General features: G+C 29.9%; 1 protein-coding gene and 1 long non-coding RNA gene across 2 annotated transcripts; one reads left to right on the forward strand and one right to left on the reverse strand.

The window, feature by feature from the left end:
- The first annotated feature begins 23,492 nt into the window (after positions 1-23,492).
- LOC107443549 (uncharacterized) lies at positions 23,493-91,070 on the forward strand. The gene is given in 10 exon segments (XM_087166729.1): positions 23,493-25,859; positions 38,233-38,489; positions 46,631-48,054; positions 50,130-50,145; positions 59,841-60,990; positions 61,146-61,493; positions 66,457-66,657; positions 66,755-66,992; positions 67,081-67,378; positions 87,264-91,070. Coding segments are annotated over 10 exon segments (5,718 nt in total). The 5' UTR covers positions 23,493-24,691; the 3' UTR covers positions 87,882-91,070.
- Positions 84,500-86,362, reverse strand: LOC147807636 (uncharacterized). Its single transcript, XR_015434538.1, has 2 exons — positions 86,055-86,362; positions 84,500-85,092 (listed from the first exon to the last, which is right to left on the reverse strand). It is a non-coding gene; the product is annotated as an uncharacterized LOC147807636 (long non-coding RNA).
- Positions 91,071-123,235: the final 32,165 nt, after the last annotated feature.

A 123,235-nucleotide genomic window follows, 5' to 3' on the forward strand; every position in this document is an offset into this window, starting at 1 on the left:
CTCCACGTGGTATTTCTTGGGTAATGCTAACAGCCATGCATTTTAATTTATTGTATGTAAAACATCCTTATTTTGTTCTAAAATGTTATGTACAGTCCGCAAAAAAAAAACTAATCACCCTGAATAACTTTCGTTCTAATGATCAGATTTTCACGAACTAAGTGTCAATCTTAATGATTATTCCTGGGGGTGACCTCAAATATGCTAATTAATTAGTGCTAACTATTAATTAATATACGAAATCAGACACAAAAACGTACTTTCTCTGAATAAACATGTAATTTTCTTTACATATTTGGAATCTATACACTTGAATTAGGGGAGGGGGGTAGACAAAATTTTAAAAAAATTGGATCGTAAATTGGGTCACAATAAAGGTTTATATCATTGGTTCTCAACGGGGGCGTTGAGAGTATACTGAGGGGCGGTGAGCTTGTTTTGGGCGGTAGGGGGGTGTTGGGTATGTTTTGGGCGGTAGGGGGGCGATGAGCATGTTTGTCACTCAAATTTAATTTTAAAACTTACAACTAAAATTATTAATTAAGATTTATTTAATAAATAAAATTAATCTAAAATTAATATTAAAGAAAAAAGAGTACCAAAGTCAAAACGCATCGGTAAGTTTATTAAAGATTATCCTATACACCATTTGTACCAGCAATAAAACGAACTTATACGACACCTATTCTCCGATCCGAACCAGCACAGCTCAGCGCATGAGTCAGTAGTTTTTGCCTTTGACTCATTCAAGTCATTTGGTGGAAATTGAAGTGCATGCGCTTTCAGTATGAATGTTTGATTTGACCCGTGTTTCTTATAATGGTTTTCGTTAGCTTCCTTACAGATTTTTCCCCAGTTTCGATTAGATCTTATAGTTTATTTGGCCAGGTACGTGCTTGAATTAGTTCTTTATCATAAATTATTTATTAATTTTGAGAAATAGTTGATTTTCTTGTATTTTGCTGCCATTAACAATGTCGGTTAACAAACAAGTGTCATCAATATGTAAATTCGTGTAGTAAGTGGTAAGTATGGATCAGAAGGTGAATCAACTCATCAATAATCACGAATTCACATAACAAACAAACTTAACAACTTTTATTATTAAATATAACAGATCTGTATAAAATGGCAAGAAAAAGAACGATAATTGTTTTTCTTTATAAAAAGCAAGCGCGTGGCTAGATAGATTGCACGCGACAACTGGTAAATGGTTTCAGCGCAGTGTAAGTATTTAACGATAGGTGGCGGTCGCCACACCATCTCCCCTTCTGGAAAAAAATAATTAAAGTTCAAATTCCTCAGTTAGCTTTTTTGGGAAGTGTACTACTCGTCCAAAACGAGTCTTTTTTATGGCAGCAGGAATTCGATCATTTTCAGTTGGTCGTAAAACAGGAACATTATGTACCAATTTAGAAGGAATATCTGGCGATTCTGCTAAATCAGAACTATCTGAGAGTAAATGGGCTGGTTTTACTCTATCAATTGACACTACGCAGTTTTTACCTTTGATTCTGATAGTGAAAGTTTTGTCGTTACGACTGTAAACTTCATAGGGTCCAGTGTAAGGTGTATGAAGAGTTGGTTTTACTGCATCAACTCGTAAGAAAACATGTGTGCAAGCAACCAAGTCTTTGAAAACAAAAACATGTCTTTTGTCGTGAGAAGAGATCGGAACTGGCTTAAGATCTTGTAGGTGACGATTCAGTTTTTGCAAAAACATGTTATCGACCTTCTCTATTTCCGAAGAGGTAAAAAATTGTCCCGGAAGACGCAGATTCTCTCCATAAACCAACTCAGCTGGAGAACATCCCAAATCCTCTCTATACACAGAGCGCAATCCAAGTAACACAGCAGGTAAAGCAAAAGTCCAGTGGATTGAGGTATGACACATAATGGACTGCTTAAGAACCCTATGCCACCTTTCTATCATTCCGTTCGCTTGAGGATGATATGACGTTGTATACGAAAGACGTATACCAAAGTTTTTTGCTAAAGTACGAAATAGTTCACTTCTGAACTGAGATCCTCGATCAGTTGTTATACCTTCAGGAATCCCATATCTAGCAAACCAATGAGTGTAAAGAGCTTGAGCAACTGTCTCGGCTTGTATATTTGTCAACGGTATTGCCTCAGTCCATCTCGTGTACCTATCGATACATGTGAGACAATATGAAAACCCTTGTGAAGAAGGCATAGGTCCAACTAAATCAATGTTTATATGGCTAAATCTTTTGCTTTGGACAATAAATTCTTGCAGCGGCGAGTGAACATGGCGAGAAATCTTTGCTTTTTGACATGCTATGCAGGATTTGGCTAGTTTTGCGATTTCTCTTTTCATGTTTGGCCAAATAAAACGATCAGTAATTAGCTTCACAGTAGTTTTAACACCATGATGAGCAAGGTTATGCAGGGCATCAAATACTTGGGTACGAAATTTTTCAGGAATAAATGGACGAATGAATTTAGTGGACGTATCAGAGAATATGAAATTTTCACTGTTGGGTATTGGAAGTTGTTGAAGTTTAAGGCAAGAATTTGTATCAGATAAAATTTGTTGCAATTCGGGATCATTTTTTTGAGAATGAGCGATTTCATCGAAGTTCAATGATTGAGGGAACTTAATGCTGTTGATTCTTGAAAAGGCATCTGCAACAGGATTTTGAGATCCGTCAATATATCGAATGTCACTTGTAAATTGAGCAATGAAATTTAGATGGTTAAAATGTCGAGGTGAGAGTCTGTCATATTTTTGATTCAAGGCATGAGTTAAAGCTTTATGATCAGTGAAAACAATGAAGTTTACTCCTTCTAATATGTATCTGAAATATTTAATAGCTGCAAAAATGGTTAAAAGTTCTCGGTCATATGTGCTGTACTTTTGCTCTGTCATGCTAAGTTTACGAGAGAAAAAACCAAGAGGCTCCCAACTATTGTCACTGGTTACTTGCTGAATCGATGCTCCAATGGCCTTATCAGAAGCATCACACATTAGTGCAAGTGTTGCTTTAGAATCAGGATGAGCAAGAAAAGTTACATTTTTTAGCTCTTCTTTACACTGAGTAAAAGCATTTTCTGACTCTTCTGACCATACTAAAGGAGTCTTGTCATTTTTCTTTGTGACACCCAACATTCCATTTAAAACAAATTGTTTTTCAGCAGCTCGAGGAAGAAATCGTCTGTAAAAGTTAATAATGCCAAGGAATCTACGAAGTTCATTAACAGTTGAAGGTTTGGGAAAATTCTCAATTATTTGAATTTTTTCAGGAAGTGGAGTTATACCCTTTTGGTCAATGAAGTGACCCTAAAATTTAACTTTGTCAGTAGCAAACACGCATTTAGATAAATTTACCTTCAAATTATGTGCCTTCAACCTACGGAGTACTTCGTCTAGATGTAACAAATGCTCTTCAATAGAGGAAGAGGCGATGAGTATGTCATCAATGTATACAAAACAGAAGTTCAAACCCTGAAGGATGTGATCAAGGAGTCTCTGCATGGTCTGGGCGGCATTTCTTAACCCAAAGGTCATGTAGTTAAATTCAAATAAACCGAAGGGAGTTATAATTGCGGTTTTCTTTATATCGTCTTTATGCATTGGCACTTGATGGAATGCTTTTTTTAAATCCAAAGTGGAAAAGACAGTTTTTCCATACAAATTCGAGGAAAAGTCATGTAAGTGACGTATGGGATAATTATCCGGTACTGTCTTTGCATTTAATGCCCGAAAATCCCCACAAGGTCTCCAAGATCCATCTGATTTTTTAACTAAATGTAGAGGACTACTCCAACAACTATTAGAAGGGCTGCAAATCCCTTTCTGGACCAAAACAGAAAATTCAGCTTTAGCTGCTTCTAGCTTGTCAGCAGATAATCGTCTAGCCTTAGCTGCCACAGGAGGTCCTTTAGTCTCAATAACATGAGTGGTATCGTGAGTTTGAGTTTGGTTTGGCGTATATTCAATATCATCAAATACGGTATTGTATTTTTTGATGACGCTATCAAGTTCAAAAGAAGATTTTAAAGTAGTTATACTAGGTAAACTATCTGTACTTATTTTACCTCTAGTTGAAACTGATGTTAATCTGTCAATCAAACATTTTCGCTTTAAATCAACAAGTATATCGTAATTTGACAAAAAATCTGCACCCAATATCGGTCTGGATACATCGGCTACCGTAAAAGTCCATTTGAAAAGACGACGTAAGCCTATGTCAACAGCTAAAGAACGTTTTCCATAAACAGGAATTTTGGATCCATTAGCAGCTACTAAATTTAAAATTGACTCTTGTTTTTTGCGTTCTGCAACAGATGGTGGTAGGACGGATATATCTGCACCTGTATCTACAAGAAATTTAAGACCTAATGTCTTCTCACAGATGATTAAGCGGCATTTATTTTCTTTGCCATAAACGCCTGCCACCAACGACGTCTGGCATCCTAGTTTTCCGACTTAAAACTACAAAGAGGAATGCATTTGTTTGCCCTGTCTCTAAACCGAAAGTGATACCAACACATCCGTGTTTTGCTGTTAGAGCGATCACGACGTTTGTATTCATCTCTGTTTTGGCTACGACTACGAAATCTCAATGCTTTATCTAGTTTTTTACTCAGTTCATTAATTTGAGTTTGCATGGTAATTATAGTGTCAGATAAACCAACAATTTTGTTTTCAGACTGCAGTGTCGATTTTACCGTAGCAGAGTGAATTTCATTTGAATTTGACACATCGGCGATTTTATCGGCCATCATTGCCAGTTTATTTAACTCGTCAGAAGAAGTACTAAGTATAGCTTGCATCTGTGTTGGCAGTCTTTGCAGCCATAACGATCTCAAAAATTTGTCATCCACACTATCGCCAGCTAAATCATGCATTTGGCGAAGCAATGCAGATGGGCGTTTATCGCCTAAATCGATATCTTGAAGGAGTTTTTTAAGTCGTCTCTCTTCCGAATCACTAAATACTTCAATTAGTCTATTTTTTAATGTTTTATACATATCATTAACTGGAGGTGAAGTAATTATATCACTTACTTGCTCCAAGATTTCAGTTTCGATTGATGCAACGACAATATGGTACTTTGTACTGTCTTGTGTTATTCCACTCGTAATGAATTGCGATTCGACTTGCGAAAACCAGATGATAGGATTATCTTTCCAAAATTGTGGACATTTTACGGCAACTCGAGCCAACTCAGTAGTGCCAGTTTCACTTTCATTCGTGTTCGGCATAATTAACAGTTCGTTGTCACCAATATAAATTCTCTGTCCGGGTCACCAGTGTAAATTCGTGTAGTAAGTGGTAAGTATGGATCAGAAGGTGAATCAACTCATCAATAATCACGAATTCGCATAACAAACAAACTTAACAAGTTTTATTACAGTCGAACCCCGCTATAGTGAACCTGGGATATAGTGAACACTCGGATGTAGTGAACTTTTTTAGCGGTCCTGTCCGTATTCCTATTTAAATAATGTTATTTTTAACGCTTATAGTGAACAGCTTAGAACTTGGAAACTCGGTTATAGTGGACTCAAATTTCATTTCTTTAAATATCTTTTTCAGTCCTCCATCTTTAAACTTGTAGGTGTTGGGACTGAAAATGAATGCATTCCTATAAAATGTGTCATATTACTCTCCTTTATGCTTATCACTTCTAACTATACTGTAATAAATGTCAAACAGATCATTTATCTTATACTCCCCCTTCCCTGACAAGCCTCGCTATATCTCTTTTCCTCAAGCTTGCTCTACAACTAGTTAACTTGGCCACCTGCTGAATTTTTGGAATTTTCTTATCTGTTCAAACCATATTCTTTACAAATCACCCCTTGACAATCAAGAAGGGGAACAATTTAACTCATTCTACAGATGCTCTCTTCATATTCTTACATTATCTATTTGAGACAAAATTTTTATTTCAAAAGCAGTGAAAATGGCAAATTCTCTAAAGAGAGCAGCGTTTTCGATAGAGGACAAAGTTAAAATTGTAAAGCGTATTGATGATGGAACCAATCAATCGACACTGTGTAAGGAATTTTGCTTGTCAAAATCTACAGTTTCAAACATTTGGAAAAATCGAAGTGCAATTCTTGCGGCATACGACAAAAACATGGTTTCATCGAAAAAACTGCGTGGAGCTCAAAGAGAAAACGTAGGAGATGCTTTGTTAAGATGGTTCGAAATCTTGTTCAAAATGTAAAAATCTTGCATTCTTTGCACATTGTAGATAAGAAAATTGATGAACTCAATTTAAAATCAAATTGTGTTCAATCAAAAATCACAAATTTTTTTCATAAAAAGTGAAAATAAAACTAATATTTAGCGACGTAATTACTCTTTCCATCAATTTTTGCTTTATTATCTGTTAATTAGTTAATAATTTTTTAAATAACTTATGCAAAAATGCAAATCCAATTTTCAATCATTCAACTGTCTTAAGCAAAAAATATTCTTCAAAAAATTTGGATATAGTGAACCATCGGTTATAGTGGACACATTACTGAGTCCGCAGACGGTTCACTATAGCGGGGTTCGACTGTATTAAATATAACAGATCTGTATAAAATGGCAAGAAAAAGAACGATAATTGTTTTTCTTTATAAAAAGCAAGCGCGTGGCTAGATAGATTGCACGCGACAACTGGCAAATGGTTTCAGCGCAGTGTAAGTATTTAACGATAGGTGGCGGTCGCCACAAATACAGTGCCACGTACTTAAGGTTAGAATTTGTTCAATTACTGTTGAACTCTCAACCCCCCATGTGTTTACTTTATAATAAAGTTTTATCTAATGAGATCGTGAAGTCTTAAGGTTAGCAGAAGCATTTGCAAAAAACTCATCCTGACAAACAAAATAAAGATTTGTCATTTTTCACGTTACAGAAGGCACCTTCGGTCTCAGGGTTACTAGCAACCTCATCACATAAATGGGGTGATGGTTTGATAGCTTCTTATAATATATCAAAATATATTGTTAAATCTGTTAAAGCTCATACCATCACAGCTGAGTTGATACTGTCGGTTGTCAAGGAAGTTTTAGAAACTGTTTTACACCATCCAGCCGCATTCAATGTAATTAAAAGATATTCCATAAGCAAAGATACAGTGCGGGCACGAAATGATGAGATGGTTGAAGACGTGGAAATTTCTTTATGCAAACTTGTGATAACCAAAGAATTTTTCCTTCAAGTTGATGAATCAACCTTGCCATGTAATGTAGGCTTTACTGTAGGCATAGGTCCGGTTTGTAAAGGTAGGAAAAATTATTTAAGAGATGCTTTTTGCAAAAAGCTTAATTGTAGATATCTATTTTTAATCTATTTTTAATTGAAGTTAAATCTATTTTTAATACTGTCAAAGATTATTTTAAAGAGAAAAACACTCCTCTTTCGAATAATATGTTCATTGCCACTGATAGGCTCCTGCAAAGGTGGGTTTATCGCCCTTTTGCAAATGGATGCATCAGATAATTTAGCTGTTCACTGCGTGATTCACAGACAGTATTTAGTAGGAAAAAATCTCAGCGACCGTTTGCATCAATCATTGTAATATGCCATATCTGCTGTGAGCAAAATTCACAGTAACGCTCACTATACAATTGATTATTCAGACATCTGTGTAAGAAAAACAATGAAAAATTCAATCGCTTGCTACTATACACCGAGATTAGCTGGCTTTCCAAAAGATTCTGTCTCAATAGGTATTGGAATCTTTTCGACTATGTGCTTGAGTTCCTCAAAAACAGAGATGTTGCTCTGAGAGACAGACTGCTAGAATTTAAGAAAGACTTTGACTGATTTATCTGTAAAATTTAACGGTGTTAATTTACAATTTCAAGACGACGAGTTCAATTTGATCCCTACAAAATCAGTGATTTCTGCCCTTCTAAAGAAACTTATTTTGTGGAAGCAGAATTTTGGTTGTAATGAGTTCAACCAAGCAGGCGAAATTCGCTCTGATGATGCACAAGAATATTGTCAACACCTTGATACTTTTCACATGGACTTTTCTGACAGTTTTAAAGCTGTTTTGTTCCATGGAAATCCCTCAATGGGTTATGGAACCCTTTTGTGATTATTGAAACACCAGATTTACGAGGAATCGGTCGAACTTTTTTAACTAATGAAACTTTGAATGGTGATCGTCTCTCTGAATTTTTACTTAAAGGTGACATCAGTCGTCTCTATCCTGGACTGTAGGTTATCGTTAAAATCTTTTTTAATTGTCTTCCCTTCCTCCTAACTTGTCGTACGTGGATTCAGTGATATTACGGATTTTGTCACAAAAAGGAGAAATCGACTCAAAATTGTGCAACGAGGGGATTTGCGTCTTCATCTCACTAAAAGTATTGAGCCGAGCGTTAAGAAATTGGTTCTGAATCATTAAGTACAATCATCCCACTAACGTAGTTGTTTGAATGTTTCGTTGATACTACTTTTTTGCGTTAAAAAATACTTTGGGTGTTTTTTTAATTATCTAATTAAGAATGAATTATCATTCTTAAGCATAGGTTTCTTTGTTGTATTTTTTTCCTTAAACGTATTTATTTTGTTCGTAACAAATAGACTGCGATTACCTGCCGTGAAAAAATTATCGAGTTAATGTACACATTATTTAAAAAAAAAAAAATTGAAGCGTAAAAAAATTGCTTAAAAATTTTGCCTCTTATAAATCAGCACACCTCCCTCCGTCCTCATGCTCTAAATAACTGGATTTTCACAAAGGGGGGCTTTGAAATGTTTTTTGCTCCTTAAGGGGGCGGCAACGTTAAAAAGGTTGAGAATCTATGGTTTATATATTTGGCGACAGTCCAGAAAACCGCCAAAAAAAGTCGCCTGCGCAAATGAATATTTTAGGATAACCCATTGACAATTCAAAAGAGGAATGCTTAATTTTACTAGGTTGCTAGGCAACCATGTAAAAAAAATGAAATAATGTTTTGTGATTGCTCAGAGAGATTTAATTCATTGTTAATAGAAAATATCTCGAAGTTTCTGGGCAATAGACAATTTTTAAGCTGATTTCTGTCTAAAAAGCAAAAAAAAAAAAAAAAAAAAAAAAAATTATTTTAATGTCCTTTGAAAAGAAAATTTGAATCGATTTATAAATTATTTATGATTTTCTAAGCTTTTAGAGTTTAAATACATGAACTTTTTATCTGATATTGTTTAGATTATGCTGTTTTTGCTAAATTTATTCGAGGATTTCATACTAAAATCAAATTAACATAACTTATTACAGCCATATACAAAATTTTAGGGATAATCATTTTTACAGCTTTAACCCCTTGGGGACGGGTGATTCAGGAAAGCATTCGTACAAAATCAGAATCAGGATGCAAATAAATAAAAAACGGTAGCTTAAATGCAGGCGTTGCTAATTTCACAGACTTACTTTGCCTTGAATTTAATTATTGTTAGTTTAATCATATACATAATCAATGTTAGTTCAAAGTATAACTAAATAATTTTATTTTGAACTAAGTAATGGTGAATTAAATAAATCAAACAATTATAACCCAGCCCACAAATAAACTACTAAAGAATTACTTTGATTACCAGTTTTATCTTTTTACCCTGGTTGATACTGTTTTATGCTGTCACGTATTTGTGACAGTCGGCGCGAAAGGGTTAATAGAGTCTTCTAGGCAAGAAAGTTTGAAGAAAAAGAAAGTGCTTGAAAAATAAAATGTAGATTGTATAGTAATTCTAATGCACATTCACATGGTTTTCTGTAATTTACGATATTTCTTTTTTCTATAACTCAAGGAATTGCTGAATGTTTAGTGGCATTTTAAAGACATTGAAATATGTTATGTTTAAGAATAAGATATTGAAATAATATGTTGCATATTGTATGAATCGTTGTTTATAAAATCGCTTCATTCTGCTAGATATTTAGGTTGCATGGTTTTCTTTGGATAAAGATGATACGCAACTAGCATGCTCGTGTTTCGATGCATTCTGAAACTTACGTTCGCAAATTCGCCATACAATGTCGCACAGCATATTCTTCAATTACGATAAGCTACATTTACCACCAAATACTGCTACTATGATTATTTATGTTTTCTTATATATATCTGATAATCTCCTTTTAAACAGAGCTAGTAAGATCCTTAAGATACTGAAATGGAGCCCAAAAACTTAAAAGATAAAATATTTAATTTCATTAACTCAAAATATCCGGTCTCAAAATTTTAACTTTTACGATATTGATGCGCTTACGTTTTTAAAGACCACATGAATCCTGTTAAAATATTAAAATGCATATGTTTACTTTAACGAGTGTAAAATCCTTATCAAAATAATGATCAAGACCCAAATGTAAAACAGTATAATTGACGATAAAAACTCAACTGGTTCAAAACATATGAAGAGGGAAGTAAAAGTCGACATGCTTCGAGCGTTCAAATATAATCGCCCATTCTCCAGACTTGTCAGGCATGAATAACTTGTGACTTTCATTATTGGACGCTCAAAACATGTCTACTTTTATTATCATCTATTATTTTTTTAAATCAATGAAGTTTTTATACTTTCGATTCAGTTTCTTGGGATTATCCATTTAGTTACGCAACATATTAAATTATTTCATTCGATATTAAAATAAGTTTTGAAAAGGTATTTTTTATATATCGATGCCAAAGTTTACTCTACATATATTTTAGGGTATACTTTCGGAGTATTTTGATCGAGTTTATTTTTACACCCTTATTTGCTTAAAATTATTAAATAATTTGGTTAAAATACATTATTCAAGCTGCATGATTTAATGCATTTATAGTATACTAGTAAACGGGACTTCCATCGCATATTCTTAACCTTAATACCGCTATCATTAAATAAATAGAATAAGCTTAGATAAATAATAAAAGCTAATTCGTTTTAATTTTCAAGAAATAATATGTTTCGATCAAGTTATGTTGCAAATTTTTAAAGGAACATTGACGACAGAAAAGCTTAATCTCCTAAATATCCAATAGCCTGTGCTTTTTTCAATATTGAAGAATTTATTTCAAAAAGAACATTTGGTTAATCAAATTTTGGCACTGAAGCTGATACAACTAACATTGATAATGAAAGTATCTTGAAAACTGATTTTGATATAAGTCCTCTTGAGTCATTGTTAGTTGCAAGAACAATTGGTTCCATATGTAAATGGTAAGTACTGCTGAAGACCCACTAGATATAAGTCAATGAGAAATGGATTTTACTCAAACTTCGAAACTCCTTTTTCTCATTTATTATTCAGTGAGGAATTCTAGAAATGGTACTGGAAAATCAAAAGAAATTTCGAAGATACATTTACATTGGCCAAAAATTTGGAAAAAAGAAGAATGTTAAATCAAAGGAAAAAAATTACTTTTTTGCATTAACTTCAGAAAAAGAACGAAAATTTAAAGTGATTGAAAGAGCTGGAAAAAAAAGTTAAAGCTGAAAATATGACGAAGAGAAAAAAAATACTTAAGATTAAAAAATAGCTTAAAAAAATATGGGGAAAAGAGTAAACAAAAAAGTGATCTAATTATAATAGTAATAAAAACATCATTGGATTGCGCAATGATAAACTTTCATAATTTAGAACGGACTATTAAACTGTGAGAAAAAAAATGAAAAAATTTTTTTTTAAAATTATGTATTCAAACATATTTCACTTTCCATTCCATGACTGATAAAAGTAACATTTTCCACGTTAACTGTGGTTATATGTTGTAATTCCAAGAAAAATCTTGTTTTTAGACATTTGTGTGGCCTATGGATTCCTAACGAGCATCAAACAATCTCTAAATTAAGTGTTCATTCACTGGAAAATTTAGTGTTTATTCACTGGTAAGAACTGTTCCCTCACTTCGTTACTTATTATTTAAACCACCAAAAGCTTAAAACAATATTATGTAAGTTATCTAAATTTTTTTTACATAATTTGTATGTAATAACAAATATGTCGACACCATCATTTAGCTAAAATTACAAATTTTGATATTTTTATGATTTTTTCTTAAAGGCAAGCTAAGCTTAATTGTTCCTTCATTCGTTAATTTACCTTATAAGATGTTGAGAAATTTGCGATGCTGTAAGAGATGCTTAAAAATGTTGACTACGTATTTTTATTAATATTTATAAAATATATATTCAAGAAATTGATAAATATATTATTCCAAATCTATGCACACGTATGTATATTATTGAAATTGTATCAGTTATTGAAAAACAAAATAAAAAAATAAAAAATAAGCACATTAAATAAGCACAATCTGGTGTATAATCATATTATATCAGAAGATCATATCATATCCTATTTTATAAAACTAGACATTCCTTGAATAAAGTGTTTTATATTCAAAATGTTTTATTCAAATTTCTTTACTAAATTGCAAATAAATTATTAAACGACTAAAAAGGAAACATTGTATTTTACAGTTATAAAGAAATAAAAATAAACAGATTAGCAAACGATTATTAGCGAATAAAATATGAATCAAATTTTACACTACGCGCACGAAGTCAAATTCCTCGGAAGTTTATCACATTTTAATATTAATCGCTCCATTTAATCATTTCTTTACCGTAGCCAAATTATTTTTTTAAAAATAATTAATTTTAATTTTTCTCAGCTTTTAAAAAATAAAAACAGTGGAAACTTAAGATTTTTCAATTGAAAAATATGTAGATTAATATAGGGAATAAAAAAATTCATACCTTATAATTCAAAATTTTTTCATCTTCAATTTAACTAAATAATAAAAAATAATTAATAATTATTAAAAATTATTTTTTTCATGAAATTATCTTTGGGTAAATGAGTTTTATGTGTGGGTGCAATTTTCTTTAAATTACTTTATTAGTTTTGAAAATATGACTAAAAACGTAAAAAGTGAAATTAACATTGAGGGGTACGAACTTAGGATCGCTCACCTGACCAAACTATGGGGACCATATTTCCCAGATTGCGGCTACCCCCTACATTTTGAAGGTTAAAAATCCAAATATGTAAAAAAAAATTTATGTTTATTCAGAGAAAGTACGTTTTTGTGTCTGATTTCGTATATTAATTAATAGTTAGCACTAATTAATTAGCATATTTGAGGTCACCCCCAGGAATCATTAAGATTGACACTTAATTCGTGAAAATCCGATCATTAGAACGAAAGTTATTCAGGGTGATTTTTTTTTTTTTTTTTTTTTTTTTTTTTTTTTTTTGCGGACTGTAATTTATCACAAATGAATATAGAATATCACAAATGAATTATTAATATAGAAATTGATTTCAATAATACTTTGGCGATAAAACAAATTTTTGTGTTAGGGTTTAAAGTTTATATTTTTAAATAATAAAATTTTTTTCTAACACTTTCTGAATTTCTAGCATTAACTAATTTATTATACACATTCAGTTGAATTTAGGTGAGTAACTGCAATATTTGATAATTTATTTTGCTAATATGTTTTTCATTTAGCTAATGTTTTGATTTTTTCACCATGTACAATCTAAATAGCTAATATACTTTTTTAAAAGTCAATAAGAACATTGATAGAATTCTTCTACATAAATACAATACTATGTCTTCGATGATAAAATACTATGTCTTTGATGGTAATATACTATGTCTTTGTGCTAGAACATTGTGTTCATTGGCGAGCAAGCGCAGCGAGCCATGGTTCACGGCGTGAACCACGTAGGATTGCGTAGCAATTCTCGGGGGTTGGCGAGCGTTAGCGAGCAGGGGGAGGAGCCTCCTAGTTATATTATAAATCTTAACTATACACAGTCAATTATTTCTATTAAAATTACAGGTTATAGTTCTTCGTACAAAAATAACTTCTAGAGGTTTTTTTGGTCTTGTGATTAAATTTTTAAAATCATAAATTTATTTATTAGCTATTTAAGTTTTTATGGAAAAATTAAAAAAAACATTTATCTTTTATCACTTCAAAATAGCTTCATCTTGCAAATAAACTGGGTTTTCTTTAAAATCCTCTTAGCATATTTTTTTATCTCTGGCTCAAAACGATTCACCTGATTAAATTTTTTTACCCAATCTTAAATAATTTACAAATGTACAATTTTTTTTTAAATTTCATTTATTAATAAGTTATTTATCGAGTTAGTATTAAACAATATTCTTGAGTTTCTTAACAAGTGGAATTGAAGCGTAAAGGAGAAAACTATTATGTTTAAGTGAATCAAATTATAGTTTTGTTTTAATATAGATGACGCGTTATTTAGTTTCCAAAATACTAGAGTTTTAAAAAATTTAATGTTTAAATTAAAATAAAATTAATCTACCTAGTTATTATTTAATTATACTAATTTTTTAAAAAAATTATCTCTGTTGCAAAAATCTTATGCTGGATGAATCTTATGCTGGAATGCATATAGTTTTTATTTATTCAGATATCACCTTTATATTTTTTCTTTGTTCTACTTCAAGGTAAGATCTCGCCAAGGTTTAAGATCTCGCCAAGTTTTAAGATCTCGCCAAATGTATAAACAGTGAGCGGAAAAAGAAAACATATCACCCTGAATAACTTTTGTTCTAATGATCGGATTGGAATAAAAACGTATGGAAAGAATTAAAAAGGCTGTAAAAATGCGTTGTCGCATTTAAGGTCTCATTACATAGAGGAAGAGAAACAAACTCCCAAAGTGATAGAAAGAGAAACTTCCAATACATCTCTCTCCTTATCTATTAAGGTAATTAAAAAAAGTTAATAAATGCAAATGATATTACTAAACGTTAAAAGAAAAATCTTAAACTTGCAGATTATAAAAATAAAATTTATCGGAAAAGGGTCAACCCTTTTTCCTCAGATCTGAGAGGGAACAAAAAAAGAGGAAGACCAACAAACTTCCAAAAAGATAAATAAACTTCCAAAACTACACGGTAGATCAGTTTAATGAGAACGGACCGATACCGACCTCCCTTGGTCCTTAAGCAGGGAGATCAAAGTGTTCTCTCGACCACTTGCTGACCGCAGCAACTGATGCTTGACTTCGTTGTTTAACTGCTAACCGTGCAAATTCCTAGATGCAAACAAGCTTGGCGAACAAAGAACACGGGGCGCGCTCAAATGATCAGAAAATCAGGGACATGAATCGTGGTTGCCGGGAGAAAAGTGTTGCACCAAGCAGACTCCTCAATTCTGCTTTTAACATGTAAAGTCTATGGCGGGCTTGTCATACTTTGAATCGATTTTTCTTGTTCAAGAATCGGAGTGATCAATTAAAAAAAAAATACTAATAATTTTTTCAATCTTTCCTATCCACGAAAATGTAGGTTAATTTTTTTTATCTTTATTACTTTTTGTAATATTGCCTTTGAAACACAAGTCACTTTCTACCTTTGAGTAAAGGAGGAAGGCAACTTCCACCCCCCCCCCAGTTCACTAATCTTCTCGGTGGGAGGTCTTGCTCCCTTTTGAAAATCTTTTTCTCTCTCTGTCCTTCTGAAGAACTGATATGGGGAACGCTTTAAAAACCGATAGCTTTCTTTTTAGTTATAAGCTTGTAATTCATTATGAAAATTATATTTGCTGATAATTCGTTCATTCTATATACATTTTATTTATTTAGTAGTGATAATTTTCTTGTTTTTATTCATTTTGAGAATGGAATTTATTTTTTAAATACATTATTCCCTTTTTTTTTAAACTTTGTTTCTTGTTTTTTAAAGATGTTTCAGAATTAAAAAAATTAGCTGCTGAATAAAGTGAGATTAATTAAAATCGAATAAATGACGTAAAGATCTTCCAATATACTATAAAGAAAGCATCACAAAACTGCAGTTTTCCTTTTTTTTAAAAAAAAAAAAATATATCGTACACTCATTTGTAGGTTTAAAGAAACATTTACACTAAAAAAATTCAAAAGGTTCCAATTTTTTCATTCCGTAAATAGTTTTAATTACTCCAATAGCTGGGATAGTATGTTTTTTCACGGCAAGGAAAAAAAATAGCTAATACACAAGACCACGCATCATCCAAACATGAACAAGCACTTAACCCTGTTTTTAGGGCTTTAATGTAAATACACAAGAACACTAAAGTATTATGAAAGAAATTTTCATTTTAATCAGCAAATGAAGAAAAATATGAAAATACACGCATGTATTGTAAAATTCTTTAAAAAAAAAAAAAAAGGAAGTAAAAGAACATTAGTGGTCGTAATTAATATTCACGAGAGAAAAATACAAACGGTATCAAAATATAATGAATCGATGCTTAGGAACGAACGCAACACTGAAAATATTGAAATCAGTTTGATTGCCAGATGAAATAGAAAGAATGAGAAATGTGATTATTATAAACACCACGACATTTCATCACGATAAATTAAAAAATAAAAATAAGCTGTAATACTTAGAGTTAAGTTACTTTTTGTTACTTCAGACGGTCAAACTGGTTTTGATGTTTTCAGACCTGATTCCTTAGTTGATTCCCTAATCGGTAATTCCTAATTAATACACTTTTTAAAACTTTTTCTCGCAATATTCTAAAAATATATATTAAGAGTAGTAATTATGCAATATCTTATGTATTTAATAATGAGAAATTTTTCGAATTCATATTAAAAGTGTATAATGTAATTTGTATTCATAATTTTTTGCTAGAACAAAGTATGTAATCGATGTGTTATTTTAATTTCTCTTCCCTGACCCTCTTTTGCCATTCATGGAGAAGAGTTTTAGTAGAAATTTCTATACTGCAAACTTTAATTAGTGTAATTATAGTTAATTAAAATATAAGAAAACTAACCGTCATTAGCATTTCATAAAGAGGAAAAACACGAAAACCTCCCAGGGTTAGCCAGCATGCCATCTATATGAATATATCTCCCAGATAACCATAATTTTCTGTATTTTTGTATTTGATAAAATTTTGTAAAGTAAACTTGTCTCAATCTGTTGTTATGTTGTAAGTTTTAATGAAAACCAATAAATGCCTTTTCTTTCAAAAATTTCGTTATCGTACTTTTTTATAAATTAATTTCGATTATTTTGATAAATCTTTATATTAATTACAGTGAGCAGTCTCACAAATCTATATACTAAAATGTAAAATAACATAGAATTATTTTATTTTGTTGCTTTTAATGATCCATCGAAATGATCTATTAGAAAAATAAATTTAAACTGTCACTTCAGCTTATTAGTCGAAAATGTTATAATTTATTTTTACGACAGAAATGATGGTGTTTTTTATGAATCCTCAAAACTGAAATGAAAGAGTTACATCAATTTTCTTATAATATTACTTTTACGTTTGGAAAATTATAAAGCTTATCAAAGATAATTTTTAAGGAATTTCTTAGAAATAAGTTATACTTTTGTAAGTTATTTATTTGTCCTTTTATTTAAGACATTTACAAATAAAATGCGTTCATTACCCACTTTTACCATTATTCTTTGTTATTAGGGTTATAATAATTTTAAGTTAAAGGCTTAAAATTAAAAATAAAGATCCTTTATTATATAAAGTAATCACAAGATATTACTTGATAAAAATTATTTGATAAAATATAAATACCTTTTAACAAGCTAAAGCTGATAAATAAAATATTTTCGCTTTTTAATAAGTTATATTTTCCTTTATTCCTTTAAAATAAACTTAATATAAAACTGCGCTTTCAAAATATGCAGAAAAAAAAATTTATACTAAATAACTGCTTTAGATCAATAAGGAATTTCTTTTGTATTATTGTTAAATAATATCTTTGGCGATAAGTTTTTAAAGTAACTATAACTGAGTAGAAATAATGTAAGTAAAAATGATGAATATGAGTTTGTGGGTGAAGTTTTAAATGTATCCGAGCTAAATTATTTGAATAAGTTGTTAAGTGATATAATCGGAATTTAGATCTGTCTTAATATGATTTAAAATTTTGTGATAATTAAATCGAATAATTTTCAATTTTGATGTTTCAATTTGTTTGTGACAAATAACAAATAACCCCGGTGTTTATTTTTTAAGATCGAATCATAATTCCAGTTCGAAGTTATTTATACAATAATAATTGTAGTTAGCAAAAGTAATAATTAAAATGAAGTGAGTTTTTAGTGAAGGTTAATTTAGTTCATTCAAATTGCGAAATTCAAATATTTAAGTCACACCGTCAAAATCAAATTTACATAGTAAGCAACCATATTTGCTTAAACAATGGATTAAATGTTAACATAGTTTTTTAAAGTGGTAGAATTTAATTAGTTTCAAAACGGTGTAACAATCTTTAAAAAAAATTAATTAAAATTAATGTTGTAAATATTAGCAAAATAAAGGTGACAGCTATTTTAAATTAGTATTTAATAAGAACTTAGAAACAAAAAAGGAAAAGAACGATTAGAAAAAAATAAACTCGGAATATACAAGAAATAGAAGTTGCCAGATTACGAAAGTGCAACTCTACATGATAAACAAAAATAGCGTGAGGCTCGCTATAGCATGCTCGATTTATAACAGCCTCCTTCGAGCATGAAAACAGTCAGTAGTCAATATTGTCACTCAAAGAACTGCTCTCACACCAAGTAATGTCTTTTGAGCATGAAACTGAGGTGCTGGAAGTGCCTTCGTCAGAATGTCTGCTCGTTGCTCATCACTTCTGGCGTAGCCTAGTTCAAAATGTCCTTTAGCAAACTCATCTTGAACAAACTTGTATCTTTGATCGATGTGCTTTGTGCGAGCGTGAAACATCGGATTTTTGATGTACTCGATGGTACTTTGATTATCAATCTGGAGGATTGGTAATGAGACGTCGTTGGCTATCTCGGCAAACAGGCGCTTTAACCATATCAGATCTTTTGTCGCATCCGCTGCTGCCATAAACTCTGCTTCTGTTGTTGAATTAGATATAGCCTCCTGCAATTTACTTCTCCAAGTAATTGCACCTCCACCGTAGAAAGATATCACACCTGTGCGAGATCTTCGAGTTTCAGCACAACTGTTGTTATCTGCATCACTAAACAACATAAGGCTTCTATCATCTGTACTGCTATATACAATGCCATGTGCAACGGTAGTACGAAGGTACCTGAATGTAGTCTGCACAATTTCCCAATCAGTTTCTGTGGGAATGTCCAATTTACGAGATACTAAACTTACTGCATAAGCAATGTCAGGTCGGGTTCCCATCGCTAAATAAAGCAAGCTACCTACTGCTGATCTATATGGAATGTGACTGCTAAGAGGATTTGCCTCCTTGATCTTTATCATCCCATCAGCATTCGGAAGTTCATATTCAACTTTCAGATTTGCCTTCTTCACTGGAATGCGTGATGTTTTTGTAGCATCCCCATAACGCTCTAGCATCTTTTTAGTAAATGCTTCTTGATGCAAGAATATTGAGCCGTCCTTCAACTGTTCAACTTGTAGACCAAGAAAACAATTTAACGTTGTCACTCTAAGGTTAAAATGTTGCTTGAGTTCATTCATAAAGGTGAGGAATGATGCTTCGTCTTGTACAGCGACAATACCATCATCGACATAAATCGCCATCAGCATCTTGTGTCCCGAATCTTTACGAGTGAAGAGGCAGTGATCAGATTTGCTTTGGGTCATACCATGTTTCTTTAGCACGTCCGTAAACTTGGCATTCCAACATCGACCAGCTTGTTTAAGACCGTACAAAGGTCGGAGCATCTTGCATATACGTCCGCTTCCGTCATCATATCCTTCGGGTTGATACATGTATATATCCTCAGTCAAATCACCATAAAGGAAAGCTGTCTCCACGTCAATTTGAAATAATTTTAGTTTCTCCTTAGCTGCCGTTGCAATCAGAGCTCGAATAGTGTCGTAGCGACCCACTGGACTAAAAGTCTCCCCGTAGTCGATATCTTTCGTCTGCGTATATCCCTTCGCGACTAATCGAGCCTTAAATCTTTCGATAGAGCCGTCTGGGTTAGTCTTCACTTTGTAAACCCAGCGATTTGCAAGAATCTTTCTTCCTTCAGGTGGTTCAACAAGTTTCCACGTACCGTGCTTGTTTTGCGAAGACATCTCTTCGTCCATGGCTCGTTTCCAGTTGACATGCATCGAAGACTTCATTGCTTCTTCATGTGATTGGGGTTCTGTCAAATTCAGGATGCTGCTGTACACTTCATAGTCGTTAAATCTGGGTGGGCGGCGTATAGTTGATCGGTCACGCAATCCATGCGTCGTCATCTGTGATAGTCCATCTTCTACATTGCGAAGATTTTCACCCTCCTGCAAGTCAATACCTTCAGAACTGCCTGAAATTTCAAACTGCATACCAGTTGATGTACTGGTACTGGAAGTAGTTTCTGAAGACAGGGAAGTGGGGCCTATCTGCTGTTCGTTGAATACCACATTGGCGCTCTTGACTGTGTCATTCTTTGATGGTATAAAAACACGATAGCCATCACAATCACAATATCCAACCAAATATCCCTTTACAGCCTTGTCATCCAGTTTACTTCTGTTGGCATTCGGTACATGTACAAAAGCGGTTGATCCAAAAATTCGAAACTTGTCGATTTTCGGCTTGCGTCCGAACCATACTTCGAATGGAGATTTTCCTGTGATTTTACTTGGTCCAGTTCGATTAAGAATGTGAACAGCCGTCGATGCTGCTTCTGCCCATAAAAACTGTGGTAAGCCTGTATCTTTGAGCATAGTACGAACTGAGTCCATTATTGTGCGGTTTTCTCTCTCGACTGCACCATTTTGTTCTGGTGTGTACGGCATAGTGATTCTTAACTTGATGCCTTCATCATCAGTCAATTTAGCCATCTTAGCATTTTCGAACTCACGACCGCCGTCTGTAACCAGTTCTTTCACATTTATGCCGTCTTCATTAGCCCGAGCAAGAAACGATCTAACTTTATCAACAGCTTCATCTTTGTGTCTCAGAAATTCTACACTTCGAAATTTTGAATAATCATCTTTGATTACTAGCATGTACTTCTTTCCTCCTCTTGATAAAACTGGTGATTCGAGTAAATCTGCATGTATGATTTCACCTGACTCTTTCGTTTTAAATCGTTTTGATTTGAAAGTCCGTCGGCACTGTTTACCATACCTGCAAGGTTCACAAAAGAGTTCATCATCAGTGAAGTCTATACCATTTTGGCGTAAGTACTGTTTAACATATGGTACTCCCTGATGCCCAAGTCTTCTGTGCCAAACTGATAATGGCAACTTTGTCGTTGTCACCATTGTTGTATCTTGGTAAGGTGTTGTTACGTCATCATCGACCAGGTAAGCAGAAGCAGCAGAACCTCCTTCTGGCTTGACCGGTTTTGCACGTAATTCAAAAAGTCCACTAGATGAGCATGGAGCTTCTAAAAGTACATTTTCAGGGTTTTCTTTACGAAAGAAACGACAAACCATGTCATCCGAATCTCCGAAGTTTGAGATTCCTCGTTTCATCGCCTTTGACGCTGATAGTAAATTTTTGCTGATATCTGGTGCATATAATACATCACTGAGCTCAATAGACTTTTGCAGGGTTCCAACAGTTGCGCACATGTCAATTTCTCCGCAGCCATACGCTGGTATTGTCTGTTTGTTACCAACTACGATTTCTACTGGCTTGTCAAAATGACGATACGTCTTGAAATATTCGGCTGAATTTGTGATGTGTGCTGTAGCTCCATCGTCTTTGAGCCACACATTTCGGCTACTGTCATTTTGGCAAATAAAAGCACTACATTGACTAGTTGTAAGAAAAGTTTCGGTTTTATTACCCGACATCTTCGGCTTGTCTGGAAAATCAGGACAAAATTTTCCCATGTGCCCTGGCTTATTGCACCGAAAACAATTGCCACGAAAACTTTTCACACCATCATTGGCCTTACTAAGTTTTATACCTGTAGCTGTTGAAGGTTGAGATTTTCTCGCCATCTGGTACTTTGTCCCCTTCCTCCATTTCTTCTCTCCGTTGGCACTGTACCTTGCACCGCTTGTAACAAAAGCTGTTGTAGCGTCTTTTTTCGCGCATACACTTTGCCTTTGAAGGCGCATCTTTATTTGTTCCATCAGTCTCTCGGGTGACTTTTCAGCTTTTGGTATCGAGTCCCACTGTGACTTGAACTCCCTGTATTTGTCATCCGGAAGAATCGATAATATGCGCGGCATGAGCAGATTTTGAGGCAACTTTCCTTCGCCACTCGCCTCCTGTTCCCGTTGCAAGTCGACCCATAACGTACGCAAACGTGCGAGAGACTTCATTACGTCTTCATCCTTTTCTATTTTGAAAGTGAAAAATTGTTGAAGAAGAGTATCCAATTTTACACTCGACACTTTGTCGAAGTTGTTGAGCAACTCCTTCCATATTTCCCGTGCAGAGTTACCATGCATACGAATTAGATTTAAAATATCAGCCGATACATTTGATCTAATAATTATTGCGGCTTTTGCATTCGTCTTTGTGTAGGATACGAGCGCTTTGTTGTACTCACTGACCGCTTCGGCACTGGCGTCTTTCACAGGTACCGACGGTTCTACAACTGAGCCATCCAGAATTCCAACACAATCATTTAGGACGAATAAAGAGTTGATTTCTAATTTCCAGTCAATCCAGTTGGACGCACCTTCCAACTTCGTGCACTGTATAAAGTTCTTTCCATCCATCGCCAAACTGTTAATCCACAAAATGAGCAATCACTTCACCACTAACGTTAATGAAAAACGAAGTACTACTCACGATTTGGCATACAAAAGTTCATACACGTCGTCAAAAACAACTATCCACGCAGTAAAACGTTGCTAATGACCCATAACCTGTTGTAAATATTAGCAAAATAAAGGTGACAGCTATTTTAAATTAGTATTTAATAAGAACTTAGAAACAAAAAAGGAAAAGAACGATTAGAAAAAAATAAACTCGGAATATACAAGAAATAGAAGTTGCCAGATTACGAAAGTGCAACTCTACATGATAAACAAAAATAGCGTGAGGCTCGCTATAGCATGCTCGATTTATAACAATTAAAAAAAGATTGTGAAAAATATTTGTATTTGAATTGTAATTGAGAGAAGAAAATTAAATACGTAATAAAAAAATAAAATCTTGAACTCAAGGTTTTACTTTAACATAAAAAGTTTTAAAAATTAGCAAATCAATTTTAAAAAAATTAACAAACTTTATTTGATCTATAGAGAAAATATAAATTTATTTTTAATGTAGTTACTTTATATGAATTACTTTCATATGACTACATACTAAAATTTTATAAATTTAAATACTCTGGTTATTATTAGTTCTCTAAATAATCAAATCAAAATAATAAACAATTCAAGATATAATTAGAAAAAGTGCATGTTAAATAAAATGATAAAACTATTTTGAAAATAAATAAAGTCGTTTTAGAGTTAAAAAAATATTTTGTAAGTTTTTCTTAGAAAGAGAAAAAGCATAATATAAGAGGAAGAGTGAGTTTCTTCTGATATCTTTTGAAAGCTAGTTGACCCCCGCAGGTTGCACTCCCCCTTCTGTGACAGTGATTAGTTTCGGGTTACTTAACACACGCACCCCCACAAAAAATGTAGGGGAGACAGTGGAACGGGTTTTGGAGGTGCTATATTTTTCGTCCCTAATCGAACCTATCCTTACTGAAGGTTAGAATTGAAATGGAAAGGCCTCCTTAGGTATTCTTTGGCCAAGCGAACAAGAACCTGCTCTCTTGTGACAGATATAAACTAGCGAAAAATTTCCAAATCAGGTACTTTGTATCATCTTCGAAATCGTATATGCGATTTTCTGCAATACAATAAGAATGCTCTTTTAAGAAGGTAATAAGCTTAGGTTCACTAGTCATAAGCTATTCCAAATTCCTGGAGATCAGATGAGTAGAAATAAGCAACCAATAACGTAAATAACTTTAACTTGTGAAATAATTCTTTACTGAGATGAACTAAGTTATAACAGACTATCTCACTTATACTGAGGAAGACTTTTATTAACCCTATTTGTGTAACAGAAGGCTTTATTAAATTGTTTAGTCTATCCATTACGGAATGTCCTATTTAAATTTCAAAGACATATTCGTTCAAGGGTAGGAGAGGTAATAAAACTCTCTTACGTATACTCAACTATATAAACCTGCATATTATAAAACCCTGCCAATATAAAGTAAATTGCTTTCATTGTAATGGAAAAAATATAGAGAGTGCTTTTAAAAGGTTACTTCCATGCAGATTTTATTCATATATTATCCTAATACGAAAAATAAATGTGGATGGAAATGATAAAAAAAAAAATATTTTCTTTGGAGCCGACAGTAAGCAGAATATGTTTCCTGAATGATTTATATTATTATTAAACTATTCATGCAGTGTGTGTTAAATGCTTCCTGACAGAAGGAAGAATTATTGAAGACAATATAATTTTATGTGACAGTAACATTCTATGTTAGAACACTACCAGCAAATAGTGTCTGTGTAATGTGTGTCATAGTGGTAATGATGTTCTAACGCACAAGTAATTTCATACAAAGAAATTTAATGTTTGTAGTTTATGTGCTTTTGAGTTTCCAAGTGTAGTTAATAAGTAGTTTCTTAGTACACTGGCAGTGTATGTGATATAGTTTTCTAAAGCAAACAAGAGTGGCCAATAGTTAATACTTTTTTATATTAGCTAGAAATTTATTTCTTGCAGTACATGTAATCGAAATTTTTTATTAAATTGTTGAAATTTTTCTGCTTTTAGTTGAGGTACTTAGCTCATGCAGCATGGGCGAAAAATGTTTTTCTCAGGAAAGTAAGCTTATTGAACATAGTGTTATTCATCCTGTAAGAAAAGCTTATTCTTGTAGTATATGCAATAAAAGTTTTTCGTGTACAGGTAATCTAACTTCACACTTTCGTACTCATACTGGTGATAAACCGTATTCTTGTAGTGTATGTAATAAGAGATTCTCACGAAGAGATGCACTTACTGAACACAGTCATGTTCACACTGGCGAGAAACCTTATCGTTGTAGTGTATGTAATAAGAATTTTTCAAATAGAAGTACACTGACTGGCCACCAACGTGTTCATACTGGTGAGAAACCATTTTCTTGTAGTATATGCAATAAGAGTTTTTCACGAAGAGGTATGCTGACTATACACAGGCGTGCTCATACTGGGGAGAAACCTTTTTCTTGTAGTATTTGTAATAAGAGTTTTTCAGAGAGAGGTGCACTGACTATACACGGTCGTGTTCATACTGGTGAGAAACCGTATTCTTGTTGTGTATGTAATATGAATTTCTCGCGAAAAGATACACTTACTGGGCACGAACGTGTTCATACTGGGGAGAAACCTTTTTCATGTAGTATATGTAATAAGAGTTTTTCAAAAAGCTGTAATATGACTGAACACCGTCGTGTTCATACTGGTGAGAAACGTTTTGTGAGAAACTTTTCTTGTAGTATATGTAATAAGAGTTTTTCAGGAAGTGGTAAACTGACTAGACACAGTCGTGTTCATACTGGTGAGAAACCTTATTCTTGTAGTGTATGTAATAAGAGATTTACACAAAGAGAAACACTTACTGCCCATAGTCGTGTTCATACTGGGGAAAAACCTTTTTCTTGTGATATATGTAATAAGAGTTTCTCAAAAACTGGTTTACTGACTGCACACAGTCGAGTTCATACAGGGGAAAAACCTTTTTCTTGTAGTATATGTAATAAGCGTTTTTCAAAAAGAGGTTATTTGACTGAACATAGTCGTGTTCACACTGGTGAGGAACCTTATTCTTGTGTTATATGTAATAAGAGATTTTCAGATAGATCTCGTCTCACTATACACAGTCGTGTTCATACTGGTGAGAAACCTTATTCTTGTGTTGTATGTAATAAGAGTTTTTCACAAAAAAGTAACCTTACTAAACACATTCTTGCTCACGCTGTTTAGAAGCTATATTCTTGTATTTGTAAAGATAATATGTTACATAAGGACTGTCCAGGTAATTGCACTTGTATTCATACCTATGAAAAACTTCATTTTGTAGTATATGTAAATAGAGTTCTTTTCAAAAGGCTGATTTCTGTTTGTATTCACATTGGTGAGAAAACCTTTTTGTTGTAGCATAATGTAATAAGAGTTTTTATCTCAAAAATGTTCTCTAACTTAACATAATCTTATTCAGAAAAATGATTCGCCATATTTTAGAAGTATATTTTGAAGGAGTTTTCAATAATACTGATCATTACCATTAGAGTTCATACTTGTGAGGTATGTTATTCTAGCAATATATGCAATAAGCGTTTCTCAACAAGAAATAATCTTATTAATCCAGTGTTTTCATTACAGAAAAAAAATGGGGGAGAATTTCTCACCCTTTCTCAAAAACAGAGTGAGATTTCAAAAAAATAAAATAACACAAATATTTCTAATAAAGAAAAGAATAAAAAAAAGGAATATTTCTTTAATTATAATACATTTTTAACATCTTCTAATTTCCAAACCATTGAATATTTTTGCTGCATCATCATATGGAAAATGTTCTATATCTACTTTTTCATCAGCAATTCTCATTGGGTTGCCCAAATGCTCATCAGTCAATCTGTTACAATATTTTGTTTTAATTCGGTTTTGGGTGATAAATGACCTTGCAACAGATGCTGAACTATTCGGAATGACTAATTAAATTTGTAGCATTGTGCACACACTTTCCTATCCTCTACATCTGCCAGCATAGGCTTCTCAATTATTTCTGTTTTAGAATAGTGAAGTTCGTTGAAGTTATTTCCATGTTCTTACTTCTTGTTAGGTCTTCCAGCTTAGTTTTCACAGACTTCAACTTTTACAAATTGCTGTAAATTGTCGGTGAGGGAGTTTGGTAATTCATTAGCAGCTAAAAATAGAGCTAACTTTAAACACCTTATTATAAAGGACTTATTTTTTTTCATCACTTGTCGTAGCTGTTTTCACGTCTTTTTCAAAATGGCGTAAGAAGAAATTTTTTCCAAAATTCGAGCATTTTAAAATTGAATTAAAGAGAGCGCAAATTGCTCACGTTAACCATTTTTGATGTGAGAAAGGAACAAAATGCCCTGTAGTGAAAACATTTCTAATCATAGATTTATTGATCCTGGTGAGAAACATTATTCTTGTCGTATATGTCCAAAGAGATTTTCCTTTAACTTATCATATTCCGACTTGTACTGCTGTAAGTTATGATTTATTGCAGCACGTTTAAGTATAGATTTTCACTGTGTATTAAAATGACTGAACACTGTCTTCTCTAGACAGTCATTCTATTTTGTATTTCTTCATAAGTAATGCCTTTAAAATAAACTTTAATGTAGAAAAGTTAAGAATTTAAATTTAAAAAAAAAAAAGCTTTACAAACACATTTTATTGGAACTTGGATGCTGGATAACATTACTTAACCACCAGTTATACTGGTCAAAATCATAAATTGTTATTTATTCTCTCACCATTAGTGTCCTAAGTTGAAGGTAATATTCGGTATTTTTCCAGAAAAATTTCAAATGCAATTTTATATGAAAATATCACGCAGTTTCATTTACTTAATGAATCCTTTGTAGCACACATTGTATAATTAAAATTTTTTATATTTTTTGCCTATTATTTTAAATTCCGATTAGTTACAAAACAAAATTTAACAGCCTCTAATTATAACAAAATATTTTACATTATAATTAAAGGGGAGAAGATTTAAGTTGTTAAAAGTAAATTTGGTTTTATTGCAATCATGAAAGCCTTAGAGAAAGTGGTTAAGATTGTTTCATAAAATCTATTTCTTGTTTTTCAATCCATAGATTTTCCACTTGTTCACTATTTTTGAAATCTCATTTTAATGTAAACAAAAATATTGCTTTAATAAATATTATGACAGTCATTGAAAACATTCATTATTATGACAGTCAGAAAGTTTTACTTATCATACATTTTTTAAATTGCATTTTAACGTTTTTGAACCTATATTCTATCAAACTTATGAAGAATGCAAAAGATTACTCAAACTGTTAAAAAATAATCAAAATTAGTAAATCATAATTCACTTTTTTTTTTAATTCCAAAAACTAATTAAGTTTAATAAGAAACAATGCACCTCAAAGTCCAAAATAATTAAGTTTAATAAATAAATATGCAAATGTTTTTAATGTGCCATTTTAAATAGCTGCCCAGTTCATAAATATTCCTTAAATAACTTTTTTGTTGTAAGGTCTTCATGTATACGTGTGAGATATTAATTTGTAGTTCTTTTCTTATAATGGTTCAGCACATTTTCAATATTTTGTTATAAATATTTCTACTTTTTCTATATACGGTTAAAATAAAAGGCACTTTATTTAATTCTATACTTATACTGTGTATTATGACATAGTAGATACAGAAGTAAAGTTTCGAAAAATTGTCAGATGTCTTTTAAAATTTATTATTTTTAGTACAATTTCGATATTTTTTACAAAATATTTCAATTTTTTTTGTTTACATTCAATTAAAATAAAATGCCTTTACTTTAGAATTTCATTTGCCAGTTTGTTAATGAAATAAGTTTTAAAAATTTGTAACACACATTCTATAAAATTTATTTCTTATTTTTTAAGAATTTTTTGAAAACAAATTAGTGTTGTAGCAATTATAATGATGTTCATGTGAAGTGATTAACCCTCATATTTTATGTAAAGTGTGGATGTTCAGCTTTTTTTGCCAATCACATTTCTAACGTTTAATAACCTAGCTTTTGTTGAGTATGTAATAAAATATCGTTACAAAATGGATAATTTTTTGTTGCTGATAGTCATGTTCATTATAGTGTGAGTCTTGTACTCTATGTCAAATAAGAATGCTCAGCATTATGAAAAAAGTTAAATTTTTAAGGCTGAATAATATAATTTTATTTTGTATGTATTGAAATATTTTCATAAAGTAGCATTCTTGTTGTTCACAGTCACATTTATTATGGTGTGATTTATTGTAGATTGTGGATTATACGAAAAGCATTATGAAAAATTGAATAATCAATCTGTTGTACTCGGATGAGTATTGTATTTTAAACAAGTATAGCTAATTGTCACATCTAGTGGCGGACTTATACATTCAATATATGTAGTAACCTGTGACAACAGTTACTAACTGCTATTATTAATCATTTTAGGTTTAGCAGGTATATGCTAGAAAATTTAACTTTTGCTTTTCCATTTGTTGAATAATTATTTTCAATCTTTATTCATTGAAAAATAATTATAAATCACTTAAATTACCATAGTTCTGAGTATAATTATCAAAAGTATTGAGTACTAGCAGCCTTTAGTTGCCAGCTAGATCACATTTTAAAATTATTTTGTACAACATACATTACCCTATAATTATGAAAGTGTCTCTTCCAATACCCTATAATGGAAGAGACACTTTCTGTTTTTGTATTTTTTTTAAATTTCTAAAAATATACTGGGATGATTATTTTGTAGTTTAGAGGTGTTTATCTCATGCAATTTCTCATACTTATCAGTAAAATTCAAAGCTTTCACTGGTTGAAGGGACAGGCAATAATTTACGACTGAAAACAAATATTTTTGAACACCCCATGACATGTGAATTAAATTTGATAAAACCTAGCTTAAATATTTATAGAAGTATAAACATTTCTATAAAAAAAAAATTGTGCACTTTTTGGTTATAACTTCTAAAATATTCAACAGTATTTTCAGAACGAGTTTCAATTGATAACAAAATTATTATTTTAGAGTTTAAAATAAGATTTGTTTAAATTACAAAAGAAGTTTTTAAAGTAGTTCTTTCATAATTCACATGCGCAGACAAAAAGTAACGTTAAATTTTTTTTTAATGTAATGTCTTGTGTGAATCCTAGTTAGTGACTAATGAAAAAGACCGATTCGAATATCTTGAGTATTTAAAAAGCTTTTAGCAAATTTCTGATCAGTTTTTGTATTTTTTCATAGAAAGTTTTGAATGTTAATGGGTTTTCCAAAAATTTTATTCTGTACTATTAAATGAGATTTATTTAAAATGACATCAGTATTCTGGGCATCATCCTCCATAAAAGTATACCATCACATTTCGGTGTACAGGTGACTGTTATAAAGTATCATTTGTTTAATTTCGTCTTATAACGCAAAGTGAAATTTGTTGAAAATCCATCATCATTTAGAGTTTTCTTTTAGAAATACAAGTACTATTTAGAATATTTCAAGAAACTTTGTGAATTTTGAAGATATTCAAATAAGTGTTATAGCCAATGAAGACAAATAAATAAAATAAAAAATTATAAATATGACTATATTTTTATAAATATTTCAGCTAGGTTTACGAAATTTTCATGCAATATTTATTAATAACCACCAAATTAATTGTTGCAAGTTACAAACGTATTACTGTATTTTCTAGTACAGTGTTATCAAAAATATTCGTTTCCGTTTGCAATTTATTGCCAGCCTTTCAACTCCCTGAAAGCTGTAAAATTTATTGATAAGTAGGGGAGTATCATGTACCCCCGCCCAATCTCAATTTCATATGTATAGAATACTTTTTCAAGTCAATGGGCCATCGGACATTAATTGTTATATTAAAAAAATATTATTTTCCAAGTTTCAAGTATTTATGCAGCTGGTAACATGATAAACAATAGTTTTGAGGAGTAAAATAATTTTAATATAATAAATAAAATAATTTTGTGATAAAAATGATAAATGAGGTTTATCTATTGTCAATACATTGGTCACTTTCACCTGAAAAAACAGTCAAAAAACATAATTTTTGTAACTTGGCGGGGCTACCTGACACATTTTGAAAAAAGTTGAAAAACATGTTTTTTTAAATTGCTATTTTTTAAAGTTAAACTATTCTTTTTTTGGTTTATACTTTTTGCATTATTTAATTAGATGATAAAACAATAGAAACATACAAAAATATTGATTATTACTTAATATTATACAGAAATATAAGCAATACTCCTTAAGTGGGCGTTGATACCCGACTCTCCCCTATATCTTATATATAAGATATTGCATTACCTAAAAATATCTGAAATTATAGAATTAACTTAAGTGTTTCGTGAGAAATTTATAAAAATGTTAAAAACCGAAAGTGTTTTTTCCATTATTGTAGGTAGTGGAATAAGCTTGAAGGGTAACAAATCTGAATACAATTCTAACAACCCTATAGAACCGAATTTAAGCTTAGCGGGTTCCTAAGCTATTGAAGTTACTGGGGCCCTTATTTGTTCAACTCCATTTTCAATACATCAAGAGCAAACTATCGTAATTTTTTTATTGTTAATTATATAACTACAATTTGTGTTATTTACAAGAGCATTTAAAAATATTGCTTGGCTATCGAAAATATCTCACTATATTAAAAAAGATTATACAGACCGCCGTAGTTTTAAGTGTTCAACTTAGTTCTGCTGCACAGAAATTATAAGACTTATAATTTTCAAATTACACTATGTTGAAAAATACATACGGGGTATAAAGAATTAAAAATAAATGACATTCGATTATTAGTTTGAAATTATTAACTGTTAAACTTGTCTCAAAAAGTATCGTGTGCGCCGAAGGAATGCAATGACCCACTTGAAATTTGACATACTGGAAGGGCCATTTTTTGTTTATGTACTTTAACCCGAGTTTCTTTTTTTTTTTGAAGTTTTATTTTTAAAAAGTATTTATTAAGATTTATTTTTGTTTTTCTTGGGGCAGTCGGAGTATGGTTGTTACCGAAATACCACAGAAACTACTCCCACTCTGAGTGCACGGTATTGCTCCCTTTATCATTTACATATACAGTGAAACCTCCTGTTATGGACACTCCTGCAAAACGGACGCCTCTCAATACGGACATATTTTTAATTCCCCGGGAATCTTCTATGAATAAACCACTACGTACATTTTTCTCAAAGCGAACACTCCCGTAACCGGACGCGGACAGTCATTTTGATCCTGAAACGTTGTTTTTTATCTCTACAAACAATTACACTACTTTTTCTAAATAAATTGTAAGATAAAATAATGCAACTTTTCACCATTTTTAAAGCATGTAAATAAAACGTTTTGCCTTATCCATAACTAAAAATATTGTTAAGCTATTTCACCACCGAAAAATCAATCTTTCTCCTGTCACCTTGCCTTATCTTTGTAAAGAAAGGAGAGAAAATGGTACTGCACTACTGAAATAATTCTGACATCGACATCTTTTGATCTTTTCATCTGGACCACACAGGTTGAAATGACTTCTCTCAATGCTTCTTCCCCATTGAAAATTTCTTTAATTTTCTTATCAATTTGAAGACTGTATTTAACACAACTGGGGTAAAAAAAATGAGAACAGAAATATAATCTTTGAGGTGTTTATATAAATGAAACATTTATTCAGACACTTGATAGCTGATCAATTGTGAATAATCATCTCCATAGGTCCTCATGACTAACAGGTATGCATTACTTTTTCTGTGAATCATGGGAGGTTTATTTTCCAAGAAGGTATTAACCATGTTCTCTATCAAATGATAAGTAGGTGTAAGGGGATGTGAACCTAATAACTGAAACGGACTGAGGACAGTACGCTCCTATTTGGTATCATATGTCTAACTTAAGTATCTATGCTAGTAGGAAAATTATATTTATTTATCTGTAGTTACATCCAGAATTATGTATTTATATCAAACTTCTTTATATATTCTTTTTTATCTTTCTTATTGTTTAAATAAATATTCTTGTAGATATTTACAGTATCCTTGTAGATATTATTTAATTATTTCTACATCTTTGAGAATATTCTAAAAACAATTTACGGTGTTAAATTTCGTTATTATGGTATCCTTCCCGTTAACGGACAAATTTTTTGGTCCCATGAATGTCAGCTTAACGGAGGTTTCACTGTATCTGTATACAATTCGATGCAAACTTGCATAAGTCATTCAGGTCAGAACTCGTAGTTTTTTAAGTACTTTAGCTAGATTTGAAATGGTCGGAATTTTGATTGACGGTAAACTCAATTTTGCGATAAAATGGTGATAAATGTTCTACCATTCATCAGGTGACGATTTAAGTTTGTATTTTCTCATAGCAACCGAGAGTCGAGGCCTCTCAGTAACTTTGTGACGTTATTCTCGGAAATGCAGATTTGTATGACGAGAAGACTATGATAGATAGTTCAAATCTTTTATGAGTGAAGTAAAATATTTTTGCTAATTTACTGGTATTTAATATTTTTAAATGGTAAATTTTCAGTTCATTTATTATAATAACTTAATATTATGTATCTTGTTATCACTCAATAAAAGAAACATGTAAGACTTTCTGATGTTTTTGCAATGTATTTCATAAAAAGATTTTATAAAAAAAATTCGTATGAATGAAGTTCCAGAACTCATCCAAAACTAAAAAATTGCAAATGTAATTTTAACACGTCAATGATTAAGGGGCCAAAGTATTCTCAGAACAAATATTTTATTTTCAGAACAAATATTATAGTACCATCTTTTCAGTTGCATGACGTGCACATTTTTATAAAAATCAATTAATTTTCAAAATTTAATAATATGGCTCAGATTTTTTAAAAAATGTATAATAATTTTTTAGTCTTCCATTGAAAAGAAAAAAAAAAGATAAAAATATCGAATACACGCACATAAATAACAATCTTTTAATAATGTTCAAAACGTTTATTCGAAGCACTTATTTTAGGTTGATTGTGAAAAAAATTATCTTAAAGTTCTATCTTCAACATAAAAAAATTCCCTAGGGATTAAATTAACATGTAGGCATAAAAAAAAGTATGCATATGAAAAACTTGTTTTTGCTGGCAAATACTACGCAGCTTTTTTGTTTCTTCCAAAAACCACTTAAAACTTTATAAATAATACAGATAGAGAAAAGAATTTTTTCAGAGTGTTGGGAATTATTTGAAAATTTAGTATAAGTAATAAATTATTTTTCAATACTTATGGCTATATTTGGTTAATGTGATTAAAATTATGAAATCAAATAATTAATTTTAATGTCATAAAAAATCATTTACGACTTCATCACAAGATACACTAAAGCAATTTATCTGTGTAAGAAAGAGTCATGCTATATGAGGTATGAACAACCAGTTTCATAAAAACTAATTTAAAATTTCTACCTAAAAGGAATTTAAATGACCTAAATTCCTATTTTTTATTATTATCATTGAATGCACAGGAATTCGGGTAAAATATTTATGAAATTTAAATCAGATTATACTCTACAATCATCAAGAATAAATGGGCTTTAAGTGCCAAACAACATAGTTATTAAATTTTCCTTCGTTTAGAAATAAAACTAAACTATTTCTTTTACTACTTCTTTTAAGTAAAAGTTTCAGCTCTTTATTGATATCAGGAAATTTATTTTTCAGGATAGTTTTATATTTGGTCTTAATTTCAATTTGGTCTTAATTTAACAATTTTCGTTTTGAAAATTTATTGCTTTTATTTATTGAAAAGTTATGATTCCAAATGGAATCAGTGGGAGTTGAGTACAACTCTATATCATTGTCTAATGCGTTGTTTATTTTGAATTTATATCGTTTTTCTTTGCTCTTTCTTATTACTTTTTAAAGTTTTACTAAGATTTTGGGATAAAAAAGACTTATTTCTTTTTGTCATTATTTTTCCTGCTGCCAAAGCAAAAAGCAGAGGCTTTATCTATTGATAAAGCGGTTCATTTGCTTATGAATGGAGACTTGTCTGACATCGAAAAAAAAGACTTGGATTCAGATGAAGAAACTAGTGATAATGTTCTAGGTGATATATCAATGGAATCTAAAGTTAATTACAACTAGGCACGTGCCTAGGGCCTACGAAATTCAGGGGCCTACGAAAAACTTGGGAGAAAAAATTTTTTTGACAAAAAGTATTTTTTTTTTCTATTAGTAAACATTTAACCTGCCTTGCAAATTTATTTATCAATAATTTCGAAAGATTAACTTTTGACAATGTTAATTTCCTTCACTTAGTTATCATAGTAGTATCATAAGAACTATGAAGCTATTTGTAGTATAAATATTTCTTGTAATTAATCTCACTATCAATTTCACTGTTTTCTTTGCTGTTTTGTTGTTGTATTGTTGACTTGAAGTGCTTACGATCGAACTAATCATAATGGTATTATCGATATCAGCTGCAATATCGGCAGTATGTCGGTATTGCAGATAAAGTTCGATAAACAAATTTGTAAATTAAAATCCATATTAATAAAAATGTTAAAAAAATATGCAAGAAAATTTTAGCATATATTTCGAAAAGAGGGGAGGAGTGGGGAAAGGAGGGGAGGGCCCAAGAACGGCTATGCCTAGGGCCTACGAAAGGTATAATCCAGCTCTGGATGCACCCCAATGCATTCCTGTCTTAACAATACTAAGAACTGTTTTAAAATATTTCATGTAAAATAAATAAGTAATACAGTCGAACTCGTTTATAACGAGCTCGGATTTAACGAGAACTCGGATTTACCGAGGGAAATGAGAATTTTTGGTTGGATCAATGTTAAGTCTATGGAACAGAAGTCGCTTTTAACGAGCAAGACCCGGTTTTAGCGAGCAATATTTTTCTGTCTTGCAATCTTCTTTCTTATCTTTCTAGCCTTTCTGTCTTATCCTTTTTTCAAAATGATAAAGAAATGCGAGGGAAGGGGGTTAGTTGTCATTAAATTAAGAAAAGTATTTAATTAAATTATTTAATGTAATTAAAGTAAGTAAGCATTAATTAAATTTTAAGTAAACTCAATCATTTGACCTCCCTAGCCCCCCCCCCCTCTTCTGGTTGCACGCCTGTCTTAAGGACCCGTTTATTACGAGCACTCGGATTTAACGAGTACATGTTACGGTTCCTTTGTGCTCGTTATAAACGAGTTCGACTGTACTGAGAAATAATAATGTTCTAATCTAACCATATCAATAATGATGAAAATTGGTTCAATTTTTTTAAATGTGTAACAAATATAATAGTGCCAAATATTTCTTGCAGAATAGTTATAATTTATTTAGTTATTAAAAAATACCCCATTTATATAGTTATAAATCTTTAAATAATGCATAATATATATTCAAAAACTTTTCTAGTGATTTTCGTCCTTCACTACTTTATTCCCAATGATGCCATTTGGAATCATTTAAAATTTTATTAAAGAAATTTAAAAATAAAAAAAAATCTGTTTGTTTTGTTCTTTTGAATGCAAAATGAGTCTGTTTTACAAATTCCAGATTTTTTTATCGAAAAATAAATATTTGGGACTGAAAGGGTTAAAAAAAAAAAATCAGTATTTGTGTGGTAAACATTTGGCCTTAAAGCAAGGGCGGCTTCAGTAGGGGATCAATTTCACCCCTGTCGAGCATGGCCAGCCCCCTCCATCGGGAAAATAGTCTGGTCACATTTTTTTCTAAATACTGTCAAAAATTCATTTACAAATGCCTAATAACACACACGTCTTCATTTTCTTGGAATTCGCTGTGGAAATAACTGACAAAAGCCTGAGGGACAGAAAGAGACGCAGGTCCTCTTCTATACAAATTCTTTTTTATGTAATGTGTTTATCAATGGTTTATGGGATCACATAATTGCTTTGTGAAATTTTCAAGCAAAATGAAAGTATAAGAATAAAATAAAAAAATTTCAGTTTATTCAGTTTAAAAAATTTCAGTATTGAAAAATGTTTGCATAAAATTACATATAAAAATTTATGCGCCAATTTTTAAGCAAAAATAATCTTAAATAATTATTTGTTATTTTTTACTAGTTTATTAAATAATAGTAAAATATATTGAATTGTATGTTCTACATATTTTTACATCTTTTTAATTTCAAAATACAAACTTTCAGAGCAATCGATCGATTAGTTTCTGAGTTATCAAATTTCAAAACAGTCGATTTGCTTAAAATTTTATTTATTTTTAATTATTCAACCGATTTTATTCAAATTTTGTATTTTACAATTCAAAATTACCTTCCACAAAATTATATGAAAATTTGAATATCTTGCTATTTTATTTTATTCTATCCGTCGTTGAACAGCCGACCTAATTTTCGGGGTAACTACTACTAATGTTCAACTCCGTAGCCTTGTAATTTTGAACCAATCCAGAAGACAATGAAACTCCTGGATAAGTACCCCGAGAGGCAATGATTTGCTATAGGAACATGGAGGACATTGTGACTCGACAGACGTGCATCAGTCTCCATTTACTACACGGGGATTTCAAAAATCGCGATTCAAAATTTTTCCAACGCATATAATAAATAAAAATATAAAAAACATAAAATATTTTATAACTATTTAAAACTATATTTTTTGAATGGCATTACCTTTGGAAAAGCGAATTTTTGCAATTGTATGAAAATGTTTTCGATTCCATCAAAACGCAAAACGTTCTTGAGATATGACGACAATGAAATATTATCATCACTATTATTGAGCTATTATTTCGAAGCTATTACTATAAAGGAACTTTACACTACTCTCCTGACATGACTAATTTGATATGACTGCAATATGATAACTAATGGGACATTATTTATCATATTGCAGTTTTGTATCTAATTTCTTATCTTATAATATTGGTTGTACTGATTCATATTTAAGGCCACGTCCTCCTACCATTAATATTGAAGGCTAGTACGGAAAAACCCGTTCATTAATTCATAAGTTATTAGGGTAATACAGTTTTTCATTTGAGCACTGTTATTATTCTTCATGCGTTTTATACTTCAGTTACTAGATTCTATCAGTATTAAATATGACTATCGATGTAAAGTATTGTTCGAAATTTATTCCACAAATAGCTAATAATAGTTTTTTCTTAAAATTTAATATAAAGTATAAAGAAATAGCGAACGCATTAATTGTAACGTATTAATACCAAAATTTCTTAGCCCTGATTAAATCTTAAACTACTTATGTAATTTTTTATTAAAGAAATCAAATATTTAAACATTTACAAAAAAGCCTTAAATTCCTTCTCAAATATAAAAAGTAAAAATAATGCTTCATACTTTAATATTTTTTAATTTCATATTTTAACTAAAGTTTTATCCATTTAACATTTTTCGTAATATTCATTTTTTTATAATGGTCTTGAAATGAAGCTGCATTGCAGGAACTTTGTTTGTTATATACTTAGTTGAGTCACCCATAGAAAAAAATGAAGTAGACACGTTTGAAAACTACCGTATAAGTTTTGTTGAGTTAAAAATGATTAAAATAGTTTTTCGATTTTCTTGGATTAATAATATGTTTATCGTTTCCTTCTTTTTCTCAGAATTATTTATTCAGTCATTGACAATACTCTCGCCGAAATTGAGCGGCGTTTCTTTAAAGAAAACAAAACATTGATGCTAGGAATAAAAGCTTTTGTGCCTGGGACTGCAACATTTTTGCAAGAAGATCATATTTTATCTTTGGGAGAGATTTATGAATGCAATAAAGAAGATTTGCGTTTAGAGCTACGCAATATGCACAGAATCATGAAGCGAAAGAATGAGTCAGAAAAACCAAAGTCCTTGCTGGAATTCACGAGCTACATTTCATCTGTAATTGACGCCTTTTTTGAGCTAAGCAGAACTACAAAAATAGCAAGCACGTTTCCGATTTCTACTTGTTCCTATGAACGGAGTTTTAGCACAATGAGAATCATTAAAAATTACATGAGGACTAGCATGCTCAAAAAAAGATTCTACAATCTCATGTTGTTAGGAATATATTCAAGGCGAAGCAAGAAAATTAATTTAGATAAAATAGTCGATATATTTGACCAAAGATACCCTAAAAGTCAAATTAAATTACATTAGGAAACCAAAAATATCTATATATATATTTCTCTTACACGGCACCAAAAAAAAAGCCTCATTACAACTCCCCGAATTGCAACGTTAGAAAATCGACCAATGATTGCTGCAAAAAATGCCACATGCCAAATCTAGCTCAGGTGGCTCAACATATAGCGCTTTTAAAAACGGAAACAATAACCAGAGTGAGCATTGTCAGGTTGTTCAATTCAGATTCATGCCCTAAACACATGATAATAAAATTTAATGCCATCTAAAGGACTCTGCAATGGCACTAGATTAATTGTTACAAACTTGCAGCGTAATTTAATTAAAGCTAAACTGATTGATGATGATGAAGCAGGTACATTTTTCATTCCTCTTTGATAACAACATGCCGTTTTCTTTTAAGAGAAAACAATTTCCTATTAGGCTGGCCTTCTCCGTGACTATAAATAAGTCACAAGGTCAGACTTTTGAGATAATCAGTTTAGTATTGACTAAACAAGTTTTTAGTCATGGACAACTTTATGTTGGCCTGTCAAGAGTTAAATCATTTGACAGCCTTTCAGTAATTGCTCCAAGATGCCAAATCTATAATTGTGTTTTCAAATAAATTCTAAATGCTTAGTGTTAATTTCTTAGAGCTTTACAAAAAAAAATGTTTTTTGGAAAAAATTTAATTGAAACTTCTATTGGCAGTAGGCAAGGGGAACTGCCAAAATCAAAACTCCCCGATTAAAAATGCAGCATGGCGACCTCCACGTGGTATTTCTCGGGTAATGCTAACAGCCATGCATTTAAATTTATTGTGTGTAAAACATCCTTATTTTGTTCTAAAATGTTATGTACTTTATCACAAATGTTAATTAACATAGAAATTGATTTCAATAATGCTGATCACCGAAAAATATTTCATTTGGCGATAAAACAAATTTTTGTGTTCTTGAAAATGAAAGACTTTTTGAGGGTTATTATCTCACAAGGAAAAGTTAGGGTTTAAAGTTTATATTTTTAAATAATAAAAAAATTTTCTAAAACTTTCAGAATTTCTAGCATTAACTAATTTATTATACACATTTAGTTGAGTTTAGATGAGTAACTGCAATATTTGATAATTTATTTTGCTAATGTTTCTCATTTAGCTAATGTTTTGATTTTTTCACCATGTACAATCTAAAGAGCTAATATACTTTTTTTAAAAGCCAATAGGAACATTGATAGAATTCTTCTACATAAGTACAATACTATTTCTTTGATGATAATATACTATGTCTTTGTGCAAGAACATTGTGTTCATTGGCGAGCGAGCGCAGCGAGCCATGGTTCATGGCGTGAACCACATAAGATTGCGTAGCAATTCTCGGAGGTTGGCGAGCGTTAGCGGGCAGGGGGTGGAGCCTCCTAGTTATATTATAAATCTTAACTATACACAGTCAATTATTTCTTTTAAAATTACAGGTTATAGTTCTTCCTACAAAAATAACTTCTATAGGTTTTTTTGGTCTTAGGGATTAAATTTTTAAAATCATACATTTATTTATTAGCTATTTAAGTTTTTATGGAAAAATTAAAAAAACATTTATCTTTTATCACTTCAAAATAGCTTCATCTTGCAAATAAACTGGTTTTTTTAGAAAATCATTTTAGCATATTTTTTTAGCTCTGGTTAACTTAAACGATTCACCTGATTAAATTTTTTTACCCAATCTTAAATAATTTACAAATGAACAATTTTTTTTTTAAAAATTTCATTTATTAATAAGTTATTTATCGAGTTAGTATTATTAAACAATATTCTTGAGTTTCTTAACAAGTGGAATTGAAGCGTAAAGGAGAAAACTATTATGTTTAAGTGAATCAAATTATAGTTTTGTTTTAATATAGATGACGCGTTATTTAGTTTCCAAAATACTAGAGTTTTAAAAAATTTAATGTTTAAATTAAAATAAAATTAATCTACCTAGTTATTATTTAATTATACTAATTTTTTAAAAAAATTATCTCTGTTGCAAAAATCTTATGCTGGAATGCATATAGTTTTTATTTATTCAGATATCACCTTTATATTTTTTCTTTGTTCTACTTCAAGGTAAGATCTCGCCAAGGTTTAAGATCTCGCCAAGTTTTAAGATCTCGCCAAATGTATAAACAGTGAGCGGAAAAAGAAAACATATCACCCTGAATAACTTTTGTTCTAATGATCGGATTGGAATAAAAACGTATGGAAAGAATTAAAAAGGCTGTAAAAATGCGTTGTCGCATTTAAGGTCTCATTACATAGAGGAAGAGAAACAAACTCCTAAAGTGTTAGAAAGAGAAACTTCCAATACATCTCTCTCCTTATCTATTAAGGTAATTAAAAAAAGTTAATAAATGCAAATGATATTACTAAACGTTAAAAGAAAAATCTTAAACTTGCAGATTATAAAAATAAAATTTATCGGAAAAGGGTCAACCCTTTTTCCCCAGATCTGAGAGGGAACAAAAAAAGAGGAAGACCAACAAACTTCCAAAAAGATAAATAAACTTCCAAAACTACACGGTAGATCAGTTTAATGAGAACGGACCGATACCGACCTCCCTTGGTCCTTAAGCAGGGAGATCAAAGTGTTCTCTCGACCACTTGCTGACCGCAGCAACTGATGCTTGACTTCGTTGTTTAACTGCTAACCGTGCAAATTCCTAGATGCGAACAAGCTTGGCGAACAAAGAACACGGGGCGCGCTCAAATGATCAGAAAATCAGGGACATGAATCGTGGTTGCCGGGAGAAAAGTGTTGCACCAAGCAGACTCCTCAATTCTGCCTTTAACATGTAAAGTCTATGGCGGGCTTGTCATACTTTGAATCGATTTTTCTTGTTCAAGAATCGGAGTGATCAATTAAAAAAAAATACTAATAATTTTTTCAATCTTTCCTATCCACGAAAATGTAGGTTAATTTTTTTTATCTTTATTACTTTTTGTAATATTGCCTTTGAAACACAAGTCACTTTCTACCTTTGAGTAAAGGAGGAAGGCAACTTCCACCCCCCCAGTTCACTAATCTTCTCGGTGGGAGGTCTTGCTCCCTTTTGAAAATCCTTTTCTCTCTCTGTCCTTCTGAAGAACTGATATGGGGAACGCTTTAAAAACCGATAGCTTTCTTTTTAGTTATAAGCTTGTAATTTATTATGAAAATTATATTTGCTGATAATTCGTTCATTCTATATACATTTTATTTATTTAGTAGTGATAATTTTCTTGTTTTTATTCATTTTGAGAATGGAATTTATTTTTTAAATACATTATTCCCTTTTTTTTTAAACTTTGTTTCTTGTTTTTTAAAGATGTTTCAGAATTAAAAAAATTAGCTGCTGAATAAAGTGAGATTAATTAAAATCGAATAAATGACGTAAAGATCTTCCAATATACTATAAAGAAAGCATCACAAAACTGCAGTTTTCCTTTTTTTTAAAAAAAAAAAAAATATATCGTACACTCATTTGTAGGTTTAAAAAAACATTTACACTAAAAAAATTTAAAAGGTTCCAATTAACAGTGAGCGGTTAAACAGTGAGCGGAAAAAGAAAACATATCACCCTGAATAACTTTTGTTCTATTGATCGGATTAAAATAAAAACGTATGGAAAGAATTAAAAACGCTGTAAAAATGCGTTGTCGCATTTAAGGTCTCATTACATAGAGGAAGAGAAACAAACATAGTGATAGGAAGAGAAACTTCCAATACACCTTTCTCCTTATCTATTAAGGTAATTAAAAAAAGTTAATAAATGCAAATGATATTACTAAACGTTAAAAGAAAAATATTAAATTAGCAGATTATAAAAATAAAATTTATCGGAAAAGGGTCAACCCTTTTTCCTCAGATCTGAGAGGGAACAAAAAAAGAGGAAGACCAACAAACTTCCAAAAAGAGGAATAAACTTCCAAAACTACACGGTAGAGCAGTTTAATGAGAACGGGCGATACCGACCTCCCTTGGTCCTTAAGCAGGGAGATCAAAGTGTTCTCTCGACCACTTACTGACCGCAGCAACTGATGCTTCACTTCGGTGTTTAACTGCTAATCATGCAAATTCCAAGATGCGAACAAGAACCTGTACAATTTTTTTTAAAATTTCATTTATTAATAAGTTATTTATCGAGTTAGTATTATTAAAGAATATTCTTGAGTTTTTTAACAAGTGGAATTGAAGCGTAAAGGAGAAAACTATTATGTTTAAGTGAATCAAATTATAGTTTTGTTTTAATATAGATGACGCGTTATTTAGTTTCCAAAATACTAGAGTTTTAAAAAATTTAATGTTTAAATTAAAATAAAATTAAACTACCTAGTTATTATTTAATTATACTAATTTTTCAAAAAAATTATCTCTGTTACAAAAGTATCTAAACTGGTTTTAATTTGCTCTTTGTATATCTTTGGAATTTTTTCTAGTTGTGAATAAATTTTTTATTCTTTGAGGTGCATTGTTTGAGTAGAATAATATTTAATTGAGAACACTGTAGAATCTTATGCTGGATGTGCATATAGTTTTTATTTATTCAGATATCACCTTTATATTTTTTCTTTGTAACTTTTGAATCGTGATAAATTTTTGTCGGAACAAATATGTCTATATCATATTAATTATTATTCCTATATTAAAAAGTATTGCTTAATTTCAAAATTATCTTAGCCCCCCTGTCGAGGGATTGCTGACCACCTGTCGGGCTAAGTCTAGCGCCACTCTTGCCTTAAAGTAGCAAGATACAGAAATTTTGCTCAGTTTTCAAGATCCTTAACTGCCTACCCCAAAACTAGAAAGTATAACATTTTCTAGAAAAGAAGTCTTTAGATTATAGCAGAAACAAAATAAATCTGTAGATCTATTGTTATTGATTCAAACTTTATATAATACGGCTGTAAACTTTGAGGCCCATATCTGAGTAATCGAATTTCGAAAGAGTAATGGAAAAGCTGTAAATTGTTTTTTAAAAATGTAGGCCAAATATAAATATCTCAAGTTAACAACTCCCTCCAATGAGAGCTTTAATTTGTATCTAGAATTTACTACAGGGGAGGCTGGAAATATATTCGCTTCTATTTAGGCAAAAGACATGTTTCTGGTGTAATTTTTCTTTAAGGAGAATCGAATGAAATCACTATATCCAGGTCGATATACTCAATAATTGAGAAGTTATTTAAATTTTATATAGACGAAGAACAAATTCTGACTCATACATAATTATCTGTCTTCCTTTGCTATCCAAGTAAGTGAGGTGTGGATTTCATTATTGTTTTTCAATTAATCGCTAGAAATAATTCAGTTTACTAATCGTTAAATATAGTTATATGTAATATCACTCATCATATATAATATCTCACATCTTTTATATATTTAAAAAAGATGTGCGTGTAAAAAATACCGAAATAAACTATTACTGAACTGAAGTGTTTCTATCTATTGCTATAATATACATTGAAAAAAATACCTCTCTTGCTTGAATAGCAATGTATGGTGCATAAAAATGTATGAGTTATAAAATGCTTTGATTCTATATAAGTCTTAAGCAACTTCTTAATTAAACGATACATTATCTTGGATTAGATTTCATTCGATTCAGGGAAAAAATTACTCCCGAAACATTATATCACTTGATTAGATATCAAATATGTTCCTCCCGTTTGCATTCTTTCCCTAAATTCTAGATGCGGATATAAAACTCACCACCGAGGAGGTTGTTAACATAAAATATTCATATTGCACTTCATTCCCAACTTTTATAACAAACGCTTTTCCTAAACTCTTTTTGCATTCAATTTCTCAGAAACGTAAAGCCATATATTAAAGTTGCATTAGAAACCATAGATCTGTGAGTTGATTATGTTTCTGATATATTTAAGACTTCATTTCCGGCTAATTTTATACTTTGTGCAGTTTCGGCAACAACAGTTACGAACTTAAAAAAATGGTCGAAATTTCAGTTTTTTTTGCTACTTCAAGGTAGGATCTCGCCAAGGTTTAAGATCTCGCCAAATGTATAAACAGTGAGCGAAAAAATAAAAATATATCACCCTGAATAACTTTTGTTCTATTGATCGGATTAAAATAAAAACGTATGGAAAGAATTAAAAACGCTGTAAAAATGCGTTGTCGCATTTAAGGTCTCATTACATAGAGGAAGAGAAACAAACATAGTGATAGGAAGAGAAACTTCCAATACACCTTTCTCCTTATCTATTAAGGTAATTAAAAAAAGTTAATAAATGCAAATGATATTACTAAACGTTAAAAGAAAAATCTTAAATTAGCAGATTATAAAAATAAAATTTATCGGAAAAGGGTCAACCCTTTTTCTCAGATCTGAGAGGGAACAAAAAAAGAGGAAGACCAACAAACTTCCAAAAAGAGGAATAAACTTCCAAAACTACACGGTAGAACAGTTTATTGAGAACGGACGATACCGACCTCCCTTGGTCCTTAAGCAGGGAGATCAAAGTGTTCTCTCTACCACTTACTGACCGCAACAACTGATGCTTCACTTCGGTGTTTAACTGCTAACCATGCAAATTCCGAGATGCGAACAAGAACCTGCTCTTTTGTGACAGATATAAACTAGCGAAAAATTTCCAAATCAGGTACTTTGTATCATCTTCGAAATCACATATGCGATTTTTTGCAATGCAGTAAGAATGCTCTTTTAAGAAGGTAATAAGCTTCTGTTCACTACTCATAAGTGGACTGATCGTTAAGACACGGTTCCCAGCAGATCACCGAAGTCAAGCATCACTGGCTGCGGTCAGTGTGCGGGTGGGTGACCCACTTGGATCAGTCTGCGTAGGGACCGAGGGTGTGCGGTATTGGTCTTCGTTAAACTGTGCTACCGTAAAGTGCTCGACTTCGCGTGCAGGTCGTTGGGCTACCAAAGCGGGGGTGCCATCCCCTCCGCAGAGGATCAAAATTGTGATGGCATGTCTTCGGATCATCCTTAGGGATGTTTCCCAGACCGTCGCCAATAGCCAATTGTGCAGCTCTAGTGCGACGTAAATGAACAACAACAACACTACTCATAAGATGTTCCAATTTCCTGGAGATCAGGTGAGTAGAAATAAGCAACCAATAACGTAAATAACTTTCACGGCCTACGCACTTGTTTGTGGAAAAATTCCTTACGGAGATGAACTAAGTTATAACAGACTATCTCACTTATACTGAGGAAGACTTTTATTAACCCCATTTGTGTAACGAAAGGCTTTACTAAATTGTTTTGTCTTTATCCATTACGGAATGTCCTATTTAAATTTCAAAGATATATTCGTTCAGGGGTAGGAGAGGTAATAAAACTCTCTTACATATACTCAACTATATAAACCTGCCTATCAAAAAACCCTGCCAAAATAAAATAAATTGCTAGTAATTGAAAAAATATAGAAAGTGCTTTTAAAAGGATTATTTCCATACAGATCTAATTCATGGAAAATAAATGTGGATGGAAATAATAAAAAAAATATTTTCTGACGGACAGTTAACAGAATATGCTTCCTGAATGATTTATATTATTATTAAACTATTCATGCAGTGTAAATACTTCCTGACAGAGGGAAAAATTATTAAAGACAAAATCATTTTATGTGATAGTAACATTCTTTGTACAACTACCAGCAAACAGTGTCTGTGTAATGTGTGTCATTGTGGTAATGATGTTCTAACACACAAATAATTTCATGCAAAGAAATGTAATGTTTGTAGTTTATGTGCTTAAGAGCTTCCAAGTGTAGTTAATAAGTTGTTGGTTAGTACTCTGGTAGTGTATGTGATATAATTTTTTAAAGCAAACAAGAGTGACCAATAGTTAATACTTTTTTTGTAATAGCTAGAAATTTATTTCTTGCAGTACATGTAATCAGAATTTTTCATTAAATTGTTCACATTTTTCTGCTCTTAGTTGAGATACTTTGTTCATGCAGCATGGGCGAAAAAAGTTTTTCTCAGAAAAATAAACTTATTGAACATAGTGTTATTCATCCTGTAAGAAAAGCTTATTCTTGTAGTATATGTAATAAAAGTTTTTTACATAGAGGTAATCTAAATAAACACAGCCGCACTCATACTGGTGAGAAACCTTATTCTTGTAGTGTATGTAATAAGAATTTTTCAGACAGAGGTACACTGACTATACACAGTCGTGGTCATACTGGTGAGAAACCTTATTCTTGTGGTGTATGTAAGAAGAATTTTTCAGATAGAAGTACACTGATTATACACTGTCGTGTTCATACTGGTGAGAAAACTTATTCTTGTGGTGTATGTAAGAAGAATTTTTCAGATAGAAGTTCACTGACTATACACATTAGTGTTCATACTGGTGAGAAACCTTATCGTTGTAGTGTATGTAATAAGAGTTTTCCAAGAAAAGGTGAATTGACTCAACACAATCGTGTTCATACTGGTGAGAAACTACATTCTTGTGTTATATGTAATAAGAGATTCTTACGAAGAGATGCACTTACTGCACATGGTTATGTTCATACTGGTGAAAAACTTTTTTCTTGTAGTGTATGTAATAAGAGTTTTTCAATAAGAGCTAATTTGAATGAACACAGTCGTGTTCACACTGGTGAGAAACCTTATTCTTGTGTTATTTGTAATAAGAGTTTTTCAGGGAAAAATAATCTCACTGTACACAGTCGTGTTCATACTGGTGAGAAACCTTATTCTTGTGTTATATGTAATAATAGTTTTGCAGAAAGAGGTTCACTGAATAAACACAGTCGTGTTCATACTGGTGAGAAACCTTATTCTTGTGTTGTATGTAATAAGAGTTTTTCAGCAAAAGATAATCTCACTGTACACAGTCGTGTTCATACTGGTGAGAAACGTTATTCTTGTGTTATATGTAGTAAGAGTTTCTCACAAAAAGGTAATCTGACACAACACAGTCTTGTTCACACTGGTCAAAAATGTTTTTCTTGCAGTATATGTAATAAGAGTTTTTCAAAAAGAGGTAGGTTAAAACTACACAGTCGTGTTCACACTGGTGAGAAACCTTATTCTTGTGATATTTGTAATAAGAGTTTTTCAATAAGAGATAGTCTCGCTATACACAGTCGTGTTCACACTGGTGAGAAACCTTATTCTTGTGTTGTATGTAATAAGAGTTTCTCGCAAAAAGGTAATCTGACACAACACAGTCGTGTTCACACTGGTGAGAAACCTTAATCTTGTGTTATATGTAATAAGAATTTCTCACTAAAAGGTAATCTGACACTACACAGTCTTGTTCACGCTGGTGAACAACGTTATTCTTGTGCATATATGGCAGCATTACTTTTGAAAAGTAACGAGTAAAACTGCAGGTATTTTTCAAAAAAAGTAATGAGTAAAAAGTTCTTATCTTAAAAAATAACAAGTAAAAAGTAGAAGTAAAAGTACAAGTACTAAACAAAAAAAGTAACGATTTAAAAGTGCATTTCTAGGAAATCGAAAATTCAAAGTAACCTAAGATTTTATTGAATAGTATTCTTATGTTCTTTAATGTTTTTTTAAAATTGTTGTTATTTATTTAATTATTTTTAATTTTGAAAGTTATGATTTAAAATTGTTTTACTCTATAGAAACGCGTTTTGAAAGCACAAACATAAACAAAGCAAACATGTACAGGGTTTCAGATAGCTTTGTGATCTTTGAGCTAATAAAAAATAAATGAATGTGCAGTATAAGTTGAAACAGAACAGTCTACAGTTTTATTTGTAATAATGGCTAATGCTGAAGTCATGCGAGAAAATCATTTTCCGAACATTTTTGCCTAACGGAATAATTAAAATTTGTAAACGAATTTTAGTATCAGCCGCTAAATTAATACCTTCGAGTTTTAAAGAGTTAAAATAGTAATTATAATAGTTTTCAATAGCACAAATAGTTCTGAAGTTCTTAGAGATTTGACTGGGCGTTGTTTGACAAGGTCGGGCATGAACATAATTTTAGTAAAAAATGTATTTAGTAAAAAATTTATTAAGACAAAAATATATTATTAGTGAGTTCAAAAAGAAAATTGAAAAATGTAGTAACAAAATTCAAAATTTTTTGTTTAAAATGTTTTAAATAAATGCATAAAACTCGAAAATGAATGAAAATAACTTGCTAACTAATATTTTTATTCATTTTGCTAAATAATAGCATTTCGAAAGTGGTGTCACAGAGTCTGCTGCGAGAATTTCTCAGAACGTGCTTAGCCACGCTGAATAAACGCTCCACGGAAGGTCATGGTATTTAAACATGAAGTTATCTGTAAATGCATATATATTGCACATTAATTTTATAAATTAAGAAAACGTAAGCATTTTTTTTTAGTTAAATTTTTTTATAGAAAGCTTATCGAGTTTTAGAAAAAAGTAACATTTCCGTTACAAATACTTGTACTTTTTCCCTAAAAAAGTAACGAAAGTACAAGTAAAAGTACTAAATTTAAAAAGTAACGAAGTACAAGTAAAAGTACGTACTTTTTACCGGTACAAGTAACATATAAAAGTACTGCCATATATGTCCTTGTGTTATTTGTAATAAGAGTTTTTCAGTTAGAGATAGTCTCACTATACACAGTCGTGTTCACACAGGTGAGAAACCTTATTCTTGTGTTATATGTAATAAGAATTTCCCACAAAAAGATCTGACTAAACACATTCTTGCTCATGCTGCTTAGAAGCTATATTCTTGTATTTGTAGAAATAATATATTATATAAGGACTATCCAGGTAATTACACTTGTATTCATCATCATATCTGGCTAGACAGCCCAGGGTGGGCCAGTGCCTTCCTTTGAATTCGAATCCACTTCTCTCTACTTTTGAAACTTGTTCGCCAGTCTTTCTCCTTTCGAGTAAGGAAATCAGCCTCAACTAAATCCAGTCATCTCAGCCTGGGTCTACCTCTTTTCCTGTTCGTTAGGGGTTTGTGTAACAGGATTTTTTTAAAATTTGAGTCATCATTCCTTCTGAAAATGTGAGCTTCCCAGTTCATTCGATCTATTTTAATGAATTTCACAATATCTGGCTCTCTGTAGATTTTATACAGTTCAGTATTATATCGTCTTCTCCAGGAATTATTTATTTTTATCACACCAAGGATGGCCCTCAAAACTTTTCTCTCAAAAATGGCAATTTTATTTTCACCAGCTTGAATTAGGGCACTTGTATTCATACCTATGAAAAACTTCATTTTTGTAGTATATGTAAAAAGAGTTCTTTTCAAAACGCTGACTTCTGTTTGTAGTCCTTTTTGTTGTAGCATAATGTAATAAGAGTTTTTATCTCAAAAATGTCCTATTACTGAACATAATCTTTTTCAGAAAAATGATACACCGTATTTTAGAAGTATATTTTAAATGAGTTTTCAATAATACTGATCTAAATGTTTACATTAGAGTTCATACTTGTGAGGTTTGTTATTCTAGTAATATATGCAATAAGTGTTTCTCAACAAGAACTAATCATACTAATCCAGTGTTTTCTTTACAGAAAAAAAATGGGGGAGAAATTCTCACCCTTTCTCAAAAACAGAGTGAGATTTCAAAAAGTTAAGTGAGATTTCAAAAAAATAAAAAAACACAAATAGACTTATAAAAAAATATTTCTTTAATTATAATACATTTTTAACATCTAATTTCTAAACCATTGAATATTTTTGCTGCATCATCATATGGAAAATGTTCTATATCTACTTTTTCATCAGCTATTCTCATTATGTGTCTCAAATACTCGTCAGTCAATCTGTTATGATATTTTGTTTTTATTCGGTTTTGGGTGGTAAATTACCTTGCAACAGATGCTGAACTATTCGGAATCACTAATTAAATTTGTAGCATTGTGCACACACTTTCCTATCCTCTACATCTGCCAGCTTCTCAATAAAATCTGTTTAAGAATAGTGAAGTTCGTTGAAGTTATTTCCATGTTCATACTTCTTGTTAGGTCTTCCAGCTTAGTTTTCACAGACTTCAACTTTTACAAATTGCTGTAAATTGTCGGTGCAAACAACTTATTATAAAGGACAAATTTTTTTTTCAACACTTGTCGTAGCTGTTTTCACGTCTTTTTCAGAATGGCAGAATAAGAAATCGTTTTCCGAAATTCGAGAGATTTGTGCATTTTAAAATTGATTAATAGAGTGTGCGAATTCTTCGTGTTAATCATTTTTTAATCTGAGAAATGAATAAAATGTGCGAGAAATGCCCTGTAGTGAAAACACTGCTAATTATAGATTTATTGATCCTGGTGAGAAACATTCTCGTCCTATATGTCCAAAGAGATTTTCCTTTAACTTACTAACCATATTCCGACTCGTAATGGTGTAAGTTATGAATTGTTGCAGCATGTGTAAGAATAGATTTTTACTGTGTATTAAAATGACTGAGCAATGTCTTTTCTAGACAGTCATTCTATTTTGTATTTATTCATAAGTAATGCCTTTAAAATAAACTTTAATATAGAAAAGTTAAGAATTTAAATTTAAAAAAAAAAAAAAAAGCTTTACAAACACATTTTATTGGAGCTTGGATACTGGATGACATTACTTAACCACCAGTTATACTGGACAAAATCATAAATTGTTATATATTCTCTCACCGTTAGTGTCCTAAGTTGAAGGTAATATTTGATATTTTTCCAGAAAAATTGAAATTGCAATTTTATATGAAAATATCATGCAGCTTTCTTTACTTAATGAATCCTTTGTAGCACACATTGTATAATTAAAATTTTTTATATTTTATGCTATTATTTTAAATTCTAATAAGTTACAAAACAAAATTTAACAACCCCTAATTATAACAAAATATTTTATGTTATAATTAAAGGGGAGAAGGTTTACGTTGTTTTTAAGTAAATTTGGTTTTATTGCAAATATGAAAGCTATAGAGAAAGTGGTAAAGATTGCTTCATAAAATCTATTTCTTGTTTTTCAATCCATAGATTTTCCACTTGTTCACTATTTTTGAAATCTCATTTCAATGTAAACAGAAATATTGCTTTAATAAATATTATGACAGTCATTTAAAGCTTTACTTATCATAAATTTTTTTTAAATCACATTTGAACGTTTTTGAACCTATAACTAAATAATTAAGTTTAATAAATAAATATGCAAATGTTTTTAATGTGCCATTTTAAATAGCTGCCCAGTTCATAAATATTCCTTAAATAACTTTTTTGTTGTAAGGTCTTTATGTATAAGTGTGAGATATTAATTTGTAGTTCTTTTCTTATAATGGTTCAGCACATTTTCAATATTTTGTTATAAATATTTCTATTTTTTCTATATACGGTTAAAATAAAAGGCACTTTATTTAATTTTATACTCATACTGTGTATTATGACATAGTGGATACAGAAATAAAGTTTCGAAAAATTGTCAGTTGTTTTTTAAAATTTATTATTTTTAGTACAATTTCGATATTTTTTACAAAATATTTCAATTTTTTTTTGTTTACATTCAATTAAAATAAAATGCCTTTACTTTAGAATTTCATTTGCCAGTTTCTTAATGAAATAAGTTTTAAAAATTTGTAGCAGACATTCTATAAAATTTATTTCTTATTTTTTAAGAATTTTTTGAAAACAAATTAGTGTTGTAGCAATTATAATGATGTTCATGTGAAGTGATTAACCCTCATATTTTATGTAAAGTGTGGATGCTCAGCTTTTTTTGCCAATCACATTTCTAACGTTGAATAACCTAGCTTTTGTTGAGTATGTAATAAAATATCGTTACAAAATGGATAGTTTTTTGTTGCTGATAGTCATGTTCATTATAGTGTGAGTCTTGTACTCTATGTCAAATAAGAATGCTCAGCATTATGAAAAAAGTTAAATTTTTAAGGCTGAATAATATAATTTTATTTTGTATGTATTGAAATATTTTCATAAAGTAGCATTCTTGTTGTTCACAGTCACATTTATTATGGTGTGATTTATTGTAGATTATGGATTATACGAAAAGCATTATGAAAAATTGAATAATCAATCTGTTGTACTCGGATGAGTATTGTATTTTAAACAAGTATAGCTAATTGTCGCATCTAGTGGCGGACTTATACATTCAATATATGTAGTAACCTGTGACAACAGTTACTAACTGCTATTATTAATCATTTTAGGTTTAGCAGGTATATGCTAGAAAATTTAACCTTTACTTTTCCATTTGTTGAATAATCATTTTCAATCTTTGTTCATTGAAAAATAATTATAAATCACTCAAATTACCATAGTTCTGAGTATAATTATCAAAAGTATTGAGTACTAGCTGCCTTTAGCTGCCAGCTAGATCATATTTTAAAATTATTTTGTACAACATACATTACCCTATAATATGAAAGTGTCTCTTCCAATACCCTATAATGGAAGAAACACTTTAAGTTTTTGATTTTTTTTTAAATTTCTAAAAAATATGGGAGGATTATTTTGTAGTTTAGAGGTGTTTAGGTCATGCAATTTCTCATACTTATCAGTAAAATTCAAAGCTTTCACTGGTTGAAGGGACAGGCAATAATTTACGAATGAAAACAAATATTTTTGAACACCCCATGACATGTGAATTAAATTTGATAAAACCCAGCTTAAATATTTATAGAATTATAAACATTTTTATAAAAAAAACATTTGTGCACTTTTTAGTTATAACTTCTAAAATATTCAGCAATATTTTCAATAGCAAACTTCTAAAATATTCAGCAATATTTTCAATTGATAACGAAATATTCAGCAATATTTCGTTATCAATTGTAACTTGTAAGAGTTACAATTGATAACGAAATTATTATTTTAGAGTCTAAAATAAGATTTGTTTATAATTACAAAAGAAGTATTTAAAGTAGTTCTTTCATAATTCACATGCGCAGACAAAAAGTAACGTTAATTTTTTTTCAATGAAATGTCTTGTGTGAATCGTAGTTAGTGACTAATGAAAAAGACCGATTCGAATATCTTGAGTATTTAAAAAGCTTTTAGCAAATTTCTGATCACTTTTTGTATTTTTTCATAGAAAGCTTTGAATGATAATGGGTTTTCCAAAAATTTTATTTTGTACTATTAAATGAGATTTATTTAACATGACAGCAGTATTCTGGGCATCATCCTCCATAAAAGTATACCATCACATTTCGGTGTACAGGCGACTGTTATAAGGTATCATTTGTTGTTTAATTTCGTCTTATAACGCAAAATGAAATTTGTTGAAAATCCATCATCATTTAGAGTTTTCTTTTAGAAATACAAGTACTATTTAGAATATTTCTAGAAACTTTGTGAATTTTCAAGATATTCAAATAAGTGGCCAATGAAGACAAAATAAATTAATTTTTTTTTATAAATGAGGCTATATTTTTATAAATATTTCAGCTAGGTTTACGAAATTTTATGCAATATTTATTAATAACCACCAAATTAATTGATGCAAGTTACAAACGTATTGCTGTATTTTCTAGTACAGTGTCAGACATGCCAACTGCTCCGGACGAGGTTAAATAACTAAAAAAACGGTAAATAACTTCAAAGTAAGTTTTGAAAATATTTGCTTGCTTTTTAAATGGCATAACATGACTTAAGTATTATTACGTGGTGAATAATATAAACCTACAAATTATATAGAAATAGTGGTGGATAAAAATCTACTAAATTGAATTTATTAAACCAAGAATCACAATAGATAAACTACCACTTTAAAATATACATTTGCTGTCCGGAGCAAGTTGCCATCTCTGCAGTGTTATCAAAAATATTCGTTTTCATTTGCAATTTATTGCCAGCCTTTCAACCCCTGAAAGCTGTAAAATTTATTGATAAGTAGGGGAGTATCATGTACCCCCGCCCACTGTCAATTTCATATGTATAGAATACTTTTTCAAGTCAATGGGCCATCGGACATTGTTATATTAAAAAAATATTATTTTCAAAGTTTCAAGTATTTATGCAGCTGATTCTTGTAATGATAAACAATAGTTTTGAAAAATAAAATAATTTTAATATAATAAATAAAATAATTTTGTGATAAAAATGATAAATGAGGTTTATCTATTATCAATGCATGGGTCATTTTCACCTGAAAAAACAGTAAAAAAACGTAATTTTTGTAAATTGGCGGGGATACCTGACACATTTTGAAAAAAGTTGTAAAACATGTTTTTTTAAATTGCTATTTTTTAAAGTTAAACTATTCTTTTTTTGGTTTATTCTTTTTGCATTATTTAATTAGATGATAAAACAATAGAAACATACAAAAATATTGATTATTACTCAATATTATACAGAAATATAAGCAATACTCCTTAAGTGGGCGGGGATACCCGACTCTCCCCTATATCTTATATATAAGATATCGCATTACCTAAAAATATCTGAAATTATAGAATTAACTTAAGTGTTTCGTGAGAAATTTATAAAAATGTTAAAAACCGAAAGTGTTTTTCCCATTATTGTAGGTAGTGGAATAAGCTTGAAGGGTAACAAATCTGAATACAATTCTAACAACCCTCTAACCCTATAGAACCGAATTTAAGCTTAGCGGGTTCCTAAGCTATTGAAGTTAGTGGGGCCCTTATTTGTTCAACTCCATTTTCAATACATCAAGAGCAAACTATCGTAATTTTTTTTATTGTTAATTATATAACTACAATTTGTGTTATTTACAAAAACATTTAAAAAATATTGCTTGGCTATCGAAAATATCTCACTATATTAAAAAAGATTTTACAGACCGCCGTAGTTTTAAGTGTTCAACTTAGTTCTGCTGCACAGAAATTATAAGACTTATAATTTTCAAATTACACTATGTTGAAAAATACATACGGGGTATAAAGAATTAAAAATAAATGACATTCGATTATTAGTTTGAAATTATTAATTGTTAAGCTTGTCGCAAAAAAGCGTGTGCGCCGCTGGAGTGCAATGACACACTTGAAATTTGACGAACTGAAAGGGTCATTTTTGTTTATGTACAGTCCGCAAAAAAAAAAAGATATCACCCTGAATAACTTTCGTTCTAATGATCCGATTTTCACGAACTAAGTGTCAATCTTAATGGTTCCTGGGGGTGACCTCAAATATGCTAATTAATTAGTGCTAACTATTAATTAAGTTACGAAATCAGACACAAAAACGTACTTTCTCTGAATAAATATATATTTTTTTTTTACATATTTGGAATCTAGACACTTGAATTAGGGGGGGTAGACAAAATTTTAAAACAATTGGGTCGTAAATTGGGTTGCAATAAAGGTTTATATATTTGGCGATAGTCCAGAAAACCGCCAAAAAAAGTCGCCTGCGCAAATAAATATTTTAAGATAACCCTTGACTGATTCAAAAGAGAAACGCTTAATTTTACTAGGTTGCTAGGCAACCAATTTCTGACTGTAAAAAAATTGAAATAATGTTTTGTGATTGCTCTGAGAGGTTTAATTAATAGTTAATAGAAAACACCTCGAAATTTCTAGGCAATAGACAATTTTTAAGTTCATTTATGTCCAAAAAGCAAAAAAAATAAATAAATAAATAAAATAAAAAATTATTTTAATCTCTTTTGAAAAGAAAATTTGAATCGATTTATAAGTTTTCAGAATTTAAATACATGAACTTTTTATCTGATATTATTTAGATTATGCTATTTTTGCTATGTTTATTCGAGGATTTCATACTAAAATCAAATTAACATAACTTATAATAGCTATATACAAAATTTTAGGGATAATGATTTTTACAGCTTTAATTGAGTCTTCTAGGCATGAAAGTTTGAAGAAAAAAAAAGTGCATGAAAAATAAAATGTAGATTGTATAGTAATTCTAATGCACATTCACAAGGTTTTCTGTAATTTACGATTTCTTTTTTCTATAACTCAATGAATTGCTGAATGTTTAGTGGCATTTTAAAAACATTGAAATATGTTATGTTTAAGAATAAGATATTGAAATAATATGTTGCATATTGTATGATTCATTGTTTAAAAAATTGCCTCATTTTGCTAGATATTCACGTTACATGGTTTTCTTTGGATAAAGATGATTAGCAAATAGCATCCACATGTTTCGATACATTCTGAAACTTACGTTCGCAAATTCACCATAAAATGTCGCACAGCATATTCTTCAATTACGATAAGCTACATTTACCACCAAATACTGCTACTATGATTATTTTTGTTATTTATATATATATATATATATATATATATATATATATATATATATATATATATATATATATATATATATATATATATATATATATATATATATATATATATATCTGATATGATACTCTCTTTTTAAACAGAGCTCGTAAGGTCCTTAAGATACTGAAATGGGGGCACGAAAACTTAAAAGATTTTTTTTTTTTCCTAATGCCCGCCTGTGTTAACATCAGTCAATTCAGGCATCTACAGGGCGACAGATATCTGTGTGGCCTAAGGATTCCTAACGAGCATCAAACATTCTCAAAATTAAGTGTTCATTCACTGGAAAATTTAGTGTTTATTCAATTTAAGAACTGTTCCTTCACTTGGTTATCTTACTACTTATTATTTAAACCACCAAAAGCTTAAAACAATATTATGTAAGTTATCTAAATTTTTTTTACATAATTTGCATTTAATAACAAATATGTCGACATGCATTTAATAACAAATACGTCATTTAGCTAAAATTACAAATTTTGAAATTTTTATGATTTTTTTTTAAAGACAAGCTAAGCTTAAGTATTCCTTCACTGGTTAGTTTACCCTATAAGATTTTGAGAAATTTGCGATGTTGTGAGAGATGCTTAAAAATGTTGACTGCGTATTTTTATTAATATTTATAAAATATATATTCAAGAAATTGATGAATATTTTATTCCAAATTTCATTCGTATGTATATTATTGAAATTTTATCAGTTATTGAGAAAAAAAATAAAAAATAATCACATTAAAGAAGCACAATCTGTTGTATAATCATATTCTATCAGAAGCATGCTTTTATAAAACTCCACATTCTCTGAATAAAATGTATTTTATTCAATAAAATGTTTTATTCAAATTTCTTTACTAAATTGCAAATAGAATTTTAGACGACTAAAGAAGAAACATCGTATTTTATAGCTTAAAAAAATAAAAATGAAAAGATAAGCAAACGATTATTAGCGAAAAAAATATGAATGAAATTTTATGCTAAGCGCGCGAAGTGGAGTTCCTCGCAAGTTTATCACATTTTAATATTAATCGCTCCATTTAATCATTTCTTCATTGTCGCCAAATTATTTTTTTAAAAATAATTCATTTTAATTTTTCTCAGCTTCTAATAAATAAAAACAGTTGAAACTTTAGATTTTGCAATTGAAAAATATGTAGATTAATATGGTATAAAAAAATTCCTACCTTATAATTCAAAAATTTTTCATCCTTAATTTAATTAAATAATAAAAAATAATTAACAATTATTAAAAATTATTTTTTTCGTGAAATTATCTTTGGGTAAATGAGTTTTATGACTGGGTGAAATTTTCTTCGAATTGCTTTATTAGTTTTTAAAATATGACTAAAAACGTAAAAAGTGAAATTAACATTAAGGGGTACGAACTTTGGATCGCTCTCCTGATCAAACTATGGGGACCATATTTCCCAGATTGCGGCTACCCCCTATATTTTGAAGGTTAAGAATCCAAATATGTAAGAAAAAATATATGTTTATTCAGAGAAAGTACGTTTTTGTGTCTGATTTCGTAACTTAATTAATAGTTAGCACTAATTAATTAGCATATTTGAGGTCACCCCCAGGAACCATTAAGATTAACACTTAGTTCGTGAAAATCCGATCATTAGAACGAAAGTTATTCAGGGTGATATCTTTTTTTTTTTGCCGACTGTACTTAACCCGAGAATGTTTTTTTTTTTTTTTTTTTGAAGTTTTATTTTTAAAAAGTATTTATTAAGATTTGTTTTTCTTGGGGCAGTCGGAGTATGGTTGTTACCGAAATACCACAGAAACTACTCCCACTCTGAGTGCACGGTATTGCTCCCTTGATGATTTACATATACAGTGAAACCTCCTGTTATGGACACTCCTGCAAAACGGACGCCTCTCACTACGGACATATTTTTAATTCCCCGGGAATCTTCTATGAACAAACCATTACGTACATTTTCCGCAAAGCGAACACTCCCGTAACCGGACGCGGACAGTCATTTTGATACTGAAACGTTGTTTTTTATCTCTACAAACCAGACACTACTTTTTCTAAATAAATTGCAAGATAAAAAAATGCAACTTTTCACCATTTTTAAAGCATGTAAGCATGTAAATAAAACTTTTTGCCTTATCCATAACTAAAAATATTGTTAAGCTATTTCACCACCGAAAAATCAATCTTTCTCCTGTCACCTTGCCTTATCTTTGTAAAGAAAGGAGAGAAAATGCTACTGCACTACTGAAATAATTCTGACATCGGCATCTTTTCATCTGGACCACACAGGTTATGAGACCCCTCAAGTTGAAATGACTTCTCTCAATGCTTCATCCCCATTGAAAATTTCTTAAATTTTCTTATCAATTTGAAGACTGTATTGAACACAACTGGGGTAAAAAAATGAGAACTGAAGTATAATCTTTGAGGTGTTTATATAAATGAAACAATTATTCAAACACTTGAAAGCTGATCAATTGTGAATACAGTCAACCCTCCTATAACGCGGTACTCTCAGTACGCGGTTTCCGTCAACAGCATCCCATAAGTTCCTTCCGCGTAGCCTAAGAACGTTTAGCCTAAGCTGTTTAGTTCGTTAGGGCCTATTTGAATTATAAGGCAACAGATGGTGCCAGTTTCATGTAGGTCCAGGCAGTGGGATCGCGACATAGTAACTAGATATATTTACATAAAGATTATCTCCGGCTTATCTCATAGCGACATCGGTTTTAGTCTTTTCAGAGCTCTTTCACAGTGCACACGTTTTGTTGATGACCAAGTCTTTCTAAAAAATTTTCTACGCCGTCCGTTCGTTCAGCTTTTTGCTGTTTAATTTGTGGTTTATAATTGGACAACATTACACAATACTGTAAGTTATATTCTTCATTTGTTCTGATATAATAAAAATAAAGTAATTATTAACCCTAGATTTGCATGATGTCAAACACGAAAGAAACAAGGAAAGGGTTAAAAAGAAAGTTTATATCTCTTGAAGATAAAATCGAAATTCTAAATCGTTTAGAAGGCGGGGAAAAACTATCGTCGGTTGCAAAATCAACCAAGTTGAATGAATCTACAATTCGAACCGTAAAGAAAAATGCAGACAATATAAGGAAAACTGTGGCAGATGGCTGTCCGTTAGGTGCGAAACGTGTTACTCGCACACGAAATTCTAATCTGGTTAAAATGGAACGGGCGTTAATGATCTGGTTGGAAGACCGTATAGCCAAAAAGATTCCTATCAGTGGAAATCTTATCAAGCAGAAAGCACTTAAAATCTATGAACATTTAAGGAATATTGGGCATTCTTCTGCAGAGCTAGAAAATCATTCGTTTGTTGCGAGTAAAGGGTGGTTTGAAAAACTAAAAAAAAGGTACTCATTACACAATATTAAATTTCAAGGAGAACAGGCCTCAGCAGATGCTGAGGCTGCCGAGAATTATAAGCTGGAATTAGCTAGAATTATCAATGAAGGAGGCTATTCACCTCATCAGATTTTTAACGCCGATGAGACGGCATTATATTGGAAAAAACTACCATCTAGAACCTTCATTTTGAAAAATCAAAGGCGTGCTCAGGGGTTTAAACCTTCAAAAGAACGTGTCACCCTTCATATGTGCAGCACTCTATCAGGCAGCCTGATGATAAAACCTATGATAATAAATCGTTCTTCAACTGGTTCTGGTGTTATGAAAAACATTAATAAGACCGAATTGCCTGTATTCTGGCGATCTAATAAGAAAGCTTGGATGACCCAAGATTTATTTAAGGATTGGTTTTATAATTGTTTTATCCCGGCAGTGGAAACCCATACGATGGAAAAAAATTTGTATTTCAAAGTTTTATTGGTTCTTGATAACGCTGGTTGCCACAACATACAATTGGATCATCCAAATGTAAAAATTGTCTTCCTTCCTCCTAACTGCACGTCATTAATACAACCTTTGGACCAAGGAGTCATTCAAACTTTAAAAATGTATTACACACGCCAAGTTTTCCAAACCATTTTTGACAGATTAGAAAGTAGTGAAAATAAAACCCTTACTCAAGTTTGGATGGAATTTTCTATTTTAGATTGTATTAGAACCGTGTCATCGGCTTGCGCGGAAATTAAACCATCAACGCTTAATGCGTGTTGGAAACCCCTTTTACCTGAAATGGTCCAAGCAATACAAGATGATTCTACAATTTCACTCCAGTTACAGAAATAGTAAACATTGCTTCTCGTTTAGGCGATGAAGAATTTACAACAAACCATCAGGATGTAAGAGAACTCGTACTCGGGGAAGAAACTTTAGATGAGGATGAACTGATGGACTTAATTGATGCACCCTCCTCAAATCCATTGGTAAACGAAAATAAGAAAAACGAATGGGTGCCAAATGTCGATTTACAAGATGTGAAAAAAGGGCTAAATTTGGCTAAAGAATTAGAACTCCATTTCATTGAAACTGATCATTCAACGGTGCGTAGTGCAAAGTTTAAAAGAGAGTTAAGAAATTGCTTAGCTCCCTATAGAGAGGTTTTAGTGGAGTTAGAAAAAAAAGCTACAATCGAAAACCAATGTGAAGATGAGCCAAGTGAGGAAGACATTTTGCCTATTAAAAGAAGACGAGTTAGGCGACTCATATTATCTGACAGCGAGGATGAGTGTTGAAAGATTAAACTTTACAAAAGTCTTTCTTGTTTTTGTTGCAAAACAGTTTTTTAGTTTAATTTTGGTATCATTTCTTTATATAAACTCTTCAATTCAATAAAATAATTTATAATTTATCTTGTCCTTATTGGTCTCCATATAACGCGGTACGAATGATGTGGTTTGTACTAATTCTGCATTTCTTATAGCGCGGCTTCCATACAACGCGCTACGAATTAGCCTGGTTTGTACGGTTAAATCCGAGTTTCTTATAGCACGGTTTCCATATAACGCGGTACGCACTCACCGCGTTATAGGAGGGTTGACTGTAATCATCTCCATAGGTCCTCATGACTTACAGGTATGCATTACTTTTTCTATGAGTCATGGGAGGTTTATTTTCCAAGAAGGTATTAACCATGTTCCCTATATCAAATGATAAGTAGGTGTAAGGGGATGTGAACCTAATAATTGAAACGGACTGAGGACAGTACGCTATGGTATCATATGTCTAACTTAAGTATCTATGCTAGTAGGAAAATTATATTTATTTACCTGTAGCTACATCCAGAATTATGAATTTATATCAAACTTCTTTATATATTCTTTTTTATCTTTCTTATTGTTTAAATAAATATTCTTGTAGATATTTACAATATCCTTGTACTGTTTGTCTACGATAGGTACTCTGTCCGCCACAAAGTCTGCGGCAGTCTGGTGCTATGGAAACAAGAAGAGAGCATTTTAGGGAGGGTGGCTTCGATGAAGAGGTCTCCTTTTCTTTCGCCTTCGATGATAGCTTGTATGGGGAGTATACCAGATTGGCTGACTCAGCCACCAGTAGGAGACTTATTTAATCTGATTCAAGAACTTTTTTAAGATTCGCATGAATATTTCTTTCTTACTTAAAATAATTCTCTCGATTCAATCAGTTGTTATTTTTTAAATACAAAGGAAAAAAAGTGAACAAATTCTGACATTAAGGGTAGTACAGGTTTTTTTTAATATACTTTTTAATTTTACGATATTTATTATGAATGTTCATTGATTGTTAGACGGTTTAATTTCTAAACTTGCACATTTTTTAAAGCAGTTAATTTCTTTTATTACTTGAATTTTCTGGAAAAAGTGAAGAGCTTAAACTTAATAACTCTGATTTTAAAAGGAGATAAAACTTTTGCTGAAAATAAAAATAGTTCACGTTATATATGCCGGAGAAATATTAAATATCTTTGTTTTGATTATTAATTTTTAAATATTTTATTTATTTATTTATTATTATTTTTTTTTTGAAACTGAAAGCAAGTGACCGCAACTAGGATGAAATCTAAAACTATCAACAATGATTTTTATCAGCACCCATCAAACCATCTGAAATTATCTGAAGTTTTTTTTGCTTAAATTACGTTTTCTTATTCATATTTTATTGTAACCTGTACAGTTTTTTTTCACTATTTATTAAAAACAGTTTTTATTAGCAAATTTATTTTCTTCTTAATAACCAATTTTGTATGATAAATTTATAGATTAGTTATTTATTAATAAAACATTGAGCTGCTTTAAACAATTTTATACAATTTCCATACATATTCCATACATACATATAAATTTTTTTAATTTGTTTTCTAAAACAGAAGCTTTTGAAAAAGAGAAAAGATTTAAAAAAAAGGAATCACACGCTCTAAACGATGTTTCAGGCGCGAATGCTCATCTCTAGGACTAATACAATAGATCGAAGAAAGAAGTCTCCTTTTCTCCCACCGAAACCAGTCTTAAAGAGGGACCCCGCACCCCTACTTGAAATAATCATACCTCGTTACCATAGTCCCCGCCGCCCCTCCAGACGAATGGCGGACAGAGTACCTATCGTAGACAAACAGTAGATATTATTTAATTATTTCTACATCTTTGAGAATATTCTAAAAACAATTTACGGTGTTAAATTTCGTTATTATGGTATCCTTCCCGTAAACGGACAAATTTTTTGGTCCCATGAATGTCAGCTTAACGGAGGTTTCACTGTATACAATTCGATGGAAACTTGCATAAGTCATTCAGGTCAGAACTCTAGTTTTTTTAAGTACTTTAGCTAGATTTGAAATGGTCGGAATTTTGATTGACAGTTAACTCAATTTTGCGATAAAATGGTGATAAATGTTCTAGCATTCATCAGGTGACGATTTAAGTTTGTATTTTCTCATAGCAACCGGCATTCCCGCAGTGGACTGATCGTTAAGACACGGTTCCCAGCAGATCACCGAAGTCAAGCATCACTGGCTGCGGTCAGTGTTGCGGGTGGGTGACCACTTGGATCAGTCTGCATAGAGACCGAGGGTGTGCGGTATTGGTCCTCGTTAAACTGTGCTATCGTAAAGTGCTCGACTTCGCCTGCAGGTCGTTGGGCTACCGAAGCCGGGGTGCCATCCCCTCTGCAGAGGATCAAAATTGTGATGGCATGTCTTCGGATCATCCTCAGGGATGTTTTCCAGACCGTCGCCAATAGCCCATTGTGCAGCTCGAGTGCGACGTAAATGAACTACAACAACAACAATATAGCAACCGAGAGTCGAGGCCTCTCAGTAACTTTGTGACGTTATTCTCGGAAATGCAGATTTGTATGACGAGAAGACTATGATAGATAGTTCAAATCTTTTATGAGTGAAGTGAAATATTTTTGCTAATTTACTGGTATTTAATATTTTTAAATGGTAAATTTTCAGTTCATTTATTATAATAACTTAATATTATGTATCTTGTTATCACTCAATAAAAGAAACATGTAAGACTTTCTGATGTTTTTGCAATGTATTTCATAAAAAGATTTTATAAAAAAAATTCGTATGAATGAAGTTCCAGAACTCATCCAAAACTAAAAAATTGCAAATGTAATTTTAACACGTCAATGATTAAGGGGCCAAAGTATTCTCAGAACAAATATTTTATTTTCAGAACAAATATTATAGTACCATCTTTTCAGTTGCATGACGTGCACATTTTTATGAAAATCAATTAATTTTCAAAATTTTATAATATGGCTCAGATTTTTTAAAAAATGTATAATAATTTTTTCATGAAAACAAATTTGAAATTACTACCTAAAAGGAATTTAAATGATCTAAATTCCTATTTTTTATTATTATCATTGAATGCACAAGAATTTTTCAGCATTCGGGTAAAATATTTATGAAGTTTAAATCAGATTATACTCTACAATCATTAAGAATAAATAGGCTTCAAGTGCCAAACAACATAGTTATTAAATTTTCCTTCGTTTAGAAATAAAGCTAAACTGTGTCTTTTACTACTTCTTTTAAGTAAAAATTTCAGCTCTTTATTGACATCTGGAAATTTATTTTTCAGGATAGTTTTATATTTGGTCTGAATTCATGTAATTAACAAAACGATGTTTAAATCTGTTTTATTTCACGGCCATAAGTTTTACAAAAGTAAGAATGTTTTGCTAATTTTATATTATAGTATATCTGCTCACAAACAATAAACATTGTAATTCTGAAATTCGACTTCCTTTATTATCTAATTAAGAAGCCTATTATGAAGTCAGCGAAAACGAATATTTTAAATTGAATTATTGGCGGCTACTCAATTAAAAACTACTGTTTGTGATTTCACAAAAAGATCTTGGTGTTCTCAAAGGCCTTATTTCTCGGTTGCTATGATTTTCTTTGGGCACGGAGTATTTGAATATTGACACGACCCACCCTATTTGTGTAGGGTTTACGTCAAACAGAAATTGTACATTAAATAGAAATAAAAGTTACAGAAACACACAAAGGGGCAAACAGACAGTCAAAAGACCATAGTAATAAAATCAAACACAATAAAATCACAATGTAATAAAATCGAACACAAAAAAAGTTAAAATTACTGAGATTACATCGTAATGGAAAAATGCAGATAAAACCGATAAAAAGAAATATTAAAAAGTTGACAGTGATAAAAAAAACCCATGAAAGCATAGAATCAAGCCCCAGTAGAAAAGATGAATGACAAATAATGAGTAACATAAAATCATTAAAGAAAAAACATTAAAAATGGAATAAAGTAAAACAATAAGTTAAAAGCCGATGAAATGCCTGAGACACCCAAGAAGTAGGGATCGCAGGTTCCGGGTGTTATTGCCTGTCTCCGAGTATTGCCTGTCTCCTATGACTAATTTGATATCACTGCAATATGATAACTAACGGGACATTATTTATCATATTGCAGTTTTGTATCTAATTTCTTATCTTAAAATATTGGTTATACTGATTCATATTTAAGGCCACGTCCTCCAACCATTAATATTGAAGGCTAGTACGGAAAAACCCGTTCATTAATTCATAAGTTATTAGGGTAATACAGTTTTTCATTTGAGCACTGTTATTATTCTTCATGCGTTTTATACTTCAGTTACTAGATTCTATCAGTATTAAATATGACTATCGATGTAAAGTATTGTTCGAAATTTATTCCACAAATAGCTAATAATAGTTTTTTCTTAAAATTTAATATAAAGTATAAAGAAATAGCGAACGCATTAATTGTAACGTATTAATACCAAAATTTCTTAGCCCTGATTAAATCTTAAACTACTTATGTAATTTTTTATTAAAGAAATCAAATATTTAAACATTTACAAAAAAGCCTTAAATTCCTTCTCAAATATAAAAAGTAAAAATAATGCTTCATACTTTAATATTTTTTAATTTCATATTTTAACTAAAGTTTTATCCATTTAACATTTTTCGTAATATTCATTTTTTTATAATGGCGTTAACGCCATTATAAAAAATACTTTTGTTCCAATAGCATTTTATACCCACTGTTTTAACCACCGATAAAATGTAGTTATTGTTGAAGTGGTGAAATTAACTGAATACGTCGATGAGTGCTTTTCTATTCTTCAGAAATCCACCCTCTATGGGTGAATACTCAAAAAGCTGCAGGCTTAAAAGTAATGGAACTGAAGCCAATATCTGACACGAGATGGGCGTCTCAAGCAGTTATGCTGCAAATATTTTGTAAAAGACTACCAACCATTTATGCGCTATGGATGAATGAAAATAATAGCAACTCACATGGTTCGGACCGAAAATTAGAAGTTCAGAGTTTGTTGCAATGCATTTCACCAGAATTCGTAAGACTAGCTCTGGTCTTACGAAAAAATTTTGAGTATTCAAAAATAGTATCCGATCTTTTACAAAGTCCAAAACAAGTCTGAAGCATTAAACTTACTAGAAGTACTAATTGAAAACCTTCAAGATTTAAGAAATGAAGCTGCATTACAGGAACTTTGGGATGAGGCTCATTCGATTTGTCAGGAAGTGGGAATTGGAGAAGCAAAGACTCAGAGTATTCGGCAAATGCCAAAGAACTTGCTCATATACTTAGTTGAGTCACCCATAGAAAAAAATGAAGTAGACACGTTTGAAAACTACCGTAGGTAAGTTTTGTTCAGTTAAAAATGATTAAAATAGTTTTTCGATTTTCTTGGATTAATAATATGTTTATCGTTTCCTTCTTTTTTTCAGAATCATTTATTCAGTCATTGACAATACTCTTGCCGAAATTGAGCGGCGCTTCTTTAAAGAAAACAAAACATTGATGTTAGGAATAAAAGCTTTTGTGCCTGGGACTGCAACATTTTTGCAAGAAGATCATATTTTATCTTTGGGAGAGATTTATGAATTCAATAAAGAAGATTTGCGTTTAGAGCTACGCAATATGCACAGAATCATGAAGCGAAAGAATGAGTCAGAAAAACCAAAGTCCTTGCTGGACTTTGGTTTTTCTGACTGCAAAGTCCTTGTCACGAGCTACATTTCATCTGTAATTGACGCCTTTTTTGAGCTAAGCAGAACTACAAAAATAGCAAGCACGTTTCCGATTTCTACTTGTTCCTATGAACGGAGTTTTAGCACAATGAGAATCATTAAAAATTACATGAGGACTAGCATGCTAAAAAAAAGATTGTAAAATCTCATGTTGTTAGGAATATATTCAAGGCGAAGCAAGAAAATTAATTTTGATAAAATAGTCGATATATTTGACCAAAGATACCCTAAAAGTCAAATTAAATTACACTAGGGAACCAAAAATACCTATATATATATTTCTCTTACACGGCACCAAAAAAAAAAGCCTCATTACAACACCCCGAATTGCAACGTTAGAAAATCGACCAATGATTGCTGCAAAAAATGCCACATGCCAAATCTAGCTCAGGTGGCTCAACATATAGCGCTTTTAAAAACGGAAACAATAACCAGAGTGAGCATTGTCAGGTTGTTCAATTCAGATTCATGCCCTAAACACATGATAATAAAATTTAATGCCATCTAAAGGACTCTGCAATGGCACTAGATTAATTGTTACAAACTTGCAGCGTAATTTAATTAAAGCTAGACTGATTGATGATGATGAAGCAGGTACATTTTTCATTCCTCTTTGATAACAACATGCCGTTTTCTTTTAAGAGAAAACAATTTCCTATTAGGCTGGCCTTCTCCGTAACTATAAATAAGTCACAAGGTCAGACTTTTGAGATAATCAGTTTAGTATTGACTAAACAAGTTTTTAGTCATGGACAACTTTATGTTGGCCTGTCAAGAGTTAAATCATTTGACAGCCTTTCAGTAATTGCTCCAAGATGCCAAATCTATAATTGTGTTTTCAAAGAAATTCTAAATGCTTAGTGTTAATTTCTTAGAGCTTTACACAAAAAAAAAAGGGTTTTTGGAAAAAATTTAATTGAAACTTCTATTGGCAGTAGGCAAGGGGAACTGCCAAAATCAAAACTCCCCGATTAAAAATGCAGCATGGCGACCTCCACGTGGTATTTCTCGGGTAATGCTAACAGCCATGCATTTAAATTTATTGTGTGTAAAACATCCTTATTTTGTTCTAAAATGTTATGTACTTTATCACAAATGTTAATTAATATAGAAATTGATTTCAATAATGCTGATCACCGAAAAATATTTCATTTGGCGATAAAACAAATTTTTGTGTTCTTGAAAATGAAAGACTTTTTGAGGGTTATTATCTCACAAGGAAAAGTTAGGGTTTAAAGTTTATATTTTTAAATAATAAAAAAATTTTCTAAAACTTTCAGAATTTCTAGCATTAACTAATTTATTATACACATTTAGTTGAGTTTAGATGAGTAACTGCAATATTTGATAATTTATTTTGCTAATGTTTCTCATTTAGCTAATGTTTTGATTTTTTCACCATGTACACAGTGGCGTAGCGAGGGGTGGGCAAGGGGGGGGCATCATGCCCCGGGCGCTACTCACAAAGGGGCGCCAAATGGTCCGAAAACAAAAAATTGCTGGATAATTTTTATTTTTATTATAATTGATTTCTAGAAAATATATTTTAAATTTAGTGCCAGTGTAATATAATAAATGTTAATTCGTAAATAAAAAGGTAAAAAAAGGAACACTAATAGTCTAAATCAAACTGTAATAATATATTCATAATAGAAATGGCATGTCTTTTCTACTGGCCGGGCTGACTCGACCTGTGTCTGTCAGCACTTCCATATGGCATCTACTCTGTGTGGTTACATAAATTATTTCCTTTCTTGATTTGTCTGATAAATAATATGTTGCAATAAATATTTGCAGTGTACAAAGTACAGACATTCTTCCTTTCAGAACACTATTTTTTTAAATTTCTATAAACGCTATGTGGCTTACGCTTGTAATTTTAAAACAGTAACAATAACACTCTAATGTACTTACATGTACAGTCACGGTCAATTAATCGTCTAATGCCAAAATCTTGGTTTTCTCGACGGGACGGTAATGAAGAAGAAGGAACTGAAGTTAACTGATCCTGGTTATTATATTCATCAAAAAATACTGCAGCGTACTACTTTTGTTGCTTACTGTTTATTACATCAAATTCCGCTATACAATCATCTTTCGTAACATCTGCTGGTTTTAATAAATGGAAGAAAAAAGATGAATTGATTAGCCATGAAAGAAGTCCAAATCACTGAAAATCACTTACGGCTTGGAAAGAAACAGAACCAAGATTAATAAGTAGAACGGGAAATGATGTATCATTAGAAGCGAACATTCAGTCCAAAAAAGAACGGTGGCGAAATATATTTAAAGGAATATTAGCTTGCTTGAGGTATTTAATTATACAAAATCTTCCTCTACGTGGCCATGTTGAAAAACTAGCACTTCAAGATGGTACAAATGTAGGAAACCTATTATCTTTATTTAGATTTGCAGCTCAGTTTGATCCGCTACTAGCAAATCATCTTAATCATGCCACAGGAACTCCAAAAACTGTCTCATATTTGTCACCACAGATTCAAAACGAATTCATTCATCTTCTGGCATCTACAATTCGAAATCAACTAATAAACAATATCAAAAGAAATAAATATTATGGACTTTTGTTTGATTTAACTCCTTATATCTCTCATCGAGAACAAATGTCCCAAGTCGCTAGGTATGTAAATGTTGATTTTATCCATAAAAAAGTTTCCATCAAAGAATCTTCTTTGGGTATTATTGAAATAAACGATAAAGATACAGCCTCGATCGAAAATACAATTTTAGAAAAATTAAATTCCGATGAAATTTCATTAACAAACTGCAGATCACAATGTTACGATAATGCTGCCGAGATGGCAGGTCACACATCTGACGTTCAACAAAGAATAATGGGGAAAAAATCATAAAGCATTATTTGTAAATTGTGATAACCATTCATTGAATTCAGTAGGAGTTACTGCAGCTAAACAAGATCCAATCGTTGTGACATGTTTTGGAATAATTGAAAACATATATCTATTTTTCTCACGTTCAACGTTACGATGGAGCTCCAGAATACAAGCGGTTAGCGTTATCATCGATGGGCTAGATAATATAGTAGAACTATTAGAAAAATTAGCAGAGGGCACTACCACTATAAGTGACACCAGAAGTGAAGTTACAATTCTGTTGCAAAATATACTAACTTTTAGTTTCATAACTTAAGTTCATTTCTGGTGTGAAATCTTAAGAAGGATTGATCGTGCGCAGCTCAGATTACAAAATCCTAGAATGAATTTTAGAGAAGCGTTCCATGATCTTGAATCATTAACTACTGAACTAGCCGAAATTCGGAACAAGCTCTGTGAAGAGGCATTAGAAAAAGCGAAGTCTCAATGTGAAAAATGGGATATTGATACAACAATACGTGTAAGAAAACGCCGCAAAATGCCCGGAGAATTGGCTAGAGATGTTGGTATTTCCGCAGAAAGTGAAATTTCTCGCGTTATGGAAAGCGTTCTTGATCGTCTCCAACAAGAAATATGTACACGATTAAGTGACCTTAATTTCAAATTTGCATTTCTATTAGACGTTGAAAATTTATTAAACAAGGATAATGTTAATAACGACCTTGAAAAAAATTTTAAAAATATGGGTGAATTTTATGATACAAATTTCAATGGAATAGAACTCGTTATCGAAATATGTGACTGCAAAATGTTACTCCGCAGTAGAAAAAAAAATCGAACCTAAAACTCCATTAGAATTTCTTACTTTTATAATCTCGTATGGAGAAGATGATTTTCCAAACCTGAGAGTGGCACTTCAAATACTCCTGACTATCTCAGTATCAATTGCTAGCTGCGAACGTCCATTCAGCAATTTAAAGTTAATTTTGACATATCTACGATCAACGATGGGACAAGATCACCTAAGTGACTTAGCATTTTTAAGTGTGGAAAGAGAAAAATTTAAAATTATCAGCTTTGATGATATTATTGATAAATTTGCTTCATCAAAAGCAAGGAAAATTTATACATAGTAATTAGTTTTATTAATGTATTATAATCCTTTAAATATATGTATCTCCTTAGAGATAATAAATATTTACTTTTTTATTGTTTCAAAACTGCGTGCTTTTAAAATATTTCTTTATAAATATGAAAAATAAATAATAGGTATCTTTTGAACTAATTCTAGTTGACCATATACATTTCAAAATCTAGTCTTGTTTTCTCAACTACATTTTTGTCTCAAATTTAAAGCCTAGCTTGAGCCTATGACTTTATTTATTTTACTTTATTTATTTATTTATTAATTTGCGAGTATATTTAACATATTATATTGTATGGTTTTCGAATGGGGGGGGGGCGCTAAAAAGGTATTGTGCCCCGGGCGCGAGTTAAGCTCGCTACGCCACTGCATGTACAATCTAAAGAGCTAATATACTTTTTTTAAAAGCCAATAGGAACATTGATAGAATTCTTCTACATAAGTACAATACTATTTCTTTGATGATAATATACTATGTCTTTGTGCAAGAACATTGTGTTCATTGGCGAGCGAGCGCAGCGAGCCATGGTTCACGGCGTGAACCACATAAGATTGCGTAGCAATTCTCGGGAGTTGGCGAGCGTTAGCGGGCAGGGGGTGGAGCCTCCTAGTTATATTATAAATCTTAACTATACACAGTCAATTATTTCTATTAAAATTACAGGTTATAGTTCTTCCTACAAAAATAACTTCTATAGGTTTTTTTGGTCTTAGGGATTAAATTTTTAAAATCATAAATTTATTTATTAGCTATTTAAGTTTTTATGGAAAAATTAAAAAAACATTTATCTTTTATCACTTCAAAATAGCTTCATCTTGCAAATAAACTGGGATTTTTTAAAAATCATTTTAGCATATTTTTTTTATCTCTGGTTGACTTAAACGATTCACCTGATTAAATTTTTTTACCCAATCTTAAATAATTTACAAATGAACAATTTTTTTTTTAAAATTTCATTTATTAATAAGTTATTTATCGAGTTAGTATTATTAAACAATATTCTTGAGTTTCTTAACAAGTGGAATTGAAGCATAAAGGAGAAAACTATTATGTTTAAGTGAATCAAATTATAGTTTTGTTTTAATATAGATGACGCGTTATTTAGTTTCCAAAATACTAGAGTTTTAAAAAATTTAATGTTTAAATTAAAATAAAATTAATCTACCTAGTTATTATTTAATTATACTAATTTTTTAAAAAAATTATATCTGTTGCAAAAATCTTATGCTGGATGAATCTTATGCTGGAATGCATATAGTTTTTATTTATTCAGATATCACCTTTATATTTTTTCTTTGTTCTACTTCAAGGTAAGATCTCGCCAAGGTTTAAGATCTCGCCAAGTTTTAAGATCTCGCCAAATGTATAAACAGTGAGCGGAAAAAGAAAACATATCACCCTGAATAACTTTTGTTCTAATGATCGGATTGGAATAAAAACGTATGGAAAGAATTAAAAAGGCTGTAAAAATGCGTTGTCGCATTTAAGGTCTCATTACATAGAGGAAGAGAAACAAACTCCCAAAGTGATAGAAAGAGAAACTTCCAATACATCTCTCTCCTTATCTATTAAGGTAATTAAAAAAAGTTAATAAATACAAATGATATTACTAAACGTTAAAAGAAAAATCTTAAACTCGCAGATTATAAAAATAAAATTTTCGGAAAAGGGTCAACCCTTTTTCCTCAGATCTGAGAGGGAACAAAAAAAGAGGAAAACCAACAAACTTCCAAAAAGAGGAATAAACTTCCAAAACTACACGGTAGAGCAGTTTAATGAGAACGGGCGATACCGACCTCCCTTGGTCCTTAAGCAGGGAGATCAAAGTGTTCTCTCGACCACTTACTGACCGCAGCAACTGATGCTTCACTTCGGTGTTTAACTGCTAATCATGCAAATTCCAAGATGCGAACAAGAGCCTGTACAATTTTTTTTTAAAATTTCATTTATTAATAAGTTATTTATCGAGTTAGTATTATTAAACAATATTCTTGAGTTTTTTAACAAGTGGAATTGAAGCGTAAAGGAGAAAACTATTATGTTTAAGTGAATCAAATTATAGTTTTGTTTTAATATAGATGACGCGTTATTTAGTTTCCAAAATACTAGAGTTTTAAAAAATTTAATGTTTAAATTAAAATAAAATTAAACTACCTAGTTATTATTTAATTATACTAATTTTTCAAAAAATTATCTCTGTTACAAAAGTATCTAAACTGGTTTTAATTTGCTCTTTGTATATCTTTGGAATTTTTTCTAGTTGTGAATAAATTTTTTATTCTTTGAGGTGCATTGTTTGAGTAGAATAATATTTAATTGAGAACACTGTAGAATCTTATGCTGGATGTGCATATAGTTTTTATTTATTCAGATATCACCTTTATATTTTTTCTTTGTAAATTTTGAATCGTGATAAATTTTTGTCGGAACAAATATGTCTATATCATATTAATTATTATTCCTATATTAAAAAGTATTGCTTAATTTCAAAATTATCTTAGCCCCCCTGTCGAGGGATTGCTGACCACCTGTCGGGCTAAGTCTAGCGCCACTCTTGCCTTAAAGTAGCAAGATACAGAAATTTTGCTCAGTTTTCAAGATCCTTAACTGCCTACCCCAAAACTAGAAAAGAAGTCTTTAGATTATAGCAGAAAGAAGTCTTTAGATTATAGCAGAAACAAAATAAATCTGTAGATCTATTGTTATTGATTCAAACTTTATATAATACGGCCGTAAACTTTGAGGCCCATATCTGAGTAATCGAATTTCGAAAGAGTAATGGAAAAGCTGCAAATTCTTTTTTAAAAATGTAGGCCAAATATAAATATCTCAAGTTAACAACTCCCTCCAATGAGAGCTTTAATTTGTATCTAGAATTTACTGAAGGGGAGGATGGAAATATATTCGCTTCTATTTAGGCAAAAGACATGTTTCTGGTGTAATTTTTCTTTAAGGAGAATCGAATGAAATCACTATATCCAGGTCGATATACTCAATAATTGAGAAGTTATTTAAATTTTATATAGACGAAGAACAAATTCTGACTCATACATAATTATCTGTCTTCCTTTGCTATCCAAGTAAGTGAGGTGTGGATTTCATTATTGTTTTTCAATTAATCGCTGGAAATAATTCAGTTTACTAATAGTTAAATATAGTTATATGTAATATCACTCATCATATATAATATCTCACATCTTTTATATATTTAATAAAGATGTGCGTGTAAAAAATACCGAAATAAACTATTACTGAACTGAAGTGTTTCTATCTATTGCTATAATATACATTGAAAAAAATACCTCTCTTGCTTGAATAGCAATGTATGGTGCATAAATATGTATGAGTTATAAAATGCTTTGATTCTATATAAGTCTTAAGCAACTTCTTAATTAAACGATACATTATCTTGGATTAGATATCATTCGATTCAGGGAAAACATTACTCCCTAAACATTATATCACTTGATTAGATATCAAATATGTTCCTCCCGTTTGCATTCTTTCCCTAAATTCTAGATGCGGAAATAAAACTCAACACCGAGGAGGCTGTTAACATAAAATATTCATATTGCACTTCATTCCCAACTTTTATAACAACGCTTTTCCTAAACTCTTTTTGCATTCAATTTCTCAGAAACGTAAAGCCATATATTAAAACTGCATTAGAAACCATAGATCTGTGAGTTGATTATGTTTCTGATATATTTAAGACTTCATTTCCGGCTAATTTTATACTTCGTGCAGTTTCGGCAACAGCAGTTACATACTTATAAAAATGGTCGAAATTACAGTTTTTTTTGCTACTTCAAGGTAGGATCTCGTCAAGGTTTAAGATCTCGCCAAATGTATAAGCAGTGAGCGAAAAAAAAAACATATCACCCTGAATAACTTTTGTTCTATTGATCGGATTGGAATAAAAACGTATGGAAAGAATTAAAAACGCTGTAAAAATGCGTTGTCGCATTTAAGGTCTCATTACATAGAGGAAGAGAAACAAACATAGTGATAGGAAGAGAAACTTCCAATACACCTTTCTCCTTATCTATTAAGGTAATTAAAAAAAGTTAATAAATGCAAATGATATTACTAAACGTTAAAAGAAAAATCTTAAATTAGCATATTATAAAAATAAAATTTATCGGAAAAGTGTCAACCCTTTTTCTCAGATCTGAGAGGGAACAAAAAAAGAGGAAGACCAACAAACTTCCAAAAAGAGGAATAAACTTCCAAAACTACACGGTAGAACAGTTTAATGAGAACGGGCGATACCGACCTCCCTTGGTCCTTAAGCAGGGAGATCAAAGTGTTCTCTCGACCACTTACTGACCGCAGCAACTGATGCTTCACTTCGGTGTTTAACTGCTAATCATGCAAATTCCAAGATGCGAACAAGAACCTGCTCTTTTGTGACAGATATAAACTAGCGAAAAATTTCAAAATCAGTTACTTTGTATCATCTTCGAAATCGTATATGCGATTTTCTGCAATGCAGTAAGAATGCTCTTTTAAGAAGGTAATAAGCTTCTTTTCACTACGGCTGTTGCTTGGCTGACCGCCTTTTTAATAAATAGAGGCATTTGATTGGTCGATTTCATCATCGTTTTCATCGTTATCTCTTCATCGTTTTGTCAGGTTTACTAGAATGGCGTTTTTAGCATTTTTGTTTGGCGCAATTTTAATAACGCGCATGCTCAGTTTGATAATTTATTCAAACCAATCTAAGTACTTCGTAGACAAAGAATATAGACGCTTGTATCCCCTCCTTTGCTCGTGTAACTCAAACAAAGACATAAAGATGGAAAGATCAATCACTGTACCAAACAGATGTCAGGGTATACTTTGACACTGGACACATCACTGGTCTCTATTTTTTTTTATTTGATTTTCATAAATTGTTATGATAAATAATAACATTCTGTCACTGTGCCAGAAAAATCTGATCACATTTTTTTTTAAAGATTTATAATTTGTAAATTTTAAATGAAAAAATTAATGTATTTTAAAAAATTGATTTTTATATTGTTCTGAAATTCAAATACTTGAAATAAATAAAAAAAAAAAAAAAAAAAACAATTTAAGTGCTTATAAAAAAATATATAAAAAATATAAAATAACTAAAAAAATTAATGAAATGATTAAAATAAAATAGAACAGTTTTATAAGCAATCTAAGCTGCCCAAAGCATTTAATTTCATGATGAACAATAAATTGGAAAATGTTAATAATTGCTGAGATAGAGTCTCATAATTGCCTGTTAGCGTTCAGTTAGTTAGTTATTAAAACTTATTCATGATATTCATTTGTGCGTAATCTAAATTCTAATTATTTTCATTCAAAAAGTCTTTCAAAATATAATTTTATTCCTGTATTTAAATTACAAGTAACTTTGATATCTGGGTTGCCTACAAAAATTCAAAAAAGTACAAAAAAAATTTAGAGCATTTCACAGCATTTACTATTTATCAAAGATGATAAAAAAAATTATTGATTATTAAAAAATAATTTTATTGCGATAATCAACATTAAGCTGGAAACCTATTACTATTAAGCAATTTAAAAGACTTTTTCGTGGTTTTCCTTCGCATGTAACACAAATTTGATTACTTTAACTTAATCTTCATTAAAATAAATTATTCTTATAACTTTCATGAATTTGATTGTATTCTGATACTTAAATTGTTAATTACTTTGATTTCTGAATTGGATTAAGCATAATAAGGGTGTTTCATTACATTCACAAAATAAAAAAGCTCACACTTTGATTTCTGGGTTGAGTTAATAAGAAGAGCTTTTCGTTCTGTTCAGAAAGATGGTACCCTATCTATTAAGGATAATAATAATGAAAAAATGTTTATTTATAATTTTACTCCTATACTTAAATTGCAAATTATTTTATTTTATATACCAATAGCAGCAATCTGAAAAACATTTTTGTCTGTTTTTCATAGCGTATAACGCGAAATTTGATAATTTTAATTTCAATTTAATCTTGATTATAATTAATTATTTTTACAACTTAATTGTTTATAAACTTAATTATTTATTAACTTAATTATTTTAACTTAATTAATTAAAATTAATTTATTAATTAATTTATCAATTAATTAAAATAATTAATTAACTTAATTATTTTAACTTAACTATAATTTATTTATAACTTAATTATTTTTATAAACATAATTATTTTTATAACGTAAATATGGTTTTATTCCGATACTAAAATAGCGAGTTACTTTGATTTTCGGTTAAAAACTACAAAAATTTGAAGAACATCTCGTTATAGTCACAAAGAAGTCTCTCAAAGATGCTGAAAAATGATTCATTATAAAAAAAATTCATTGCGATTACTGAACTTCTAAATGGAATCAAGCCATCTGAAAGATATTTTCGTGGTTTCCCTTCACGTATAATGCAAAATATGATTGTTTTCTCAAATTTTTATTCAAGCAAGGAAGAAAAATATTTATACCATTATTAACCACTCCAAAAACCAGAGTAAATGCTTTATTATAAAATTGATGCGTCCAGAATTTGGAATTATGATGAACTTGCCTGTATATTTTGATTCAATAAATTGATTTATTTTCTGCTTCCCTTCTTACCATTATTTTTTTTTTTTTTTTAAGTGAAAAATGATTCTTCTACATTACTGTTAGAAAATTTGACGGTTCATCAGGTTGTCTTTTGTCAACATCTGAAAATAAAATTCGAGCAAATAGTATTGTATTTGTAATGGCGAAAATATCCAAATGATAAAATAAACATGAACTTTTTTTACATTGTTAAAATTAAAAAACTTAAGTACTCGGGTTCCTATGATTTTATTATTTTACTAATAACTTATTCTAGTATGTTATATTGAAATATCTGATATATGTATTATGATTTTATTATTTTACTAATAACTTATTCTAGTATGTTATATTGAAATATCTGATATATGTTATATTGAAATATCTGATATATGTATTTTGAAATATCTGATATATGTATATTGAAATATCTGGAGAAAAAAAAATTTCTAACCAAATGTTCTTTGAGTCAGGAAGAGACAAAAAATACCTGTTGATTTTTTTGAAATATACTTTCTATCACAAACGCCTTAAAACTTTGTTATCGATAAAAATAATTTCAGATGATTTTAATCCTTCATCTCTTATTAACCTCGTTATATCATGCTTTTGATCAAAGTTCAGCAGCGTGTCTGCGTTCTTTCTCTCCTAAATATTAATTTGATCCCTACACACGTTTTTTATTCCATTACTTATAAGGATTCGTAAAATATATATTAACGGCCCGGATTAGAGAACAACTGAATTATCTTCTTCAAAAATGGCAGTTATTTAATTTAAATTTGATACTTTTGTGTGTGATCATATCTCAGTGTCAACCATATCGGTGTCACGTATCAATGACATCCAATAAAAATCTAACTGTCAATGAACTTATTAACTGAGGTGAAGGGATTAATTGAATGCTTAATAAAATAAGAGCTTTCTTTGATGATATGTTTTTTAAATTAGTGGTGAAATCGTCTAATAATTATTTTTAAAAATCGTTGCAAGAAAGGTTTGCAAGGGTATTTTTTTTTCAGACTCATGCGAGTTAATTCAAATCAAATAAATATACTATATGTACTCTCTTTATCTTTCTTCCGGATTCTAACGAATTAAAGAGTATTCATACTTATCAAGGTATTTTACAACAAAGTGCTAACATAGTACAAAGGTACATATAGTATTGATTTCTGTGCATAGATTTTTTTTTCCTTCTATATTTGCTTTCGGAAATTTAGCTGTATAATATTTTATACCCAGTTATGTAATTCTGTTGCGATCGTAATTTTTCTTAGAAAATTATTATTTAGATGATTAGTTGAATATTCATAAAGTTCGTTAAGAAGAGGTTTGAAAAAAAAGTAATCAATATCATGCGTAAATACTTTGGTTTTTTTTCCTTCTTTTTTTAATAATGTGTTACGTTTTCTTTTTTTAAATCATTCATTGCCACTTATTTAATTTAATTACATATAATTTCAAGATAAAAACATATCTCAGTTTTTACATAAGCATGTGAAAATCTAATATTTCATGCAGTCTTTCTGGTGGTTTGTGTTAGAGTGATAAATATTTGTTTCAAAACTATAATGTATGTTTCCGCAACTCTATCTCAGTACTATGACCCTTAGCAGTGAGTTCATTAACTAACATTATATTCAAATGTTCTGTAAATGAAATGAATATAATAATTTTAAAATCTAATATTTCATGCAGTCTTTCTGGTGGTTTGTGTCAGAGTGATAAATATTTGTTTCAAAACTATAATGTATGTTTCCGCAACTTTATCTCAGTACTATGACACTTAACAGTGAGTTCATTAACTAATATTATATTCAAATGATCTGTAAATGAAATGAATATACGTATATTGATTATCACTAAATGTCAAGTTTACTACTATGGATTGCAAATTCATTCAATTTCTTCTATTCTTTATGTAAGTCAATTTCATGAAATTTTGAGAAATTTTTTGTACTATTTAGAGATAAAAGAATTCTTTGCATGCATTCTGAGATGTATAAAGCAAGATTTTAGAAATGTTTAATTAATTTTTTTTAAGTACTTTGAAAACTCAGGTATTTGATAACTCCTTTAATATTTACGCGATTTCGTTATAAATTTGTTATATAGATAACTATTAATCTAACTAAGTAATAACTATTGTTATTTTAATTAAGTAAAGTTAATAAACTGTATACGATTGGAACAATCATTTGAGCAAAGCACAAAACGGGAATAAATTTAACTATTATAGGTTATATTCTCTAAAGAATAACTACCTCGTTTTTTTCCCACAAAAAATTTTCTGAATTTAAAAAAAAAATTTTTTTTTAAGAAAATAAGATCAATGCAGAAAAGATTATATAGACAATATATAATTGATTTTATTTTGAACTAATATTTATCTAACAGATAAATTTTATTTAGATATAAAAAAAAAGTTATAAGGATAGAATATCTCTTTCTAAAATTAGATATTCATGTAAATAAACTATTTCAGCTTAAAAATTGGCGTTTAACTTCTAAATTGAGTTAATATAAATGAACACATTAAGTTATATTTTTTAATCAAAGTAAAATAATATGTTTCTTAAAATTCAAGCAAATCTTTTTCGTGTATTATATGACCAAGTTTAATCATAATGCAAAACTGAAAATGTGTTTCTCTCATTATAAATATGTAAAGTCACACTTTAGGGCCAAATTAAATACTAAATAAAGAAATTAAAATCATTTTTTCTTTTTTAATTGTGTTGTTATGTCTTTCTGTTTTGTGCATATTCCATATAAATAAGAAAATATTGGTTGCAGATAAGACATTAATGTATAATTTATTCAAAATAATTCATAAAGTAATCAAGAAGGATAAAATAAAATTATCAAGATCTCTGGAGAAGTTTAATTTTTATTACAGCATTGATTGTTATACCATGTGTTCATTTATTAGTTCAATAATGGATCAGTAAAAACTTATTGCAACATTTCACATATTTCAATAGCAGTTTTGACAACAGTAGAGATTTCTTTCCTCTACTATGTTAAATATAAGTTTAATCTGCGTAATTTAATCTACACAAATAATCAAATGAAGGCTATTAAATCAATTAACCAGTATGTTTTGGAAAGCTAATTATATTGCTTTAAATTCTGATTTTAATTATAAAATCAGAATGTGAGATATATAACTTGCAACATTTTAATATTTCAACAGATTTTTTCTGACAAAATTGTTATAAGTCGGAACAAATTAGATTTGACAATAAAATTCAGTATCATCCTCTTACATGTCATATTTTGCTGGCATTTCAGTATTTCTTTTTCTCTTTGAAAGATAGAACAAGTTTATGTTACATTGGAAGTAAGATAATTTTCAATTTTTTATAGGTTCGAAGTATATTAAAAACGAAAAATAGGTAATGGTTGTAAATAAGTTTTTGCTAATTTGGTTGGCTATAGTAATGGAGATAAACTATCCTGTTCAGTTCTTGCTAAATAGCCATCTAGGTCCTTAAGAAGTTAAACATGTGGCAGCAAAACTAAAAAGAAGTATTTTATTATGTGTATATTCACCACAACATTCAATATTTAATTTCAAAAACTTGTAAATTCGTGGTAACGAAATGTGTGATTTTTCAAATTCTAATTTTAACTTTATAATTACGACACTAATGCTACAGTTTTCTTAATTTATTAAGGACAATATAAGTCCTGTTAAAATATTAAGATACAGACTACTACAAGCATAAAAACTTAATTTTTCTAAATGAAATTTCAAATTTAAGAAAATAAATAAAAAGAGTTTCAAATCTTTGAAAAAATTAAAATTCGCCAAAAATTGACGTCTATGTCCTGAAGGTTCTAGTAAATTGCAGAGTAAATTTTATTTAGTTTGCCGTTGTAGATTATTTAGAGATTTGCAAGTTTTTATTGGAGTTTTACTAATTTTAATTGAATTTAATTTTAGTAGAGAAAATAATGTTCCACTGCTCATACATTCTAAAAGAAAAAATAGTGGCACTAAATAAAAATGGAAAATCCATCACAGAAATTAGTTGGGTATTGAATATGTCGTATTATACAGCTAGAACATGGCATTTGAGGCAAATAAATTGTATTTTTAAGTTGAAAATTCGTAATTTAAAGATTTATATATTTCGAAATAAATTCCTTATTACTTAAGTGTATTAAATTGTAATCAGCATCTGATTTTATTTTTAAATTTTTCATGTATTGTTGCAAAAAAAAATTAGTTTCTCAAAACTATTTGCATTATTAACTCTTTAAACGAACCCTCTATTTTTTTGTAAATTTATGTTAAACTACATTTCAGATTTTTTTGTAAAATAAAAGTTCATGGAGCCTATTATTTTTTATAGTTTGCCTAAAAGTAATTTGGTTTTTAAGACCTATGATGAGTTGTAAAATTTTACCTACAGTAAAGTATTGACCATTCAGTACTTATAAAAAACCGAATTAAAATTATGAATAATTTATAAACAAACGGATAAATATCCAAATATGCAAAAAAAATTTTTTTTTATTCAGAGAAACTACGTTTCTGTGTCCGATTTCGAAACTTAATAGTTAGCACTAAATAATTTTCATATATGAGGTCACCCTCAGGAACCATTAAGATTGACACTTAGTATGTGAAAATCAGATCATTAGAACGAAAGTTATTGAGGGTGGTTATGAGGGAAAGTTATTATTATTATAATTATTTTTTTTTTTTTTTTGGTCCACTGTACAATGCTAACATGAATTCGCAGATATTCAATTGTTAATAGTTTTAGTAGTTCCTGTACTCAAGTGAAAAAAGAAATATTTCTTAAAAATGTGTTTTCTTTCTCACAAAAGAGAGAATAAAATTGCCTAAATATAGAAAATCGTTAAGTTGTAGCAAAATACGAGGATTTTCTTTTGAGAAACAGTAGAGTATGATGGGAGTAGTGAGGTAAGAGATTTTTCTATATTCCTCTCACACATCGAATATGCTATCAATTTAAGAGTAATTGTCTCTAATACTGGAAGTAGATTAATATCGTACTTGAGAGCTATGAAGACTTCGTAGTTCATTTTGTTATTTATTTTGTTTCATGAAATTTCTTCAATATTTTTATAGATAAATAGTAATTTTTCTCCCTATTAATTTCAACAAAATTTTAAAATCACAAAAATTTCGGGACATCTATGGAAATGTTTAATAATTAAGAATACTTTCTTTATCTTATTTTTTTAAAGGAAATTAAGGATTACTTTGAGCCCTGATTATGTACTACTATAAAGCAGTTACATGTTTTGGTGCATGAAATGTTCTGTTATAATTTAATTTTCATAGTGTATTTCAATTATGATTACTTTTATAAAACTTAATTTAATTAGTTATGAAGTTAAGCTTTTAAGTATATTTAGAAAAATTCAATTTATGTTTAAAAGTAGTATTCCTCTTCATTTTATAAATTTTTTTTTAGTAAACACAAAGAGAAAAAAAAAAGGAAGAGAGAGAGACTAAGTCAGTAGAAAAATCATTTATTTATTATAAAATGAAAACAATTTAGACATACATTTGGATCAAAAATACCACAGCTACCTACATTATAAGAAAAATCCAGTACATTTTACAAATTAAATAAATAAAATTTTTAGTCTATGAACAAAATGTAAAATTCTTCTTTTACAGGAGCTCTTTAAAAGCAGTTAAGATAAATAAAATACCAAAAGTAATACTTTTCGATGTGAGTGACAGTCATACATTTCATTCATAATTCTAAATATTTATTAGGCGCCTATTTAACTTTTGAAAGTTTTAGATTACAAGATATAAATATGATAGGCATGCTACAAAAATTTGAAAACAAAATGACAAAAATTTGACAACAGTTTAGAACAATCATGTTTGAAATTACAAAAGTGCTGGTATTTCTTTTTAATGTTAAGACACTTTATGTAATAAAATGAAACAAAACATTCTAAAATACTATTTATATTGCAATACCAGAGCCATTATAGGGGTAGAGGAAAGCAGAGCCATATGACTAGATCTCAATGATTTTACACTGAGATCAGGGTAAACTCGAAAAAAAAATTGTTTTTTTTTCATTGCTTTTTATAACAAATCAACTCTAGTTATTAAGTTTATAATAGAATAATATTTATATTTCCATCACTTCTATATTCTGCGCTTTAAAATTTTTTAATTAACTTTTTTAAAAACATTTATTATTAGAAGAGAGAGATAATGTACTAAGGTGTTGAGTTAATCAATCACAATATAAAAAAAAGGATGATATAAAAAATGCTACTATATACTTTATTAACTCAAATTTACCCAAGTACTATTAACTATATCATTAAAACAAATTAAAATGTTCAAAACATTATTTTAATCAACATTACTTTCAAGTAGTCAAAATGTATACTAGTCCAATCAGCTTTCTTCATAACATTCATTTGGGTCACCTAGAATTATCTATTTCTGTACTGAGGGACCAAAACTGGATTTTCAACAAGACTGACCTGGCAGTCGTAACAATACTCAGGTCAGAACTGTGAAAAATTCAGTCAATGCAGGAGCCTTATTTCCACATGTAACTGATGATGATGACAACCTAGAACAAAACTAAAAGCATTGCAACTGAATATACATAACACGAAGCACAATTTGTGTTACAATACAACTTGTGCTTTTCAATATTATTCTAAATTTTAAAAATATCACTTATAGTAGTAATGTTATCATAGCAGCATCAAACAAATAATAAAATATGTAAACAGAGAACTTTAACACATGTAAACTAAGTTTTAAAACCAACAATATAATAAAATGGGAATCAATATTTTTATTTGAATATCATTTAAGCATATTCATGCAAAAAAAGTTGATAATTTTATTGGGTATTTTAAAATCACGGTGCAAAATATTATTAATTTAACCTTTTCCTCATACGAAATTTAAAAGTGGTTTCCTTCCAACCTTGTATTATTAAAGTTATAACTCATTTGTCACTCCTTTTTCCTTTCAAATAACATTCAATACACAGAAGTAATTTAACAAATTACACATAACTCCCACTTCAGACATACAGGCACACTGAGGTTGTTGAAGGAGCTTTAAAATAATGCGTTTTATGAGTTGATAAGAAAGTCAACCTATAACAAAACAACACATCATTACATTACAATTGTTACATATTTGTGCTTCCTATCAACCATCAAAATTTTATTCTACTCCTTTCGTATTATTCCAAACTATAATATCAATTTTCAAAATGTCACTTATAGTAATGTTTAATAAGCAGAATCTCACAAATAATAAGAAATGTAAACTATATATAATATATTAACTCTAATTTACCCTAGTACTATTAACTACATCATTAAAACAAATTAAAATGTATACTAATCCAATCAGTTTTCTTCATAACATTCATTTGGTTCACCTAGATTTCTATTTCTGTAGGTACTGAAGGATCAAAACTGGATTTTCAACAAGACTGACCTGGTAGTCGTGACAATACTCAGGTCAGAACTGTGAGAAATTCAGTAAATGCAGGAGCCTTATTTCCATATGTAACTGATGATGATAACAACCTAGAAGCATTGCAACTGAATATACAAATCACGAAGCACAATTTGTGTTACAATACAACTTGTGCTTTTCAATATTATTCTAAATTTTAAAAAAATCATTTATAGTAGTAATGTAATCATAGAAGCATCAAACAAATAATAAAATATGTAAACAGAGAACTTTAACACATGTAAACTAATTTTTAAAACCAACAATGAAAAAAATGTGAATCAATATTTTTATTTTAATACCACTAAAGCATATTCATACAAGAAAAGTTGATAATTTTAATGCGTACCTTAAAATCACGGTGCAAAATATTATTAATTTAACCTTTTACTCATAAGAAACAAAAAAGTGGTTTCCATCCAACCTTGTTTTATTACAGTTATAACTTATTTGTCATTCATATTTCCTTTCAAATAATATTCAATACACACACACACACAAAAATAATCTTTATAATTAACAACAAAAATTCTTGCTTTAAATAAAAACACAGATCCGACAATAATGCTAAGAAAAGTGATGAAAATGATACCTGCAATATGCAATGCTAGCCAGTAAAAATGTCGACACCAAGAGCTATTTTATATTAATTCAGCAAGCGCTGCAATACTAATGTCCAGTATCTAGAAATCACTTTGCATGAATAAAAATATTGTAGTAAAAAATATGTATTTCCTAGCGTATTCGTTACATCTTTCCAGCTCAAACATTTTCGCCATTTTCAATCACGTTCAAAAAGCGGGCATCCAAGCAGTTGGCGATAGATTTCGTTTGGCAATCACCCATTTCACCAGATCGCCAAAGTTTAGGGTTATAAGAGGGCGGTCAGCCAAGACAGTGCGTTTCAGGGCATAAGAATTTCCAATTTTCTGGAGATCAGGTGAGTAGAAATAAGCAACCAATAACGTAAATAACTTTCACGGCCTATCGAATTACGCACCATATTGTGGAAAAATTCCTTACTGAGATGAACTAAGTTATAACAGACTATCTCACTTATACTGAGGAAGACTTTTATTAACTCCATTTGTGTAATGGAAGGCTTTATTAAATTGTTTAGTCTTTATCCATTACGGAATGTCCTATTTAAATTTCAAAGACATATTCGTTCAAGGGTAGGAGAGGTAATAAAACTCTCTTACGTATACTCAACTATATAAACCTGCATATTATAAAACCCTGCCAATATAAAGTAAATTGCTTTCATTGTAATGGAAAAAATATAGAAAGTGCTTTTAAAAGGTTATATCCATGCAGATCTTATTCATATATTATCTTTATACAAAAAATAAATGTGGAGGGAAAGGATAAAAAAAAATATTTTCTTCGGAACAGACAGTAAACAGATTATGTTTCCTGAATGATTTATATTATTATTAAGCTATTCATGCAGTGTGTGTTAAATGCTTCCTGACAGAAGGAAGAATTATTGAAGACAATATAATTTTATGTGACAGTAACATTCTATGTTAGAACACTATCAGCAAATAGTGTCTGTGTAATGTGTGTCATAGTGGTAATGATGTTCTAACACACAAATAATATCATACAAAGAAATTTAATGTTTGTAGTTTATGTACTTATGAGTTTCCAAGTATAGTTAATAAGTAGTTTCTTAGTACACTGGCAATGTATGTGAAATAATTTTCTAAAGCAAACAAGAGTGGCCAATAGTTAATACTTTTTTATATTAGCTTGAAATTTATTTCTTGCAGTACATGTAATCAGAATTTTTCATTAAATTGTTGAAATTTTTCTGCTTTTAGTTGAGATACTTAGCTTATGCAGCATGGGCGAAAAATGTTTTTCTCAGAGAAGTCAGCTTATTGAACATAGTGTTATTCATCCTGTAAGAAAAGCTTATTCTTGTAGTATATGCAATAAAAGTTTTTCATGTATAGGTAATCTAACTTCTCACTTTCGTACTCATACTGGTGATAAACCGTATTCTTGTAGTGTATGTGATAAGAGATTCTCACGAAGAGATGCACTTATTCGACACAGTCCTGTTCACACTGGTGAGAAACCTTATCGTTGTAGTGTATGTAATAAGAATTTTTCAAATAGAAGTACACTGATTGGCCACCAACGTGTTCATACTGGTGAGAAACCATTTTCTTGTAGTATATGCAATAAGAGTTTTTCAGGAAGAAGTGTACTGACTATACACAGGCGTGCTCATACTGGGGAGAAACCTTTTTCATGTAGTATTTGTAATAAGAGTTTTTCAGAGAGAGGTGCACTGACTATACACGGTCGTGTTCATACTGGTGAGAAACCGTATTCTTGTAGTGTATGTAATAAGAGTTTTTCACACAAAAGTAGTCTGACTAAACACATTCTTGCTCACGCTGTTTAGAAGCTATATTCTTATATTTGTAAAGATAATATGTTACATAAGGACTGTCCAGGTAATCGCACTTGTATTCATACCTGTGAAAAACTTCATTTTGTAGCATATGTAAAAAGAGTTCTTTTCAAAAGGCTGATTTCTGTTTGTATTCACATTGGTGAGGAAACCTTTTTGCTGTAGCGTAATGTAATAAGAGTTTTTATCTCAAAAATGTTCTCTAACTTAACATAATCTTATTCAGAAAAATGATTCGCCATATTTTAGAAGTATATTTTGAAGGAGTTTTCAATAATACTGATCATTACCATTAGAGTTCATACTTGTGAGGTATGTTATTCTAGCAATATATGCAATAAGTGTTTCTCAACAAGAACTAATCTTACTAATCCAGTGTTTTCATTACAGAAAAATAATGGGAGAGAATTTCTCACCCTTTCTCAAAAACAGGGTGAGATTTCAAAAAAATAAAATAACACGAATATTTCTAATAAAGAAAAGAATAAGAAAAGGAATATTTCTTTAATTATAATACATTTTTAACATCTTCTAATTTCCAAACCATTGAATATTTTTGCTGCATCATCATATGGAAAATGTTCTATATCTACATTTTCAGCAGCAATTCTCATTGGGTTGCCCAAATGCTCATCAGTCAATCTGTTACAATATTTTGTTTTAATTCGGTTTTGGGTGGTAAATGACCTTGCAACAGATGCTGAACTATTCGAAATGACTAATTAAATTTGTAGCATTGTGCACACACTTTCCTATCCTCTACATCTGCCAGCATAGGCTTCTCAATTATTTCTGTTTTAGTGTGAAGTCCGTTGAAGTTATTTCCATGTTCTTACTTCTTGTTAGATCTTCCAGCTTAGTTTTCGCAGACTTCAACTTTTACAAATTGCTGCAAATTGTCGGTGAGGGAACCTTATTATAAAGGACTTATTTTTTTTCAACACTTGTCGTAGCTGTTTTCATGTTTTTTTCAAAATGGCGTAAGAAGAAATTTTTTCCAAAATTCGAGAGATTCGTGCATTTTAAAATTGAAATATAGAGAGCGCAAATTGCTCACGTTAAACATTTTTGATGCGAGAAAGGAAAAAAATGCCCTGTAGTGAAAACATTTCTAATCATAGATTTATTGATCCTAGTGAGAAACATTATTCTTGTCGTATATGTCCAAAGAGATTTTCCTTTAACTTATCATATTCCGACTTGTACTGGTGTAAGTTATGATTTATTGCAGCACGTTTCAGTATAGATTTTCACTGTGTATTAAAATGACTGAACACTGTCTTCTCTAGACAGTCATTCTGTTTTGTATTTATTCATGAGCAATGCCTTTAAAATAAACTTTAATATAGAAAAGTTAAGAATTTAAATTTAAAAAAAAAAGCTTTACAAACACATTTTATTGGAACTTGGATGCTGGATAACATTACTTAACCACCAGCTATACTGGTCAAAATCATAAATTGTTATTTATTCTCTCACCATTAGTGTCCTAAGTTGAAGGTAATATTCGGTATTTTTCCCGAAAAATTGAAATAGCAATTTTATATGAAAATATCATGCAGCTTCATTTACTTAATGAATCCTTTGTAGCACACATTGTATAATTAAAAATTTTTTATATTTTTTGCTATTATTTTAAATTCTGATTAGTTACAAAACAAAATTTAACAGCCCTTGATTATAACAAAATAATTTATATTATAATTAAAGGGGAGAAGATTTAAGGTGTTAAAAGTAAATTTGATTTTATTGCAATCATGAAAGCTTTAGAGAAAGTGGTAAAGATTGCTTCATAAAATCTATTTCTTGTTTTTCAATCCATAGATTTTCCACTTGTTCACTATTTTTGAAATCTCACTTTAATGTAAACAAAAATATTGCTTTTATAAATATTATGTCAGTCATTTAAAGTTTTAGTTATCATAAATTTTTTAAATCGCATTTGAACGTTTTTGAACCTATATTCTATCAAACTTATGAAGAATGCAAAAGATTACTCAAACTGTTAAAAAATAATCAAAATTAGTAAATCAGAATTCAGTTTTTTTTAATTCCAAAAACTATTTAAATAAATAATTAAGTTTAATAAATAAATATGCAAATGTTTTTAATGTGCCATTTTAAGTAGCTGCCCAGTTCATGAATATTCCTTAAATAACTTTTTTGTTGTAAAGTCTTTATGTATAAGTGTCGGATATTAATTTGTAGTTCTTTTCTTATAATGGTTTAGCAAATTTTCAATATTTTGTTATAAATATTTCTATTTTTCTATATACGGTTGAAATAAAAGGCACTTTATTTAATTTTATACTCATACTTAGGGCCCTATAAATTATGCGGAAATTTTTTTAAAATTATGTGGCTAGTATGCAGCGATTTTTAAAAATTATGCGGCAAGGATGCGGTGTCTGTTAAAAATTATGTTTGCAGGTTGCGAATGATCCAGAAAACAATTGAAACTGGAAAAAAAATCTCTTAAAAAAGTTCAACTTTCTTTACTGTTTTAATATAAAAAAATTTCAATGAATACAGTAAAGATTTCAACTAAATTACCTTCTTATGTATTGTACATCCATTTTCTACATCAGAACAATTATTAAAGTTTATTAAAATGGAGAGAAGTTAGTCCAGAAGCTGCGTTTTCTTTCAAACTCTGTCTTTGTTTTGTAAAATTTGGCCGTAGCAGGATACAGCTCTTTCACAATCTATTGAATTAGGAAGCACTGAGAGCACTTGTTTTCCTTTTTTTGTAAGTTCTGGAAATCTCTCTGAGACTGCCTCTGAATTCCAGAATCTAATTAAGTCCTGGTTTGAACATTCTTTTACATATTCTTTGTAAACAGCATACTCGAGTTTTATATCTTGACCACTCATTCCTGGAATATTCTTGAATACATCGTCGTCCTCAATATTGAGGTTGACTATTTGTTCTGGATCGAAAACTCGAGCAGCTTTCATGAAGTTTAAGGCAGGTTGACTAAACTTGGGCCCGCGTTTTTTGAATACGTCTAGTTCTGGAGAGTAGTAAGTATTCAACATAGCAATTGTTTTGCGAAACACTTCTTGAAGAAATACGTTGCATGAATCTTTTCGTGAGTATGATGCCTGAAAATTGCATCGAAGTTTAGACCGCAGATCAAAAATCTTATTGTAAGCTTTGTGAATAGATACACCACATGTTTCGAAAAAGAGAAGAGTATCCATTAATATCTGAGCATGTTCTGCAATGAACTGAAAGTCTTTGCAAAAGTACTTGCTTTCCACCAAAACTTTGCACTGATTGAGACAAGCAGTGTCAGGAGTAAGGTTTATTTCACTGCTAAAAAATTCTATGTAAGCAGAAGATGATGGTGACCTATTGAAGATGATGGCGACTGATTAGAAGCTATGTGCCGGGGGGGGGGGGAGATTCTTGGAAAGATCTGACCAAAAAGATTCTTGGAATTGAAAAAGAAGATATACTTCAATTGAAAAAAATTGCTTACGGAGAAATTTATCAGGTAAACGAATACATTTTGCTGAAAAATAAAAATTATACAGATATGCTGCGATTACGCGGAAAATTGTAAATTATGCGGATAATTGTGAATTATGCGGATTTCGGCATCTTCGCATAATTTATAGGACCCTACTCATACTGTATATTATGACATAGTGGATACAGAAATAAAGTTTCGAAAAATTGTCAGATGTTTTTTAAAATTTATTATTTTTAGTACAATTACCATATTTTTTACAAAATATTTCTATTTTTTTTTGTTTACCTTCAATTAAAATAAAATGACTTTACTTTAAAATTGCATTTGCAAGTTTCTTAATGAAATAAGTTTTAAAAATTTGTAACAGACATTCGATAAAATTTATTTCTTATTTTTTTAAAATTTATTGAAAGCAAATTAGTGTTGTAGCAATTATAATAAAGTATAATAAGTGATTAACCCTACTTTTTGCGTAAAGTAAGGATGTTTAACTGTTTTTAACAATCACGTTTCTATAGTTGAATAACCTAGTGTTTTTTGTGTATGTGGAAACTTGAACTGAGTACTATTTCAGTGTACCTGTCCACGAAGCGGACACTTCACTCTTTCATCTGTGATTGTGCCCGTGGGCACCTGTAATAATGACGTTGTAAGTATGTAAAAAAATATCGTCACAAAATATATAGTTTTTTTGTTACTCATTGTCATGTTCATTATGGTGTGAGTTTTGTACTTTATGTCAAATAAGAATACTCAGCATTATGAAAAAAATTAAATTTATAAGGCTAAATAATAAAAAAAAAATTTTGTATGAAATAAAATATTTTCATAAAATAGCATTTTTGTTCACAGTCGTGCTTATTTTGGTGTGATTTATTGTAGATTATGCATCATACACAACGCATTATGAAAAATCGAATAATCTAACTGTTGTACTGATGAGTATTGTATTTTTAACCAGTTTAGTTAATTGTGGCATCTAGTGGCAGACTTATACAGTCAATGTATGTAGTAACCCATGACAACAGTTATTAACTGCTATTATTAATCGTTTTAGGTTTACCTGGTATGTGCTTAAAAACTTACTTTTGCTTTTCGATTTGTTGAATAGTTATTTTCAATCTTTGTGGATTGTAAAATAATTATAAATCGTACTTAAATTACCATAGTTCTGAATATAATTATCAAAAGTATTGAGTACTAGCCGCCTTTAGCTGCCAGCAAGATCACATTTCAGAATTATTTTGTACAACATACATTATCCTATAATATGAAAGTGTCTCTTCCATTACCCTATAATGGAAGAGACACTTTCTGTTCTTGTATTTTTTTTAAATTTCTGAAAAAAATTTACTGGGATGATTATTTTGTAGTTTAGAGGTGTTTAGATCATGCAATTTCTCATACTTATTAGTAAAATTCAAAGCTTTCACAGGTTGAAGGGACGGGCAATAAATTACAGACATATTTTTGAACACCCCATGACATGAATATATGGCAGTGATTACTCTATTTGTATACTTTCAATAGTTGAATTAAATTTCGTAAACCAGCTTAAATATTTGTAAAAATAAGAAATTTTATAAAAAAAAAAAAAAAACTTTGTGCATTTTTTGGTTAAAACTTCTAAAATATTCAACAACATTTTCAGAACAATTTTCAATTGATAACAAAATTATTATTTTAAAATAAAATTCGTTAAAAATTATGCAAGAAGTTTTTGAAGTAGTTCTTTTCACATACGCAAAAAAAAGAAACATTAATTTTTTTTTTATGAAATGTCATGTATGAATCGTATTTAGTGACCAATGAATATCTTGAGTATTTAAAAAGTTTTTAGCAAGTTTCTGATCAGTTTTTGTATTTTTTCGTAGAAAGCTTTGAATTATAATGTGTTTTCCACAAATTTTATTCTGTACTAGTATTAAATGAGATATACATATTTAAAATGACATCGGCATTCTGGGCATCATCCTCCATAATAATATGTTTTCTTTCTTTATATCATCACATTTCGGTGTACAGGCGACTGTTATAAGGTATCAATTGTTGTTAAATTTCGTCGTATAACGCAAAAAGAAGTTTGTTGAAAACCCATCATCATTTAGAGCTTTCTTTTTAAAAAATACAAACACTAAATAGAATATTTCTAGAAACTTCGTGAATATTCAAGATATTTAAATCGGAGTTATAGCCCATGACGACAAAATAAATTAACAGTTTTTTTTATAAATATGGCCATACTCTTATAAATATTTATGTTGGGTTTACGAAATTTTATGCAATAATTACTAATTACCAACAAAGTAATCGATGCAAGTTACAAGCTTATTGCTGTATTTTCTAGTACAGTGTTTTCAAAAATATTTGTTTTCGTTTGTAATTTATTGCCGGAATTTCAAATACCTGAAAGCTGTAAAATTTATTGATCAGTATAAGAAATTGCATTACCTTAAAATATCTGAAATTATTCGCGATCGCAACACTCGAATACGCCATCTGGGGAGAGACCGGTTTCATGCTTTTAGCCCTTCTCCCTTCCCTCTCCTCCTCTTTTCAGTTGTATAGGAATGTACTACGATAATTTCCCTTTTCTTAATATTTTTCCTTTTTATGCAATAAAAATATTTTTTAAAATTTCTATGATACTTTTCTTTAGAACTAAGTTTAATGTAGTTTTCAGTTCCATATAGTTTTTTAAGTTAAAAGATTTTAATCTATGTGAAAATCAAGAGAGAAACTAACGTACTTCCTTCCTCTATGACTTTCCACAGGCTAATGGGGAAAGCATGTGAAATGTTGCCATAGGAAAAGAGTTCTGCTCTACGCCACCTGCAGCCCATTTCGATCGCCAATAGAATTAACATAAATGTTTCGTGAGAAATTTATAAAAAAAAGTCAAAAATCGAAAGTGTTTCTTCCATTATTGTAGATCAGTGTTTCCCAAACTTATGACCTTTGTGTACCCTTTCTAAATGTTTTGTAACGCTGTGTACCACTAATTAAAAAAAATGAATGTATTTTTTACTATAAAATAATTGCACAAGTTAAAAATCACAACTGGTTGTTGATACCACTAATTATTAACTGTTAACTCTGCAAAAAATAGCCAATAGAAAAATACGTAATCGTAAAATTTCATTTTCAAATAAAATTTTTTGAAATTTTCGTTTGTTGCAAGATGTTTCGCTTAATAACGCGTACCCCCGCTAAACTATTCCCGTACCCCTGGGGGTACGCGTACCACACTTTGGGGAACACTGTTGTAGATAGTGGAATAAGCTTGAAGGGTAACGAAGCCGAATACACTTCTTCTAGCAATCCTTTATCCCTTCAGAACCAAATTTAAGTTTAGCGGATTCCTAAGCTATTGAAGTTAATGGGGCCCTTATTTGTTCAACTCCATTTTCAATACACTAATAGCAAACTTTCGTAATTTTTTTATTGTTAATTATATAACTACAATTTGTGTTATTAACAAAAGAATTTAAAAATATTGCTTGGCTATCGAAAATATCTCACTATATTAAAAAAGATTATACAGACCGCCGTAGTTTTGAGTGATCAACTTAGTTCTGCTGCACAGAAATTATGAGAGTGATAATTTTCAAATTACACAATGCGTGTAGAAAAATGCACATGGGGTATAAAGAAATTTTTGAAAAAAATAATTACATTAGATTATTAGTTTATGCAATGACAAACTTGAAATTTGACATACTAAAAGGGCCATTTTTGTTTATGAACGTAGCCAGAGCTTTTTATTTAATTTTTAATTTTTTAAAAGTATTGATTAAGATTTTCTTTTCTTTTTGTTGTTCTTGGGGCTTGGTTGTTTACCTTAATTTACCGCCCACAGCAGAAAGTACTCCCACCCTGAGTGCATAATAATACTCTCTTGATGCTGTACAGTCCGCAAAAAAAAAAAGATATCACCCTGAATAACTTTTGTTCTAATGATCGGATTTTCACGATCTAAGTGTCAATCTTAATGGTTCCCGGGGGTGACCTCAAATATGCTAATTAATTAGTGCTAACTATTAATTAAGTTACGAAATCAGACACAAAAACGTACTTTCTCTGAATAAACATGTATTTTTTTTTACATATTTGGATTCCTGACCTTCAAAATAGGGGGGGTAGACAAAATTTCGAAAAAAATGGGTTGTAAATTAGGTGGCAATAAGGATTTATATATCTGGCGATGGTTTAAAAATATGCCAAATTACCTCGCCATAGAAGGGGAAATAATTTATAACAACCATAAAGAAACTGAATGAATGACAAGATGGGAAAAGATAGTGCTTCTCGTTGCTAAGCAACCAAAAGAATTTTTCGCGTTGCTTTCTGGGCTTTTTTTTTTTTTTTTTTTTAAATCTCTTTTAAAAAGGAAATTTAAATAAATTAATAAATTATTTTTGATTCTCCAAGATTACAGAATCTTTGAATTTTTATCTGACATTATTTTTTTTTTTAAAGCTGTTTTAATGTAATTTGTATGACAGTTTTGAATTAAAACCAAATTTTCATAAGTTATCATAAATTTATGAAGAGTTGTAGGGTTAAATGCTTTTGCCCCTCACTTCGAGTTTCTTAGGAAAGGAAAAAAAAAAGCGATCAAGCAAAGGTGGACCTGAAAAAAGATAGCTATTCTGATGCATAATCGCAAAATTTTATAGAAATCACGGTATTTATTTTCGATAAAATTGTAAAACTTAATAAATGTTATATGGCATTTTAAAAGCATTTTGATATATATATATATATATATATATATATATATATATATATATATATATATATATATATATATATATATATATCATAATAAATAAAAACAAAAAAAAACACGAAGAAAATTACGAAAAATAATAAGTTTTATTTATTGCGCATAAGCTGCAAGTAAATAGAACTCATAAAATAAGTTCAAAATGTAGAAAAAACTTGGGAAAAATTACAGAACAATAAAAAGGGGGGGAAAATAATAATAAAAAATAAAACTGCAAGAAACCGGAAAAAAAATTCCGAAAAAAGGAAAAAAAATTTCTAAAAATATCCGGAAAATAAAAGATATAATCTTTTCATCAGCTTACACGATTATATCAGCAAAAAAATAGCACTTTCTATTTTTGTATCAATATAGCCAAAGTAAAATATATCAATGCAATAGTTTGAGAAGCACTCAAAAAAATTTTACAAAAAAATTACAAATGTAATGGAACACAATAAGTAAAAATATCAAGCGAAATCAGAAAATTAAGTATAAAGAAGAAACAGAATAAAACATGAAACGAAATCTATAAAGCGAGCTGCGAATTCAAATGAACTTATTACATGAACGTGAAATTTTTAAAGAATGATTTAAAATATTTTCGAAAAAAATAGCCACATTACAAAATATGAAACCAAAAGCGGAAATTGAGCTAAAAGCTTAAATAGAGGGGTTTTGTATTAAAGTGCGTTCTTACTGCAGTGTTGTAGTGCGTTTGATTTGTTAGTTACCAAGGATGGGCCCGAAAATGGATGTGAGCATTTGAAAAATTGAGCAGTAAAAAGAGTTGATGTTATTTACACACTCCTTTCGTTAGTTCTTTAAAAAAACATGATTAAACGAAAATTAGGTTTATAATACCCTTAATTAAACAAGAGTAACAATTGTTACAATTTTTTTCAATACTTTTTCAACTCTGACACTCTTTTCATGAGATAACTTCTTTTGCCAACGATTTTGTCCCTTTTTTTTGTTAGTTGAAACCAGCTTACGTATTCTTGTAATTTTTACATTTTATCTTTGAAATTTCAATCTCGAAAGACATGCATGAAGTGACGCATAGTCCAAAGAATCTAAGTTAAATAGTTGTAAGGTCGATTATTACGAAAACAATTAACTACTCTGGTTCAATGAAACAATTACAGTAAAACTTGTGTAAGTTGACCACTTCATGTGCATTGTTTTAGTGGCCAACGTAGACAAGTGGTCAACTTATAGAAGGGGTGGGACATTGCTTACTTTTTCGCTTCCTACATGTTGCTATACATTTAAATTTTTTTTTTACTTGACTTAAAAATTTGATTTAGCAAATGGCCAAATGAATATCTCAAGAAATGTGTTTAAACCTAAACGAACTTCAATTTGTTACACAGAAATAATTTTAATATTTAACTAACTTTTTAAAAAAAATTATTTTGTTAGTTATGCATGTGAAGTGTTTAATAAAAATAATTTCTTAAAATATCAGAACACGAAAACATTGAAAATTTTAACAAAACAAAATTATTTTAACACTTTAAAATTTATTCTGTTATTACTACACATACAAGCCTATTTGCTCACTATTGCAACTGGAAGAGCAACTTTTCAACTAACACACCTGTTTTCAATGAATGAATGAAAGAAATGGTCAAAAGCTGACTCCCTACAGTTTCCCCAGATGATCAACTCACAAAAAGGTTTAGATTAGCTTTTTACACTATTTCACCAAACAAGTGAAATATTAACATACATTGCAAAATGACAGAAAATTTTCTGAATTTTTTTTTCTGGTCAACTTATGAGGGTTTTAGAATAGAATTTCATAATACTCCTAGACAAAATTAACTTATTTCAGTGGTCAACATACAAGATAGACAGGTGGTCAAGTTACAAAGGTTTTGCTTCTTTATTATGTAGGAAAATTTCCGTTCTTGATAATTGAGGTCAACTTATTCAGGTGTAAAACTTACAAGTGTGGTCAACTTGGCAGGTTTCACTGTATAAATAAATCATTAATATTTTTGTTTTTTTATTACGAAATATTAGGAGAAATTTGTATACATAATTTCTTCAAAACGTGTGTTAAAACTATGATTATAAGTTATTTAAGAAGAAAAAAGTCAAATGGAGTAAAAGAACAATTTTTGAGATGATGATTCTAAAAATAGCACGTTTTTCAAATCTTTTTACAATTTTTTATTTTAGTAGTTGTTTAACAAAACAAGGCATATCGAACATTTTCCTGATATAGCAATATTTTTTTGAACTGTGCAAAAGTTGAGAAATCATACAAACAACTTTTAAAGAAAATATTTTCAACTTTTTAAGACAAAAGGGTAACTTAAAAGGGTTAGCGCACAAGATTAACTTTGAATGTTGAATTAAAATTGCATGCCCATAGTTTTTTGTTCATTTAAAAAACAAAACAATCTGTTAAATTTTTCCCCTGTGCGCACATACGCATTTACTTTTCATTACTCGAATAAATAAGAAGCAATAAAAAAAATAAAATTAATAATTTATCTTCATTTTTCGTAAACAATAGTATTTTTAGTAAATAGTCAGCTGTTCTGCTTCGAATGATATTGTGTGTGATCAGTAGAATATTTTTAATTTCTTAACAAGATTTAATTCTCAGATAGCTGGCAATAATTCTAAGTTTTCTTTCAATAAGAACTTAGCAATAATTTAAAAAGTAATTTTATTTTAAAGAAAAACATAAATTAAAGTACTTAAATGATTGATTAGTATATTATTGGAAAAAAATATACATAATAGAATTTAAAAAAAATTGCATTAAAATTCAATAAAAAAGTTAGAAAAATAATTCTGCGAAACACGCACAGACAGGTAATTTACAAATTTATTTTAAGATTAAGGCGATATATAAGATGTAAAGAAGTTTTAAAAAACTCTACTCTAAACTCAGCTGCACGACAGCCCATGGAGGGCCAAGGCCTACTGTGCCCACCTCAGTTTTCTGGACCTAGGGCTCTGGGGTGCAGGAGCAGATGTTCCGGTCAGGTGGTCAGCCGAACGCGGAACCCCCAGTGTTTAGTTCCCAATCATGCTTGTTATTTATTTATCGACCCACTGAAGGGATGGAAGGCTGAGTCAGCCTTGCCCGGCCCGAGGAACGACATCGCGAAGCGCTACCGCTCAGCCACCGGGCGAAGTTTTAAGATGATTAAAAATGTTGACTACGCATTCGTATTAATAATTATAAAATATATATTCAAGAAATTGATAAATATATTATTCCAAATCTATGCATACGTATGTATATTATTGAAATTGTATCAGTTATTGAAAAAGAAAATCAAAAATTAAAAAATAATCACATTAAGTAAGCACAATCTGGTGCATAATCATTTTCTATCAGATGCACGCCTTTATAAAACTAGACATTCGTTGAATAAAGTGTTTTTTATTCAAAATGTTTTATTCATAATTTCTTTACTGAATTACAAATAAATTATTAAATGACTAAAAAGAAACATAGTATTTTATAGTGTGAAAGAAATAAAAATAAAAAGATTAGCAAACGATTATTAGCGAAAAAAATATGAATGAAATTTTACACTACGCGCGCGAAGTCAAGTTCCTCGCAAGTTTATCACATTTTAATATTAATCGCCCCATTTAATCATTTTTTTATTGTCGCCAAATTATTTTTTTAAAAATAATTAATTTTAATTTTTTTCAGATTCTAATAAATAAAAACAGTTGAAACTTTAGATTTTTCTATTGAAAAATATGTAGATTATTATGGTATGAAAAAATTCATACCTTATAATTCAATATTTTTTCATCCTCACTTTAATTAAATAATAAAAAATAATAAATAAATATTAAAAATTATTTTTTTCACGTAATTATCTTTGGGTAAATGAGTTTTATGAGTGGGTGCAATTTTTTTTTGAATTGCTTCATTAGTTTTGAAAATATGACTGAAAACGCAAAAAGCGAAATTAACATTAAGGGGTACGAACTTTGGATCGCTCTCCTGACCAAACTATGGGGACCACATTTCCCAGATTGCGGCTACCCCCTATATTTTGAAGGTCAGAAATCCAAATATGTAAAAAAAAAATACATGTTTATTCAGAGAAAGTACGTTTTTGTGTCTGATTTCGTAACTTAATTAATAGTTAGCACTAATTAATTAGCATATTTGAGGTCACCCCCGGGAACCATTAAGATTGACACTTAGATCGTGAAAATCCGATCATTAGAACAAAAGTTATTCAGGGTGATATCTTTTTTTTTTTGCTGACTGTACATATATAAAATTCGATATCAACAGTGATAATGTACAGTCGGCAAAAAAAAAAAGATATCACCCTGAATAACTTTTGTTCTAATGATCGGATTTTCACGATTTAAGTGTCAATCTTAATGGTTCCTGGGGGTGACCTCAAATATGCTAATTAATTAGTGCTAACTATTAAATAAGTTACGAAATCAGACACAAAAACGTACTTTCTCTGAATGAACATGCATTTTTTTTTACATATTTGGAATCCTGACCCTTAAAATAGGGGGGGTAGACAAAATTTCGAAAAAAATGGGTTGTAAATTAGGTCGCAATAAGGATTTATATATCTGGCGATGGTTTAAAAATATGCCAAATTACCTCGCCATAGAAGGGGAAATAATTTATAACAACCATAAAGAAACTGAATGAATGACAAGATGGGAAAAGATAGTGCTTCTCGTTGCTAAGCAACCAAAAGAATTTTTCGCGTTGCTTTCTGGGCTTTTTTTTTTTTTTTTTAAATCTCTTTTAAAAAGGAAATTTAAATAAATTAATAAATTATTTTTGATTCTCCAAGATTACAGAATCTTTGAATTTTTATCTGACATTATTTATTTTTTTAAAGCTGTTTTAATGTAATTTGTATGACAGTTTTGAATTAAAACCAAATTTTCATAAGTTATCATAAATTTATGAAGAGTTGTAGGGTTAAATGCTTTTGCCCCTCACTTCGAGTTTCTTAGGAAAGGAAAAAAAAAAGCGATCAAGCAAAGGTGGACCTGAAAAAAGATAGCTATTCTGATGCATAATCGCAAAATTTTATAGAAATCACGGTATTTATTTTCGATAAAATTGTAAAACTTAATAAATGTTATATGGCATTTTAAAAGCATTTTGATATATATATATATATATATATATATATATATATATATATATATATATATATATATATATATATATATCATAATAAATAAAAACAAAAAAAAACACGAAGAAAATTACGAAAAATAATAAGTTTTATTTATTGCGCATAAGCTGCAAGTAAATAGAACTCATAAAATAAGTTCAAAATGTAGAAAAAACTTGGGAAAAATTACAGAACAATAAAAAGGGGGGGGGAAATAATAATAAAAAATAAAACTGCAAGAAACCGGAAAAAAAATTCCGAAAAAAGGAAACAAAATTTCTAAAAATATCCGGAAAATAAAAGATATAATCTTTTCATCAGCTTACACGATTATATCAGCAAAAAAATAGCACTTTCTATTTTTGTATCAATATAGCCAAAGTAAAATATATCAATGCAATAGTTTGAGAAGCACTCAAAAAAATTTTGCAAAAAAATTACAAATGTAATGGAACACAATAAGTAAAAATATCAAGCGAAATCAGAAAATTAAGTATAAAGAAGAAACAGAATAAAACATGAAACGAAATCTATAAAGCGAGCTGCGAATTCAAATGAACTTATTACATGAACGTGAAATTTTTAAAGAATGATTTAAAATATTTTCGAAAAAAATAGCCACATTACAAAATATGAAACCAAAAGCGAAAATTGAGCTAAAAGCTTAAATAGAGGGGTTTTGTATTAAAGTGCGTTCTTACTGCAGTGTTGTAGTGCGTTTGATTTGTTAGTTACCAAGGATGGGCCCGAAAATGGATGTGAGCATTTGAAAAATTGAGCAGTAAAAAGAGTTGATGCTATTTACACACTCCTTTCGTTAGTTCTTTAAAAAAACATGATTAAACGAAAATTAGGTTTATAATACCCTTAATTAAACAAGAGTAACAATTGTTACAATTTTTTTCAATACTTTTTCAACTCTGACACTCTTTTCATGAGATAACTTCTTTTGCCAACGATTTTGTCCCTTTTTTTTGTTAGTTGAAACCAGCTTACGTATTCTTGTAATTTTTACATTTTATCTTTGAAATTTCAATCTCGAAAGACATGCATGAAGTGACGCATAGTCCAAAGAATCTAAGTTAAATAGTTGTAAGGTCGATTATTACGAAAACAATTAACTACTCTGGTTCAATGAAACAATTACAGTAAAACTTGTGTAAGTTGACCACTTCATGTGCATTGTTTTAGTGGCCAACGTAGACAAGTGGTCAACTTATAGAAGGGGTGGGACATTGCTTACTTTTTCGCTTCCTACATGTTGCTATACATTTAAATTTTTTTTTTACTTGACTTAAAAATTTGATTTAGCAAATGGCCAAATGAATATCTCAAGAAATGTGTTTAAACCTAAACGAACTTCAATTTGTTACACAGAAATAATTTTAATATTTAACTAACTTTTTAAAAAAAATTATTTTGTTAGTTATGCATGTGAAGTGTTTAATAAAAATAATTTCTTAAAATATCAGAACACGAAAACATTGAAAATTTTAACAAAACAAAATTATTTTAACACTTTAAAATTTATTCTGTTATTACTACACATACAAGCCTATTTGCTCACTATTGCAACTGGAAGAGCAACTTTTCAACTAACACACCTGTTTTTAATGAATGGTCAAAAGCTGAGTCCCTACAGTTTCCCCAGATGGTCAACTCACAAAAGGGTTTAGATTAGCTTTTTACACTATTTCACCAAACAAGTGAAATATTAACATACATTGCAAAATGACAGAAACTTTTCTGAATTTTTTTTTCTGGTCAACTTATGAGGGTTTTAGAATAGAATTTCATAATACTCCTAGACAAAATTAACTTATTTCAGTGGTCAACATACAAGATAGACAGGTGGTCAAGTTACAAAGGTTTTGCTTCTTTATTATGTAGGAAAATTTCCGTTCTTGATAATTGAGGTCAACTTATTCAGATGTAAAACTTACAAGTGTGGTCAACTTGGCAGGTTTCACTGTATAAATAAATCATTAATATTCTTGTTTTTTTATTACGAAATATTAGGAATTTGTTTACATAATTTCTTCAAAACGTGTGTTAAAACTATGATTATAAGTTATTTAAGAAGAAGAAAGTCAAATGGAGTAAAAGAACAATTTTTGAGATGATGATTCTAAAAATAGCACGTTTTTCTAATCTTTTTACAATTTTTTATTTTAGTAGTTGTTTAACAAAACAAGGCATATCAAACATTTTCCTGATATAGCAATATTTTTTTGAACTGTGCAAAAGTTGAGAAATCATCCAAACAACTTTTAAAGCAAATATTTTCAACTTTTTAAGACAAAAGGGTTAGCGCACAAGATTTTCTTTGAATGTTGAAATAAAATTGCATGCCCATAGTTTTTTTGTTCATTTAAAAAACAAAACAATCTGTTAAATTTTTCCCCTGTGCGCACATACGCATTTACTTTTCATTACTCGAATAAATATGAAGCAATAAAAAAAAAAATTAATAATTTATCTTCATTTTTCGTAAACAATAGTATTTTTAGTAAATAGTCAGCTGTTCTGCTTCGAATGATATTGTGTGTGATCAGTAGAATATTTTTAATTTCTTAACAAGATTTAATTCTCAGATAGCTGGCAATAATTCTAAGTTTTCTTTCAATAAGAACTTAGCAATAATTTAAAAAGTAATTTTATTTTAAAGAAAAACATAAATTAAAGTACTTAAACGATTGATTAATATATTATTGGACAAAAATATACATAATAGAATTTTAAAAAAATTGCATTAAAATTCAATAAAAAAGTTAGAAAAATAATTCTACGAAACACGCACAGACAGGTAATTTACAAATTTATTTTAAGATTAAGGCGATATATAAGATGTAAAGAAGTTTTAAAAAACTCTACTCTAAACTCAGCTGCACGACAGCCCATGGAGGGCCAAGGCCTACTGTGCCCATCTCAGTTTTCTGGACCTAGGGCTCTGGGGTGCAGGAGCAGATGTTCCGTTCAGGTGGTCAGCCGAACGCGGAACCCCCAGTGTTTAGTTCCCAATCATGCTTGGTACTTATTTATCGACCCACTGAAGGGATGAAAGGCTGAGTCAGCCTTGCCCGGCCCGAGGAACGACAGCGCGAAGCGCTACCGCTCAGCCACCGGGCGAAGTTTTAAGATGATTAAAAATGTTGACTACGCATTCGTATTAATAATTATAAAATATATATTCAAGAAATTGATAAATATATTATTCCAAATCTATGCATACGTATGTATATTATTGAAATTGTATCAGTTACTGAAAAAGAAAATCAAAAATTAAAAAATAATCACATTAAGTAAGCACAATCTGGTGCATAATCATATTCTATCAGAAGCACGCCTTTATAAAACTAGACATTCGTTGAATAAAGTGTTTTTTATTCAAAATGCTTTATTTATAATTTCTTTACTAAATTACAAATAAATTATTAAATGACTAAAAAGAAACATCGTATTTTATAGTTTGAAAGAAATAAAAATAAAAGGATTAGCAAACGATTATTAGCGAAACAAATATGAATGAAATTTTACACTACGCGCGAGAAGTCAAGTTCCTCGCAAGTTTATCACATTTTAATATTAATCGCCCCATTTAATCATTTTTTTATTGTCGCCAAATTATTTTTTCAAAAATAATTAATTTTAATTTTTTTCAGCTTCTAATAAATAAAAACAGTTGAAACTTTAGATTTTTGTATTGAAAAATATGTAGATTATTATGGTATAAAAAAATTCATACCTTATAATTCAAAATTTTTTCATCCTCAATTTAATTAAATGATAAAAAATAATTAATAATTACTAAAAATTATTTTTTCTTAAAATTATCTTTGGGTAAATGAGTTTTATGAGTGGGCGCAATTTTCTTCAAATTGCTTCATTAGTTTTGAAAATATGACTAAAAAAGTGAAATTAACATTAACGGGTACGAACTTTGGATCGCTCTCCTGACCAAACTATGGGGACCATATTTCCCAGATTGCGGCTACCCCCTATATTTTGAAGCTTAGAAATCCAAATATGTAAAAAAAAATACATGTTTATTCAGAGAAAGTACGTTTTTGTGTCTGATTTCGTAACTTAATTAATAGTTAGCACTAATTAATTAGCATATTTGAGGTCACCCCCGGGAACCATTAAGATCGACGCTTAGATCGTGAAAATCCGATCATTAGAACAAAAGTTATTCAGGGTGATATCTTTTTTTTTTTTTGCGGACTGTACATGTATACAATTCGATGGGACTTTGCATAAATCTTAATAATCTCGGAAATGCAGATTTGTATGAAGAGAAAACTATGATAGATAGTTCAAATCTTTTATGCGTGAAGTAAAATATTTTTGCTTTTGCTAATTTACTGGTATTGAATATTTTTAAATGGTAAAATTTAAGTTTTTTATTTTAATAACTCAATATTATGTATCCTGTTATAACTCAATAAAATAAACTTGTAAGACTTTCTGAGGTTTATACGAAGCAATATTATTTGCATTTCATAAAATGATTTTATAAAAAAAATTCTTATGAATGAAATTCCAGAATTAATCCATATCTAAAAAATTGCAAATCTCATTTTAACACGTCAATGATTAAGGGGCCAAAGTATTCTCAGAACAAATATTTTGTTTTCAAATAAAATTGATAGTAACATCTTTTCAGTTACATGAAGTGCACATTTTAATAAAAATCAATTAATTTTCAAAATTTAATAATATGGCTCAGATTTTTTTAAAATTTTAAAAATGTATAATAATTTTTTAGTCTTTAAAGCTGTAAGTTTCTGCAATATTTTTCGCAAAAAAAAAAACCTCTTTTTTTCTGCATTATGGTTCTTGCAATCTGCACATTTATTTACTTATATATCATTTATAGTAATTTTTATGGTTCTCTTAATGTAAAATTGAAAAGAAAAAATATCGAAGGCACACGTATAAATAACATACTTTAATAATGCTCAAAACGTTTATTCAAAGAAGCACTATTTTATTTTATGTTGATTTTGAAAAAAATTACCTTTAAGTTCCATCTTCAACATAAAATAATTCCCTACGGATTCAAATAACATGTAAACATAAAAAAAGCATGTATGTGAAAAACTTTTGTTTTTGCTGGCAAAACCACAGCTTTTTTCTTTTCTTCCAAAAACCGCTCACAACTTTATAAATAATACAGATAGAGAAAAGAATTTTTTCAGAGTGTTGGGAATTATTTGAAAATTTAACGTAAGTAATAAATTATTTTTCAATACTTATAAGTATTTAGAAATAGCATATGGCGATATATAATAACATTTATAAACATATGGCGATAGTTCTTGGTCCCTTTTTGGGACAGTTTCACTGAATAAACGTATATATATAGAGAGAGATTCAGAGTAAGTGTGTCTGATTTAAAACCTAATTGACAGTTGGTAATAATAAATTAGCATATTTGAAGTCACCCCCTGATACCATTAAGATTGACACTTAGTAAGTGTCAATCTTAATGGTATCAGGGGGTGACTTCAAATATGCACTTAGTACGAAAATCCGATCATTCGAACAAAAATTATTATACATTTGGCGAGATCTTAAAACTGACCTTGAGGTAGCAAAAAAAACTTAAATTTCGACCGTTTTTTTTACGTTTGTAACTGTTGTTGCCGAAACTGCCCAAGTATAAAATTAGCCGGAAATGAAGTCTTAAATATATCAGAAACAAAATCAACTCACAGATCTATGGTTTCTGATGCACCTTTAATATATGGCCTTACGTTTCTGAGAAATTGAATGCAAAAAGAGTTTAGGAAAAACGTTTGTTATAAAAGCTGGGAATGAAGTGCAATATGAATATTTTATGTTAATAGCCCCCCCCCCCCTTCCCCGGTGGTGAGTTTTATATCCGTATCTAGAATTTTACGGTAAGAAGACAAACGGGAGGAACATATTTGATATCTAAGCAAGTGATATGTTTCGGGAGTAATTTTTTTCCCTGAATCGAATGAAATTCAACCCAAGTTAATGTATGTATTAGTTAAAAGTTGCTTAAGTCTTACATAGAATCAAAGCATTTTATAACTCATACATATTTATGCACCATACATTGCTATTTAGGCAAGTGAGGTATTTTTTTCATTGTATTTTTATGCAATGGATTGAAATCCTTCAGTTCAGTAACAGTTTAAAAGTTAGGAAAACTTTTAAGTTAGAAAATGCAAAAAAGTACAAAGGAATATTTCTTATACACACATCTTTTATAACTAGTATTTGTAAACTGAAGTATTTCTGGCGATTGTTTAAGAACTACAATGAAATCCACACCTCACTTGGATAGCAATGCCAGATGCATAAATATGAATGAGTTAGAATTTGTTCTTCGTCTATATAAAATTTAAATAACTTCTCAATTATTAAATATATTGACCTGGATGTTGTGATTATATTCGATTCTCCTTAAAGAAAGATAACGCCTGAAACATGTCTTTTGCCTAAATATAAGGTTTCCATCCTCCCCTTCAGTACATTCTAGGTACAAATTAAAGCTCTTATTGGAGGGGGGGGGAGCTGTTAACTTCAGATATTTTTATTGGGCCTAAGTCACATTTTTTAAAAACAATTTACAGCTTTTCCGGTACTCTTTTTAAATTCGATTACTCAGATATGGGCCTCAAAATCTACAGCTGTATTATATAAAGTTTGAATCAATAACAATAAATCTACACTACAGTAATGTTAAGCGCGATTTCTTTAAGCCGATTTTATCGTAAATCTAGATGATTATTCAAGCAGTATTTCCGCTTTTCAACGAAATTTCGAAAATCCCGAATTTTGATTACGATATTATTACGCGATACACGAGTTTCAGATCGCCCATTTAACTAAACACTTTTGGCGCACTTTATTTGTGTCGATTTCGTCGTCTAAGTGACTTTTTATCTTTTTTTCCAACCTTTTTTTTCGGCATTTATTGCTATGCATTCCCACGTAGTATAGAAAATTTCGATACTTTTATTACGACATGCGAATTTTCAATCGCGCATTCGACATGCTTTATTCGTGCTGAGTTCAGCAGAAATTTAAGTGATGTTTTTCAGAATCATTTTATACTTTTCCAACGTTTTCGACAATCCCGTTGTTATTACGACTCGCGAATTTCTAATAGCGCGTTTAAATAATCACTTTTTGATACGGTTTTTCAGTACAGTTTCGTCGTAAATCCTAGCTATTTTCCTCCGCTTTTTCGGCAACGAATTTGAGTCGGTCGAATATGGTAATGAATTATATGATTTGGTCGAACACCGAATATTCGGCAAAAAAAAAAAAAAAAAGGCCGAATACTGTATATTTGTGGCAAAATAGCGACATGTTTTAGCAGCAAAGCAACACTGAAATCAAAATTCCAATGCTATGAATAATATTTTCTGGAAAAACGTATTTATAAAACAAACGCTAAAAATTTGGGCCTATCAGAAACGCTTTTGAAAATGCCGCAAATATCATAAAAACTAGAGATTGTATACAAAAGGGAAGAAGAGAAAATAAAAATCGATCCTAATTTTCAAAGGAAAATTTTAAGGCTGAACTCTCTCAGTTTCCCAATTACTGGAAAAAGTCAAGAAAAATGAATAAGTCTAACAGAAATGCTCTTAAAAAGTGCCGCGTTTTAGTAAAAATGTTCAAAAAAGATATTTATTTTTAAAAAAAAAGGAAAAAAAAAATGCTAGATAGAAACAAAAACATAAAACGTTCTTATTTTTTTAAATGAATATCTTACGCTGAAAATCTCAATTTAAATTTTTCACTTTACCATAATTTTAGAAAAAAAGAAATTGCTATAAAACAAAGTTTATTAGTAACGTTCATTTAAAAAAAATGCTGCGTCAAAATAAAAATGCCTATAAAAAGAAAAGTTAATTAAAAAGAAAAACAGACCAAAAATTTTACTCATTTTCTGTTAGTATTTAATGCGGGAGCAATTGTTTTCGCATGTCTCTTGCTGAATAATGTGTTCCGTGTAAGATCTGTCGGAACCATCCGGAGTTTTGTCCACACCCCCTCCCTTGTGGAGTGTGGATGTGAACTGTTATAACCACCAGTCTACCTTTAAATAAACCTTTTGAGAAAGTATTATGGTTTACGACTGAATTATTCAAGCTGAATACAACAAAGATAACAGAGAGAGAGAGATATGTTTTGGAAGCATGTTTATCTTTGGATATTTGTTTTTCTTCCTCTTTCTTTGTTTCAATTAAGGTAACTAGACCTTAAATGCGACAATGCATTTTTACAACGTTTTTATTCACTTGCTTTTGTGTAGCTAACAATGAAAAGTTGATGTCAAAATTTTGAACCTTTTCAGACGAGCTAGAATACTTCTTCTAGAATACCGAAGAAAATCAAAGCCACCGAGATCACCAAGGTCTTTTTGCGGGTTCTAGGGGTGTTTCACCGAACATACCACCTGTGGTCTTTACCCCCACCCCTACAGAATGAAAGGAACTCCTGAGGTAGGTATACTGACATCGAAAACAAGTACAGGGGTTAACATAAGATTGATTTTTGGCATAACAATATGAAGTCAAAAATCTCGCCAGTGATATGTTTGTAAACTACACCTTCCCTCTTACACACGAATTAGCTGCGCATGCTCGACAAATCGAAACCAAAAATCGCTCTAGTTGTGACTAGTATTGACAGCACTGATCTAGTAACTAGTTTTACTCTATATCCACGCCCTCGAGTGAGCTGTGGTGCTTCTTTATTGTAATTTAATCCTTTTTTTATAAGTTGTAATGATTAATATTAATTCATAACATTCTGTCTCTTTGCAGAAAAATAGGAAAATTCTCAAATTTTATAACACATTTTTTATCTCGAATTTTTGAAAGATTTATAATTTGTAAACTTTAAAATTAAAAAAAAAGAAACTAATATGTTCTTAAAATTTAATTCTTTATATCATTCTAAAATTCAAATACTTGAAATAAAAAAAAACACAATTTATGTACTTACAAAAAATAAATAAATTAAATTAAATAAATAAAATAAAGAACATTTTAGTGAGCTGCCCAAAACATTAAATTTCATATAAAGCACAAGAAATTGGAAAATGATAATAATTGCTGATATATAGTCTCATTATTATCTGTTAGCGTTCAATTAGTTTGTAAAAAGCGTTTTTCTGGTTTTCATTTATGCTTAATGGAAATTCTAATTATTTTCATTCAAAAAGTCTTTCAAAATGTGATTTTACTCCTCTATTTCAATCACAAGTTATTTTGTTATCTGCGTTGTGTACAAAAAAGTGAAAAAAATACAAATATAAGAAGAGCATTTCACAACATTTACTAAGATGATAGACTATATATCCTGGATGATAAAAAAAATATTGATTATTAAAAAATAATTTCATTGCTATAATAAACATTGAGAAGAAATCCTATTATATATAGGTTAATATATAGGTTATATATAGGTCATAATACATAGGTTACTACAATAGCTTTTATATTACTCTGATACTTAAACTGCAAGTTACTTTGATTTTTGGGTCGTGTTAAAAGTTAAAAATATAAGAAAAGTGTCTCACAACATTCATTAAGATGACAATTTGTCTGTCAAGGATGATCAAAAAAATTAATGGTTAAAAAAATAATTTCATTGCGATAAAGAACATTTAGCTAGAATCTTATTACCGTTCAGGAATCTAAAACACTTTTTTGTGGTTTTTCCTTGGATGTAACGTAAAATTTGATTATTTTTATTTAGTCTTAATTGAAATAAGTTATTCTTATAACTTTAATGATTATGATTGTACTCCAAGTAACTTATGAGTAATTTTGATTTCTGGGTTGAATTAAAAATAATGACGTTTCCTTATATTCACAAAGATGATAAACCATCTATTAAGGATGGGAAGAAAAAAAAACTTGATTATTTAAAAATAACTTCTTTTAGATAATGAATATTTGGCTGGAATGCCTATTACCGATAAAAACAATCTGAAAACATTTTTGTAGTTTTCTTTAGCATGTTACGCAAAATTTGATAATTTAATTTTATTTAAAATAGGTTGTTTTTATAGCTTTCATAAGTATATAATTGTATTTCGATACTTAAATTGTAGCTTATTTTGTTTTACTGGTTGAGTTAAAAAGAAGAGCTTTTCGTTTATATTCAATAAATTGATACATTATCTGTTTCATAATTTTATAACCGTCGTCGAACAGCCGACCTAATTTTGTGTTTACTCCTACTGATGTTCAACTCCGTAAATTCAATTTTAAACCCAATCCAGAAGACAAGGATAGTCCTGGTTCAGGTATTGAAAGAAATTTGCCTTCGTGGAGGACTTCTTGATGGAACTAACCAGCATTTGCGTTACATGGAGAGGAAAACCACGATAACCTCCCACGGTTAGCCTGACCTCAAGGAGACTCCTGATCTTCTGAGCAACAACGGCTAGGCCTAAATAATAATCAAAAATGGTTGCTTATAAAAAATTATTTCATTAAGATAAGGATGAACATTTAGTTGAAATCCTATTACCGCCAAGCAATCCGAAAAACTTTGTCGCGGTTTTCCTTTGCGCGTAACGCAAAATTTGATTATTTTAATTTAAACTTAATCTTGGTTAAAATAAATTATTTTTATATCTTTTATAAACATTGTTTTACGCTGATATTTAAATTGTGCGTTACTTTGATTTTTGGGATGAATTTAAAATTACAAAAAAAATATGAAGAGCATCTCGTTATATTCACCGAAATAATTGGCTGTCTGTCAAAGACGCTAAAAAAATGATTTATTGCATAAAATTCATTACGATTACTGAGCATTTCGCAGGAACTCTTTAAGCGTCAAGCAATCTGAATGATATTTTCGTGGTTTCCCTTTACGTGCAACGCAAAATATGATTGTTTTCTTTAAAAAGAAAAAAGGCATTTACAAAGGCAAAAATGGTTAAATATTTACATAAATTATAAGTTATTTTATCTTTATTCCTTGTTAAAACAAAACAAAATGAAGAGCATTTATTGATTGTGGGCAATTCATTTGCAAGGTAGATAGTCTTACGCGGACTAAATTATATATATAATAATTTAACAAATTTAATATTACACATTTAAAATGTGTCCTTAATGTACATTTTTAATTATAACGATTTTAAAACTAAATGTTTAATTATTCACATCCAGCAGGAAAATTAATTTACGAATTTTATCTATCTTTAATTAAAATTCTTAAAAGTATCCTTACTATTCGTTACAACGCCATCCTCACTGGATGCACTTTTACACGCGAGCGGCAACGTGATTAGTGAGTTTTGAGGATTTCTGTCGCATCCGAAAAAAATCACATTCAGTGCAAACGGTCCTTTAAAAATCTAAAAAATTCTGTTGCGTTAGTCATGAAGCGTAGCCAGTGGAGATCACGGTAATTATTTTTAAAAAACTGCTCGTCTATTTTAAGAATACATTTATATTTAAATACATATAAAAATAAGTATGCATATGTGCATAGCAAAACGGACCACCCGGAATTACTTTTGGTCGAATAGTCGGATCTTAATACAGTCGAACCCCGCTATAGTGAACCGTCTGCGGACTCAGTAATGTGTCCACTATAACCGATGGTTCACTATATCCAAATTTTTTGAAGAATATTTTTTGCTTAAGACAGTTGAATGATTGAAAATTGGATTTGCATTTTTGCATAAGTTATTTAAAAAATTATTAACTAATTAACAGATAATAAAGCAAAAATTGATGGAAAGAGTAATTACGTCGCTAAATATTAGTTTTATTTTCACTTTTTATGAAAAAAATTTGTGATTTTTGATTGAACACAATTTGATTTTAAATTGAGTTCATCAATTTTCTTATCTACAATGTGCAAAGAATGCAAGATTTTTACATTTTGAACAAGATTTCGAACCATCTTAACAAAGCATCTCCTACGTTTTCTCTTTGAGCTCCACGCAGTTTTTTCGATGAAACCATGTTTTTGTCGTATGCCGCAAGAATTGCACTTCGATTTTTCCAAATGTTTGAAACTGTAGATTTTGACAAGCAAAATTCCTTACACAGTGTCGATTGATTGGTTCCATCATCAATACGCTTTACAATTTTAACTTTGTCCTCTATCGAAAACGCTGCTCTCTTTAGAGAATTTGCCATTTTCACTGCTTTTGAAATAAAAATTTTGTCTCAAATAGATAATGTAAGAATATGAAGAGAGCATCTGTAGAATGAGTTAAATTGTTCCCCTTCTTGATTGTCAAGGGGTGATTTGTAAAGAATATGGTTTGAACAGATAAGAAAATTCCAAAAATTCAGCAGGTGGCCAAGTTAACTAGTTGTAGAGCAAGCTTGAGGAAAAGAGATATAGCGAGGCTTGTCAGGGAAGGGGGAGTATAAGATAAATGATCTGTTTGACATTTATTACAGTATAGTTAGAAGTGATAAGCATAAAGGAGAGTAATATGACACATTTTATAGGAATGCATTCATTTTCAGTCCCAACACCTACAAGTTTAAAGATGGAGGACTGAAAAAGATATTTAAAGAAATGAAATTTGAGTCCACTATAACCGAGTTTCCAAGTTCTAAGCTGTTCACTATAAGCGTTAAAAATAACATTATTTAAATAGGAATACGGACAGGACCGCTAAAAAAGTTCACTACATCCGAGTGTTCACTATATCCCAGGTTCACTATAGCGGGGTTCGACTGTATTTTAAGACTCAACCTAAATGGCTCGGTTGAAGGGTGAGCTCAAATTTGCTAATTAATAAGGGTCGACGATATTTTAAGTTTCTAAACCAAGCACAAAAACATTTTTTCTCTAAATAAAGATACATTTTCTTTGATGGATTTCGATTTTTGATATCCCTAAAAGAAGGAGGTAATCGCTATCTCGTAAATATGGTTGGACTCTTGTACGTACTTTAACTTTATGCGTATTTTAAAATACCTTGAGAACATTTTAAATGAAATAAAAAAAATTGCATTGAATTATAATATTCGTTTATCCAAAGGTTATTTTATGAAGGCTTAAGTAAGTAGTACTAAATATGCTAACATATGTATAAAATATTATACTTATATAATTTAATCATTTAGCACTTTATTAGAGAGTATGATAATTTCCTTTAAAATTTTCTTTTAATATTATTAGTTATTTAAAATATATTATCAAATATCACAATTCTTTTGGTTTTTTTTTAAGAAATTAAACTTTACTTTGTTTTTCGGTCATTATTCAATTTGACTTAATTATTTATGCAGGGCTGATTGTGCTCCGGAAAAAATCTGGATTTTTCGCTAACAGTGATCCGGAAGTTTCCGGAAATCGAAGGTCCAGACGTTTCAAAAAATCATTGATCACAGAAGTTTCCGGAAATCAAATTTTCAAAGGTGGAACTAAAAACAAAGTTTATTTTATTTTTTTGTAAGGGAGTGCCAGATACTTTATTAGTGTATATTCATGATTAATAATAATTTTTTTTATCAGTAAATAGTTATTATAATCATAAACTCAAGAAAGGAAGACATATTTGTAAATTTTAATGACTTCTCCAGGTCATCATAGTTATGTGTAAATGGTATAGGTATGTTTAAAATTTTAAATATATTTTCAATAAACTAAGAAATACTGAGAAAAAGAAAAAAAAACTTTGTTTAAATTTGTATCTAATTTTTTAACTTAAATTTTTTTTTTTTTTTTTACTTTAGAAATTTTCCGGAATTTTGACTTGGGCTCACAATCACCCCTGTTTATGTGAAATAATAATAATAAAAAATGGTGTTTTAAAAGTGTTTTTTTTTTAAACTTTATTTAGCTCTTTGTTTTAAACATACAAATATTTTTTAACGAACTTATTTTTTTTTTAATTTTCTTTCTATACTGTTGGGTAAATATATTGATAAATTTCAATTTGATTTATTTTTAAATTAAGAAATCTTTCGTTATTTTCGTGATCATTTTTAGAAAATGTAGCAAACCTTGCGTTTACTTTTTCATTTAGAATTTGAAGATTACGATCGAACTTAATAATTATGTAATTATTTATGCAAAATCTACAAGGAAACATTGATTTGTAAAAAACGATTTTTTTTAAAATAAACTAAGTTTTTAACACTTTGTTTTAAGCGTATAATGAATTTTTTAACAAGCTTTTTTTTTAAATTTTCTACATTTTCTTTCAATAATTTTAACCGGATATATTTATAAAATTCCCTTCTTATTTTAAAACTGATAAATCTTTCAAGGAGCGAAAATTTTAAGAAATTATAACAAAACTTATGTTTACTTTTAAACAATCGGAAATGTTGATATATTTTTATTTCAAAATAAAAATTTCATACGAAGTTTCAATTTCGCTCAATTGGCTATGGCTCATTTAGTAAAATTATTTTTTATGGCTTCATACTTTTTTTTTCAAAATTTAATTCACTTAAACTAATTGATTTCCGAATAAATTCATAAACCTATCATTTTAAACTTTCTTTGATTTCTAGTTAAAAGCTTAGTAAAGTATCTAACTTAAATTAAGACTGCTTATACCTTATAAACGATAAAGAGGTGCAAATATTGTATCTAAACACATTTTTTCAATAAATATTTTAAGCAAGATTTGTACATTGTAGTCTATTTATTTAATATCTTTCTTAAGCAAAACATATATATCTTCAAATTTATAAATTGATTTAAATCAATTTGAGTATGGAGAAATCTGATTTTCTGTGCCTTACAAGTAAATGAAATTAAATAATACTATATCGCGATACAAAATACAAAAATACTATATCGCGATATATAATTTCTAATATCGCCCAGTCCTAGTCATGACTATTCGTTTTGAGCTCTTTTGGGTAATTTATTATATCGTGAGAATTTTATTTTATTGATTGTTCAGATTGCTTACAGTCAGAAACTTGCAGAAATTAATTATTTTTTTTATTAAATATCAGCTTTCTTTAATTTTTAATAAGAAATAATATTTTATTCTAAATAGACAAATTGTTCTTTCTATTACTCTTAGAGTAAGATTTTCATGTGTGGAAAACTTTAAATTGCAACTATGAATAATTAAATCAGTTTTCCATAATTCCTCCTTCACCATTTTAACATAGTTAAATCAATTTCCTTTTTGAGTTACCTGAAGTGAAAGTATTAGAGTCTGATAAAAAAAATTTTGTAATTATTTTATATTTCTAAATATAATCAACTGCGACATTGAATACGCTTAAAAGCAATATTATTCAAATAATATTGCTTTTAATTAATATTGCTTAAAATTGTTATAATTTCAAACAAGTCTATTTTTGATGCTTTTTTTTAATGGCTAGGCCAAGATGTTTACGCTCATTAAATAATATTTCTATTTAGAATCGTATAAAAATAAATCGAATAAAAAATATAGAATACTTTATTTCATAAAGTGTGCTAATTCGGGTTAGGAAGCTCATTACCGGCACAAAATGAAACAAGAGAATAATTATAGTTCCTCAGAAACAAAGATGTCTGCAAAGAAGTTATAAAGTGAATGGTTTTAACTTAAAATAAAAAAATAAACTTTCGTGTCAAGAAACAAAAATCAATCAAATCAGATGGAGAGGATCAGCGTAATATCTTGTTTTTAGTATATAACCTTTTTTAATGTCATTTTAGAAATAAAATCTTGTTTTTTAAAGTAATAAACAAACAAAACCAAATATAATAAAATAAATTAATTATAAAATAAATTAATAAAAAAAGTAAAAAGGGCTCACGATACAAACTTTAAAAGAAAGTTTTGAGATTTAGTTTTTGTTTTAACCATTGAAATTATCAGCAAATGCATTAATAAAGCTAACGTCTCAGGAACGTTAGCTTGTAATCTTTTCTTCCTCAGAATATGAGAGTTCTCGAGAATCATATACACATTCTCCTGTTACTTCGACAGCAGACGACTACAAGCAAATATACCGGTTGTGTATACTTACCTATGTGTATTCCCTATAAACTTGTGTGGTACTTCCTATAAACTTACCTCTTTGGCGATCATCATTTGGCATATAATGGGGCGAATAAGAGTGCCAATCTAGTAGGTAATAAAACCTAGACTTAGTTGAGAGCTTGGCCAAAGAATACCTGAGGAGGCCTTTTCATTTCAATTCCAACCTTCAGTAAGGATAGGTTCGAAAAGGGACGAAATATATTGCACCTCCAAAACCCGTTTCACTGTCTCCCCTACATTTTTTGTGGGGGTGCGTGTGTTAAGTAACCCGAAACTAATCACTGTCACAGAAGGGGAATTGCAACCTGCGGGGGTCAACTAGCTTTCAAAAGATATCAGAAGAAACTCACTCTTCATCTTATATTATGCTTTTTCTCTTTCTAAGATAAACTTAAAAAATATTTTTTTTAACTCTAAAACGACTTTATTTATTTTCAAAATAGTTTTATCATTTTATTTAACATGCACTTTTTCTAATTATATCTTGAATTGTTTATTATTTTGATTTGATTCTTAACAAATAAACACCGGGGTTATTTGTTATTTGTCACAAACAAATTGAAACATCAAAATTGAAAATTATTCGATTTAATTATCACAAAATTTTAAATCATATTAAGACAGATCTAAATTCCGATTATATCACTTAACTTATTCAAATAATTTAGCTCGGATACATTTAAAACTTCACCCACAAACTCATATTCATCATTTTTACTTACATTATTTCTACTCAGTTATAGTTACTTTAAAAACTTATCGCCAAAGATATTATTTAACAATAATACAAAAGAAATTCCTTATTGATCTAAAGCAGTTATTTAGTATAAATTTATTAAACTGCACATTTTGAAAGCGCAGTTTTATATGAAGTTTATTTTAAAGGAATAAAGGAAAACATAACTTATTAAAAAGCGAAAATATTTTATTTATCAGCTTTTGCTTGTTAAAAGGTATTTATATTTTATCAAATAATTTTTATCAAGTAATATCTTGTGATTACTTTAATAAAGGAACTTCATTTTTAATTTTAGGCCTTTAACTTAAAATTATTATAACCCTAATAACAAAGAATGATGGTAAAAGTGGGTAATGAACGCATTTTATTTGTAAATGTCGTAAATAAAAGGACAAATAAATAACTTACAAAAGTATAACTTATTTCTAAGAAATTCCTTAAAAACTATCTTTGATAAGCTTTATAATTTTCTAAACGTAGAAGTAATATTATAAGAAAATTGATGTAACTCTTTCATTTCAGTTTTGAGGATTCATAAAAAATACCATCATTTCTGTCGTAAAAATAAATTATAACATTTTCGACTAATAAGCTGAAGTGACAGTTTAAATTTATTTTTCTAATAGATCATTTCGATGGATCATTAAAAACAACAAAATAAAACAATTCTATGTTATTTTACATTTTAGTACATAGATTTGTGAGACTGCTCACTGTAATTAATATAAAGATTTATCAAAATAATCGAAATTAATTTATAAAAAAGTACGATAACGAAATTTTTGAGAGAAAAGGCATTTATTGGTTTTCATTAAAACTTACAACATAACAACAGATTGAGACAAGTTTACTTTACAAAATTTTATTAAATACAAAAATACAGAAAATTATGGTTATCTGGGAGATATATTCATATAGATGGCATGCTGGCTAACCCTGGGAAGTTTTCGTGTTTTTCCTCTTTATGTAATGCTAATGACGGTTAGTTTTCTTATATTTTAATTAACTATAATTACACTAATTAAAGTTTGCAGTATAGAAATTTCTACTAAAACTCTTCTCCATGAATGGCAAAAGAGGGTCAAGGAAGAGAAATTAAAATAACACATTGATTACATACTTTGTTCTAGCAAAAAATTATGAATAAAAGTTACATTATACACTTTTAATATGAATTCGAAAAATTTCTCATTATTAAATACATAAGATATTGCATAATTACTACTCTTAATATATATTTTTAGAATATTGCGAAAAAAAGTTTTAAAAAGTGTATTAATTAGGAATTACCGATTAGGGAATATTAGGAATCAGGTACTAAGGAATCAGGTCTGAAAACATCAAAACCAGTTTGACTGTCTGAAGTAACAAAGAGTAACTTAACTCTAAGTATTACAGCTTATTTTTATTTTTTAATTTTTCGTAATGAAATTTCGTGGTGTTTATAATAATCACATTTCTCATTCTTTTTATTTCATCTGGCAATCAAACTGGTTTCAATATTTTCAATGTTGCGTTCCTAAGCATCGATTCATTATACCGTTTGTATTTTTCTCTCGTGAATATTAATTATGACCACTAATGTTCTTTTAACTAACTCAGTGGCGCGACAGCCCATTAAGAGGGCCAAGGCCGACTGTGCCCATCTCAGTTTTCTTGACCTTGGGCTCTGGGGTGCAGGAGCATATGTTCCGGTCAGGTGGTCAGCCGAACGCGGAACCCCCAGTGTTAGTTCCCAAGCATGCTTGGTACTCATTTTATCGACCCACTGAAGGGATGAAAGGCTGAGTCGGCCTTGCCCGGCCCAAGGATCGAACCAAGGACCTGTGGCACGACAGCGCGAAGCGCTACCGCTCAGCCACCGGGCGTCCAATGTTCTTTTACTTCCCTTTTTTTTTTAAAGAATTTTAAAATACATGCGTGTATTTTCATATTTTTCTTCATTTGCTGATTAAAATGAAAATTTCATAATACTTTAGTGTTCTTGTGTATTTACATTAAAGCCCTAAAAACAGGGTTAAGTGCTTGCTCATGTTTGGATGATGCGTGGTCTTGTGTACTAGCTATTTTTTTTTTCCTTACCGTGAAAAAACATACTATCCCAGCTATTGGAGTAATTAAAACTATTTACGGAATGAAAAAATTGGAACCTTTTAAATTTCTTTAATGTAAATGTTTTTTCAAACCTACAAATGAGTGTACGATATATTTTTTTTAAAGAAAAGGAAAACGGCGGTTTGTGATGCTTTATAGCATATTGGAAGATCTTTACGTCATTTATTCGATTTTAATTAATCTCACTTTATTCAGCAGCTAATTTTTTTAATTCTGAAACATCTTTAAAAAACAAGAAACAAAGTTTAAAAAAAGGGGAATAATGTATTTAAAAAATAAATTCCATTCTCAAAATGAATAAACACAAGAAAATTATTACTACTAAATAAATAAAATGTATATAGAATGAACGAATTATCAGCAAATATAATTTTCATAATAAATTACAAGCTTATAACTAAAGAGAAAGCTATCGGTTTTTAAAGCGTTCCCCATATCACTTCTTCAGAAGGACAGAGAGAGAGAAAAAGATTTTCAAAAGGGGGCAAGACCTCCCACCGAGAAGATTAGTGAACTTGGGGGTGGAAGTTGCCTTCCTCCCTTACTCAAAGGTAGAAAGTGACTTGTGTTTCAAAGGCAATATTACAAAAAGTAATAAAGATAAAAAAAATTAACCTACATTTTCGTGGATAGGAAAGATTGAAAAAATTATTAGTATTTTTTTTTAATTGATCACTCCGATTCTTGAACAAGAAAAATCGATTCAAAGTATGACAAGCCCGCCATAGACTTTACATGTTAAAAGCAGAATTGAGGAGTCTGCTTGGTGCAACACTTTTCTCCCGGCAACCACGATTCATGACCCTGATTTTCTGCTCTTTTGAGCGCGCCCCGTGTTCTTTGTTCGCCAAGGTTGAGAGTATTGTGATTGATCATCCCCATGCCCATGAAAAGGGGGAAGCAGAGACATTCGGTGAAACACCCCTGACACGTTTTTGCGAGATCACAAACAGTAGTAGCGGCCAATTTTAAATATTTGCCATTGAACAATGAACAGCAGCTCCCGTTGGTTGTAGTATTATATAAATTTTAAGCACGCCATATACACGTAACTGAAATGTAAAGGCAATTATAAAAATGCTCCTAAAGTTTCAGTAATTCGCTACTTAAAGATATTCGTTTTTGCTGACTATAATAAGGTTCTTAATTAGATAGGGAAATAAGTCGAATGTAAGAATTCAGGGCTAAGAAAATAGAAGAGCTGATTCACTCATTTGAAGAAACTCCAGCCGCGCCAAACCTCCGATTTTCTCCAGTGACGTCACTGTGGCGCGAAGCTTGCACTTTTACTTCAAGAACGGAGCGTTTGGTCTAACTAGCTCTAACTAATATTGGAGCATTCCTTTTTGTGACATATTCCAAGAAACTTGTTGTTTTATAAAATGATTTTCCTCAGTTTATCGCAGTGAATTTACAAAACTTTAAAACTATTAATGAAAAATCAGTTTGCGCGATTGCAACTTGCAAAATTTTTGATAGAAGCACAAAAGGAAAAAATATAATTTTCCACGTGTTCCCTAAAGTAAATGTACAACTATGTAAAAAATGGATTCAATGAATTGCAAACGAAATGACACAGTTAATATAAAACAGTTTATTCCATCGATGAGAACTTCTATAAAAATTACCCATCTAAATAGAAATTGTCTCGTTACTTCAAAAAGAAAGGCAGGCGAAAAAATTAAAAATGAATTAAGTCAAAGAAAATTAAAGCGTAAATAAAAAGCATAAATATAATATATAGTAAAAATTCTCATAATTTCATAACATATTTTTTAATGTATATTCTAAATATTTATGATTTTTTAAAATTATATTCTCTTAAAATTAAATATCTATAAATTATATTATCTTACATTTAAATATCCATAAACAATTGTAAAATATCATTATGAACCTAAATTATTATTTTGTTTCAGTAATTAGCGTTTAAGGTTGATGGTTCCTAATGATTAAATATGAACAAATTGCTATTAACGGCATATTTTAAGATCAGGATTCTAAATTTAACCCAACTTATAGTTATCAAAGATTATGTAGATAAAAAAGTGTCGATATATGCTTTTCTTAATAATTAAAGTTAAAACTGAACTTTTTTAAATAAAGTATTTATAGTGGCATTTTCGCCAACTAGTAAAATATTTTTATAAGTTTAAAATGGTATTTTTTTAATATAATGGCCAAGAAAGTTTTTTTGAACTATGTTTATGAACGGAAATAATGTGTTCATTGCATAAAGTTTGAAATCTAATAACCAGAAAAAGTCTAACTTATTTTTACAGAGAGAAGGATGCTAAGTTATCATAATATCTTTGCTAGCGACCTCCGACATAGTTCATTCTCGATATCAATAAAGAGCTGAAACTTTTATTTAAAAAAAGTAGTAAACGAAAGTTTATAGTTTTATTTCTAAACGAAAGAAAATTTAATAACAATGTTGATTGGGACTTGAAGCTTATTTATTCATGATAGGATTATAAGATTTAAATTTCATAAGTATTTTACCTGGTTGCTGAAAAATTTCTGTGCATTCAATGATAATAATAAAAAATAGGAATTTAAGTCATTTAAATTCCTTTTAGATAGTAATTTTAAATTAGTTTTAATGAAACTGGTTGTTCATACTTCATAATAGCATGATTCTTTCTTACACGGATCAATTGCTTTGGTGTATCTTGTGATGAAGTCGTAAATGATTTTTTATGACATAAAAATTAATTATTTGATTTCATAATTTAATTTTAATCACATTAACCAAATATAGGTATGGTATAAGCATTGAAAAATAATTTATTACTTATGCTAAATTTTCAAATAATTCCAAACACACTGAAAAAATTCATTTCTCTATCTGTATTATTTATAAAGTTTTGAGCGTTTTGGGGGAAAACAAGCTGTGGTTTTTCCTGTAAAAACAGAAGTTTTTCACATTCATGCTTTTTTTTTTTTTTTTTACGTTTATATGTTATTTGAATCGCTAGGGATTTTTTTTTCTGTTGAAGCTGGAACTTGAAGGAAATTTTTTTCACAATGAACCTAAAATAAAATAGTGCTTTGAATAAACGTTTTGAACCATTTGAAAACCCATTATAATTCAAAGCTT

The sequence above is a fragment of the Parasteatoda tepidariorum genome, chromosome 6 (genome assembly GCF_982258835.1).
Source record: "Parasteatoda tepidariorum strain Cologne lab strain chromosome 6, Ptep-v5.0, whole genome shotgun sequence".
NCBI classification, from domain to species: Eukaryota; Metazoa; Arthropoda; class Arachnida; order Araneae; family Theridiidae; genus Parasteatoda; species Parasteatoda tepidariorum.